The following is a 144,179-nucleotide window of genomic DNA, read 5'->3' as shown; positions in this document are numbered from 1 at the left end:
ACATGAACAAATCTACACCACCATCTGAATAAACATGGAACATCTACACCGCTAACTGTATATATATGGAAATAACTACACCGCTATCTCTATAAACATGGAAATAACTACACTGCTGTCTGTATCAACATGGAAATATCTACACTGCTATCTCCATAAACATGGAAATATCTACACCGCTATCTGCATAAACTTGGAAATATGTACACCGCCATCTGTATAAACATGGAAATATCTTCACCGCCATCTATAAAAACATGGAAATATATACATAGTCATCTGTAGAAACATGGAAATATCTACACCTCCATCTGTATGAACATGGAAATATCTACACTGCCATCTGTATACACATGGAAATATCAACACAGCCATCAGTATAAACATGGAAATATCTACACCGCTATCTGTATAAGCATGGAAATACCTACCCCGCTATCTGTATAAACTTGGAAATATCTACAACGCCATTTGTATAAACATAGAGATACCTACACGTTCATATGTATAAACATGGAAATATCTACAAGACTATCTGTATAAACATGGAAGTATCTACACTGAGATCTGTAAAAACATGGAAATATCTACACAGCCATCTCTATAAACATGGAAATATCTACATTGCTGTCTGTATAAACAAGGAAATATCTATACTGCCATCTGAATAAACATGGAAGTAGCCACACCGCTATCTGTATGAACATGGAAATATATACACCGCCATATGAATAAACATGGAAATATCTACACAGGTATCATGATAAACATGGAAACATCTACACCACAATTTCTATAAACATGGAAATATCTCCACCATCATCTGTATGAACATGGAAATATATACACAGTCATCTGTATAAACAAGGAAATAACTACACAGCTATCTGTATAAACAATGAAATATCAACACCGCTATCTGTATAAACATGGAAATATCTACACCGCTATCTGTAAAAACATGGAAATATCTACACCGCTATCTGTATAAACTTGGAAATATCTACACCACCATCTCTATAAACATGGAAATATCTCCAACGCTATCTGTGTAAACATGGAAATATTTCCACCGCTATCTGTATAAACATGGAAATGTCTCCATCTCTATCTGTGTAAACATGGAAATATCTACACAGCTATCTGTATAAACATGGAAATATCTACAACGCTATCTGTATAAACATGGAAATATCCGCGTCACTATCTGTATAAACATGGAAATATCTACACCGCCATCTGAATAAACATGGAAATATCTACACGGCTATCTGTATAAATATGGAAATACCTACACCGCTATCTCTATACACATGGAAAGGTCTACACCGCTATCTGTATAAACATGGAAATATTTACACCGCCATCTCTATAAACATGGAAATATCTCCAACGCTATCTGTGTAAACATAGAAATATTTCTACCGCTATCTGTATAAACATGGAAATGTCTCCATTGCTATCTATATAAACATGGAAATATCTACACCGCTATCTGTATAAACATGGAAATATCTACAATGCTATCTGTATAAACATGGAAATATCTGCGCCACTATCTGTATAAACATGGAAATATCTACATCGCTATCTGTATTAACATGGAATTATCTTCACTGCAATCTGTATAAACATGGAAATAGCCACACCGCTATCTGCATAAACATGGAAATATCTACACAGCCATCTGAATAAACATGGAAATATCTACACGGCTATGTGTACAAATATGGATATACCTACACCGCTATCTCTATACACATGGAAATATCTACATGGCTCTCTCTATAAACTTGGAAATATCTACACCGCCATCTATATAAATTTGGAAATACCTACACTACTATCTCTATAAACATAGAAATGTCTACACCGCTAACTGTTTAAACATGGAAATATCTACATGGCTATCTTTAAAAACATGGAAATATCTACACCGCCATCTTTATAAACATGGAAATACCTGCTCAGTCATCTGTATAAACATGGAAATACCTACACCACTATCTGTATAAACTTGGAAATATCTACACTGCCATCTACATATACATGGAAATATCTACACAGCCATCTCTATAAACATGGAAATATCTACATCGCTATCTCTATAAACATGGAAATAGCCACACCACTGTCTGTATAAACATGGAAATATCTACACCGCCATCTGTAAAAACATGGAAATATCTACACAGTCATCTATATAAACATGGAAATACCTACACCTCCATCTGTGTAAACATGGAAATATCTACACTGCCATCTGTATGCACATGGAAATATCCAAACAGCCATCTGTATAAACATGTAAATTTCAACACCGCTATCTCTATAAACATGGAAATAGATACATCGCTATCTCTATAAACATGGAAATATCTACACTGCCATCTGTATAAACATGGAAGTAGCCACACCACTCTCTGTATAAACATGGAAATATCTACACTGCCATCTGAATAAATATCGAAATATCTACAAAGCTCTCTGTATAAATTTCGAATTATCTACACCGCCATCTCTATAAACATGGAAATTTCACCAACGCTATCTGTATAAACATGGAAATATCTCCACCGTAATCTGTATAAACATGGAAATATATCCACTGCTATCTGTATGAAGATGGAAATATCTACACCGCTTTCTCTATAAACATGGAAATATCTACACCGCTATCTTTATAAACAGGGAAATATCTACAGAGCTATCTATAAAACATGGAAATATCTACACCACTATCTGTATAAACATGGAAATATCTACACTGCCATCTGTACAAACATGGAAACCGCCACACCCCTATGTGTATAAATATGGAAATATCTACACCGCCATCTGAATAAACATGGAAGTATCTACACTGTTATCTCTATAAATATGGAAATATCTACATCGCAATCTGTAAAAACATGGAAATACCTCCACCGCTATCTCTATAAATATGGAAATATCTCCACCGGTATCTAAATAAACATGGAAATATCTACATCGCTATCTGCATAATCATGGAAATAGCCACACCGCTATCTGTATAAACATGGAAATATCTACACGGCCATCTGTAAAAACATGGAAATATCTACGCATTCATCTGTATAAACATGGAAATATCTTCACCTCCATCTGTATAAACAAGGAATTATCTACACTGCCATCGGTATACACATGGAAATGTCTACACAGCCATCTATGTAAACATGGAAATATCTACACCGATATCTGTATAAACATGGAAAAACCTACACCGCTATCTGTATAAACATGGAAATATCTACACCGCTATCCCTAAAAATATGGAAATATATACAACGCCATCTCCGTAAACATGGAAATATCTACACCACCATCTACATAAACAAGGAAATATCTACACCGCCATCTATAGAAACATGGAAATATCTACACCGCTTTCTCTATAAACATGGAAATATATCGACCGCCATCTCTATAAACACGGAAATATCTACTCCGCCATCTACATAAACAAGGAAATATCTACAGCGCCATCTATATAAACATGGAAATATCTACACCGCCACCTGTATAAACAAGGAAATATCTACACTGCCATCTGTAAATAGATGGAAAAAACTACACGGCGATCTGTAAATAGATGGAAATATCTACACCGCGATCTGTATTAACATGGAAATATCAACACTACTATCTGTATAAACATGGAAACATCTACACCGCTATCGGTATAAACATGGAAACATCTACACTGCTATGTGTATAAAGATGGAAATATCTACAACGCTATCTGTGTAAACAAGGAAATATCTACACAGCTATCTGTGTAAACATGGAAATATCTACACTGCTATCTGTGTAAAAATGGAAATACCTACACTGCAATCTGTGCAAAGATGGAAATATCTACAACGCTACCTCTATAAACATGGAAATATCTTCACGCCTATCTGTATAAACATGAAAATATCTACACCGCTATTTCTATAAACATGGAAATATCTACACCACCATCTGTATAAACATGGAAATATCTACACAGTCATCTGTATAAACATGGAAATATCTACACCACCATCTCTATAAACATGGAAGTATCTACACTGATATCTGTATACACATGGAAATATCTACACAGCCATCAGTATAAAAATGGAAATATCTGCACCGCTATCTGTATAAACATGGAAATATCTACTCCGCCATCTCTATAAACATTGAAATATCTACACGGCCATCTCCATAAACACAGAAATATCTACAACGCCATCTGTATAAACATGGAAATATCTACACTGCTATCTGCATAAACACGGAAATATCTACATTGTCATCTGTAAAAAGATGTAAACATCTACACCACCAGCTGTATAGACATGGAAATATCTACACCGATATCTGTAAAAACATGGAAATACCAACACCGCTATGAGTATAAAAATGGAAATATCTACAACGCTATCTCTATAAACATGGAAATATCTACACCGCTATCTCTATAAACATGGATATACTTACACCGCCATCTCTATAAACATGGAAATATCTACAACGCTATCTCTATAAACATGGAAATATCTACACTGCTATCTGTATAAAAATGGAAATATCTGAACCACGATCTGTATAAACATGGAAATTTCTACACCGCTATCTGTATAAATATCTAAATATCTACACTGCTATCTCTATAAACATGGAAATGTCTACACCGCTATCTCTATAAACATGGAAATACCTACACCGCTATCTCTATCAACATGGAAATGTCTACACCGCTATCTCTGTAAACTTGGAAATACCTACACCGCTATCTCTATCAACATGGAAATGTCTACACCGCTATCTGTATATACATGGAAATTTCTCCATCGCTATCTGTATAAACATGGAAATACCTCCATCGCTATCTGTATAAACTTGAAAACATCTACACCGCTGTCTGTATAAACATGGAAATATCTACACCGCTATCTCTATAAACATGGAAATAGTTACACCGCCATCTCTGTAAACTTGGAAATATCTACACCGCTGTCTGCATAAACATGGAAATATCTACACCATTATCTCTATAAACATGGAAATATCTACACTCCTGTCTCTATAAACATGGAAATATCTACACAGCTATCTGTGTAAACATGGAAATATCTACACCGCTATCTGTGTAAAGATGGATATGCCAACACGGCTATCTGTATAACCATGGAAATATCTACAACGCTATCTGTATAAACATGGAATTATCAACACCGCCATATGTATAACCATGGAAATATCCACACCGCTATCTGTATAAACATGGACATATCTACACCGCTATCTGTATAAACATGGATATATCTAAACAGCCATCTCTATAAACATGGAAATATCTACACCGCCATCTGTAAAAACATGGAAATATCTACACAGTCATCTGTAGAAACATGGAAGTATCTTCACCTCCATCTGTATAAACATGGAAATACGTACACTGCCGTCTGTATACACATGGAAATATCTACACAGCAATCTGTAAAACATGGAAATATCTACACCGCTATCTCTATAAACATGGAAATACTTACACCGCTATTTGTGTAAACATGGAAATATCTACACCGCTATCTGCATAAACTTGGAAATATCTACACCACTATCTGTATAAAGTTGGAAATATCTACACCACCATCTCTATAAACATGGTAATATCCCCAACGCTATCTGTATAAACATGGAAATATCTCCACTGTTATCTGTATAAACATGGAATTATCTCCACTGCTATCTCTATAAACATGGAAATATCTACATGGCTATCTGTATAAACATGGAAATATCTACATTGTTATCTGTATAAACATGGAAATATATACACAGTCATCTGTATAAACATGGAAATAACTACACCGATATCTGTATAAACATGGAAATACCTACACCGCTATCTGTATAAACATGGAAATATCTACACCGCTATCAGTATAAATATGGAAATATCTACTCCGCTATCTCTATAAATATGGAATGTCTACACCGCTATCAGTATAAACATGGAAATATCTAAACAGCCATCTCTGTAAACATGGAAATACCTACATTGCTATCTGTGTAAACATGGAAAGAGCCACACCACTATCTGTATAAACATGGAAATATCTACACTGCGATCTGTAAAAACATTTAAATATCTACACAGTCATCTGCAGAAACATGGAAGTATCTTCACCTCCATCTGTATAAACATGGAAATACGTACACTGCCATCTCTATACACTTGGAAATATCTGCACAGCAGTCTGTAAAACATGGAAATATCTACACCGCTATCTCTATAAACATGGAAATAGCTACAACGCTATCTATATAAACTTGGAAATATCTACACTGCTATCTGTATAAACATGGAAATAACTCCACCGCTATCTGTATGAACATGATAATATCTAAATCGCTATCTGTACAAACATGGAAATATCTCCCCCGCTATCTCTATAAACGTGGAATTATCTACACCGCTATCTGTATAAACATGGAAATATCTCCACCGCAATCAGTATAAACATGGAAATACCTACACCACTATATGTATAAACTTGTAAATATCTACACCTCTATCTGTATAAACATGCAAATATCAACACCGCTATCTGTATAAACATGGAAATAACTACATCGTTATCTATATAAACAAGGAAATATCTCGACCGCTATCTCTATAAACATGGAAATATCTCCAACACTATCTCTATAAATATGGAAATATCTACACCGCTATCTTTATAAACATGGAAATATCTACACCACTATCTCTATAAACATGGAAATATCTACAATGTCGTCTGTATAAACATGGAAACAACCACACCGCTATGTGTATAAACATGGAAATATCTACACCGCCATCTGTATAAACATGGAAATATCTGCACTGCTATCTGTATAAATATGGAAATATCTACACCGCTATCTCTATAAACATGGAAATAACAACACCGTAATTTGAATAAACATGGAAATAACTACACCGCTATCTCTATAAACATGGAAATATCTACACCGCTATCTACATAAACTTGGAAATATCTACAGCACCATCTGTATAAACATGGAATTATCTCCACTGCTATCTGTATAAACATGGAAATATCTCCACGGCTATCTGTATAAACATGGAAATAACTACACCGCTATATGTATAAACATATAAATGTCTACATCGCTCTCTGTATAATCATGGAAATAGCCACACAGCTACCTGTAAAAACATGGAAATATGTGCACCGCCGTCTGTAAAAACATCGAAATACTACACAGTCATCTGTAAAAACATGGAAATACATACACCTCCATCTGTATGAACATGGAAATATCTACACTGCCATCTGTATACACATGGAAATATCTACAAAGCCATCGGTATAAACATGGAAATATCTACACCACTATCTGCATAAACATGGAAATATCTACATCGTTATCTGTGTAAACATGGAAATATCTCGACTGCTATCTGTATAAACTTGGAAATATCTACACCGCCATATCTATAAACATGGAAATATCTCCTCCGCTATCTGTAAAAGCATGGAAATATCTCCACTGCTATCTGTATAAACATGGAAATATCTACACTGCGATGTGTATAAACATGGAAATATCTACACAGCCATCTCTATAAACATGGAAATATCTACATCACTATCTGTATAAACATGGAAATAGCCACACCGGTATCTGTATAAACATGAAAATATCTACACCGCCATTTGTAAAAACATGGAAATATCTACACAGTCATATGTGTAAACATGGAAGATATCTACACCTCCATCTGTATATACATGGAAATATCAACACCACCATCTGAATAAACATCGAAATGTTTACACGGCTATTTGCTTAAGTACGGAAATAACTACACTGCTATCTCTATAAACATGGAAATATCTACACAGCTATCTATATAACCACGCAAATATCTACATCGCTATCTCTATGAACATTGAGATATCTACATCGCTATCTGTACAAACATGGAAATTACTCCACCACTATCTCTATTAACATGGAATTATCTACACTTCTATCTGCATAAACATGGAAATATCTTCATCGTTATCTGTATAAACATGGAAATAGCCACAACTCTATCTGTATAAACATGGAAATAACTTCACAACCATCTGAAAAAACATGGAAATATCTACACAGTCATATGTAGAAACATGGAAATATCTACACCTCCTTCTGTATAAACATGGAAATATCTACACTGCCTTCTGTAAAAATATGAAAACATCTACACTACCATCTCTATAAAGATGTACATACCTACACCGCGTGCTGTATAGACATGGAAATATCTACACCATGATCTGTATAAACATGGAAATATCTGCCCCGCTATCTGTATAAACATGGAAATTTCTACACGGCTATCTGTATAAATATGGAAATATCTAAACAGTCATCTGTATAAACATGGAAATATCTACACCGCCATCTGTATAAACATGGAAATATCTACACTGACATCTGTATACACATGGAAATATCTACACAGCCATCTGTATAAACTTGGAAATATCTACACCGCTATGTCTATAAACATGGAAATACCTACACCGCCATCTCTATAAACATGGAAATATCTCCAACGCTATCGTTATAAACCTAGGAATATCTCCACCGCTATCTGTATTAACATGGAAATATCTCCACCGCTATCTGTATAAACTTGGAAACATCTACACCGCTATCTGTATAAATATAGAAATATCTACATCGCTATCTGAATAAACATGGAAATATCTGCACCGCTATCTCAATAAACATGGAAATATCTTCATCGCTAACTGTATTAACATGGAAATATCTACACTGCCATCTGTATAAACATGGAAATAGCCACTCCGTATCTGTATAAACATGGAAATATCTACACAGCCATCTGAATAAACATGGAAATACCTTCACGGCTATCTGTATAAATATGAAAATACCTACACCTCAATCTCTATAAACATGGAAATGTCTACACCACCATCTTTATAAACATGGAAATACCTCCACCGCTATCTGTATGAACATGGAAATATCTCCACCGCTATCTGTATAAACATGGAAATATCCACACCGCTATCTATATAAACATAGAAATACCTACACAGTCATCTGTATAAAAAGGGAAATATCTACACCACTATCCGTATAAACATGGAAATATCTACACAGCCACCCATATAAACATGGAGATGTCTACATCGCTATCTGTATAAACATGGAAATAGCCACACCGTTTTCTTTATAAACATGGAAATATCTACACCGCCATCTGTAAAACCATGGAAATATCTACACAGTCATCTGTGTAAACATGGAAATATCTACACCTCCAACTGTATTAACATGGAAATATCTACACTGCCATCTGTATACACCTGGAAATATCTACACAGCCATCTGTATAAACATGGAAATATCTACACCGCTATCTGTATAAACATGGAAATATCTACATCGCTATCTGTATAAACATGGAAATATCTACACTGCCATCTGTATAAACCTGGAAGTAGCCACACCGCAGTCTGTATAAACATGGAAATATATACACCACCATGTGAAAAAACATGGAACTATCTACACGGCTATCTGCATAAATATGGAAATATCTACAACTCTATCTCTATAAACATGGAAATATCAACACAGCTATAAGTATAAACATGGAAATATCTACACCGCAATCTCAATAAACATGGAAATATCTCCACCGTCATCTGTATAAACATGGAAATATATACACAGTCATCTGTATAAACATGGAAATAACTACACCGCTATCTGTATAAACATGGAAATATCTACACCGCTATCTGAATAAACTTGGAAGTATCTACACCGCTAACAGTATAAATATGGAAATATCTACACCGCTAACAGTATAAATATGGAAATATCTACATCGCTATCTGTATAAACTTGGAAATAACCACACCGCTATCTGTATAAACATGGAAATATCTACACCGCCATCTGAATAAATATGGAAATATCTACACGGCTATCTGTATAAACATGGAAATATCTACACCGCCATCTGTATAAATATGGAAATACCTACACTGCTATCTCTATAAATATAGAAACGTCTACACCTCTCTCTGTTTAAACATGGGAATATCTACATAGCTATCTCTATAAACATGGAAATATCTACACAACCATCTCTATAAACATGGAAATAGCTACACAGTCATGTATATAAACATGGAAATACCTACACCACTATCTGTATAAACATGGAAATATCTACACTGCCATCTGCATAAACACAGAAATAAATACACAGCCATCTCTATAAACATGGAAATATCTACACCGCTACCTGTATAAACATGGAAATATCTACATCGTTATCTGTGTAAACATGGAAATACCTACACCTCCATTTGTATAAACATGGAAATATCTACACTGCCAACTGTAAAATCCTGGATATATCTACACAGCCATCTGTATAAACATGGATATATCTACACTGCTATCTGTATAAACATGGAAATATCTACAACGCTATGTTTATAAACATGGAAATATCTACACTGCCATCTGTATAAACATGGAAGTAGCCACACCGCTATCTGTATAAACATGGAAATATATACATCACCATGTGAATAAACATGGAAATATCTATACGGCTATCTGCATATATATGGAAATATCTACACCGCTATCTCTATAACCATGGAAATATCTACACAGCTATCTATATAAACATGGAAGTATCTACACCGCAATCTCTATAAACATGGAAACATATACACCGTCATCTGTATAAACATGGAAATATATACACAGTCGTCTGTATAAACATGGAAATAACTACACCGCTATCTGTATAAACATGGAAATATCTAAACGGTATCTGCATAAACATGGAAATATCTACACCGCTATCAGTATAAATATGGAAATTTCTACACCACTATCTCAATTAATATGGAAATGTCTACACCGTTATCTGTAAAAACATGGAAATATCTACACAGCCATCTCTATAAACATGGAAATATCTACATCGCTATCTGTATAAATTTGGAAATAGCCACACCGCTATCTGTATAAACATGGAAATATCTACACCGCCATCTGTAAAAACTTGGAAATATCTACACAGTCCTCTGTATAAACATGGAAATATATACACCACCATCTGTATAAAGGTGGAAAATCCACACTGCCATCTGTATACACATGGAAAAATCTTCACAGCCATCTGTATAAACATGGAAATATCTCCACCGCTATCTGTATAAACATGGAAATATCTCCACTGCTATCTGTATAAACATGGAAATATCTACACCGCTATCTGTATAAACATGGAAATATCTACACTGCCATCTGTATAAACATGGAAACAACCACACCGCTATGTGTATAAACATGGAAGTATCTACACCGCTATCTGTATAAATATGGAAATATCTACACCGCTATCTCTAAAAACATGGAAATAACTACACCGCTATCTGTATAAACATGGACATATCTACACCGCTATCTCTATAAACATGGAAATATCTACATCGCTATCTGCATAAACTTGGAAATATCTACACCGCAATCTGTATAAACATGGAAATACCTCCACCGCTATCTGTATGAACATGGAAATATCTCCACCGCTATCTGAATAAACATGGAAATATCTATATCACTATCTGTATAAACATGGAAATAGACACACCGCTATCTCTATAAACATGGAAATATCTACAATGCCATCTGTATACAAATGGAAATATCTACACAGCCATCTGTATAAACATGGAAATATCTACACCGATATCTCTATAAACATGGAAATACCTACACCGCTATCTGTATAAACGTGGAAATATCTACACCGCTATCTGTATAAACGTGGAAATATCTACACCGCTATCTGCATATACCTGGAAATATCTCCACCGCCATCTCTATAAACATGGAAGTATCTCCAATGCTATCGTTATAAACCTAGAAATATCTCCAACGCTATCTGTATAAACATGGAAATATCACCCCCGCTATCTGTATAAACATGGAAATATCTCCACCGCTATCTGAATAAACATGGAAATATCTATATCGCTATCTGTATAAACATGGAAATAGCCACACTGCTATGTGTATACACATGGAAATATCTAATGCGCCATCAGTAAAAACATCGAAATATCTACAGAGTCATCTGTATAAACTTGGAAATATCAGCACCGCAATCTATATAAACATGGAAATACCTCCACCGCTATCTGTATAAACATGGAAATACCTCCACCGCTATCTGAGTAAACATGGAAATATCTACTCTGCCATCTGTATAAATATGGAAATGCCTACACTGCTATCTCTATAAATATAGAAATGTCTACACAGCTATCTGTTTAAACATGGAAATATCTACATAGCTATCTCTATAAACATGGAAATATCTACACCACCATCTCTATAAACATGGAAATAGCAACAGAGTCATCTATATAAATATGGAAATACCTACAACACTATCTGTATATACATGGAAATATCTACACTGCCATCTGCATAAACATGTTAATACCTACACAGCCATCTCTATAAACATGGAAATACCCACACCGCTATCTGTAAACATGGAAATATCTACATCGTTATCTGTGTAAACATGGAAATATCTCGACCGCTATCTCTATAAACTTGGAAATATCTCCATCGCTATCTCCATAAACATGGAAATATCTACACTGCTATGTTTATAAACATGGAAATATCTACACCACTATCTAAACAAACATAGAAATACCTACACTGCCATCTGTATAAACATGGAAACAGCCACACCGCTATCTGCAGAAACATGGAAATATCTACACCGCCATCTGAATAAACATGGAAATATCTACACCGCTATTTCTAAATATATGGAAATATCTACACCGCTATGTGCATAAACTTGGAAATATCTACACCGCCATCTTTATAAACATGGAAATATCTCCACCACTATCTGTATAAACATGGAAATATCTCCACCGCTATCTGTATAAACATGGATATATCTACACCACTACCTGTATAAACATGGAAATATCTACATCGCTATCTCTATAAACATGGAAATATCCACACCGCTATCTGTATAAACATAGAAATACTTACACAGTCATCTGTATAAACATGGAAATATCTACCCCACTATCCGTATAAACATGGAAATATCTACACAGCCACCTATATAAACATGGAAATATCTACATCGCTATCTGTATAAACATGGAAATACCCACACCGTTTTCTGTATAAACATGGAAATATCTGCACCGCCATCTGTAAAAACATGGAAATATCTACACAGTCATCTGTGTAAACATGGAAATATCTACACTTCCATCTGTATAAACATGGAAATATCTACACTGCAATATGTATACAACTGGAAATATTTACAAAGCCATCTGTATAAACATAGAAATATCTACACCGCTATCTGTATAAACTTGGATATATCTACAACGCTATCTGCATAAACATGGAAATATCTACACCGCTATCTCTATTAATATGGAAATGTCTACACCGCTGTCTGTATAAACATGGAAATATCTACACAGTCATCTGTAGAACAATGGAAGTATCTACACCTCCATCTGTATAAACATGGGATTAACTACACTGCCATCTGTGTACACATGGAAATATCTACACAGCAATCTGTATAAACATGGAAATATCTTCACCGCTATCCCTATAAACATGGAAATACCTACCCCGCTATCTGTATAAACATGGAAATATCTACACTGCTATCTGTATAAACATGGAAATATCTACAATGCTATCTGTATAAACTTGGAAATATCTACACCGCCATCCCCATAAACATGGAAATATGCCCAATGCTATCTGTATAAACATGGAAATATCTCCACCGCTATCTGTATAAAGATGGAAATATCTCCACCGCTATCTGTATAAACATGGAAATATGTACAACGCTATCAGTATAAACATGGAAATATCTACACTGGCATCTGAATAAACATGGAATTACGTACACGGCTATCTGTATAAATATGGAAATACCTACACCGCAATCTTTATAAACTTGGAAATGTCTACACCGCTGTCTGTATAAACATGGAAATATCTACATTTCCATCTCTATAAATATGGAAATATCTACACCGCCATCTGTATAAATTTGGAAATACCTACACTGCTATCTCTATAAACATTGAAATGTCTACACCGCTCTCTGTTTAAACATGGAAATATCTACATGGCTATCTCTATAAACATGGAAATATCTACATGGACATCTCAATAAACATGGAAATACCTACACAGTCATCTGTATAAACATGGAAATACCTACACCACTATCTGTATAAACACGGAAATATCTACACTGCGATCTGCATAAACATGGAAATATCTACACAGCCATCTCTATAAACATGGAAATAAATATACCGCTATCTGCATAAACATGGAAATATCTACACCGCTATCAGTATAAATATGGAAATATTTACTGCGCTGTCTCTATTAATATGGAAATGTCTACACCGCTATCAGTATAAACATGGAAATATCTACACAGCCATCTCTATAAACATGTAAATATCTACATCGCTATCTGTATAAACTTGGAAATAGCCACACCGCTATCTGTATAAACATGGAAATATCTACACCGCCATGTGTAAAAACATGGAAATATCTACACAGTCATCTGTAGAAAAATGGAAGTACCTACACATCCACCTGTATAAACATGGCAATATCTACACTGCCAACTGTATACACATGAAAATATCCACACAGCAATCTGTATAAACAGGGAAATACCTTCACCGCTATCTCTGTAAACATGGAAACACCTACCCCGCTCTCTGTATAAACTTGGAAGTATCTACACCGCTACCTGTATAAACATGGAAATATCTACACCGCTATCTGGATAAACTTGGAAATATCTACACCGCCATCTCTATAAACACGGAAATATCCCCAATGCTATCTGTATAAACATGGAAATATCTCCACCGCTATCTGTGTAAAGATGGAAATATCTCCACCGCTATCTGTATAAACATGGAAATATCTACACCGCTATCTGTGTAAACATGGAAATATGTACAACGCTATCTGTATAAACATGGAAATATCTGCGCCACTATCTGTATAAACATGGAAATATCTACATCGCTTTCTGTATAAACATGGAAATATCTACACTGCCATCTGCATAAACATGGAAATACCTACCCAGCCATCTCTGTAAACATGGAAATATCTTCACCGCTATCTGTATAAACATGGAAATATCTACATCGTTATCTGTATAAACAGGGAAATATCTCGCCCGCTATCTCTATAAACATGGAAATATCTACACCGCTATCTCTATAAACATGGAAATATCTACACCGCTATCTTTATAAACATGGAAATATCTACACCACTATCTGTATAAACATGGAAATATCTACACTACCATCTGTATAAACATGGAACAGCCACACCGCTATCTGTATAAACGTGGAAATATCTACACCGCCATCTGAAAAAACATGGAAATATCTACACCGCTATCTATATAAATATGGAAATATCTACAAAGCTATCTGCATAAACTTGGAAATATCTACACCGATATCTGTATAAACATGGAAATATCTACATTGCCATCTGTATAAAAATGGAAATAGCCACACCGCTATCTGTGTAAAGATGGAAATATCTCCACCGCTATCTGTATAAACATGGAAATATCTCCCCTGCTATCTGTATAAACATGGAAATATCTCCACCGCTATCTGAATAAACATGGAAATATCTATATCACTATCTGTATAAACATGGAAATAGCCACGCCGCTATCTGTATACACATGGAAATATCTAATGCGCCATCTGTAAAAACATGGAAATATCTACACAGTCATCTGTTTAAACATGGAAATATCTACATGGCTATCTCTATAAACATGGAAATATCTACATGGACATCTCTATAAACATGGAAATACCTAGACAGTCATCTGTATAAACATGGAAATACCTACACCACTATCTGTATAAACTCGGAAATATCTACACTGCCATCTGCATAAACATGGAAATATCTACACAGCCATCTCTATAAACATGGAAATAAATACACTGCTATCTGCATAAACATGGAAATATGTACAACGCTATCAGTATAAATATGGAAATATCTACACCGCTGACTCTATTAATATGGAAATGCCTACACCGCTATCTGTATAAACATGGAAATATCTACACAGCCATCTCTATAAACATGTAAATATCTACATCGCTATCTGTATAAACTTGGAAATAGCCACACCGCTATATGTATAAACATGGAAATATCTACACCGCCATGTGTAAAAACATGGAAATACCTACACAGTCATCTGTAGAAAAATGGAAGTATCTACACCTCCGTCTGTATAAACATGGGAATATCTACACTGCCATCTGTGTACACATGGAAATATCTACACAGCAATCTGTTTAAACATGGAAATATCTTCACCGCTATCCCTATAAACATGGAAATACCTACCCCGCTATCTGTATAAACATGGAAATATCTACACTGCTATCTGTATAAACATGGAAATATCTACACCGCCATCCCTATAAAGATGGAAATATCCCCAATGCTATCTGTATAAACATGGAAATATCTCCACCGCTATCTGTATAAAGATGGAAATATCTCCACCGCTATCTGTATAAAAATGGAAATATCTCCACTGCTATCTGTATAAAAATGGAAATATCTACACCGCTATCTTTATAAACATAGAAATATCTACACCACTATCTGTATAAACATGGAAATATCTACGCTGCCATCTGTATAAACATGGAATAGCCACACCGCTATCTGTATAAACATGGAAATATCTACATCGCCATCTGAAAAAACATTGAAATATCTACACCGCTATCTATATTAATATAGAAATATCTACACTGCTATCTGCATAAACTTGGAAATATCTACACCGATATCTGTATAAACATGGAAATATCTACATTGCCATCTGTATAAACATGGAAATAGCCACACCGCTATCTGTATAAACATGGGAATATCTAAACCGCCATCTGAATAAACATGGAAATATCTACACGGCTATCTCTATAAATATGGAAATACCTACACCGCAATCTCTATAAACATCGAAATGTCTACACTGCTATCTGTATAAACATGGAAATATCTACATGGCTATCTCTATAAACATGGAAATATCTACACCGCCATCTGTATAAATATGGAAATACCTACACTGCTATCTCTATAAACATAGAAATGTCTACACCGCTCTCTGTTTAAACATGGAAATATCTACATAGCTATCTCTATAAACATGGAAATATCTACACAACCATCTCTATAAACATGGAAATATCTACACTGCCATCTGTATACAACTGGATATATCTACACAGCCATCTGTATAAACATGGAAATATCTACACCGCTATCTGTATCAACATGGAAATATCTACATCGCTATGTGTATAAACATGGAAATATCTACACTGCCATCTGTATAAACAAGGAAGTAGCCACACCGCTATCTGTATAAACATGGAAATATATACACCACCGTGTGAATAAACATGGAAATATCTACACGGCTATCTGCATATATATGGAAATATCTGCACCGCTATCTCTATAAACATGGAAATATCTACACAGCTATCTATATAAACATGGAAATATCTACACCGCATTCTCTATAAACATGGAAATATCTACACCGTCATCTGTATAAACATGGAAATATATACACAGTCGTCTGTATAAACATGAAAATAACTACACCGCTATCTGTATAAACATGGAAATATCTACAACGGTATCTGCATAAACATGGAAATATCTACACCGCTATCAGTATAAATATGGAAATTTCTACACCGCTATCTCTATTAATATGGAAATCTCTACACCGCTATCTGTAAAAACCTGGAAATATCTACACAGCCATCTCTATAAACATGGGAATATCTACATCGCTATCTGTATAAACTTGGAAATAGCCACACCGCTATCTGTATAAACATGGAAATATCTACACCGCCATCTGTAAAAACTTGGAAATATCTAGACAATCATCCGTATAAACATGGAAATATATACACCTCCATCTGTATAAACATGGAAAATCCACACTGCCATCTGTATACACATGGAAAAATCTTCACAGCCATCTGTATAAACATGGAAATATCTCCACCGCTATCTGTATAAACATGGAAATATCTCCACCGCTATCTGTATAAACATGGAAATATCTACACCGCTATCTGTATAAACATGGAAATATCTACACTGCCATCTGTATAAACATGGAAACAACCACACCGCTATGTGTATAAACATGGAAATATCTACACCGCCATCTGAATAAACATGGAAGTATCTACACCGCTATCTGCATAAACTTGGAAATATCTACACCGCAATCTGTATAAACATGGAAATACCTCCACCGCTATATGTATAAACATGGAAATATCTCCACCGCTATCTGAATAAACATGGAAATATCTACATCGCTATCTGTATAAACATGAAAATAAACACACCGCTATCTGTATAAACATGGAAATATCTACACGGCCATCTCTAAAAACATGGAAATATCTACACAGTCATCTGTATAAACATGGAAATAACTACGCCTCCATCTGTATAAACATGGAAATATCTACAATGCCATCTGTATACAAATGGAAATAACTACACAGCCATGTGTATAAACATGGAAATATCTACACCGATATCTCTATAAACATGGAAATACCTACACTGCTATCAGTGTAAACATGGAAATATCTACACCGCTATCTGTATAAACATGGAAATATCTACACCGCTATCTGCATATACTTGGAAATATCTCCACCGCCATCTCTATAAACATGGAAGTATCTCCAATGCTATCATTATAAACCTAGAAATATCTCCAACGCTATCTGTATAAACATGGAAATATCTCACCTGCTATCTGTATAAACATGGAAATATCTCCACCGCTATCTGAATAAACATGGAAATATCTATATCACTATCTGTATAAACATGGAAATAGCCACGCCGCTATCTGTATACACATGGAAATATCTAATGCGCCATGTGTAAAAACATGGAAATATCTACACAGTCATCTGTTTAAACATGGAAATATCTACATGGCTATCTCTATAAACATGGAAATATCTACATGGACATCTCTATAAACATGGAAATACCTACATAGTCATCTGTATAAACATGGAAATACCTACACCACTATCTGTATAAACACGGAAATACCTACACTGCCATCTGCATAAACATGGAAATATCTACACAGCCATCTCTATAAACATGGAAATAAATACACCGCTATCTGCATAAACATGGAAATATCTACAACGCTATCAGTATAAATATGGAAATATCTACACCGCTGGCTCTATTAATATGGAAATGTCTACACCGCTATCTGTATAAACATGGAAATATCTACACAGCCATCTCTATAAACATGTAAATATCTACATCGCTATCTGTATAAACTTGGAAGTAGCCACACCGCTATCTGTACAAACATGGAAATATCTACACCGCCATGTGTAAAAACATGGAAATACCTACACAGTCATCTGTAGAAAAATGGAAGTATCTACACCTCCATCTGTATAAACATGGGAATATCTACACTGCCATCTGTGTACACATGGAAATATCTACACAGCAATCTGTTTAAACATGGAAATATCTTCACCGCTATCCCTATAAACATGGAAATACCTACCCCGCTATCTGTATAAACATGGAAATATCTACACTGCTATCTGTATAAACATGGAAATATCTACACCGCTATCTGTATAAACTTGGAAATATCTACACCGCCATCCCTATAAACATGGAAATATCACCAATGCTGTCTGTATAAACATGGAAATATCTCCACCGCTATCTGTAGAAAGATGGAAATATCTCCACCGCTATCTGTATAAAAATGGAAATATCTCCACTGCTATCTGTATAAAAATGGAAATATCTACACCGCTATCTTTATAAACATAGAAATATCTACACCACTATCTGTATAAACATGGAAATATCTACGCTGCCATTTGTATAAACATGGAACAGCCACACCGCTATCTGTATAAACATGGAAATATCTACATCGCCATCTGAAAAAACATTGAAATATCTACACCGCTATCTATATTAATATGGAAATATCTACACTGCTATCTGCATAAACTTGGAAATATCTACACCGATATCTGTATAAACATGGAAATATCTACATTGCCATCTGTATAAACATGGAAATAGCCACACCGCTATCTGTATAAACATGGAAATATCTAAACCGCCATCTGAATAAACATGGAAATATCTACACGGCTATCTCTATAAATATGGAAATACCTACACCGCAATCTCTATAAACATCGAAATGTCTACACCGCTATCTGTATAAACATGGAAATATCTACATGGCTATCTCTATAAACATGGAAATATCTACACCGCCATCTGTATAAATATGGAAATACCTACACTGCTATCTCTATAAACATAGAAATGTCTACACCGCTCTCTGTTTAAACATGGAAATATCTACATAGCTATCTCTATAAACATGGAAATATCTACACAACCATCTCTATAAACATGGAAATATCTACACTGCCATCTGTATACACCTGGATATATCTACACAGCCATCTGTATAAACATGGAAATATCTACATCGCTATCTGTATCAACATGGAAATATCCACATCGCTATGTGTATAAACATGGAAATATCTACACTGCCATCTGTATAAACAAGGAAGTAGCCACACCGCTATCTGTATAAACATGGAAATATATACACCACCGTGTGAATAAGCATGGAAATATCTACACGGCTATCTGCATATATATGGAAATATCTGCACCGCTATCTCTATAAACATGGAAATATCTACACAGCTATCTATATAAACATGGAAGTATCTACACCGCATTCTCTATAAACATGGAAATATCTACACCGTCATCTGTATAAACATGGAAATATATACACAGTCGTCTGTATAAACATGGAAATAACTACACCGCTATCTGTATAAACATGGAAATATCTACAACGATATCTGCATAAACATGGAAATATCTACACCGCTATCAGTATAAATATGGAAATTTCTACACCGCTATCTCTATTAATATGGAAATGTCTCCACCGTTATCTGTAAAAACCTGGAAATATCTACACAGCCATCTCTATAAACATGGGAATATCTACATCGCTATCTGTATAAACTTGGAAATAGCCACACCGCTATCTGTATAAACATGGAAATATCTACACCGCCATCTGTAAAAACTTGGAAATATCTAGACAATCATCCGTATAAACATGGAAATATATACACCTCCATCTGTATAAACATGGAAAATCCACACTGCCATCTGTATACACATGGAAAAATCTTCACAGCCATCTGTATAAACATGGAAATATCTCCACCGCTATCTGTATAAACATGGAAATATCTCCACCGCTATCTGTATAAACATGGAAATATCTACACCGCTATCTGTATAAACATGGAAATATCTACACTGCCATCTGTATAAACATGGAAACAACCACACCGCTATGTGTATAAACATGGAAATATCTACACCGCCATCTGAATAAACATGGAAGTATCTACACCGCTATCTGTATAAACATGGAAATATCTACACTGCCATCTGTATAAACATGGAAACAACCACACCGCTATGTGTATAAACATGGAAATATCTACACCGCCATCTGAATAAACATGGAAGTATCTACACCGCTATCTGTATAAATATGGAAATATCTACACCGCTATCTCTAAAAACATGGAAATAACTACACCGCTATCTGTATAAACATGGACATATCTACACCGCTATCTCTATAAACATGGAAATATCTGCATCGCTATCTGCATAAACTTGGAAATATATACACCGCAATCTGTATAAACATGGAAATACCTCCACCGCTATCTGTATAAACATGGAAATATCTCCACCGCTATCTGAATAAACATGGAAATATCTACATCGCTATCTGTATAAACATGAAATAAACACACCACTATCTGTATAAACATGGAAATATCTACACGGCCATCTCTAAAAACATGGAAATATCTACACAGTCATCTGTATAAACATGGAAATAACTACTCCTCCATCTGTATAAACATGGAAATATCTACAATGCCATCTGTATACAAATGGAAATAACTACACAGCCATGTGTATAAACATGGAAATATCTACACCGATATCTCTATAAACATGGAAATACCTACACCGCTATCAGTGTAAACATGGAAATATCTACAACGCTATCTGTATAAACATGGAAATATCTACACCGCTATCTGCATATACTTGTAAATATCTCCACCGCCATCTCTATAAACATGGAAGTATCTCCAATGCTATCGTTATAAACCTAGAAATATCTCCAACGCTATCTGTATAAACATGGAAATATCTCCCCTGCTATCTGTATAAACATGGAAATATCTCCACCGCTATCTGAATAAACATGGAAATATCTATATCACTATCTGTATAAACATGGAAATAGCCACGCCGCTATCTGTATACACATGGAAATATCTAATGCGCCATCTGTAAAAACATGGAAATATCTACACAGTCATCTGTTTAAACATGGAAATATCTACATGGCTATCTCTATAAACATGGAAATATCTACATGGACATCTCTATAAACATGGAAATACCTAAACAGTCATCTGTATAAACATGGAAATACCTACACCACTATCTGTATAAACTCGGAAATATCTACACTGCCATCTGCATAAACATGGAAATATCTACACAGCCATCTCTATAAACATGGAAATAAATACACTGCTATCTGCATAAACATGGAAATATGTACAACGCTATCAGTATAAATATGGAAATATCTACACCGCTGACTCTATTAATATGGAAATGCCTACACCGCTATCTGTATAAACATGGAAATATCTACACAGCCATCTCTATAAACATGTAAATATCTACATCGCTATCTGTATAAACTTGGAAATAGCCACACCGCTATCTGTATAAACATGGAAATATCTACACCGCCATGTGTAAAAACATGGAAATACCTACACAGTCATCTGTAGAAAAATGGAAGTATCTACACCTCCGTCTGTATAAACATGGGAATATCTACACTGCCATCTGTGTACACATGGAAATATCTACACAGCAATCTGTTTAAACATGGAAATATCTTCACCGCTATCCCTATAAACATGGAAATACCTACCCCGCTATCTGTATAAACATGGAAATATCTACACTGCTATCTGTATAAACATGGAAATATCTACACCGCTATCTGTATAAACTTGGAAATATCTACACCGCCATCCCTATAAAGATGGAAATATCCCCAATGCTATCTGTATAAACATGGAAATATCTCCACCGCTATCTGTATAAAGATGGAAATATCTCCACCGCTATCTGTATAAAAATGGAAATATCTCCACTGCTATGTGTATAAAAATGGAAATATCTACACCGCTATCTTTATAAACATAGAAATATCTACACCACTATCTGTATAAACATGGAAATATCTACGCTGCCATCTGTATAAACATGGAACAGCCACACCGCTATCTGTATAAACATGGAAATATCTACATCGCCATCTGAAAAAACATTGAAATATCTACACCGCTATCTATATTAATATAGAAATATCTACACTGCTATCTGCATAAACTTGGAAATATCTACACCGATATCTGTATAAACATGGAAATATCTACATTGCCATCTGTATAAACATGGAAATAGAAACACCGCTATCTGTATAAACATGGAAATATCTAAACCGCCATCTGAATAAACATGGAAATATCTACACGGCTATCTCTATAAATATGGAAATACCTACACCGCAATCTCTATAAACATCGAAATGTCTACACTGCTATCTGTATAAACATGGAAATATCTACATGGCTATCTCTATAAACATGGAAATATCTACACCGCCATCTGTATAAATATGGAAATACCTACACTGCTATCTCTATAAACATAGAAATGTCTACACCGCTCTCTGTTTAAACATGGAAATATCTACATAGCTATCTCTATAAACATGGAAATATCTACACAACCATCTCTATAAACATGGAAATATCTACACTGCCATCTGTATACAACTGGATATATCTACACAGCCATCTGTATAAACATGGAAATATCTACACCGCTATCTGTATCAACATGGAAATATCTACATCGCTATGTGTATAAACATGGAAATATCTACACTGCCATCTGTATAAACAAGGAAGTAGCCACACCGCTATCTGTATAAACATGGAAATATATACACCACCGTGTGAATAAACATGGAAATATCTACACGGCTATCTGCATATATATGGAAATATCTGCACCGCTATCTCTATAAACATGGAAATATCTACACAGCTATCTATATAAACATGGAAATATCTACACCGCATTCTCTATAAACATGGAAATATCTACACCGTCATCTGTATAAACATGGAAATATATACACAGTCGTCTGTATAAACATGAAAATAACTACACCGCTATCTGTATAAACATGGAAATATCTACAACGGTATCTGCATAAACATGGAAATATCTACACCGCTATCAGTATAAATATGGAAATTTCTACACCGCTATCTCTATTAATATGGAAATCTCTACACCGCTATCTGTAAAAACCTGGAAATATCTACACAGCCATCTCTATAAACATGGGAATATCTACATCGCTATCTGTATAAGCTTGGAAATAGCCACACCGCTATCTGTATAAACATGGAAATATCTACACCGCCATCTGTAAAAACTTGGAAATATCTAGACAATCATCCGTATAAACATGGAAATATATGCACCTCCATCTGTATAAACATGGAAAATCCACACTGCCATCTGTATACACATGGAAAAATCTTCACAGCCATCTGTATAAACATGGAAATATCTCCACCGCTATCTGTATAAACATGGAAATATCTCCACCGCTATCTGTATAAACATGGAAATATCTACACCGCTATCTGTATAAACATGGAAATATCTACACTGCCATCTGTATAAACATGGAAACAACCACACCGCTATGTGTATAAACATGGAAATATCTACACCGCCATCTGAATAAACATGGAAGTATCTACACCGCTATCTGCATAAACTTGGAAATATCTACACCGCAATCTGTATAAACATGGAAATACCTCCACCGCTATATGTATAAACATGGAAATATCTCCACCGCTATCTGAATAAACATGGAAATATCTACATCGCTATCTGTATAAACATGAAAATAAACACACCGCTATCTGTATAAACATGGAAATATCTACACGGCCATCTCTAAAAACATGGAAATATCTACACAGTCATCTGTATAAACATGGAAATAACTACGCCTCCATCTGTATAAACATGGAAATATCTACAATGCCATCTGTATACAAATGGAAATAACTACACAGCCATGTGTATAAACATGGAAATATCTACACCGATATCTCTATAAACATGGAAATACCTACACTGCTATCAGTGTAAACATGGAAATATCTACACCGCTATCTGTATAAACATGGAAATATCTACACCGCTATCTGCATATACTTGGAAATATCTCCACCGCCATCTCTATAAACATGGAAGTATCTCCAATGCTATCATTATAAACCTAGAAATATCTCCAACGCTATCTGTATAAACATGGAAATATCTCACCTGCTATCTGTATAAACATGGAAATATCTCCACCGCTATCTGAATAAACATGGAAATATCTATATCACTATCTGTATAAACATGGAAATAGCCACGCCGCTATCTGTATACAAATGGAAATATCTAATGCGCCAGCTGTAAAAACATGGAAATATCTACACAGTCATCTGTTTAAACATGGAAATATCTACATGGCTATCTCTATAAACATGGAAATATCTACGTGGACATCTCTATAAACATGGAAATACCTACACAGTCATCTGTATAAACATGGAAATACCTACACCACTATCTGTATAAACACGGAAATACCTACACTGACATCTGCATAAACATGGAAATATCTACACAGCCATCTCTATAAACATGGAAATAAATACACCGCTATCTGCATAAACATGGAAATATCTACAACGCTATCAGTTTAAATATGGAAATATCTACACCGCTGGCTCTATTAATATGGAAATGTCTACACCGCTATCTGTATAAACATGGAAATATCTACACAGCCATCTCTATAAACATGTAAATATCTACATCGCTATCTGTATAAACTTGGAAATAGCCACACCGCTATCTGTACAAACATGGAAATATCTACACCGCCATGTGTAAAAACATGGAAATACCTACACAGTCATCTGTAGAAAAATGGAAGTATCTACACCTCCATCTGTATAAACATGGGAATATCTACACTGCCATCTGTGTACACATGGAAATATCTACACAGCAATCTGTTTAAACATGGAAATATCTTCACCGCTATCCCTATAAACATGGAAATACCTACCCCGCTATCTGTATAAACATGGAAATATCTACACTGCTATCTGTATAAACATGGAAATATCTACACCGCTATCTGTATAAACTTGGAAATATCTACACCGCCATCCCTATAAACATGGAAATATCACCAATGCTGTCTGTATAAACATGGAAATATCTCCACCGCTATCTGTATAAAGATGGAAATATCTCCACCGCTATCTGTATAAAAATGGAAATATCTCCACTGCTATCTGTATAAAAATGGAAATATCTACACCGCTATCTTTATAAACATAGAAATATCTACACCACTATCTGTATAAACATGGAAATATCTACGCTGCCATTTGTATAAACATGGAACAGCCACACCGCTATCTGTATAAACATGGAAATATCTACATCGCCATCTGAAAAAACATTGAAATATCTACACCGCTATCTATATTAATATGGAAATATCTACACTGCTATCTGCATAAACTTGGAAATATCTACACCGATATCTGTATAAACATGGAAATATCTACATTGCCATCTGTATAAACATGGAAATAGCCACACCGCTATCTGTATAAACATGGAAATATCTAAACCGCCATCTGAATAAACATGGAAGTATCTACACGGCTATCTCTATAAATATGGAAATACCTACACCGCAATCTCTATAAACATCGAAATGTCTACACCGCTATCTGTATAAACATGGAAATATCTACATGGCTATCTCTATAAACATGGAAATATCTACACCGCCATCTGTATAAATATGGAAATACCTACACTGCTATCTCTATAAACATAGAAATGTCTACACCGCTCTCTGTTTAAACATGGAAATATCTACATAGCTATCTCTATAAACATGGAAATATCTACACAACCATCTCTATAAACATGGAAATATCTACACTGCCATCTGTATACACCTGGATATATCTACACAGCCATCTGTATAAACATGGAAATATCTACACCGCTATCTGTGTCAACATGGAAATATCTACATCGCTATGTGTATAAACATGGAAATATCTACACTGCCATCTGTATAAACAAGGAAGTAGCCACACCGCTATCTGTATAAACATGGAAATATATACACCACCGTGTGAATAAACATGGAAATATCTACACGGCTATCTGCATATATATAGAAATATCTGCACCGCTATCTCTATAAACATGGAAATATCTACACAGCTATCTATATAAACATGGAAGTATCTACACCGCATTCTCTATAAACATGGAAATATCTACACCGTCATCTGTATAAACATGGAAATATATACACAGTTGTCTGTATAAACATGGAAATAACTACACCGCTATCTGTATAAACATGGAAATATCTACAACGATATCTGCATAAACATGGAAATATCTACACCGCTATCAGTATAAATATGGAAATTTCTACACCGCTATCTCTATTAATATGGAAATGTCTACACCGTTATCTGTAAAAACCTGGAAATATCTACACAGCCATCTCTATAAACATGGGAATATCTACATCGCTATCTGTATAAACTTGGAAATAGCCACACCGCTATCTGTATAAACATGGAAATATCTACACCGCCATCTGTAAAAACTTGGAAATATCTACACAATCATCCGTATAAACATGGAAATATATACACCTCCATCTGTATAAACATGGAAAATCCACACTGCCATCTGTATACACATGGAAAAATCTTCACAGCCATCTGTATAAACATGGAAATATCTCCACCGCTATCTGTATAAACATGGAAATATCTCCACCGCTATCTGTATAAACATGGAAATATCTACACCGCTATCTGTATAAACATGGAAATATCTACACTGCCATCTGTATAAACATGGAAACAACCACACCGCTATGTTTATAAACATGGAAATATCTACACCGCCATCTCAATAAACATGGAAGTATCTACACTGCTATCTGTATAAATTTGGAAATATCTACACCGCTATCTCTAAAAACATGGAAATAACTACACCGCTATCTGTATAAACATGGACATATCTACACCGCTATCTCTGTAAACATGGAAATATCTGCATCGCTATCTGCATAAACTTGGAAATATCTACACCGCAATCTGTATAAACATGGAAATACCTCCACCGCTATCTGTATAAACATGGAAATATCTCCACCGCTATCTGAATAAACATGGAAATATCTACATCGCCATCTGTATAAACATGAAAATAAACACACCGCTATCTGTATAAACATGGAAATATCTACACGGCCATCTCTAAAAACATGGAAATATCTACACAGTCATCTGTATAAACATGGAAATAACTACGCCTCCATCTGTATAAACATGGAAATATCTACAATGCCATCTGTATACAAATGGAAATAACTACACAGCCATGTGTATAAACATGGAAATATCTACACCGATATCTCTATAAACATGGAAATACCTACACCGCTATCAGTGTCAACATGGAAATATCTACACCGCTATCTGTATAAACATGGAAATATCTACACCGCTATCTGCATATACTTGGAAATATCTCCACCGCCATCTCTATAAACATGGAAGTATCTCCAATGCTATCATTATAAACCTAGAAATATCTCCAACGCTATCTGTATAAACATGGAAATATCTCACCTGCTATCTGTATAAACATGGAAATATCTCCACCGCTATCTGAATAAACATGGAAATATCTATATCACTATCTGTATAAACATGGAAATAGCCACGCCGCTATCTGTATACACATGGAAATATCTAATGCGCCATCTGTAAAAACATGGAAATATCTACACAGTCATCTGTTTAAACATGGAAATATCTACATGGCTATCTCTATAAACATGGAAATATCTACATGGACATCTCTATAAACATGGAAATACCTACACAGTCATCTGTATAAACATGGAAATACCTACACCACTATCTGTATAAACACGGAAATACCTACACTGCCATCTGCATAAACATGGAAATATCTACACAGCCATCTCTATAAACATGGAAATAAATACACCGCTATCTGCATAAACATGGAAATATCTACAACGCTATCAGTATAAATATGGAAATATCTACACCGCTGGCTCTATTAATATGGAAATGTCTACACCGCTATCTGTATAAACATGGAAATATCTACACAGCCATCTCTATAAACATGTAAATATCTACATCGCTATCTGTATAAACTTGGAAATAGCCACACCGCTATCTGTATAAACATGGAAATATCTACACCGCCATGTGTAAAAACATGGAAATACCTACACAGTCATCTGTAGAAAAATGGAAGTATCTACACCTCCATCTGTATAAACATGGGAATATCTACACTGCCATCTGTGTACACATGGAAATATCTACACAGCAATCTGTTTAAACATGGAAATATCTTCACCGCTATCCCTATAAACATGGAAATACCTACCCCGCTATCTGTATAAACATGGAAATATCTACACTGCTATATGTATAAACATGGAAATATCTACACCGCTATCTGTATAAACTTGGAAATATCTACACCGCCATCCCTATAAACATGGAAATATCACCAATGCTATCTGTATAAACATGGAAATATCTCCACCGCTATCTGTATAAAGATGGAAATATCTCCACCGCTATCTGTATAAAAATGGAAATATCTCCACTGCTATCTGTATAAAAATGGAAATATCTACACCGCTATCTTTATAAACATAGAAATATCTACACCACTATCTGTATAAACATGGAAATATCTACGCTGCCATCTGTATAAACATGGAACAGCCACACCGCTATCTGTATAAACATGGAAATATCTACATCGCCATCTGAAAAAACATTGAAATATCTACACCGCTATCTATATTAATATGGAAATATCTACACTGCTATCTGCATAAACTTGGAAATATCTACACCAATATCTGTATAAACATGGAAATATCTACATTGCCATCTGTATAAACATGGAAATAGCCACACCGCTATCTGTATAAACATGGAAATATCTAAACCGCCATCTGAATAAACATGGAAGTATCTACACGGCTATCTCTATAAATATGGAAATACCTACACCGCAATCTCTATAAACATCGAAATGTCTACACCGCTATCTGTATAAACATGGAAATATCTACATGGCTATCTCTATAAACATGGAAATATCTACACCGCCATCTGTATAAATATGGAAATACCTACACTGCTATCTCTATAAACATAGAAATGTCTACACCGCTCTCTGTTTAAACATGGAAATATCTACATAGCTATCTCTATAAACATGGAAATATCTACACAACCATCTCTATAAACATGGAAATATCTACACTGCCATCTGTATACACCTGGATATATCTACACAGCCATCTGTATAAACATGGAAATATCTACACCGCTATCTGTGTCAACATGGAAATATCTACATCGCTATGTGTATAAACATGGAAATATCTACACTGCCATCTGTATAAACAAGGAAGTAGCCACACCGCTATCTGTATAAACATGGAAATATATACACCACCGTGTGAATAAACATGGAAATATCTACACGGCTATCTGCATATATATGGAAATATCTGCACCGCTATCTCTATAAACATGGAAATACCTACACAGCTATCTATATAAACATGGAAGTATCTACACCGCATTCTCTATAAACATGGAAATATCTACACCGTCATCTGTATAAACATGGAAATATATACACAGTTGTCTGTATAAACATGGAAATAACTACACCGCTATCTGTATAAACATGGAAATATCTACAACGATATCTGCATAAACATGGAAATATCTACACCGCTATCAGTATAAATATGGAAATTTCTACACCGCTATCTCTATTAATATGGAAATGTCTACACCGTTATCTGTAAAAACCTGGAAATATCTACACAGCCATCTCTATAAACATGGGAATATCTACATCGCTATCTGTATAAACTTGGAAATAGCCACACCGCTATCTGTATAAACATGGAAATATCTACACCGCCATCTGTAAAAACTTGGAAATATCTACACAATCATCCGTATAAACATGGAAATATATACACCTCCATCTGTATAAACATGGAAAATCCACACTGCCATCTGTATACACATGGAAAAATCTTCACAGCCATCTGTATAAACATGGAAATATCTCCACCGCTATCTGTATAAACATGGAAATATCTCCACCGCTATCTGTATAAACATGGAAATATCTACACCGCTATCTGTATAAACATGGAAATATCTACACTGCCATCTGTATAAACATGGAAACAACCACACCGCTATGTGTATAAACATGGAAATATCTACACCGCCATCTGAATAAACATGGAAGTATCTACACTGCTATCTGTATAAATTTGGAAATATCTACACCGCTATCTCTAAAAACATGGAAATAACTACACCGCTATCTGTATAAACATGGACATATCTACACCGCTATCTCTGTAAACATGGAAATATCTGCATCGCTATCTGCATAAACTTGGAAATATCTACACCGCAATCTGTATAAACATGGAAATACCTCCACCGCTATCTGTATAAACATGGAAATATCTCCACCGCTATCTGAATAAACATGGAAATATCTACATCGCTATCTGTATAAACATGAAAATAAACACACCGCTATCTGTATAAACATGGAAATATCTACACGGCCATCTCTAAAAACATGGAAATATCTACACAGTCATCTGTATAAACATGGAAATAACTACGCCTCCATCTGTATAAACATGGAAATATCTACAATGCCATCTGTATACAAATGGAAATAACTACACAGCCATGTGTATAAACATGGAAATATCTACACCGATATCTCTATAAACATGGAAATACCTACACCGCTATCAGTATAAACATGGAAATATCTACACCGCTATCTGTATAAACATGGAAATATCTACACCGCTATCTGCATATACTTGGAAATATCTCCACCGCCATCTCTATAAACATGGAAGTATCTCCAATGCTATCGTTATAAACCTAGAAATATCTCCAACGCTATCTGTATAAACATGGAAATATCTCCCCTGCTATCTGTATAAACATGGAAATATCTCCACCGCTATCTGAATAAACATGGAAATATCTATATCACTATCTGTATAAACATGGAAATAGCCACACCGCTATCTGTATACACATGGAAATATCTAATGCGCCATCTGTAAAAACATGGAAATATCTACACAGTCATCCGTTTAAACATGGAAATATCTACATGGCTATCTCTATAAACATGGAAATATCTACATGGACATTTCTATAAACATGGAAATACCTACACAGTCATCTGTATAAACATGGAAATACCTACACCACTATCTGTATAAACACGGAAATATCTACACTGCCATCTGCATAAACATGGAAATATCTACGCAGCCATCTCTATAAACATGGAAATAAATACACCGCTATCTGCATAAACATGGAAATATCTACACTGCTATCAGTATAAATATGGAAATATCTACACCGCTGACTCTATTAATATGGAAATGTCTACACCGCTATCTGTATAAACATGGAAATATCTACACAGCCATCTCTATAAACTTGTAAATATCTACATCGCTATCTGTATAAACTTGGAAATAGCCACACCAATATCTGTATAAACATGGAAATATCTACACCACCATGTGTAAAAACATGGAAATATCTACACAGTCATCTGTAGAAAAATGGAAGTATCTACACCTCCATCTGTATAAACATGGGAATATCTACACTGCCATCTGTGTACACATGGAAATATCTACAGAGCAATCTGTTTAAACATGGAAATATCTTCACCGCTATCCCTATAAACATGGAAATACCTAACCCGCTATCTGTATAAACATGGAAATATCTACACTGCTATCTGTATAAACATGGAAATATCTACACCGCTATCTGTATAAACTTGGAAATATCTGCACCGCCATCCCTATAAACATGGAAATATCCCCAATGCTATCGGTATAAACATGGAAATATCTCCACCGCTATCTGTATAAAGATGGAAATATCTCCACCGCTATCTGTATACACATGGAAATATCTCCACTGCTATCTGTATAAAAATGGAAATATCTACACTGCTATCTGTATAAACATGGAAATATCTACACCGCTATCTGTATAAACTTGGAAATATCTACACCGCCATCTGTATAAACATGGAAATATCTCCAACGCTATCGTTATAAACCTAGGAATATCTCCACCGCTATCTGTATAAACATGGAAATATCTCCACCGCTATCTGTATAAACATGGAAACATCTACACCGCTATCTGTATAAATATAGAAATATCTACATCGCTATCTGTATAAACATGGAAATATCTGCACCGCTATCTCAATAAACATGGAAATATTTTCATCGCTATCTGTATTAACATGGAAATATCTACACTGCCATCTGTAGAAACATGGACATAGCCACTCCGCTATCTGTATAAACATGGAAATATCTACACCGCCATCTGAATAAACATGGAAATACCTACACGGCTATCTGTATAAATATGGAAATACCTACACCTCAATCTCTATAAACATGGAAATGTCTACACCGCCATCTTTATAAACATGGAAATATCTACACCGCTATCTGTATGAACATGGAAATATCTCCACCGCTCTCTGTATAAACATGGAAATATCCACACAGCTATCTATATAAACATAGAAATACCTACACAGTCATTTGTATAAACATGGAAATATCTCCACCACTATCCGTATAAACATGGAAATATCTGCACAGCCACCCATATAAACATGGAGATATCTACATCGCTATCTGTATTAACATGGAAATAGCCACACCGTTTTCTTTATAAACACGGAAATATCTACACCGCCATCTCTAAAAACATGGAAATACCTACACAGTCATCTGTGTAAACATGGAAATATCTACACCTCCAACTGTATTAACATGGAAATATCTACACTGCCATCTGTATACACCTGGAAATATCTACACAGCCATCTGTATAAACATGGAAATATCTACACCGCTATCTGTATAAACATGGAAATACCTACATCGCTATCTGTATAAACATGGAAAAATCTACACTGCCATCTGTATAAACATGGAAGTAGCCACCCCGATGTCTGTATAAACATGGAAATATATACACCACCATGTGAAAAAACATGGAACTATCTACACGGCTATCTGCATAAATATGGAAATATCTACAACTCTATCTCTATAAACATGGAAATATCTACACAGCTATCTGTATAAACATGGAAATATCTACACCGCAATCTCAATAAACATGGAAATATCTCCACCGTCATCTGTATAAACATGGAAATATATACACAGTCATCTGTATAAAAATGGAAATAACTACACCGCTATCTGTATAAACATGGAAATATCTACACCGCTATCTGAATAATCATGGAAGTATCTACACCGCTAACAGTATAAATATGGAAATAACTACACTGCTAACAGTATAAATATGGAAATATCTACATCGCTATCTGTATAAACTTGGAAATAGCCACACCGCTATCTGTATAAACATGGAAATATCTACACCGCCATGTGTAAAAACATGGAAATATCTACACAGTCTTCTGTAGAAAAATGGAAGTACCTACACCTCCATCTGTACAAACATTTGAATATCTACACTGCCAACGGTATACACATGGAAATATCCACACAGAAATCTGTATAAACATGGAAATATCTTCACCGCTATCTCTATAAACATGGAAACACCTACCCCGCTGTCTGTATAAACATGGAAGTATCTACACCGCTATCTCTATAAACATGGAAATATCTACACCGCTATCTGGATAAACTTGGAAATATCTACACCGCCATCTCTATAAACACGGAAATATCCCCAACGCTATCTGTATAAACATGGAAATATCTCCACTGCTATCTGTGTAAAGATGGAAATATCTCCACCGCTATCTGTATAAACATGGAAATATCTACACCGCTATCTGTGTAAACATGGAAATATGTACAACTCTATCTGTATAAACATGGAAATATCCGCGCCACTATCTGTATAAACATGGAAATATCTACATCGCTTTCTGTATAAACATGGAAATATCTACACTGCCATCTGCATAAACATGGAAATACCTACACAGCCATCTCTGTAAACATGGAAATATCTTCACCGCTATCTGTATAAACATGGAAATATCTACATCGTTATCTGTATAAACAGGGAAATATCTCACCCGCTATCTCTATAAACATGGAAATATCTACACCGCTATCTCTATAAACATGGAAATATCTACACCGCTATCTTTATAAACATCGAAATATCTACACCACTATCTGTATAAACATGGAAATATCTACACTGCCATCTGTATAAACATGGAACAGCCACACCGCTATCTGTATAAACATGGAAATATCTACACCGCCATCTGAAAAAACATGGAAATATCTACACCGCTATCTATATAATTATGGAAATATCTACACTGCTATCTGCATAAACTTGGAAATATCTACACCGATATCTGTATAAACATGGAAATATCTACATTGCCATCTGTATAAACATGGAAATAGCCACACCACTATCGGTATAAACATGGAAATATCTACACCGCCATCTGAATAAACATGGAAATATCTACACGGCTATCTGTATAAATATGGAAATACCTACACCGCAATCTCTATAAACATGGAAATGTCTACACCGCTATCTGTATAAACATGGAAATATCTACATGGCTATCTCTATAAACATGGAAATATCTACACCGCCATCTGTATAAATATGGAAATACCTACACTGCTATGTCTATAAACATAGAAATGTCTACACCGCTCTCTGTTTAAACATGGAAATATCTACATAGCTATCTCTATAAACATGGAAATATCTACACAACCATCTCTATAAACATGGAAATATCTACACTGCCATCTGTATACACCTGGATATATCTACACAGCCATCTGTATGAACATGGAAATATCTACACCGCTTTCTGTATAAACATGGAAATACCTACATCGCTGTCTGTATAAACATGGAAAAATCTACACTGCCATCTGTATAAACCTGGAAGTAGCCACACCGATGTCTGTATAAACATGGAAATATATACACCACCATGTGAAAAAACATGGAAATATCTTCACGGCTATCTGCATAAATATGGAAATATCTACAACTCTATCTCTATAAACATGGAAATATCTACACAGCTATCTGTATAAACATGGAAATATCTACAACGCAATCTCAATATACATGGAAATATCTCCACCGTCATCTGTATAAACATGGAAATATATACACAGTCATCTGTATAAACATGGAAATAACTACACCGCTATCTGTACAAACATGGAAATATCTACACCGCTATCTGAATAAACATGGAAGTATTTACACCGCTAACAGTATAAATATGGAAATAACTACACTGCTAACAGTATAAATATGGAAATATCTACATCGCTATCTGTATAAACTTGGAAATAGCCACACCGCTATCTGTATAAACATGGAAATATCTACACCGCCATGTGTAAAAACATGGAAATATCTACACAGTCATCTGTAGAAAAATGGAAGTATCTACACCTCCATCTGTATAAACATGGGAATATCCACACTGCCAACTGTATACACATGGAAATATCCACACAGCAATCTGTATAAACATGGAAATATCTTCACCGATATCTCTATAAACATGGAAACACCTACCCCGCTGTCTGTATAAACATGGAAGTATCTACACCGCTATCTGTATAAACATGGAAATATCTACACCGCTATCTGGATAAACTTGGAAATATCTACACCGCCATCTTTATAAACACAGAAATATCCCCAACGCTATCTGTATAAACATGGAAATATCACCACCGCTATCTGTGTAAAGATGAAAATATCTCCACCGCTATCTGTATAAACATGGAAATATCTACACCGCTATCTGTATAAACATGGAAATATCTACACTGCCATCTGTATAAACATGGAAACAACCACACCGCTATGTGTATAAACATGGAAATATCTACACCGCCATCTGAATAAACATGGAAGTATCTACACTGCTATCTGTATAAATTTGGAAATATCTACACCGCTATCTCTAAAAACATGGAAATAACTACACCGCTATTTGTATAAACATGGACATATCTACACCGCTATCTCTGTAAACATGGAAATATCTGCATCGCTATCTGCATAAACTTGGAAATATCTACACCGCAATCTGTATAAACATGGAAATACCTCCACCGCTATCTGTATAAACATGGAAATATCTCCACCGCTATCTGAATAAACATGGAAATATCTACATCGCTATCTGTATAAACATGAAAATAAACACACCGCTATCTGTATAAACATGGAAATATCTACACGGCCATCTCTAAAAACATGGAAATATCTACACAGTCATCTGTATAAACATGGAAATAACTACGCCTCCATCTGTATAAACATGGAAATATCTACAATGCCATCTGTATACAAATGGAAATAACTACACAGCCATGTGTATAAACATGGAAATATCTACACCGATATCTCTATAAACATGGAAATACCTACACCGCTATCAGTATAAACATGGAAATATCTACACCGCTATCTGTATAAACATGGAAATATCTACACCGCTATCTGCATATACTTGGAAATATCTCCACCGCCATCTCTATAAACATGGAAGTATCTCCAATGCTATCGTTATAAACCTAGAAATATCTCCAACGCTATCTGTATAAACATGGAAATATCTCCCCTGCTATCTGTATAAACATGGAAATATCTCCACCGCTATCTGAATAAACATGGAAATATCTATATCACTATCTGTATAAACATGGAAATAGCCACACTGCTATCTGTATACACATGGAAATATCTAATGCGCCATCTGTAAAAACATGGAAATATCTACACAGTCATCCGTTTAAACATGGAAATATCTACATGGCTATCTCTATAAACATGGAAATATCTACATGGACATTTCTATAAACATGGAAATACCTACACAGTCATCTGTATAAACATGGAAATACCTACACCACTATCTGTATAAACACGGAAATATCTACACTGCCATCTGCATAAACATGGAAATATCTACGCAGCCATCTCTATAAACATGGAAATAAATACACCGCTATCTGCATAAACATGGAAATATCTACACTGCTATCAGTATAAATATGGAAATATCTACACCGCTGACTCTATTAATATGGAAATGTCTACACCGCTATCTGTATAAACATGGAAATATCTACACAGCCATCTCTATAAACTTGTAAATATCTACATCGCTATCTGTATAAACTTGGAAATAGCCACACCAATATCTGTATAAACATATAAATATCTACACCACCATGTGTAAAAACATGGAAATATCTACACAGTCATCTGTAGAAAAATGGAAGTATCTACACCTCCATCTGTATAAACATGGGAATATCTACACTGCCATCTGTGTACACATGGAAATATCTACAGAGCAATCTGTTTAAACATGGAAATATCTTCACCGCTATCCCTATAAACATGGAAATACCTAACCCGCTATCTGTATAAACATGGAAATATCTACACTGCTATCTGTATAAACATGGAAATATCTACACCGCTATCTGTATAAACTTGGAAATATCTGCACCGCCATCCCTATAAACATGGAAATATCCCCAATGCTATCGGTATAAACATGGAAATATCTCCACCGCTATCTGTATAAAGATGGAAATATCTCCACCGCTATCTGTATACACATGGAAATATCTCCACTGCTATCTGTATAAAAATGGAAATATCTACACTGCTATCTGTATAAACATGGAAATATCTACACCGCTATCTGTATAAACTTGGAAATATCTACACCGCCATCTGTATAAACATGGAAATATCTCCAACGCTATCGTTATAAACCTAGGAATATCTCCACCGCTATCTGTATAAACATGGAAATATCTCCACCGCTATCTGTATAAACATGGAAACATCTACACCGCTATCTGTATAAATATAGAAATATCTACATCGCTATCTGTATAAACATGGAAATATCTGCACCGCTATCTCAATAAACATGGAAATATTTTCATCGCTATCTGTATTAACATGGAAATATCTACACTGCCATCTGTAGAAACATGGACATAGCCACTCCGCTATCTGTATAAACATGGAAATATCTACACCGCCATCTGAATAAACATGGAAATACCTACACGGCTATCTGTATAAATATGGAAATACCTACACCTCAATCTCTATAAACATGGAAATGTCTACACCGCCGTCTTTATAAACATGGAAATATCTCCACCGCTATCTGTATGAACATGGAAATATCTCCACCGCTCTCTGTATAAACATGGAAATATCCACACAGCTATCTATATAAACATAGAAATACCTACACAGTCATTTGTATAAACATGGAAATATCTCCACCACTATCCGTATAAACATGGAAATATCTGCACAGCCACCCATATAAACATGGAGATATCTACATCGCTATCTGTATTAACATGGAAATAGCCACACCGTTTTCTTTATAAACACGGAAATATCTACACCGCCATCTCTAAAAACATGGAAATACCTACACAGTCATCTGTGTAAACATGGAAATATCTACACCTCCAACTGTATTAACATGGAAATATCTACACTGCCATCTGTATACACCTGGAAATATCTACACAGCCATCTGTATAAACATGGAAATATCTACACCGCTATCTGTATAAACATGGAAATACCTACATCGCTATCTGTATAAACATGGAAAAATCTACACTGCCATCTGTATAAACATGGAAGTAGCCACCCCGATGTCTGTATAAACATGGAAATATATACACCACCATGTGAAAAAACATGGAACTATCTACACGGCTATCTGCATAAATATGGAAATATCTACAACTCTATCTCTATAAACATGGAAATATCTACACAGCTATCTGTATAAACATGGAAATATCTACACCGCAATCTCAATAAACATGGAAATATCTCCACCGTCATCTGTATAAACATGGAAATATATACACAGTCATCTGTATAAAAATGGAAATAACTACACCGCTATCTGTATAAACATGGAAATATCTACACCGCTATCTGAATAATCATGGAAGTATCTACACCGCTAACAGTATAAATATGGAAATAACTACACTGCTAACAGTATAAATATGGAAATATCTACATCGCTATCTGTATAAACTTGGAAATAGCCACACCGCTATCTGTATAAACATGGAAATATCTACACCGCCATGTGTAAAAACATGGAAATATCTACACAGTCTTCTGTAGAAAAATGGAAGTACCTACACCTCCATCTGTACAAACATTTGAATATCTACACTGCCAACGGTATACACATGGAAATATCCACACAGAAATCTGTATAAACATGGAAATATCTTCACCGCTATCTCTATAAACATGGAAACACCTACCCCGCTGTCTGTATAAACATGGAAGTATCTACACCGCTATCTCTATAAACATGGAAATATCTACACCGCTATCTGGATAAACTTGGAAATATCTACACCGCCATCTCTATAAACACGGAAATATCCCCAACGCTATCTGTATAAACATGGAAATATCACCACCGCTATCTGTGTAAAGATGGAAATATCTCCACCGCTATCTGTATAAACATGGAAATATCTACACCGCTATCTGTGTAAACATGGAAATATGTACAACGCTATCTGTATAAACATGGAAATATCCTCGCCACTATCTGTATAAACATGGAAATATCTACATCGCTTTCTGTATAAACATGGAAATATCTACACTGCCATCTGCATAAACATGGAAATACCTACACAGCCGTCTCTGTAAACATGGAAATATCTTCACCGCTATCTGTATAAACATGGAAATATCTACATCGTTATCTGTATAAACAGGGAAATATCTCGCCCGCTATCTCTATAAACATGGAAATATCTACACCGCTATCTCTATAAACATGGAAATATCTACACCGCTATATTTATAAACATGGAAATATCTACACCACTATCTGTATAAACATGAAAATATCTACACTACCATCTGTATAAACATGGAACAGCCACACCGCTATCTGTATAAACATGGAAATATCTACACCGCCATCTGAAAAAAGATGGAAATATCTACACCGCTATCTATATAAATATGGAAATATCTACACTGCTATCTGCATAAACTTGGAAATATCTACACCGATATCTGTATAAACATGGAAATATCTACATTGCCATCTGTATAAACATGGAAATAGCCACACCACTATCGGTATAAACATGGAAATATCTACACCGCCATCTGAATAAACATGGAAATATCTACACGGCTATCTGTATAAATATGGAAATACCTACACCGCAATCTCTATAAACATGGAAATGTCTACACCGCTATCTGTATAAACATGGAAATATCTACATGGCTATCTCTATAAACATGGAAATATCTACACCGCCATCTGTATAAATATGGAAATACCTACACTGCTATGTCTATAAACATAGAAATGTCTACACCGCTCTCTGTTTAAACATGGAAATATCTACATAGCTATCTCTATAAACATGGAAATATCTACACAACCATCTCTATAAACATGGAAATATCTACACTGCCATCTGTATACACCTGGATATATCTACACAGCCATCTGTATGAACATGGAAATATCTACACCGCTTTCTGTATAAACATGGAAATACCTACATCGCTGTCTGTATAAACATGGAAAAATCTACACTGCCATCTGTATAAAGCTGGAAGTAGCCACACCGATGTCTGTATAAACATGGAAATATATACACCACCATGTGAAAAAACATGGAAATATCTTCACGGCTATCTGCATAAATATGGAAATATCTACAACTCTATCTCTATAAACATGGAAATATCTACACAGCTATCTGTATAAACATGGAAATATCTACAACGCAATCTCAATATACATGGAAATATCTCCACCGTCATCTGTATAAACATGGAAATATATACACAGTCATCTGTATAAACATGGAAATAACTACACCGCTATCTGTACAAACATGGAAATATCTACACCGCTATCTGAATAAACATGGAAGTATTTACACCGCTAACAGTATAAATATGGAAATAACTACACTGCTAACAGTATAAATATGGAAATATCTACATCGCTATCTGTATAAACTTGGAAATAGCCACACCGCTATCTGTATAAACATGGAAATATCTACACCGCCATGTGTAAAAACATGGAAATATCTACACAGTCATCTGTAGAAAAATGGAAGTATCTACACCTCCATCTGTATAAACATGGGAATATCCACACTGCCAACTGTATACACATGGAAATATCCACACAGCAATCTGTATAAACATGGAAATATCTTCACCGATATCTCTATAAACATGGAAACACCTACCCCGCTGTCTGTATAAACATGGAAGTATCTACACCGCTATCTGTATAAACATGGAAATATCTACACCGCTATCTGGATAAACTTGGAAATATCTACACCGCCATCTTTATAAACACAGAAATATCCCCAACGCTATCTGTATAAACATGGAAATATCACCACCGCTATCTGTGTAAAGATGAAAATATCTCCACCGCTATCTGTATAAACATGGAAATATCTACACCGCTATCTGTGTAAACATGGAAATATGTACAACGCTATCTGTATAAACATGGAAATATCTTCGCCACTATCTGTATAAACATGGAAATATCTACATCGCTTTCTGTATAAACATGGAAATATCTACACTGCCATCTGCATAAACATGGAAATACCTACACAGCCGTCTCTGTAAACATGGAAATATCTTCACCGCTATCTGTATAAACATGGAAATATCTACATCGTTATCTGTATAAACAGGGAAATATCTCGCCCGCTATCTCTATAAACATGGAAATATCTACACCGCTATCTCTATAAACATGGAAATATCTACACCGCTATATTTATAAACATGGAAATATCTACACCACTATCTGTATAAACATGAAAATATCTACACTACCATCTGTATAAACATGGAACAGCCACACCGCTATCTGTATAAACATGGAAATATCTACACCGCCATCTGAAAAAAGATGGAAATATCTACACCGCTATCTATATAAATATGGAAATATCTACACTGCTATCTGCATAAACTTGGAAATATCTACACCGATATCTGTATAAACATGGAAATATCTACATTGCCATCTGTATAAACATGGAAATAGCCACACCACTATCGGTATAAACATGGAAATATCTACACCGCCATCTGAATAAACATGGAAATATCTACACGGCTATCTGTATAAATATGGAAATACCTACACCGCAATCTCTATAAACATGGAAATGTCTACACCGCTATCTGTATAAACATGGAAATATCTACATGGCTATCTCTATAAACATGGAAATATCTACACCGCCATCTGTATAAATATGGAAATACCTACACTGCTATGTCTATAAACATAGAAATGTCTACACCGCTCTCTGTTTAAACATGGAAATATCTACATAGCTATCTCTATAAACATGGAAATATCTACACAACCATCTCTATAAACATGGAAATATCTACACTGCCATCTGTATACACCTGGATATATCTACACAGCCATCTGTATGAACATGGAAATATCTACACCGCTTTCTGTATAAACATGGAAATACCTACATCGCTGTCTGTATAAACATGGAAAAATCTACACTGCCATCTGTATAAACCTGGAAGTAGCCACACCGATGTCTGTATAAACATGGAAATATATACACCACCATGTGAAAAAACATGGAAATATCTTCACGGCTATCTGCATAAATATGGAAATATCTACAACTCTATCTCTATAAACATGGAAATATCTACACAGCTATCTGTATAAACATGGAAATATCTACAACGCAATCTCAATATACATGGAAATATCTCCACCGTCATCTGTATAAACATGGAAATATATACACAGTCATCTGTATAAACATGGAAATAACTACACCGCTATCTGTATAAACATGGAAATATCTACACCGCTATCTGAATAAACATGGAAGTATCTACACCGCTAACAGTATAAATATGGAAATAACTACACTGCTAACAGTATAAATATGGAAATATCTACATCGCTATCTGTATAAACTTGGAAATAGCCACACCGCTATCTGTATAAACATGGAAATATCTACACCGCCATGTGTAAAAACATGGAAATATCTACACAGTCATCTGTAGAAAAATGGAAGTATCTACACTTCCATCTGTATAAACATGGGAATATCCACACTGCCAACTGTATACACATGGAAATATCCACACAGCAATCTGTATAAACATGGAAATATCTTCACCGATATCTCTATAAACATGGAAACACCTACCCCGCTGTCTGTATAAACATGGAAGTATCTACACCGCTATCTGTATAAACATGGAAATATCTACACCGCTATCTGGATAAACTTGGAAATATCTACACCGCCATCTTCATAAACACAGAAATATCCCCAACGCTATCTGTATAAACATGGAAATATCTCCACCGCTATCTGTGTAAAGATGAAAATATCTCCACCGCTATCTGTATAAACATGGAAATATCTACACCGCTATCTGTGTAAACATGGAAATATGTACAACGCTATCTGTATAAACATGGAAATATCTTCGCCACTATCTGTATAAACATGGAAATATCTACATCGCTTTCTGTATAAACATGGAAATATCTACACTGCCATCTGCATAAACATGGAAATACCTACACAGCCGTCTCTGTAAACATGGAAATATCTTCACCGCTATCTGTATAAACATGGAAATATCTACATCGTTATCTGTATAAACAGGGAAATATCTCGCCCGCAATCTCTATAAACATGGAAATATCTACACCGCTATCTCTATAAACATGGAAATATCTACACCGCTATATTTATAAACATGGAAATATCTACACCACTATCTGTATAAACATGAAAATATCTACACTACCATCTGTATAAACATGGAACAGCCACACCGCTATCTGTATAAACATGGAAATATCTACACCGCCATCTGAAAAAAGATGGAACTATCTACACCGCTATCTATATAAATATGGAAATATCTACACTGCTATCTGCATAAACTTGGAAATATCTACACCGATATCTGTTTAAACATGGAAATATCTACATTGCCATCTGTATAAAAATGGAAATAGCCACACCGCTATCTGTATAAACATGGAAATATCTACACCGCCATCTGAATAAACATGGAAATATCTACACGGCTATCTGTATAAATTTGGAAATACCTACACCGCAATCTCTATAAACATGGAAATGTCTACACCGCTATCAGTGTAAACATGGAAATATCTACATGGCTATCTCTATAAACATGGAAATATCTACACTGCCATCTGTATAAATATGGAAATACCTACACTGCTATCTCTATAAACATAGAAATGTCTACACCACTCTCTGTTTAAACATGGAAATATCTACATAGCTATCTCTATAAACATGGAAATACCTACACAACCATCTCTAAAAACATGGAAATATCTACACTGCCATCTGTATACATCTGGATATATCTACACAGCCATCTGTATAAACATGGAAATATCTGCATCGCTATCTGTATAAACATGGAAATATCTACACCGCTATCTGAATAAATATGGAAATATCTACACCACTATCTCTATAAACATGGAAATATCTACACCGCCATCTGTATAAACTTGGAAATATCTACACAGTCATTTATATAAACATGGAAATATCTACACCGCTATAAGTATAAAGATGGAAATGTCTACACAGCTATTTCTATGAACATGGAAATGTCTACACCGCACTCTGTATAAACATGGAACTATCTACATGGCTATCTCTATAAACATGGAAATACCTACACCGACATCTGCATAAACTTGGAAATACCTAGAAAGACTTCTCTATAAACATAGAAATATCTACACCACCATCAGTATAAACATGGACATATCAACACTGTCATCTGTATAAACATGTAAATATCTACACAGCCATCTCTAAATACGTGGAAATATCTACACCGCTATCTGTATAAACATGGAAATATCTACAACGCTATCTGCATAAACATGGAAATATCTACACCGCCATGTGTATAAACATGGAAATATCTACACCGTCATCTGCATAAACATGGAAATTCAACACCGCTATCTGTATAAACATGGAAATATCTACACTGTTATCTGTATAAACATGGAAATATAACACCGCTATCTGTATAAACATGGAAATATCTGCACCACTATCTCCATAAACATGGAAATATCTACACCGCCATCTCTATAAACATGGAATTATCTACACCGCTATCTCTATAAACATGGAAATATCTACAGCGCCATCTGTATAAACATGGAAATACCTTCACAGTCATCTGTATAAACATTGAAATACCTACACAGTCATCTGTATAAACATGGAAATATCTACCCCACCATCTGTATAAACATGAAAATATCTTCACCGCCATCTGTATAAGTATGGAAATAGCTACACCGTTATCTGCATAAACATGGAAGTAGACACAACACAATCTGTATAAAGATGGAAATATCTAAACCGCCATTTGTATAAACATGGAAATATCAACACCGCCATCTGTATAAACATGCAAATATCTAAAACGCCATTTGTGTAAACTTGGTAATATTTACACCGCTATCTGTGTAAAGATGGAAATAACTAAACCGCAATCTGTGCAAAGATGGAAATATCTACACCGCTATGTCTGTAAATATGGAAATACCTACACCGCAATCTGTATAAGCATGGAAATAACTACAAGGCTATCTGTATAAACATGGAAGTAACTACACCGCAATCTGTATAAACATGCAAATATCTACGCAGTCATCTGTATAAACATGTAAATATCTACACCAACATCTTAATAAACATGGAAATATCTAGACAGCCATATCTATACCCATGGAAATATCTACACAACCATCTGTATAAACATGGAAATATCTACACCGCTATCTTTGTAAACATGGAAATATCTACACCTCTATCTGTAGAATCATGGAAATATCTACATCTCTATCTGTATAAACATGGAAATATCTACAACGCTATCTGTATAAACATGGAAATATGTACACCGCTATCTGTATAAACATGGAAATACCTACACCGCTGTCTGTATATACATGGAAATATCTACAACGCTAACTTTGTAAACATGGAAATATCTACAACGATGTCTTTGTAAACATCTACAACTCTGTGTAAACATGGAAATATCTACGCAGCTATCTTTGTAAACTTGGAAATATCTACACCGCTATCTGTGTAAAGATGGAATTATCTGTACCTCAATCTGTGCAAAGATTGAAATATCTACAGCGCTATCTCTGGAAACATGGAAATATCTACAACGCAATCTGTGCAAAGATTGAAATATCTACACCGCTGTCTCTGTAAACATGGAAATATCGACACCACCATCTGTATAAACATGGAAATATCAACACTGCCATTTGAATAAACATGGAAATATCTACACAGCCGTCTCTATGAACAAGGAAATATCTACACCGCTATCTGTATAAACATTGAAATACCTACACCGCTGTCTGTATAAACATGGAAATACCTACACCGCTGTCTGTATAAACATGGAAATGTCTACACCGCTATCCTTATAAACATGGAAATATCAACACCACTATCCGTAAAAACCTGGAAATATCTACACCGCTATCACTATAAACATAGAAATAACTGCAACGCTATCTCTGCAAACATGGAAATATTTACATCGCTATTTGTGTAAACATGGAAATATCTACAATGCTATCTGTATAAAGATGGAAATATATACACTGCTCTCTGTATAAATATGGAAATATCTACACTGCTATCCACATAAAGATGGAAATAACTACACCGCTATCTGTATAAACATGGAAATATCTACACCGCTATCACTATAAACATGGAAATATCTACACCGCTATCTCTATAAACATGGAAATATCTACACCGCCATCTCTATAAACTAGGAAATATCTACACCACCATCTGCATAAACATGGAAATATCTACACAGCTATCTGTATAAACGTGGAAATGTCTACAACGCTATTTGTATAAACGTGGCAATATCTACATCGATAAGTGTAAAAACGTGGAAATATCTGCACCACTATCTGTATAAACGTGGAAATATCTACACCGCTATCTGTATAAACGTGGAAATATCTACACCGCTAACTGTATAAACTTCCAAAAACCTAGAACGCTATCTGCGTAAACATTGAAATATCTACACCGCTATCTGTGTAAAGATGGATATATCTACACCGCAGTCTGTGCAAAGATGGAAATATCTACACCGGTATCTCTGTAAACATGGATATATCTACACTGCTATCTGTATAAACTTGGAAATATCTACACCGCTGTCTGTCTAAACATGGAAATATCTACACCGACAACTGTATAAACATGGAAATATCTACACGGCTATCTGAATAAACATGGAGATATCTTCACCGCAACCTGTATAAATATGGAAATATCTACACCGCTATCTATTTAAACATGGAAATATCTACACCGCTATCTCTATAAACAAGGAAATATCTACACCGCTATCTCTATAAACATGGGAATATCTACACTGACATCTGTATGAACATGCAAATATCCTCACAGTCATCTGTATAAACATGGAAATATCTACACCACCATCTCTATAAACATGGAAAAATCTACACTGCCATCTGTATACACATGGAAATATCTTCAAAGCCGTCTGTATAAACATGGAAGTATCTACACTGCTATCTCTACAAACATGGAAATATCTACACTGCTATCTGTATAAACATGGAAACGTATACATCGCTATCTGTATAAGCATGGAAACATCTTCACCGCTTTCTCTATTAACTTCGAAACATCTATGCCACTATCTGTATAAACATGGAAATATCTACACCGCTGTCTGTATGAATATGAAAATATCTACAACGCTGTCTGTGTAAACATGGAAATAACCACACCGCTATCTATATAAATATGGAAATATTTACACCGCTATCTCTATAAACATGGAAATATCTACACTGCTCTCTCTGTAAACATGGAAATACCTACACCGCTTTCTGTATAAACCTGGAAATATCTGCACTGACATCTGTATAAACATGCAAATATCCTCACAGTCATCTGTATAAACATGGAAATATCTACACCAGCATCTGTATAAACATGAAAATATCTAGACTTCCATCTGTATACACTTGGAAATATCTACACAGCCATCTGTAAAAAAATGGAAATATCTACACCGCTATCTCTATAAACATGGAAATATCTACACCACTATCTTTATAAACATGGAAATGTCTACATCGCTATCTGCATAAAGATGGAAATATCTCCACCGCTGTCTGTATAAACATGCAAATATCGACACCGCTATCTGTATAAACATGGAAATATCGACCCCGCTATCTGTATAAACATGGAAAATCTACAACAGTATCTCAGTAAACATGTAAATATCTACACAGCTATCTGTGTAAACTTGGAAATATCTACACCGCTATCTGTATAAACATTGAAATATCTACAACATGATCTGTAAAAATATGGAAATATGTAAACCGCTATCTCTATAAATATGGAAATATCTACACCACTATCTCTACAAACATGGAAATAACTACACCACCATCTCTATAAACATGGAAATATATACACTGCCGTCTGTATACACATGGAAATATCTACACAGCCATCTGTATAAACATGGAAATATCTACAATGCTATCTCTATAAACATGGAAATACCTACACAGCTATCTCTAAAAACATGGAAATATCTACTCCGCAATCTCATTAAACATGGAAATATCTACACCACCATCTCTATGAACATGAAAATATCTACACCGCCATCTCCATAATCATGGAACAAACTACACCACCATCTGTATAAAAGTGGAAACATCTACACCGCTTTCTGTATAAACATGGAAACATCTACACTGCCATCTGTATAAAGATGGCAATATCTATACCGTGAGCAGAATAAACATGGAAATATCTAAACCACTATCAGTATAAACATAGAAATATCAACTCCGCTATGGGTATAAACGTGGCAATATCTACACCGCTGTCTGTATAAACATGGAAATATCTACACCGCTATCTGTATAAATATGGAAATATCTACACCGCTATCTCTATAAACATGGAAATGTCTACACCGCTATCGGTATAAACATGGAAATATCTAAACCGATATCTCTATAAACATGAAAATATCTACACCAACATCTCTATAAACATGGAAATATCTACACCGCCTTCTGCATAAACATGGAAATATCTACACTGCCATCTGTATAAACATGGACATATCTACACAGCCATGTCTATGAACATGGAAATATCTACACCGCTAACTTTATAAAAATGAAAATACCTACACCGATATCTGTATAAACATGGAAGCATCTACACCACTATCCCCATAAACATGGAAATATCAACACCGCTATCCATATAAACTTGGAAATAACTACACAGCTACCTGTATAAACATGGAAATATCTGCAACGCTATCACTATAAACATGGAAATACCTACATAGCTATCTCTATAACATGGAAAAATCTACACCGCCGTCTGTATAAACATGGAAATATCTACACCGCTGTCTGTATAAACATGGAAATATCTACAACGCTATCTGAGTAAACATGGAAATATCTACACCGCTATCTGTGTAAACATGGAAATATATACACCGCTATCTCTATAAAGATGGAAATATCTACACCACTATCTGTATAATCGTGGAAATATCTACACCGCTATCTGTATAAACGTGGAAATATCTGCACCGCTATCTGAATAAACGTGGAAATATCTACACCGCTATCTGTATAAACATGGAAATATTTTCAACGCTATCTGTGCAAACGTGGAAATATCTACACAGCTATCTGTGTATACTTGGAAATATCTACACCGCTATCTGTGTAAATATGGAAATACCTACACCGCAATCTGTGCAAAGATGGAAATATCTACACCGCTATCTCGGTAAACATGGAAATATCTGCACCGCTATCTGTATAAACATGGAAATATCTACACCGCTATATCTGTAAACATGGAAATATCTGCACCGCTATCTGTATAAACATGGAAATATCTACACCGCTATATCTATAAACATGGAAATATCTACACCGCTATCTCTATTATCATGGAAATATCTACACCGACATCTGTATGAACATGCAAATATCTACACAGTCAACTGTATAAACATGTAAATATCTACACCACCATCTCAATAAACATGGAAATATCTAGACAGCCATACCTATACACTTGGAAATATCTACACAGCCATCTGTATAAACATGGAAATATCTACACCTCTATCTATGTAAACATGGAAATACCTACAACGCTATCTGTAGAAACATGGACATATCTACACTGCCATCTGTATACACAAGGAAATATCTACGAAGCCATCCCTATAAACATGGAAATATGTACACCGCTATCTCTATAAATATGGTAATAACTACACCGCTATTTGTATGAACATGGAAATATCTACATCGCTATCTCTGTAAACAAGGAAATATCTACACCGCCATCTCTATAAACATGAAAATAACTACACTGCCATCTCTATAAACATGGAAGTATCTACACAGCCATCTTTATAAACATGGAAATATCTACACTGCCATCTGTATAAACATGGAAATATCTACACTGCCATCTGTATTAAGATGGAAATATCTACATCACCATCTGTATAAATATGGAAATATCTACACCGCTATCTCTATAAACATGGAAATAGCTAGAAGGTCATCTGTATAAACATGGAAACATCTACACCGCCATGTGTATAAACATGGAAACATCTACACACCCATCTGTATAAACATGGAAATATCTACACCGCTATCTGTGTAAAGATGGAAATATCTACACCACAATCTGTGCAAAGATGGAAATATCTACTCCGCTATCTCTGTAAACATGGAAGTACCTACACTGCTATCTGTATAAACATGGAAATATCTACACCACTATCTGTATAAATATGGAAATATCTACACTGCTATCTCTATAAACATGGAAATATCTACACCGCTATCTGTATATACTTGGAAATATATACACCGCTATCTCTATAAACATGGAAATATCTACAGTGCCATCTGTATAAACATGCAAATATCTACACAGTCATCTGTATAAACATGGAAATATCTACACTACCATCTCTATAAACATGGAAATATGTATAGAACTCACTGTATAAAGATGCAAATATCTACACCGCTATCTGTATAAACATGGAAATATCTACATCGCTATCTGCATAAATATGGAAATATTTACACCGCTATCTCTATAAACATGGAAATATCTACAAAGCTATTTCTATAAACAGGGAAATATCTACACCAACATCTGTATAAACATGGAAATATCTACACAGTGATCTTCTTAAACATGGAAATATCTACAGTGCCATCTGTATAAACATGGAAATACCTACACAGCCCTCTTTATAAACATGGAAACATCTGAACAGCAATCTGTATAAACATGTAAATATCTACACCGCTATCTGTATAAACAGGGAAATATCTACACCCCTATCACTATAAACATGGAAATATCTACACCGCTATGTGTATAAACATGAAAATATTTCCACTGCTATCTCTATCAACAGAGAAATAACTACACCGCTAACTGTATAAACATGGAAATACCGACACTGCCTTCTGTATTAACATGGAAATACCCACACCACCATCAGTTTAAAAGTGGAAATATCTACATGGCGAGCTCTATAAACATGGAAATATTTACACCGCTATCTGTATAAACATGGAAATACCAACACCGCTCTCTCTATAAACGTGGAAATATCTACACCGCTATCTGTATAAACATGGAAACTTCTACACCGCGATCTGTATGAAAATGGAAATATCTGCACCTCCATCACTATAAAGATGAAAATATCTACACTGCCATCTCCATAAACATGGGACTATCTACAAAGCCATCTGTATAAACATGGAAATATCTACACTGCCATCTTTATAAAGATGTAAATATCTACAACGCGACCTGTATAAACATGGAAAGATTAATACCGCTATCAGTATAAACATGGAAATACCAACACCGCTATCTGTATATACTTGGAAATATCTACACCGCTATATGTGTAAACATGGAAATATCTACAAAGCTATCTCTATAAACATGGAAATACCTAAACCGCTATCTCTATAGACATGGAAATATCTACACCGCTGTCTCTATAAACATGGAAATATATACTCAGCCATCTCTACAAACATGGAAATGTCTACAACGCCATCTAAATAAACAAGGAAATAGCTACACTGCCATCTATATAAACATGGAAATATCTACACCGCCATCTGTATAAACATGGAAATATCTACATTGCCATCTGTAGAAAGATGGAGTTATCTACACTGCGATCTGTATAAACGTGGAAATATCTACACCATGATCTGTATAAAGATGGAAATATCTACACCCATATCTGTAAACATGGAAATATCTACACCGCTATCTGTGCAAAGATGGAAATATCTACACCACAATCTCTGTAAACATGGAAATACCTACACCGCTATCTGTATACACATGGAAATATCTACACCGCTATCTCTATAAACATGGAAATATCAACACTGCTATCTCTATAAACATGGAAATATCTACACCGTTATCTGTATAAACATGGAAATATATACACCAATATCTGTATAAACATGGAAATATCCACACTGCCATCTGTATAAATATGGAAATATCTACACCGCTATCTCCATTAACATTGAAATATCTACACCGCCATCTGTATAAACATGGAAACAACTACGCAGCTATCTGTATAAACGTGGAAATATATACACCGCCATCTGAACAATCATGGAAATATCTACAGCGCCATCTACATAAACAAGGAAATATCTACACTGCCATCTATGTAAACATGGAAATAACTACACCGCTATTTGAATAAACATGGAAATATCGACAATGCCGTCTGTAAAAAATGGAAATATCTACACAGTCATCTGTATAAACATGGAAATATCTACACCGCCATCTGTATAAACTTGGAAATATCTACACCGCCATCTGTATAAACATGGAAATAGCTACACAGTCATCTGTATAAACATGGAAATATCAACATCACCTTCTCTATAAACATGGAAATATCTACACCGCCATCTCTATAAACAAGAAAATATCTACACCTCCATCTCCATAAACATGGAACTATCTACAGAGCCATTTGTGTAAACATGGAAATATGTACACCTCTATCTGTATAAACATGAAAATATCTACACTATCATCTTTATAAACATGGAAATATCTTCATCGTGACTTGTATAAACAAGGAAATATCTACACCGCTATCTCTATAAACATGGAAATATCTACACTGACATCTGTATGAACATGCAAATATCCTCACAGTCATCTGTATAAACATGGAAATATCTACACCACCATCTCTATAAACATGGAAAAATCTACACTGCCATCTGTATACACATGGAAATATCTTCAAAGCCGTCTGTATAAACATGGAAGTATCTACACTGCTATCTCTACAAACATGGAAATATCTACACCGCTATCTGTATAAACATGGAAACGTATACATCGCTATCTGTATAAGCATGGACATATCTTCACCGCTTTCTCTATTAACTTCGAAACATCTACGCCACTATCTGTATAAACATGGAAATATCTACACTGCTGTCTGTATGAATATGAAAATATCTACAACGCTGTCTGTGTAAACATGGAAATAACCACACCGCTATCTATATAAATATGGAAATATTTACACCGCTATCTCTATAAACATGGAAATATCTACACCGCTCTCTCTGTAAACATGGAAATACCTACACCGCTTTCTGTATAAACATGGAAATATCTACAACGCTAATTGTGTAATCATGGAAACATCTACACACTTATCTGTGTAAACTTGGAATTATATACCCCGGCGTCTGTATAAACATGGAAATATCTACAACACTATCTGTATAAATTTGGAAATATCTACACCGCTCTCTCTACAAACATATAAATACCTACACCGCTATCTGTATTAACAAGCAAATATCTACACCGCTATCTCTATAAACATGGAAATATCTGCACTGCCATCTGTATAAACATGCAAATATCCTCACAGACATCTGTATAAACATGGAAATATCTACACCAGCATCTGTATAAACATGAAAATATCTACACTTCCATCTGTATACACTTGGAAATATCTACACAGCCATCTGTAAAAAAATGGAAATATCTACACCGCTATCTCTATAAACATGGAAATATCTACACCACTATCTTTATAAACATGGAAATGTCTACATCGCTATCTGCATAAAGATGGAAATATCTCCACCGCTGTCTGTATAAACATGCAAATATCGACACCGCTATCTGTATAAACATGGAAATATCGACACCGCTATCTGTATAAACATGGAAAATCTACAACAGTATCTCAGTAAACATGTAAATATCTACACAGCTATCTGTGTAAACTTGGAAATATCTACACCGCTATCTGTATAAACATGGAAATGTCTACAACATGATCTGTAAAAATATGGAAATATGTAAACCGCTATCTCTATAAATATGGAAATATCTACACCACTATCTCTACAAACATGGAAATATCTACACCACCATCTCTATAAACATGGAAATATATACACTGCCTTTTGTATACACATGGAAATATCTACACAGCCATCTGTATAAACATGGAAATATCTACACTGCTATCTCTATAAACAAGGAAATACCTACACAGCTATCTCTAAAAACATGGAAATATCTACTCCGCAATCTCAATAAACATGGAAATATCTACACCGCCATCTCTATGAACATGAAAATATCTACACCGCCATCTCCATAATCATGGAACTAACTACACCACCATCTGTATAAAAGTGGAAACATCTACACCGCTTTCTGTATAAACATGGAAACATCTACACTGCCATCTGTATAAAGATGGCAATATCTATACCGTGAGCGGAATAAACATGGAAATATCTAAACCACTATCAGTATAAACATAGAAATATCAACTCCGCTATGGGTATAAACGTGGCAATATCTACACCGCTGTCTGTATAAACATGGAAATATCTACACCGCTATCTGTATAAATATGGAAATATCTACACCGCTATCTCTATAAACATGGAAATGTCTACACCGCTATCGGTATAAACATGGAAATATCTAAACCGATATCTCTATAAACATGAAAATATCTACACCAACATCTCTATAAACATGGAAATATCTACACCGCCTTCTGCATAAACATGGAAATATCTACACTGCCATCTGTATAAACATGGAAATATCTACACAGCCATGTCTATGAACATGGAAATATCTACACCGCTAACTTTATAAAAATGGAAATACCTACACCGCTATCTGTATAAACATGGAAGCATCTACACCACTATCCCCATAAACATGGAAATATCAACACCGCTATCCATATAAACATGGAAATAACTACACAGCTACCTGTATAAACATGGAAATATCTGCAACGCTATCACTATAAACATGGAAATACCTACATAGCTATCTCTATAACATGGAAAAATCTACACCGCCGTCTGTATAAACATGGAAATATCTACACCGCTGTCTGTATAAACATGGAAATATCTACAACGCTATCTGAGTAAACATGGAAATATCTACACCGCCATCTGTATAAACATGGAAATAGCTACACAGTCATCTGTATAAACATGGAAATATCAACATCACCTTCTCTATAAACATGGAAATATCTACACCGCCATCTCTATAAACAAGAAAATATCTACACCTCCATCTCCATAAACATGGAACTATCTACAGAGCCATTTGTGTAAACATGGAAATATGTACACCTCTATCTGTATAAACATGAAAATATCTACACTATCATCTTTATAAACATGGAAATATCTTCATCGTGACTTGTATAAACAAGGAAATATCTACACCGCTATCTCTATAAACATGGAAATATCTACACTGACATCTGTATGAACATGCAAATATCCTCACAGTCATCTGTATAAACATGGAAATATCTACACCACCATCTCTATAAACATGGAAAAATCTACACTGCCATCTGTATACACATGGAAATATCTTCAAAGCCGTCTGTATAAACATGGAAGTATCTACACTGCTATCTCTACAAACATGGAAATATCTACACCGCTATCTGTATAAACATGGAAACGTATACATCGCTATCTGTATAAGCATGGACATATCTTCACCGCTTTCTCTATTAACTTCGAAACATCTACGCCACTATCTGTATAAACATGAAAATATCTACACTGCTGTCTGTATGAATATGAAAATATCTACAACGCTGTCTGTGTAAACATGGAAATAACTACACCGCTATCTATATAAATATGGAAATATTTACACCGCTATCTCTATAAACATGGAAATATCTACACCGCTCTCTCTGTAAACATGGAAATACCTACACCGCTTTCTGTATAAACATGGAAATATCTACAACGCTAATTGTGTAATCATGGAAACATCTACACACTTATCTGTGTAAACTTGGAAATATATACCCCGGCGTCTGTATAAACATGGAAATATCTACAACACTATCTGTATAAATTTGGAAATATCTACACCGCTCTCTCTACAAACATATAAATACCTACACCGCTATCTGTATTAACAAGGAAATATCTACACCGCTATCTCTATAAACATGGAAATATCTGCACTGCCATCTATATAAACATGCAAATATCCTCACAGACATCTGTATAAACATGGAAATATCTACACCAGCATCTGTATAAACATGAAAATATCTACACTTCCATCTGTATACACTTGGAAATATCTACACAGCCATCTGTAAAAAAATGGAAATATCTACACCGCTATCTCTATAAACATGGAAATATCTACACCACTATCTTTATAAACATGGAAATGTCTACATCGCTATCTGCATAAAGATGGAAATATCTCCACCGCTGTCTGTATAAACATGCAAATATCGACACCGCTATCTGTATAAACATGGAAATATCGACACCGCTATCTGTATAAACATGGAAAATCTACAACAGTATCTCAGTAAACATGTAAATATCTACACAGCTATCTGTGTAAACTTGGAAATATCTACACCGCTATCTGTATAAACATGGAAATGTCTACAACATGATCTGTAAAAATATGGAAATATGTAAACCGCTATCTCTATAAATATGGAAATATCTACACCACTATCTCTACAAACATGGAAATATCTACACCACCATCTCTATAAACATGGAAATATATACACTGCCTTTTGTATACACATGGAAATATCTACACAGCCATCTGTATAAACATGGAAATATCTACACTGCTATCTCTATAAACAAGGAAATACCTACACAGCTATCTCTAAAAACATGGAAATATCTACTCCGCAATCTCAATAAACATGGAAATATCTACACCGCCATCTCTATGAACATGAAAATATCTACACCGCCATCTCCATAATCATGGAACTAACTACACCACCATCTGTATAAAAGTGGAAACATCTACACCGCTTTCTGTATAAACATGGAAACATCTACACTGCCATCTGTATAAAGATGGCAATATCTATACCGTGAGCGGAATAAACATGGAAATATCTAAACCACTATCAGTATAAACATAGAAATATCAACTCCGCTATGGGTATAAACGTGGCAATATCTACACCGCTGTCTGTATAAACATGGAAATATCTACACCGCTATCTGTATAAATATGGAAATATCTACACCGCTATCTCTATAAACATGGAAATGTCTACACCGCTATCGGTATAAACATGGAAATATCTAAACCGATATCTCTATAAACATGAAAATATCTACACCAACATCTCTATAAACATGGAAATATCTACACCGCCTTCTGCATAAACATGGAAATATCTACACTGCCATCTGTATAAACATGGAAATATCTACACAGCCATGTCTATGAACATGGAAATATCTACACCGCTAACTTTATAAAAATGGAAATACCTACACCGCTATCTGTATAAACATGGAAGCATCTACACCACTATCCCCATAAACATGGAAATATCAACACCGCTATCCATATAAACATGGAAATAACTACACAGCTACCTGTATAAACATGGAAATATCTGCAACGCTATCACTATAAACATGGAAATACCTACATAGCTATCTCTATAACATGGAAAAATCTACACCGCCGTCTGTATAAACATGGAAATATCTACACAGCTGTCTGTATAAACATGGAAATATCTACAACGCTATCTGAGTAAACATGGAAATATCTACACCGCTATCTGTGTAAACATGGAAATATATACACCGCTATCTCTATAAAGATGGAAATATCTACACCACTATCTGTATAATCGTGGAAATATCTACACCGCTATCTGTATAAACGTGGAAATATCTGCACCGCTATCTGAATAAACGTGGAAATATCTACACCGCTATCTGTATAAACGTGGAAATATTTTCAACGCTATCTGTGCAAACGTGGAAATATCTACACAGCTATCTGTGTATACTTGGAAATATCTACACCGCTATCTGTGTATACTTGGAAATATCTACACCGCTATCTGTGTAAATATGGAAATACCTACACCGCAATCTGTGCAAAGATGGAAATATCTACACCGCTATCTCGGTAAACATGGAAATATCTTCACCGCTATCTGTATAAACATGGAAATATCTACACCGCTATATCTAAAAACATGGAAATATCTACACCGCTATCTCTATTATCATGGAAATATCTACACCGACATCTGTATGAACATGCAAATATCTACACAGTCAACTGTATAAACATGTAAATATCTACACCACCATCTCAATAAACATGGAAATATCTAGACAGCCATACCTATACACTTGGAAATATCTACACAGCCATCTGTATAAACATGGAAATATCTACACCTCTATCTATGTAAACATGGAAATACCTACAACGCTATCTGTAGAAACATGGACATATCTACACTGCCATCTGTATACACAAGGAAATATCTACGAAGCCATCCCTATAAACATGGAAATATGTACACCGCTATCTCTATAAACATGGAAATAACTACACCGCTATTTGTATGAACATGGAAATATCTACATCGCTATGTCTGTAAACAAGGAAATATCTACACCGCCATCTCTATAAACATGAAAATATCTACACTGCCATCTCTATAAACATGGAAGTATCTACACAGCCATCTTTATAAACATGGAAATATCTACACTGCCATCTCTATAAACATGGAAATATCTACACTGCCATCTGTATTAAGATGGAAATATCTACATCACCATCTGTATAAATATGGAAATATCTACATCGCTATCTCTATAAACATGGAAATAGCTAGAAGGTCATCTGTATAAACATGGAAACATCTACACCGCCATGTGTATAAACATGGAAACATCTACACACCCATCTGTATAAACATGGAAATATCTACACCGCTATCTGTGTAAATATGGAAATATCTACACCACAATCTGTGCAAAGATGGAAATATCTACTCCGCTATCTCTGTAAATATGGAAGTACCTACACTGCTATCTGTATAAACATGGAAATATCTACACCACTATCTGTATAAATATGGAAATATCTACACTGCTATCTCTATAAACATGGAAATATCTACACCGCTATCTGTATATACTTGGAAATATATACACCGCTATCTCTATAAACATGGAAATATCTACAGTGCCATCTGTATAAACATGCAAATATCTACACAGTCATCTGTATAAACATGGAAATATCTACACTACCATCTCTATAAACATGGAAATATGTATAGAACCCACTGTATAAAGATGCAAATATCTACACCGCTATCTGTATAAACATGGAAATATCTACATCGCTATCTGCATAAATATGGAAATATTTACACCGCTATCTCTATAAACATGGAAATATCTACAAAGCTATTTCTATAAACAGGGAAATATCTACACCAACATCTGTATAAACATGGAAATATCTACACAGTGATCTTCTTAAACATGGAAATATCTACAGTGCCATCTGTATAAACATGGAAATACCTACACAGCCCTCTTTATAAACATGGAAACATCTGAACAGCAATCTGTATAAACATGTAAATATCTACACCGCTATCTGTATAAACAGGGAAATATCTACACCCCTATCACTATAAACATGGAAATATCTACACCGCTATGTGTATAAACATGAAAATATTTCCACTGCTATCTCTATCAACAGAGAAATAACTACACCGCTATCTGTATAAACATGGAAATACCGACACTGCCTTCTGTATTAACATGGAAATACCCACACCACCATCAGTTTAAAAGTGGAAATATCTACATGGCGAGCTCTATAAACATGGAAATATTTACACCGCTATCTGTATAAACATGGAAACACCAACACCGCTCTCTCTATAAACGTGGAAATATCTACACCGCTATCTGTATAAACATGGAAACTTCTACACCGGGATCTGTATGAAAATGGAAATATCTGCACCTCCATCACTATAAAGATGAAAATATCTACACTGCCATCTCCATAAACATGGGACTATCTACAAAGCCATCTGTATAAACATGGAAATATCTACACTGCCATCTTTATAAAGATGTAAATATCTACAACGCGAGCTGTATAAACATGGAAAGATTAATACCGCTATCAGTATAAACATGGAAATACCAACACCGCTATCTGTATATACTTGGAAATATCTACACCGCTATATGTGTAAACATGGAAATATCTACAAAGCTATCTCTATAAACATGGAAATACCTAAACCGCTATCTCTATAGACATGGAAATATCTACACCGCTGTCTCTATAAACATGGAAATATATACTCAGCCATCTCTACAAACATGGAAATGTCTACAACGCCATCTAAATAAACAAGGAAATAGCTACACTGCCATCTATATAAACATGGAAATATCTACACCGCCATCTGTATAAACATGGAAATATCTACATTGCCATCTGTAGAAAGATGGAGTTATCTACACTGCGATCTGTATAAACGTGGAAATATCTACACCATGATCTGTATAAACATGGAAATATCTACACCCATATCTGTAAACATGGAAATAACTACACCGCTCTCTGTGCAAAGATGGAAATATCTACACCGCAATCTCTGTAAACATGGAAATACCTACACCGCTATCTGTATACACATGGAAATATCTACACCGCTATCTCTATAAACATGGAAATATCAACACTGCTATCTCTATAATCATGGAAATATCTACACCGTTATCTGTATAAACATGGAAATATATACACCAATATCTGTATAAACATGGAAATATCCACACTGCCATCTGTATAAATATGGAAATATCTACACCGCTATCTCCATTAACATTGAAATATCTACACCGCCATCTGTATAAACATGGAAACAACTACGCAGCTATCTGTATAAACGTGGAAATATATACACCGCCATCTGAACAATCATGGAAATATCTACAGCGCCATCTACATAAACAAGGAAATATCTACACTGCCATCTATGTAAACATGGAAATAACTACACCGCTATTTGAATAAACATGGAAATATCGACAATGCCGTCTGTAAAAAATGGAAATATCTACACAGTCATCTGTATAAACATGGAAATATCTACACCGCCATCTGTATAAACTTGGAAATATCTACACCGCCATCTGTATAAACATGGAAATAGCTACACAGTCATCTGTATAAACATGGAAATATCAACATCACCTTCTCTATAAACATGGAAATATCTACACCGCCATCTCTATAAACAAGAAAATATCTACACCTCCATCTCCATAAACATGGAACTATCTACAGAGCCATTTGTGTAAACATGGAAATATGTACACCTCTATCTGTATAAACATGAAAATATCTACACTATCATCTTTATAAACATGGAAATATCTTCATCGTGACTTGTATAAACAAGGAAATATCTACACCGCTATCTCTATAAACATGGAAATATCTACACTGACATCTGTATGAACATGCAAATATCCTCACAGTCATCTGTATAAACATGGAAATATCTACACCACCATCTCTATAAACATGGAAAAATCTACACTGCCATCTGTATACACATGGAAATATCTTCAAAGCCGTCTGTATAAACATGGAAGTATCTACACTGCTATCTCTACAAACATGTAAATATCTACACCGCTATCTGTATAAACATGGAAACGTATACATCGCTATCTGTATAAGCATGGACATTTCTTCACCGCTTTCTCTATTAACTTTGAAACATCTACGCCACTATCTGTATAAACATGGAAATATCTACACCGCTGTCTGTATGAATATGAAAATATCTACAACGCTGTCTGTGTAAACATGGAAATAACTACACCGCTATCTATATAAATATGGAAATATTTACACCGCTATCTCTATAAACATGGAAATATCTACACCGCTCTCTCTGTAAACATGGAAATACCTACACCGCTTTCTGTATAAACATGGAAATATCTACAACGCTAATTGTGTAATCATGGAAACATCTACACACCTATCTGTGTAAACTTGGAAATATATACACCGGCGTCTGTATAAACATGGAAATATCTACAACACTATCTGTATAAATTTGGAAATATCTACACCGCTCTCTCTACAAACATATAAATACCTACACCGCTATCTGTATTAACAAGGAAATATCTACACCGCTATCTCTATAAACATGGAAATATCTGCACTGCCATCTGTATAAACATGCAAATATCCTCACAGACATCTGTATAAACATGGAAATATCTACACCAGCATCTGTATAAACATGAAAATATCTACACTTCCATCTGTATACACTTGGAAATATCTACACAGCCATCTGTAAAAAAATGGAAATATCTACACCGCTATCTCTATAAACATGGAAATATCTACACCACTATCTTTATAAACATGGAAATGTCTACATCGCTATCTGCATAAAGATGGAAATATCTCCACCGCTGTCTGTATAAACATGCAAATATCGACACCGCTATCTGTATAAACATGGAAATATCGACACCGCTATCTGTATAAACATGGAAAATCTACAACAGTATCTCAGTAAACATGTAAATATCTACACAGCTATCTGTGTAAACTTGGAAATATCTACACCGCTATCTGTATAAACATGGAAATGTCTACAACATGATCTGTAAAAATATGGAAATATGTAAACCGCTATCTCTATAAATATGGAAATATCTACACCACTATCTCTACAAACATGGAAATATCTACACCACCATCTCTATAAACATGGAAATATATACACTGCCGTTTGTATACACATGGAAATATCTACACAGCCATCTGTATAAACATGGAAATATCTACACTGCTATCTCTATAAACAAGGAAATACCTACACAGCTATCTCTAAAAACATGGAAATATCTACTCCGCAATCTCAATAAACATGGAAATATCTACACCGCCATCTCTATGAACATGAAAATATCTACACCGCCATCTCCATAATCATGGAACTAACTACACCACCGTCTGTATAAAAGTGGAAACATCTACACCGCTTTCTGTATAAACATGGAAACATCTACACTGCCATCTGTATAAAGATGGCAATATCTATACCGTGAGCGGAATAAACATGGAAATATCTAAACCACTATCAGTATAAACATAGAAATATCAACTCCGCTATGGGTATAAACGTGGCAATATCTACACCGCTATCTGTATAAATATGGAAATATCTACACCGCTATCTCTATAAACATGGAAATGTCTACACCGCTATCGGTATAAACATGGAAATATCTAAACCGATATCTCTATAAACATGAAAATATCTACACCAACATCTCTATAAACATGGAAATATCTACACTGCCTTCTGCATAAACATGGAAATATCTACACTGCCATCTGTATAAACATGGAAATATCTACACAGCCATGTCTATGAACATGGAAATATCTACACCGCTAACTTTATAAAAATGGAAATACCTACACCGCTATCTGTATAAACATGGAAGCATCTACACCACTATCCCCATAAACATGGAAATATCAACACCGCTATCCATATAAACATGGAAATAACTACACAGCTACCTGTATAAACATGGAAATATCTGCAACGCTATCACTATAAACATGGAAATACCTACATAGCTATCTCTATAACATGGAAAAATCTACACCGCCGTCTGTATAAACATGGAAATATCTACACCGCTGTCTGTATAAACATGGAAATATCTACAACGCTATCTGAGTAAACATGGAACTATCTACACCGCTATCTGTGTAAACATGGAAATATATACACCGCTATCTCTATAAAGATGGAAATATCTACACCACTATCTGTATAATCGTGGAAGTATCTACACCGCTATCTGTATAAACGTGGAAATATCTACACCGCTATCTGAATAAACGTGGAAATATCTACACCGCTATCTGTATAAACATGGAAATATTTTCAACGCTATCTGTGCAAACGTGGAAATATCTACACAGCTATCTGTGTATACTTGGAAATATCTACACCGCTATCTGTGTAAATATGGAAATACCTACACCGCAATCTGTGCAAAGATGGAAATATCTACACCGCTATCTCGGTAAACATGGAAATATCTGCACCGCTATCTGTATAAACATGGAAATATCTACACCGCTATATCTATAAACATGGAAATATCTACACCGCTATCTCTATTATCATGGAAATATCTACATCGACATCTGTATGAACATGCAAATATCTACACAGTCAACTGTATAAACATGTAAATATCTACACCACCATCTCAATAAACATGGAAATATCTAGACAGCCATACCTATACACTTGGAAATATCTACACAGCCATCTGTATAAACATGGAAATAACCACACCGCTATCTGTATACACATGGAAGTATCTACACCACAATGTGTATAAACATGGAAACATCTACCCCACTATCTGTGTAAAGATGGAAATATCTACACTGCTATCTGTGGAAAGTTGGAAATACCTACACCGCAATCTGTGCAAACATGGAAATATCTACACAGCTATCTGTGTTAACATGGTAATATCTACAACACTATCGGTGTAAACATGGAAATATCTACACAGCTGTCTGTGTAAACATGCCAATATGCACACCGCTATCTGTGTGAAGATGGAAATATCTACACCGCAATCCTTGCCATTATGGAAATATCTACACCTCTATCTCTGTAAATATGGAAATATCTACACTGCTATCTGTATAAACATGGAAATATCTACACCGCTATCTGTATAAACATGGAATTATATTCACCACGATCTGTATAAACATGGATAAATCTACACCGCTATCAGTATAAACATGGAAATATCTACACCGCTATCTGTATAAACATGGAAATATCTACACCGCTATCTGTATAAATATGGAAATACCTAAACCACTATCTCTATAAACATGGAAATGTCTCCAAAGCTATCTGTATAAACATCGAAATATCAACATGGCAATCTCTATAAACATGGAAATATCTTCAACGCCATCTGAATAAACATGGAAATAACTACACAGTCATCTGTATAAACATGGAAATATCTACACAACTATCTGTATAAACATGGAAATATCTCCACAGCCATCTGTATAAACACGGAAATATCTACACCGCCATATCTATGAACATGGAAATACCTCCACCGCTATCTGCATAAACATGGAAATATCTCCACCGCTATCTGCATAAACATGGAAGTATCTACAACGGTATATGTATAAACATGGAAATATATACACCGCTATCTGTATAAACATGGAAATATCTACATCACTATCTGTGTAAACATGGAAATACCTACACTGCCATCTGTATAAACATGGAAATATCTACACTGCTATCTGTATAAACATGGAAATATCTACACCGCCATCTGAATAAACATGGAAATATCTACATGGCTATCTCTATAAATATGGAAATATATACACCGATATTTCTATACACATGGAAATATCTACACAGCTATCTGTATAAACATGGAAATATCTACACCGCTATCTCTTTAAACATAGAAATATCTACACCGCCATCAGTATAAACATGGAAATATATGGACAGTCATCTGTAAAAACATGGAAATATCTACACCACTATCTGTATAAACCTGGAAATATCTACAATGCCATCTCTATAAACATGGAAATATCTACACAGCCATCTCTATAAACATGGAAATATCTACACTGCAATCTCCATAAACATGGAAATATCTACTCAGCCATCTGTAAAAACATGGAAATATCTGCACCGATATCTGTATAAACATGGTAATATCTACACTGTCATCTGTATAAACTTGGAAATATCTACACAGCCATCTCTATGAACATGGAAATAGCTACATCGCTATCTGTATAAACCTGGAAATATCTCCTCCGCTATCTCTATTAACATGGAAATACCTACACCGCTATCAGTATAAATATGGAAAGATCTACACCACTATCTGTATGAACACGGAAATATCTACATTGCTATCTGTACAAACATGGAAATATCTACACAGAAATCTGTATAAATATGGAAATATCTACACCGCTATCTGTATAAACACGTAAATATCTACATCGTTATCTGTATAAACATGGAAATATCTCCACCGCTATCTCTAAAAACATGGAAATAAGTACACCGCAATCTGCATAAACAATGGAAATATCTACACCGTCATCTGTATAAAGATGGAAATACCTACACTGCAATCTGTATACATATGGAAATAAATACACCGCTATCTCTATAGACATGTAAATATCTACACCGCTATCTGAATAAACATGGAAATATCTACACTGCCATCTGTATAAAGATGGAAATATCTACACCTCGAGCTGTATAAACATGGAAATATCTACACCGCTATCTGTATAAACATGGAAATTCCAACACCGCTATCTGTATAAACATGGAAATATCTACACCGCTATCTGCATAAACATGAAAATACTTACACCACCATCTCTATAAAGATGGAAATATTTACACAGCTATCTCTATAAACTTAGAAATAACTAGACCGCCATCTCTATAAACACGGAAATATCTACACCGCTATCTGCATAAACATGGAAATATCTACACAGATATCTGTATAAACACGGAAATATGTACTCCGCCATCTGTATAAACATGAAAATACCTGCACTGCCATCTTCAGAAACATGGATGTATCTACCCCGCCATCTGTATAAACATGGAAATATCTACACCACTATCTGTATAAACATGGAAATATCTTCACTGCCATCTGTATAAACATGGAAATATCTACACCGCCATCTGTATAAAGATGGAAATATCTACACCGCAATCTGTATAAATATGGAAATACCTACACCACTATCTCTATAGACATGGAAATATCTACACCGCTATCTGTATAAACATGGAAATATTTACACTGCCATCTGTATAAAGATGGAAATATCTACACAGTGAGCTGTATAAACATGGAAATATCCACACCGCTATCTGTATAAACATGGAATTACCAACACCGGTATCTGTATAAACATGGAAATATCTACACCGCTATCTCTATAAACATGAAAATGCTTACACCACCATCTCTATAAACATGGAGATATTTACACCGCTATCTCTATTATCATAGAAATAACTACACCGCCATCTGTATAAATATGGATATATCTACACCGCCATCTGCATAAACATGGAAATATCTACACAGACATCTGTATAAACATGGAAATATCTACACCGCCATCTCTATAAACATGAAAATATCTATACAGCCATCTTCAGAAACATGGATGTATCTACACCGACATCTGTATAAACATGGAAATATGTACACCACTATCTGTATATACATGGAAATATCCTCACTGACATCTGTATAAACATGGAAATATCTACACCGCCATCTGTATAAAGATGGAAATATCTACACCGCAATATGTATAAATATGGAAATACCTACACCGCTATCTCTATAGACATGGAAATATCTACACGGCTATCTGTATAAACATGGAAATATCAACATGGAAATAACTACACCGCAATCTGTATAAGCATGGAAATATCTACAATGCTATCTCTGAAAACATGGAAATACGTACACAGCTATCTGTGTAAACTTGGAAATATCTACACAGCTCTCTGTGTAAATTTGGCAATACCTACACCGCAATCTGTGCAAAGATGGAAATCCCTACACCGCTATCTCTATAAACATGGAAATATCTACACCGATATCTGTATAAACATGGAAATATCTACACTTCAATCTACATAAACATGGAAATAACTACAACGCTTTCTCTATAAACATGAAAATATCTACACTGCTATCTCTATATACATGGAAATATCTACACCTCCATCTCTATAAACATGAAAATATCTACTCCGCCATCTTCAGAAACATGGATGTATCTACACCACGATCTGTATAAACATGGAAATATCTACACCACTATCTGTATAAACATGGAAATATCTTCACTGCCATCTGTATAAACATGGAAATATCTACACCACTATCTGTATAAACATGGAAATATCTACAGCGTCATCTGCATAAACATGGAAATATCGACACCGCCATCTGTACACTCATGGAAATATCTAAACAGCCATCTGTATAAACATGGAAATACGTACACCGCTATCTCTATAAATATGGAAATGTCTACATCGCTATCTGTATATACAGGGAAATATCTCCACCGCTATCTGTATAAACATGGAAATATCTACACCGCTATCTGTATAAACATGGAAATATCTACACCGCTATCTGTATAAACTTGGAAATATCTACTACGCTATTTGTGTAAACATGGAAATATCTACACAGTTATCTGTGCAAAGATTGAAATATCTACACTGATATCTCTGTAAACATGGAAATATCTACACCGCTATTTGTATAAGCATGGAAATATCTATACCGCTGTCTCTATAAACATGGAAGTATCTCCACCGATATCTGTATAAACATGAAAATATCTACACTGCTATCTGTATAAACATGGACATATCTACACCGCAGTCTGTATAAACATGGAAATATCTACAACGATATGTGAGTAAACATGGAAACATCTACAAAGCTATGTGTGTAAACTTGGAAATAAGTACACGGCAATCTGTGCAAAGATGGAAATAACTACACCGCTATCTCTGTGAAAATGGAAATATGTACACCGCCATCTTCAGAAACATGGATGTATCAACACCACCATCTGTATAAACATGGAAATATCTACACCACTATCTGTATAAACATGGAAATATATTCACTGCTATCTGTATAAACATGGAAATACCTACACCGCCATCTGTATAAAGATGGAAATATCTACACTGCAATCAGTATAAATATGGAAATAACTACACCGCTATCTCTATAGATATGGAAATATCTACACTGCTATCTGTATAAACATGGAAATATCTACACTGCCATCTGTATAAAGATGGAAATATCTACACCGCGAGCTGTATAAACATGGAAATATCTACACCGCTATCTCTATAAACATGGAAATAGCAACACCGCTATCTGTATAAACATGGAAATATCTACAACGCTATCTCTATAAACATGAAAATAGTTACACCACCATCTCTATAAACATGGAAGTATTTACACCGCTCTCTCTTTAAACATAGAAATAACTACACCGCCATCTCTATAAACATGGAAATATCTACACAACCATCTGCACAAACATGGAAATATCTACACAGACATATGTATAAACATGGAAATATCTACACAGCCATCTGTATAAACTTGGAAATATCTACACTGACATCTGTAGAAAGATGGAAATATCTACAAAGCGATCTGTATAAACATGGAAATAACTACACAGAAATCTGTATAAACATGGAAATATCTACAATGCTATCTCTATAAACGTGGAAATATCTACACAGCTATCTGTGTAAATTTGGTAATACCTACAGCGCAATCTGTGCAAAGATGGAAATATCTACACCGCTATCTCTGTAAACATGGAAATATCTACACCGCCATCTGTATAAACATGGAAATATCTACAGCACCATCTGTATAATCGTGGAAATATCTACAACGCCATCTGTATACACATGGAAATATCTACCGAGCCATCTGTATAAACATGGAAATATCTACACTGCTATCACTATAAACATGGAAATATCTGCACCACTATCTGTGTAAACTTGGAAATATCTACACTGCTATCTGTGTAAAATTGGAAATATCTACACAGCAATCTGTGCAAAGATGGATATATCTACACCGCAGTCTCTATAAACATCGAAATATCTACACCGCTATCTGTATAAACATGGAAATACCTACACCGCTATCTGTATAAACATGGAAATTTTCACACCGGTATCTGTATTAACATGGAAATATGTCCACTGCTATCTTTATAAACACGGATATACCTACACCGCTATCTTTATCAACATGGAAATACCTGAACCGGTATCTCTATATGCAATGAAATATCTACAACGCTATCTGTGTAAACATGGAAATATCTACAATGCTATCTGTGTAAACATGGAAATATTTACAACGCTATCTGTGTAAACAGGGAAATATCTACACAGCTATCTGTAAAACGTGAAAATATCTACACCGCTATCTGTATAAACATTGAAATATCTAAACCGCTATCTGTATAAACGTGGAAATACCTTCACCACTATCTGTATAACCCTGAAAATATCTACACCGCTATCTGTATCAACAGGTAAATAACTACACCGCTATCTGTATAAACATGGAAATATCTAAAATGCTATCTCTGTACACATGGAAATATCGACACAGGTATCTGTGTAAACTTGGAAACATCTACACCGCTATCTGTGTAAAGTTTGCAATGTCTACACCGCAATCTGTGAAAAGTTGGAAATTTCTTTACCGCTATATCTGTAAACATGGAAATATCTACAGCGCTATATGTATAAACATGGAAATATCTACACCGCCATCTGTATACACATGGAAATATCTACACAGCCATTTGTATAAACATGGAAATATCTACACCACTATCTCTATAAACATGGAAATATCTACACTGCTATCTGTATAAACATGGAAATATCTACATCGATATCTGTATAAACAGGGAAATATCTCCACCGCTATCTGTATAAACATGGAAATATGTTCACCGCTATCTGCATAAACATGGAAATATCTACACCGCTATCTGTATAAACATGGAAATATCTACACCGCTACCTGTATAAACCTGGAAAAATCTACACCGCTATGTGTATAACTATGGAAATATCTACACCGCTATCTCTGTAAACATGGAAATGTCTACACCGCTATTTGTATAAATATGGAAATATCTACATCGCTATCGATATATACATGAAAATACCTACACCGACATCTGTATAAACATGGAAATACCTACCCAGTCATCTGTATAAACATGGAAATATCTACACCACCATCTGTATAAACATGCAAATATCTACACGGAAATCTGTATAAACATGGAAATATCTAGACAGTCATCTCTATAAACATGGAAATATCTACACCGGTATCTGTATAAACATGGAAATACCGACACCGCTATCTGTATAAACATGGAAATATCTGCACCGCTATGTTTTTATACGTGGAAATATCTGCAAATCTAACTGTGTAAACATTGAAATATCTACACGGCTATCTGTATAAACATGGAAATATCTACAACGCTATCTGTGTAACCATGGAAATATCTACACAGCGATCTGTGTAAACTTGGAAATATCTACACAGCTGTTTAAAAATGGAAATATCTTCACGGCAATCTGTGCAAAGATGGAAATACCTACACCGCTATCTCTGTAAACATGGAAATATCTACACCGCTATCTGTATAAACATGGAAATATCTACACCGCTATCTGTATAAGCAAGGAAATACCTACACCGCCATCTTTAGAAACATGGAAATATCTACACCGACATCTGTATAACCATGGAAATAACTACAGCGCTACCTGTATAAATATGGAAATGACTACACCGCTATCTCTATAAACATGGAAATACCTACACCTCTTGCACTATAAACATGGAAATATCTACACCGAAATCTTTGTAAACATGGAAATATCTACACGGCCATCTATGTAAACATGAAAATATCTACACCGCTATTTTCAGAAACATGGCTGTATCTACACCGCCATCTGTTTAAACATGGAAATATATACACCCCTATCTGTATAAAGATGGAAATATCTTCACTGCCATCTGTATAAAGATGGAAATATCTGCACTGCGAGCTGTATAAACATGAAATTATCTACACCGCTATCTGTATAAACATGGAAATACCAACACCGCTATCTGTATAAACATGGAATTATCTACACCTCTATCTGAATAAACATTGAAATATCTGCAATGCTATCTCTATAAACATGGAAATACCTACACCACCATCTCTATAAACATGGAAATATCTACACCGCTACCTGTATAAACCTGGAAAAATCTACACCTCTATGTGTATAACTATGGAAACATCTACACCGCTATCTCTGAAAACATGGAAATGTCTACACCGCTATTTGTATAAATATGGAAATATCTACATCGCTATCGATATATACATGAAAATATCTACACCGACATCTGTATAAACATGGAAATACCTACCCAGTCATCTGTATAAACATGGAAATATCTACACCACCATCTGCATAAACATGCAAATATCTACAAGGAAATCTGTATAAACATGGAAATATCTAGACAGTCATCTGTATAAACATGGAAATATCTACACCGCTATCTGTATAAACATGGAAATACCGACACCGCTATCTGTATAAACATGGAAATATCTGCACCGCTATGTTTTTAAACATGGAAATAACTGCAAATCTATCTGTGTAAACATTGAAATATCTACACGGCTATCTGTGTAAACATGGAAATGTCTACACCGCTCTCTGTATAAAGATGGAAATATCTACAACACTATCTGAAAAACTTGGAAATAACTACACGGCTCTCTGTATAAACGTGGAAATATCTACACCGTTATCTGTATAAACATGGAAATATGTACACCGCTATCTTTATAAACAAGGAAATATATAAACCGCCATCTGTATAAACATAGAAATATCTACACTGCTATCTGTATAAATACAGAAATATCTACACCGCTATCTCTATAAACATGGAAATATCTAAACCACTATCTTCATAAACATGGAAATATCTACACCGTTATCTCTATAAACATGGAAATATCTATGCCGCCATGTTTATAAACATGCAAATACCTACCCAGTCATCTCCATAAACATGGAAATATCTACACCAGCATCTCTATAAACACGGAAATATCTGCACCACTATATCTATATACATGGAAATATCTACACAGCCATCTGTATGAACATGGAAATATCTTCACCGCTGTCTCTATAAACATGGAAATATCTGAACCGCTATCTGTGTAAACAAGGAAATATCTACACCGCTATCTGTATAAACAAAGATATATCTCCACCCCTATCTGTATAAACATGGGAATATCTCCACTGCTATCTGTATAAACATGGAAATACCTACACCTGTATCTGTATCAACATGGAAATACCTAAACTGCTATCTGTATAAACAATGAAATATCTACAACGCTATCTCTGTAAACATGGAAATATCTACACAGCTATCTGTGTAAACTTGGAAATATGTACACCGCTATCTGCGTAAACATGGAAATATCTACAACGCTATCTGTGTAAACATGGAAATATTTACAACACTATCTGTGTAAACATGAAAATATCTACACAGCTATCTGTAAAACGTGGAAATATCTACACAGCTATCTGTATAAACGTGGAAATATCTAAACCGCTATCTGTATAAATGTGGAAATATCTTCAATGCTATCTGTATAAACGTGGAAATATCTACATCGCTATCTGTATAAACGTGGAAATATCTACACAGCTATCTGTATAAACGTGGAAATATCTAAACCGCTGTCTGTATAAATGTGGAAATATCTTCAATGCTATCTGTATAAACGTGGAAATATCTACATCGCTATCTGTATAAACGTGCAAATACCTTCACCGCTATCTCTATAAACCTGGAAATATCTACACCGCTATCTCTATCAACAAGGAAATAACTACACCGCTATCTGTATAAACATGGAAATATCTACAATGCTATCTCCGTAAACATGGAAATATCTACACAGCTATCTGTGTAAACTTGGAAATATCTACACCGCTATCTGTGTAAAGTTGGCAATATCTACACCCCAATCTGTGCAAAGATGAAAATATCTACTCCGCTATCTCTGTAAACAAGGATATATCTACTCCGTTATCTGTATAAACATGGAAATATCTACACTGCCATCTGTCTAAACATGGAAATATCTACAGCGCCATCTGTATGAACATGGAAATATCCACAGGGATATCTCTGTAAACATTGAAATATCTACACTGCCATCTTTAAAAATATGGAATTATCTACCCAGTCATCTGTATAAACATGGATATATCTACAACACCATCTGTATAAACATGGAAATATCTACAATGCGATCTGTATTCACATGGAAATATCTACACAGCCATCTGTGTAAACATGGAAATATCTACACCGCTATCTCCATAAACATGGAAAAACCTACACCGCTATCTCTATAAATATGGAAATATGTACACCGCCAGCTGTATAAACATGGAAATACTTACAAAGTTATCTGTATAAACATGGAAATATCTACACCGCCATCTCTATAAACTTGGAAATATCTACACAGCCATCTGTATATACATGGAAATATCTACACCGCCATCTGCATATCCATGGAAATATCTATGCTGCCATCTGTATAAACTTGGAAATATGTACACGGCCATCTGTGTATACATGGAAATATCAACACTGCCATCTGTATAAACATGGAAATATCTACACCGCTATCTCTATAAACATGGAAATATCTACAATGCTTCTGTAAAAACATGGAAATACCTATACAGTCATCTGTATAAACATGGGAATATCTACACCACCATCTGTATAAACACGGAAATATCTACAATGCCATCTGCATACACATGGAAATATATACACAGCCATCTGTATAAACATGTAAACATCTACACTGCTATCTCTATAAACATGGAAATATCTACACCGCCATCTCTATAAACATGAAAATATCTACACTGCCATCTCCATAAACATGGAACTATCTACTCCGCCATCTGCATAAACATGGAAACACCTACACCGCCATCTGTATGAATAAGGAAATATCTACAATGCCATCTGTATAAAGATATAAATATCTGCACCGCTAGCTGTATAAATATGGAAATATCTACATCGCTATCTGTATAAACGTGGAAACACCAACACCGCTATGGGTATAAACATGGAAATATCTACAACGCCATCTACATAAACATGGAAATATCTACACCGCTATGTCTATAAACATGGAAACATATACACGGCTATCTCTATAAACATGGAAATATCTACACCGCCATTTGCATATCCATGGAAATATCTGCAATGCCATCTGTATAAAGATGGAAATATCTACACGGCAATCTGTGTACAGATGGAAATATCAACACCGCCATCTGTACAAACATGGAAATATCTACACCGCTATCTGTATAAACATAGAAATATGTACACTGCAGTCTGTTTAAACATGGAAATATCTACACCGGTATCTGTATAAACATGAAAATATCTACACCACGATCTGAATAAACATGGAAATATTTACACTGCTATCTGTATAAACTAGGAAATGTCTACACTGCTATCTCTATAAACATGGAAATATCTACACCGCCATCTGTATAAACATGGAAATAACTACACAGTCATGTGTAGGAACATGGAAATACCTACACCACCGTTTGTATAAAGATGGAAATATCTACAACGTTATCTGTATTAACATGGAAATATGTACACAGCCCTCTGTATAAATATGGAAATATCTGCATAGGCATCTGTTTAAACATGGAAACACCTACACCGCTGTCTCTATAAACATGGAAATATGTACACCGCTATGTGTATAAACATGGAAATATCTCCTCTGCTGTCTGTATAAACATGGAAATATCTCCAAAGTTATCTGTATAAACATGGAAATATCTACAGTGCCATCTCTATAAACATTGAAATATTCACATTGCCATCTGTAAAAACATGGAAATATCTACACAGTCATCTGAATAAACATGGAAATATATACAGCACCATCTGTATAAACATGGAATTACCTACAATACCATCAGTATACACATGGAATTATCTACACAGACATCTGTTTAAATATGGAAATATCTCCACTGCCATCTGTAGAAAGATGGAAATATCTACACTGCTATCTCTATAAATATGGAAATATCTACACCGCCATCTCTATAAACATGAAAATATCTACACTGCCATCTCCATAAAGATGGAAGTATCTACTCCGCCATGTGTATAAACACGGAAATATCTACACCGCCATCTGTGTAAACATGGAAATATCTACACCGCTATCTGTATAAAGATGGAAATATCTACACTGCCATCTCTATAAATGTGGAAATATCTACACCGCTATCTCTATAAACATGGAAATATCTACAACGACATCTGCATAAACATGGATATATCTACACCGCTATCTCTATAAACGTGGAAATATATACACAGCCATCTCTATAAACATGGGAAAATCTACACCGCCATCTACATAAACAAGGAAATACCTACACCGCCATCTATATAAACATGGAAATAACTACACCGCCATCTGTATAAACATGGAAATATCTACACTGAAAACTGCAGAAAGATGGAAATATCTACACCGCGGTCTGTATAAACATGGAAATATCTACACCTCTATCTAGATAAACATGGAAATATCTACAACGTTATCTGTATAAACATGGAAATATCTACACCATGATATGTATAAACATGGAAATATGTACAGCGCTCTCTGTATAAAGATGGAAATAACTACTCCGCTATCTGTATAAATATGGAAATATTTACACCGCTATCTCTATAAACATGGAAATATCTACACTGCTATGTCTATAAACATGGAAATATCTACACCGCCAGCAGTATTAACATGGAAATATCTACACAGTCATCTGTAGAAAGATTGAAATATCTACACCGCGATCTGTATTAACCTGGAAATAACTACACCGCTATGTGTATAAACATGGAAATATCTACACCGCCATCTGCCTATCCATGGAAATATCCATGCCGCCATATGTATAAACATGGAAATATCTACGCGGCCATCTCTGTATAGATGGAAATATCAACACCGCCATCTGTACAAACATGGAAATATCTGAACGGCTATCTGTATAAACATTGAAACATCTACACCGCGGTCTTTATAAACATGTTAATATCTACACCGCTATCTGTATAAACATGTAAATATCTACACCACGATCTGTATAAATATGGAAATATGTACACCGCTATCTGTATAAACATGGAAATACCTACACCGCCATCTGTGTATACATGGAAATATCTACTCTGCTAACTCTATAAACATGGAAATACCTACAACGCTATCTCTATAAACATGGAAATATCTACAACGCAATCTCCATAAACATGCAAGTATCTACACCGCCATCTCCATAAACATGAAAATATCTACACTGCCACCTCCATAAAGATGGAAGTATCTACTCTGCCATGTGTATAAACACGGAAATATCTACCCCACCATCTGGGTAAACATGGAAATATCTACACCGCTATCTGTATAAAGAAGGAAATATCTACACTGCCATCTCTATAAATGTGGAAATATCTACACCGCTATCTGTATAAACATGGAAATATCTACAGGGTTATCTGTATAAACATGGAAATAACTACACCGCCATCTGTATAAACCTGCAAATATCTACGCAGTCATCTGTATAAACATGTAAATATCTACACCAACATCTCAATAAACATGGAAATATCTAGACAGCCATATCTATACCCATGAAAATATCTACACAGCCATCTGTATAAACATGGAAATATCTACACCGCTATCTTTGTAAACATGGAAATATCTACACCTCTATCTGTAGAATCATGGAAATATCTACATCGCTACCTGTATAAACATGTAAATATCAACAACGCTATCTGTATAAACATGGAAATATGTACACCGCTATCTGTATAAACATGGCAATACCTACACCGCTGTCCGTATAAACATGGAAATATTTGCAACGCTATCTTTGTAAACATGGAAATATCTACAACGCTATCTTTGTAAACATCTACAACTCTATCTGTGTAAACATGGAAATATCTACACGGCTATCTGTATAAACATGGAAATATCTCCACTGCTATCTCTATGAACATCGAAATATCTACACCGCCATCTGTATAAACATGGAAATACTTACAAAGTTATCTGTATAAACAGGGAAATATCTACACCGCCATCTGTATAAACATGGAAATACCTACACAGCCATGTGTACATACATGGAAATATCTACACCGCTCTCTATATAAACATGGAAATAACTACACCGCTATCTGTATATACATGGAAATATCTACACCGCTCTCTATATAAACATGGAAATAACTACACCGCTATCTGTATATACATGGAAATATCTACACCGCCATCTACATTTCCATAGAAATATCTGCGCCATCTGTATAAACCTGGAAATATCTACACGGTCATCTGTGTATAGATGGAAATATCAACACCGCCATCTGTACAAACATGGAAATATCTGCACCGCTATCTGTATAGACATGGAAATATCTACACCGCGGTCTGTATAAACATGGAAATATCTACACTGCTATCTGTATAAACATGGAAATATGTAAACCGCTATCTCTATAAACATGGAAATATCTACACCGTGATCTGCATAAACATGGAGATATTTACACCGATATCTGTATAAACATGGAAATTTCTACACCGTTATCTGTATAAATATGGAAATATCTACACCGCTATCTCTATAAACATGGAAATATGTAGAACGCCATCTGTATAAACATGGAAATACCTATACAGTCATCTGTGTAAACATGGAAATATCTACACCACCATCTGTATAAACATGGAAATATCTACAATGCCATCTGAATACACATGGAAATACCTACACGGCAATCTGTGTATTGATGGAAACATCATCACCGCCATCTGTACAAACATGGAAATATCTACATTTCTATCTCTATAAACATGGAAATATCTACACCGCTATCTGTATAAACATGGAAATACCTACACCGCTATCTGTATAAACATGGAAATATCTAAAACGCTATCTGTGTAAACATGGAAATATCTACACAGCCATCTGTATATACTTGGAAATATTTACACCGCTATCTGTATAAACATGGAAATAACTATACCGCTATTTGTATAAACAAGGAAATATCTACACCGCCATCTGTTTATACATGGAAATATATACACAGACATCTGTTTATACATGGAGATATCTACACCGCTATCTGTATAAACATGCTAATATCTACACCGCTATCTGTATAAATGTGGAAATATTTGCCCCGCTATCCCTATAAACATGGTAATATAAGCACCGAGATCTGTACAAACATGGAAATATCTACACCATGATCTGTATAAACATGGAAATATCTACACCGCGATCTGTATAAACATGGAAATATCTACACCGTGATCTGTATAAACATGGAAATATCTACACCGCCATCTCTATAAACATGGAAATATCTACACCCCTATCTGTATAAACATGGAAATATCCACACAGCTATCTCTATAAACATGGAAAAATCAACACCACTATCTCTATGAACATGGAAATATCTACACTGCCATCTCTATAAACATGGAAATATCTACACCGTGATCAGTATAAACATCGAAATATCTACACCGCCATCTGTATAAACATGGAAATATTTACAAAGTTATCTGTATAAACATGGAAATATCTACACCGCCATCTGTATAAACATGTAAATATCTACACAGCCTTGTGTACATACATGGAAATATCTACACCGCTCTCTATATAAACATGGAAATAATTACACCGCTATCTGTATATACATGGAAATATCTACACTACCATCTACATATCCATAGAAATGTCTGCGCTGCCATCTGTACAAACATGGAAATATCTACACGGTCATCTATGTATAGATGGAAATATCTACACCGCTATCTGTATAAACATGGAATTATATACACCGCTATCTCTATAAAAATGGAAATATCTACACCGTGATCTGTATAAACATGGAAATATTTACACCGATATCTGTATAAACATGGAAATTTCTACACCGTTATCTCTATAAATATGGAAATGTCTACACCGCTATCTCTATAAACATGGAAATATGTACAACACCATCTGTATAAACAAGGAAATACCTATACAGTCATCTGTGTAAACATGGAAATATCTACACCACCATCTGTATAAACATGGAAATATCTACAATGCCATCTGTTTACACATGGAAATACCTACACGGCAATCTGTGTATAGATGGAAACATCATCACCGCCATCTGTACAAACATGGAAATATCTACATTGCTATCTCTATAAACATGGAAGTATCTACACCGCTATCTGTATAAACATGGAAATAACTTCACCGCTATCTGTATAAACATGGAAATATCTACAACGCTATCTGTGTAAACATGGAAATATCTACAACGCCATCTGTGTAAACATGGAAATATCTACACAGCTATCTTTGTAAACTCGGAAATATCTACACCACTATCTGTGTAAAGACGGAAATACCTACACAGCAATCTGTGCAAAGATGGAAATATCTACACCGCTATCTCTGTAAACACGGAAATATCAACACCACCATCTGCATAAAAATGGGAATATCTACAATGCCATCTGTATAAACATGGAAATATCTACACCGCTATCTGTATTAGCATGGAAATACCTACACCGCTATCTGTATAAACATGAAAATATCAACACCGCTATCCGTATAAACATGGAAATATCTACACCGCTATTCGTATAAACATGGAAATATCTATACCACTATCACTATAAACTTGGAAATTCCTACAGTGCTATCACTATAAACATGGAAATATCTACACCGCTATATGTATAAATATGGAAATATCTACACCGCTATATGTGTAAACATGGAAATATCTACACCGCTATCTGTATAAACATGGAAATGTCTGCACCGCTACCTGTATAATAATGGAAATATCTACACCGCTATCTTTAAAAACGTGGAAATATCTACACAGCCATCTGTATAAACATGGAAATATCTACACAGCCATCTGTATATACATGGAAATATGTACACCGCTATCTGTATAAACATGGAAATAACTATACCGCTATTTGTATAAACAAGGAAATATCTACACCGCCATCTGTTTATACATGGAAATATATACACAGACATCTGTTTATACATGGAGATATCTACACCGCTATCTGTATAAACATGCTAATAACTACACCGCTATCTGTATAAATGTGGAAATATTTCCACCGCTATCCCTATAAACATGGTAATATAAGCACCGAGATCTGTACAAACATGGAAATATTTACACCATGATCGGTATAAGCATGGAAATATCTACACCACGATCTGTATAAACATGGAAATATCTACACCGTGATCTGTATAAACATGGAAATATCTACACCGCTATCTGTATAAACATGGAAATAACTACACCGCTATCTGTATAAACATGGAAATATCTACACCGCCATCTACATATCCATAGAAATATCTGTGCCGCCATCTGTATAAATATGGAAATATCTACACGGTCATCTGTGTATAGATGGAAATATCAACACCGCCATCTGTACAAACATGGGAATATCTGCACCGCAATCTGTAAAAACATGGAAATATCTACACCGCGGTCTGTATAAACATGGAAATATCTACACCGCTATCCGTATAAACATGGAAATATCTACACCGCTATCTCTATAAACATGGAAATATCTACAAAGCCATCTGTATAAACATCGAAATACCTACACAGTCATTTGTAGGAACATGGAAATATCTACACTGTCATCTGTATAAACATGGAAATATCTACACAGCCCTCAGTATAAATATGGAAATATCTGCATAGGCATCTGTATAAACATGGAAATATCTGCACCGCTATCTGTATAAACATGGAAACACCAACACCGCTGTCTCTATAAACATGGAAATATGTACACCGCTATGTGTATAAACATGGAAATATCTCCACTGCTGTCTGTATAAACCTGGAAATATCTACACCGCGATCTTTATAAACATGGAAATATCTACACCGATATCTGTATAAACATGGAAATATCTACACAGCTATCTTTATAAACATGGAAATACCTACACCGCCATCTGTATAAACATGGAAATAACTACAAAGTCTTCTGTATAAACATGGAAATATCTACACAGCCATCTGTATAAACATGGAAATATCTAAACAGCCATCTGTATATACATGGAAATATCTACAATGCTATCTGTATAAACATGGAATTAACTACACCGCTATTTGTATAAACAAGGAAATATCTACAGCGCCATCTGTTTAAACATGGAAATATATACACAGACATCTGTTTATACCTGGAAATATCTACACCACTATCTGTATAAACATGCTAATAACTACACCGCTATCTGTATAAATATGGAAGTATTTGCACCGCTATCCCTATAAACATGGTAATATCAACACCGCGATCTGTATAAACATGGAAATATCTACACCATGATCTTTGTAAACATGAAAATATCTACACCGCGATCTGTATAAACATGGAAATATCTGCACCGTGATCTGTATAAACATGGAAATATCTACACCGCCATCTCTATAAACATGGAAATATCTACACCCCTATTTGTATATACATGGAAATATCCACACAGGTATCTCTGTAAACATGGAAAAATCAACACCGCTATCTCTATGAACATGGAAATATCTACACCGCCATCTCTATAAACATGGAAATATCTACACCGCGATCAGTATAAAGATGGAAATATCTACACCGCTATCTGTATAAACATGGAAATATCTCCACTTCTATCTCTATAAACATCGAAATATCTATACCGCCATCTGTATAAACATGGAAATACTTACAAAGTTATCTGTATAAACATGGATATATCTACACTGCCATCTGTATAGACATGGAAATATCTACACAGCCATGTGTATATACATGGAAATATCTACACCGCTATCTGTATAAACATGGAAATAACTACACCGCTATCTGTATAAACATGGAAATATCTACACCGCCATCTACATATCCATAGAAATATCTGTGCCGCCATCTGTATAAATATGGAAATATCTACACGGTCATCTGTGTATTGATGGAAATATCAGCACCGCCATCTGTACAAACATGGGAATATCTGCACCGCTATCTGTAAAAACATGGAAATATCTGCACCGCGGTCTGCATAAACATGGAAATATCCACACCGCTATCTGTATAAACATGGAAATATCTACACCGCTATCTCTATAAACATGGAAATATCTACAAAGCCATCTGTATAAACATCGAAATACCTACACAGTCATGTGTAGGAACATGGAAATATCTACACTGTCATCTGTATAAACATGGAAATATCTACACAGCCCTCTGTATAAATATGGAAATATCTGCATAGGCATCTGTATAAACATGGAAATATCTGCACCGCTATCTGTATAAACATGGAAATACCAACACCGCTGTCTCTATAAACATGGAAATATGTACACCGCTATGTGTATAAACATGGAAATATCTCCACTGCTGTCTGTATAAACCTGGAAATATCTACACCGCGATCTGTATAAACATGGAAATATCTACACCGATATCTGTATAAACATGGAAATATCTACACAGCTATCTGTATAAACATGGAAATACCTACACTGCCATCTGTATAAACATGGAAATAACTACAAAGTCTTCTGTATAAACATGGAAATATCTACACAGCCATCTGTATAAACATGGAAGTACCTACACCGCCATCTGTATAAACATGGAAATAACTACAAAGTCTTCTTTATAAACGTGGAAATATCTACACAGCCATCTGTATAAACATGGAAATATCTAAACAGCCATCTGTATATACATGGAAATATCTACAACGCTATCTGTATAAACATGGAAATAACTACACCGCTATTTGTATAAACAAGGAAATATCTACAGCGCCATCTGTTTAAACATGGAAATATATACACAGACATCTGTTTATACATGGAAATATCTACACCGCTATCTGTATAAACATGCTAATAACTACACCGCTATCTGTATAAATATGGAAGTATTTGCACCGCTATCCCTATAAACATGGTAATATGAACACCACAATCTGTATAAACATGGAAATATCTAAACCATGTTCTTTGTAAACATGAAAATATCTACACCGCGGTCTGTATAAACATGGAAATACCTACACCGTGATCTGTATAAACATGGAAATAACTACACCGCCATCTCTATAAACATGGAAATATCTACACCGCTATCTCTATAAACATGGAAATATCCACACAGCTATCTCTATAAACATGGAAAAATCAACACCGCTATCTCTATGAACATGGAAATATCTTCACCGCCATCTCTATAAACATGGAAATATCTACACCGCGATCAGTATAAACATGGAAATATCTACACTGCTATCTGTATAAACTAGGAAATATCTCCACTTCTTTCTCTATAAACATCGAAATATCTGCACCGCCATCTGTATAAACATGGAAATACTTACAAAGTTATCTGTATAAACATGGAAATATCTACACCACCATCTGTATAAACATGGAAATACCTACACAGCCATGTGTATATACATGGAAATATCTACACCGCTATCTGTATAAACATGGAAATAACTACACCGCTATCTATATAAACATGGAAATATCTACACCGCCATCTACATATCCATAGAAATATCTGTGCCGCCATCTGTATAAATATGGAAATATCTACACGGTCATCTGTGTATAGATGGAAATATCAACACCGCCATCTGTACAAACATGGGAATATCTGCACCGCAATCTGTAAAAACATGGAAATATCTACACCGCGGTCTGTATAAACATGGAAATATCTACACCGCTATCTGTATAAACATGGAAATATCAACACCGCTATCTCTATAAACATGGAAATATCTACAAAGCCATCTGTATAAACATGGAAATACCTACACAGTCATGTGTAGGAACATGGAAATATCTACACTGTCATCTGTATAAACATGGAAATATCTACACAGCCCTCTGTATAAATATGGAAATATCTGCATAGGCATCTGTATAAACATGGAAATATCTGCACCGCTATCTGTATAAACATGGAAATACCAACACCGCTGTCTCTATAAACATGGAAATATGTACACCGCTATGTGTATAAACATGGAAATATCTCCAGTGCTGTCTGTATAAACATGGAAATATCTACACCGCGATCTGTATAAACATGGAAATATCTACACCGATATCTGTATAAACATGGAAATATCTACACAGCTATCTCTATAAACATGGAAATACCTACACCGCCATCTGTATAAACATGGAAATAACTACAAAGTCATCTGTATAAACATGGAAATATCTACACAGCCATCTGTATAAACATGGAAATATCTAAACAGACATCTGTATATACATGGAAATGTCTACACCGCTATCTGTATAAACATGGAAATAACTACACCGCTATTTGTATAAACAAGGAAATATCTACAGCGCCATCTGTTTAAACATGGAAATATATACACAGACATCTGTTTATACATGGAAATATCTACATCACTATCTGTATAAACATGCTAATAACTGCACCACTATCTGTATAAATATGGAAGTATTTGCACCGCTATCCCTATAAACATGGTAATATCAACACCGCGATCTGTATAAACATGGAAATATCTACACCATGATCTTTGTAAACATGAAAATATCTACACCGCGATCTGTATAAACATGGAAATATCTGCACCGTGATCTGTATAAACATGGAAATATCTACACCGCCATCTCTATAAACATGGAAATATCTACACCCCTATTTGTATAAACATGTAAATATCCACACAGGTATCTCTGTAAACATGGAAAAATCAACACCGCTATCTCTATGAACATGGAAATATCTACACCGCCATCTCTATAAACATGGAAATATCTACACCGCGATCAGTATAAAGATGGAAATATCTACACCGCTATCTGTATAAACATGGAAATATCTCCACTTCTATCTCTATAAACATCGAAATATCTATACCGCCATCTGTATAAACATGGAAATACTTACAAAGTTATCTGTATAAACATGGATATATCTACACTGCCATCTGTATAGACATGGAAATATCTACACAGCCATGTGTATATATGGAAATATCTACACCGCTATCTGTATAAACATGGAAATAACTACACCGCTATCTGTATAAACATGGAAATATCTACACCGCCATCTACATATCCATAGAAATATCTGTGCCGCCATCTGTATAAATATGGAAATATCTACACGGTCATCTGTGTATAGATGGAAATATCAGCACCGCCATCTGTACAAACATGGGAATATCTGCACCGCTATCTGTAAAAACATGGAAATATCTGCACCGCGGTCTGCATAAACATGGAAATATCTACACCGCTATCTGTATAAACATGGAAATATCTACACCGCTATCTCTATAAACATGGAAATATCTACAAAGCCATCTGTATAAACATCGAAATACCTACACAGTCATGTGTGGGAACATGGAAATATCTACACTGTCATCTGTATAAACATGGAAATATCTACACAGCCCTCTGTATAAATATGGAAATATCTGCATAGGCATCTGTATAAACATGGAAATATCTGCACCGCTATCTGTATAAACATGGAAATACCAACACCGCTGTCTCTATAAACATGGAAATATGTACACCGCTATGTGTATAAACATGGAAATATCTCCACTGCTGTCTGTATAAACCTGGAAATATCTACACCGCGATCTGTATAAACATGGAAATATCTACACCGCTATCTGTATAAACATGGAAATATCTACACCGCTATCTCTATAAACATGGAAATATCTACAAAGCCATCTGTATAAACATCGAAATACCTACACAGTCATGTGTAGGAACATGGAAATATCTACACTGTCATCTGTATAAACATGGAAATATCTACACAGCCCTCTGCATAAATATGGAAATATCTGCATAGGCATCTGTATAAACATGGAAATATCTGCACCGCTATCTGTATAAACATGGAAATACCAACACCGCTGTCTCTATAAACATGGAAATATGTACACCGCTATGTGTATAAACATGGAAATATCTCCACTGCTGTCTGTATAAACCTGGAAATATCTACACCGCGATCTGTATAAACATGGAAATATCTATACCGATATCTGTATAAACATGGAAATATCTACACAGCTATCTGTATAAACATGGAAATACCTACACTGCCATCTGTATAAACATGGAAATAACTACAAAGTCTTCTGTATAAACATGGAAATATCTACACAGCCATCTGTATAAACATGGAAGTACCTACACCGCCATCTGTATAAACATGGAAATAACTACAAAGTCTTCTTTATAAACATGGAAATATCTACACAGCCATCTGTATAAACATGGAAATATCTAAACAGCCATCTGTATATACATGGAAATATCTACAACGCTATCTGTATAAACATGGAAATAACTACACCGCTATTTGTATAAACAAGGAAATATCTACAGCGCCATCTGTTTAAACATGGAAATATATACACAGGCATCTGTTTATACATGGAAATATCTACACCGCTATCTGTATAAACATGCTAATAACTACACCGCTATCTGTATAAATATGGAAGTATTTGCACCGCTATCCCTATAAACATGGTAATATGAACACCACAATCTGTATAAACATGGAAATATCTAAACCATGATCTTTGTAAACATGAAAATATCTACACCGCGGTCTGTATAAACATGGAAATACCTACACCGTGATCTGTATAAACATGGAAATAACTACACCGCCATCTCTATAAACATGGAAATAACTACACCGCTATCTCTATAAACATGGAAATATCCACACAGCTATCTCTATAAACATGGAAAAATCAACACCGCTATCTCTATGAACATGGAAATATCTACACCGCCATCTCTATAAACATGGAAATATCTACACCGCGATCAGTATAAACATGGAAATATCTACACTGCTATCTGTATAAACTAGGAAATATCTCCACTTCTTTCTCTATAAACATCGAAATATCTGCACCGCCATCTGTATAAACATGGAAATACTTACAAAGTTATCTGTATAAACATGGAAATATCTACACCACCATCTGTATAAACATGGAAATACCTACACAGCCATGTGTATATACATGGAAATATCTACACCGCTATCTGTATAAACATGGAAATAACTACACCGCTATCTATATAAACATGGAAATATCTACACCGCCATCTACATATCCATAGAAATATCTGTGCCGCCATCTGTATAAATATGGAAATATCTACACGGTCATCTGTGTATAGATGGAAATATCAACACCGCCATCTGTACAAACATGGGAATATCTGCACCGCAATCTGTAAAAACATGGAAATATCTACACCGCGGTCTGTATAAACATGGAAATATCTACACCGCTATCTGTATAAACATGGAAATATCAACACCGCTATCTCTATAAACATGGAAATATCTACAAAGCCATCTGTATAAACATGGAAATACCTACACAGTCATGTGTAGGAACATGGAAATATCTACACTGTCATCTGTATAAACATGGAAATATCTACACAGCCCTCTGTATAAATATGGAAATATCTGCATAGGCATCTGTATAAACATGGAAATATCTGCACCGCTATCTGTATAAACATGGAAATACCAACACCGCTGTCTCTATAAACATGGAAATATGTACACCGCTATGTGTATAAACATGGAAATATCTCCAGTGCTGTCTGTATAAACATGGAAATATCTACACCGCGATCTGTATAAACATGGAAATATCTACACCGATATCTGTATAAACATGGAAATATCTACACAGCTATCTCTATAAACATGGAAATACCTACACCGCCATCTGTATAAACATGGAAATAACTACAAAGTCATCTGTATAAACATGGAAATATCTACACAGCCATCTGTATAAACATGGAAATATCTAAACAGACATCTGTATATACATGGAAATGTCTACACCGCTATCTGTATAAACATGGAAATAACTACACCGCTATTTGTATAAAGAAGGAAATATCTACAGCGCCATCTGTTTAAACATGGAAATATATACACAGACATCTGTTTATACATGGAAATATCTACATCACTATCTGTATAAACATGCTAATAACTGCACCACTATCTGTATAAATATGGAAGTATTTGCACCGCTATCCCTATAAACATGGTAATATCAACACCGCGATCTGTATAAACATGGAAATATCTACACCATGATCTTTGTAAACATGAAAATATTTACACCGCGATCTGTATAAACATGGAAATATCTGCACCGTGATCTGTATAAACATGGAAATATCTACACCGCCATCTCTATAAACATGGAAATATCTACACCCCTATTTGTATAAACATGGAAATATCCACACAGGTATCTCTGTAAACATGGAAAAATGAACACCGCTATCTCTATGAACATGGAAATATCTACACCGCCATCTCTATAAACATGGAAATATCTACACCGCGATCAGTATAAAGATGGAAATATCTACACCGCTATCTGTATAAACATGGAAATATCTCCACTTCTATCTCTATAAACATCGAAATATCTATACCGCCATCTGTATAAACATGGAAATACTTACAAAGTTATCTGTATAAACATGGATATATCTACACTGCCATCTGTATAGACATGGAAATATCTACACAGCCATTTGTATATACATGGAAATATCTACACCGCTATCTGTATAAACATGGAAATAACTACACCGCGATCTGTATAAACATGGAAATATCTACACCGCCATCTACATATCCATAGAAATATCTGTGCCGCCATCTGTATAAATATGGAAATATCTACACGGTCATCTGTGTATAGATGGAAATATCAGCACCGCCATCTGTACAAACATGGGAATATCTGCACCGCTATCTGTAAAAACATGGAAATATCTGCACCGCGGTCTGCATAAACATGGAAATATCTACACCGCTATCTGTATAAACAAGGAAATATCTACAGCGCCATCTGTCTAAACATGGAAATATATACACAGACATCTGTTTATACATGGAAATAAATACACCACTGTCTGTATAAACATGCTAATAACTACACCGCTATCTGTATAAATATGGAAGTATTTGCACCGCTATCCCTATAAACATGGTAATATCAACACCGCAATCTGTATAAACATGGAAATATCTACACCATGATCTTTGTAAACATGAAAATATCTACACCGCTATCTGCATAAACATGGAAATACCAACACCGCTGTCTCTATAAACATGGAAATATGTACACCGTTATGTGTATATACATGGAAATATCTCCACTGCTGTCTGTATAAACCTGGAAATATCTACACCGCGATCTGTATAAACATGGAAATATCTACACCGATATCTGTATAAACATGGAAATATCTACACAGCTATCTGTATAAACATGGAAATACCTACACCGCCATCTGTATAAACATGGAAATAACTACAAAGTCTTCTGTATAAACATGGAAATATCTACACAGCCATCTGTATAAACATGGAAATATCTAAACAGCCATCTGTATATACATGGAAATATCTACAACGCTATCTGTATAAACATGGAAATAACTACACCGCTATTTGTATAAACAAGGAAATATCTACAGCGCCATCTGTTTAAACATGGAAATATATACACAGACATCTGTTTATACATGGAAATATCTACACCACTATCTGTATAAACATGCTAATAACTACACCGCTATCTGTATAAATATGGAAGTATTTGCACCGCTATCCCTATAAACATGGTAATATCAACACCGCAATCTGTATAAACATGGAAATATCTACACCATGATCTTTGTAAACATGAAAATATCTACACCGCGGTCTGTATAAACATGGAAATATCTACACCGTGATCTGTATAAACATGGAAATATCTACACCGCCATCTCTATAAACATGGAAATATCTACACCGCTATCTGTATAAACATGGAAATATCTACACCGCTATCTCTATAAACATGGAAATATCTACAAAGTCATCTGTATAAACATGGAAATACCTACACAGTCATGTGTAGGAAGATGGAAATATCTACACTGTCATCTGTATAAACATGGAAATATCTACACAGTCCGCTGTATAAATACGGAAATTTCTGCATAGGCATCTGTATAAACATGGAAATATCTGCACCGCTATCTGTATAAACATGGAAATACCAACACAGCTGTCTCTATAAACATGGAAATATGTACACCGCTATGTGTATAAACATAGAAATATCTCCACTGCTGTCTGTATAAACATAGAAAAATCTACACCGCGATCTGTATAAACATGGAAATATCTACACAGCTATCTCTATAAACATGGAAATACCTACACCGCCATCTGTATAAACATGGAAATAACTACAAAGTCATCTGTATAAACATGGAAATATCTACACCGCCATCTGTATAAACATGGAAATATCTACACAGTCATGTGTATATACATGGAAATATCTACACCGCTATCTGTATAAACATGGAAATAACTACACCGCTATCTGTATAAACATGGAAATATCTACACCGCCATCTACATATCCATAGAAATATCTGTGCCGCCATCTGTATAAATATGGAAATATCTACACGGTCATCTGTGTATAGATGGAAATATCAACACCGCCATCTGTACAAACATGGGAATATCTTCACCGCTATCTGTAATAACATGGAAATATCTACACCGCGGTCTGTATAAACATGGAAATATCTACACCGCTATCTGTATAAACATGGAAATATCTACACCGCTATCTCTATAAACATGGAAATATCTACAAAGCCATCTGTATAAACATGGAAATACCTACACAGTCATGTGTAGGAAGATGGAAATATCTACACTGTCATCTGTATAAACATGGAAATATCTACACAGCCCTCTGTATAAATATGGAAATATCTGCATAGTCATCTGTATAAACATGGAAATATCTGCACCGCTATCTGTATAAACATGGAAATACCAACACCGCTGTCTCTATAAACATGGAAATATGTACACCGCTATGTGTATAAACATGGAAATATCTCCACTGCTGTCTGTATAAACATGGAAATATCTACACCGTGATCTGTATAAACATGGAAATATCTACACTGATATCTGTATAAACATGGAAATATCTACACAGCTATCTCTATAAACATGGAAATACCTACACCGCCATCTGTATAAACATGGAAATAACTACAAAGTCATCTGTATAAACATGGAAATATCTACACAGCCATCTGTATAAACATGGGAATATCTAAAAAGACATCTGTATATACATGGAAATATCTACACCGCTATCTGTATAAACATGGAAATAACTACACCGCTATTTGTATATACAAGGAAATATCTACAGCGCCATCTGTTTAAACTTGGAAATATATACACAGACATCTGTTTATACATGGAAATATCTACACCACTATCTGTATAAACATGCTAATAACTGCACCGCTATCTGTATAAATATGGAAGTATTTGCACCGCTATCCCTATAAACATGGTAATATCAACACCGCGATCTGTATAAACATGGAAATATCTACACCATGATCTTTGTAAACCTGAAAATATCTACACCGCGGTCAGTATAAACATGGAAATATCTACACCGCGATCTATATAAGCATGGAAATATCTACACCGCCATCTCTATAAACATGGAAATATCTACACCCCTATTTGTATAAACATGGAAATATCCACACAGGTATCTCTGTAAACATGGAAAAATCAACACCGCTATCTCTATGAACATGGAAATATCTACACCGCCATCTCTATAAACATGGAAATATCTACACCGCGATCAGTATAAAAATGGAAATATCTACACCGCTATCTGTATAAACTAGGAAATATCTCCACTTCTATCTCTATAAACATCGAAATATCTACATCGCCATCTGTATAAACATGGAAATACTTACAAAGTTATCTGTATAAACATGGAAATATCTACACCGCCATCTGTATAAACATGGAAATATCTACACAGCCATGTGTATATACATGGAAATATCTACACCGCTATCTGTATAAACATGGAAATAACTACACCGCTATCTGTATAAACATGGAAATATCTTCACCGCCATCTACATATCCATAGAAATATCTGTGCCGCCATCTGTATAAATATGGAAATATCTACACGGTCATCTGTGTATAGATGGAAATATCAACAGCGCCATCTGTACAAACATGGGAATATCTGCACCGCTATCTGTAAAAACATGGAAATATCTGCACCGCGGTCTGTATAAACATGGAAATATCTACACCGCTATCTCTATAAACATGGAAATATCTACACCGCTATCTCTATAAACATGGAAATATCTACATAGCCATCTGTATAAACATCGAAATACCTACACAGTCATGTGTAGGAACATGGAAATATGTACACTGTCATCTGTATAAACATGGAAATATCTACACAGCCCTCTGTATAAATATGGAAATATCTGCATAGGCATCTGTATAAACATGGAAATATCTGCACCGCTATCTGTATAAACATGGAAATACCAACACCGCTGTCTCTATAAACATGGAAATATGTACACCGCTATGTGTATAAACACGGAAATATCTCCACTGCTGTCTGTATAAACCTGGAAATATCTACACCGCGATCTGTATAAACATGGAAATATCTACACCGATATCTGTATAAACATGGAAATATCTACACAGCTATCTCTATAAACATGGAAATACCTACACCGCCATCTGTATAAACATGGAAATAACTACAAAGTCATCTGTATAAACATGGAAATATCTACACAGCCATCTGTATAAACATGGAAATATCTAAACAGACATCTGTATATACATGGAAATGTCTACACCGCTATCTGTATAAACATGGAAATAACTACACCGCTATTTGTATAAAGAAGGAAATATCTACAGCGCCATCTGTTTAAACATGGAAATATATACACAGACATCTGTTTATACATGGAAATATCTACATCACTATCTGTATAAACATGCTAATAACTGCACCACTATCTGTATAAATATGGAAGTATTTGCACCGCTATCCCTATAAACATGGTAATATCAACACCGCGATCTGTATAAACATGGAAATATCTACACCATGATCTTTGTAAACATGAAAATATTTCCACCGCGATCTGTATAAACATGGAAATATCTGCACCGTGATCTGTATAAACATGGAAATATCTACACCGCCATCTCTATAAACATGGAAATATCTACACCCCTATTTGTATAAACATGGAAATATCCACACAGGTATCTCTGTAAACATGGAAAAATGAACACCGCTATCTCTATGAACATGGAAATATCTACACCGCCATCTCTATAAACATGGAAATATCTACACCGCGATCAGTATAAAGATGGAAATATCTACACCGCTATCTGTATAAACATGGAAATATCTCCACTTCTATCTCTATAAACATCGAAATATCTATACCGCCATCTGTATAAACATGGAAATACTTACAAAGTTATCTGTATAAACATGGATATATCTACACTGCCATCTGTATAGACATGGAAATATCTACACAGCCATTTGTATATACATGGAAATATCTACACCGCTATCTGTATAAACATGGAAATAACTACACCGCGATCTGTATAAACATGGAAATATCTACACCGCCATCTACATATCCATAGAAATATCTGTGCCGCCATCTGTATAAATATGGAAATATCTACACGGTCATCTGTGTATAGATGGAAATATCAGCACCGCCATCTGTACAAACATGGGAATATCTGCACCGCTATCTGTAAAAACATGGAAATATCTGCACCGCGGTCTGCATAAACATGGAAATATCTACACCGCTATCTGTATAAACAAGGAAATATCTACAGCGCCATCTGTCTAAACATGGAAATATATACACAGACATCTGTTTATACATGGAAATAAATACACCACTGTCTGTATAAACATGCTAATAACTACACCGCTATCTGTATAAATATGGAAGTATTTGCACCGCTATCCCTATAAACATGGTAATATCAACACCGCAATCTGTATAAACATGGAAATATCTACACCATGATCTTTGTAAACATGAAAATATCTACACCGCTATCTGCATAAACATGGAAATACCAACACCGCTGTCTCTATAAACATGGAAATATGTACACCGTTATGTGTATATACATGGAAATATCTCCACTGCTGTCTGTATAAACCTGGAAATATCTACACCGCGATCTGTATAAACATGGAAATATCTACACCGATATCTGTATAAACATGGAAATATCTACACAGCTATCTGTATAAACATGGAAATACCTACACCGCCATCTGTATAAACATGGAAATAACTACAAAGTCTTCTGTATAAACATGGAAATATCTACACAGCCATCTGTATAAACATGGAAATATCTAAACAGCCATCTGTATATACATGGAAATATCTACAACGCTATCTGTATAAACATGGAAATAACTACACCGCTATTTGTATAAACAAGGAAATATCTACAGCGCCATCTGTTTAAACATGGAAATATATACACAGACATCTGTTTATACATGGAAATATCTACACCACTATCTGTATAAACATGCTAATAACTACACCGCTATCTGTATAAATATGGAAGTATTTGCACCGCTATCCCTATAAACATGGTAATATCAACACCGCAATCTGTATAAACATGGAAATATCTACACCATGATCTTTGTAAACATGAAAATATCTACACCGCGGTCTGTATAAACATGGAAATATCTACACCGTGATCTGTATAAACATGGAAATATCTACACCGCCATCTCTATAAACATGGAAATATCTACACCGCTATCTGTATAAACATGGAAATATCTACACCGCTATCTCTATAAACATGGAAATATCTACAAAGTCATCTGTATAAACATGGAAATACCTACACAGTCATGTGTAGGAAGATGGAAATATCTACACTGTCATCTGTATAAACATGGAAATATCTACACAGTCCGCTGTATAAATACGGAAATTTCTGCATAGGCATCTGTATAAACATGGAAATATCTGCACCGCTATCTGTATAAACATGGAAATACCAACACAGCTGTCTCTATAAACATGGAAATATGTACACCGCTATGTGTATAAACATAGAAATATCTCCACTGCTGTCTGTATAAACATAGAAAAATCTACACCGCGATCTGTATAAACATGGAAATATCTACACAGCTATCTCTATAAACATGGAAATACCTACACCGCCATCTGTATAAACATGGAAATAACTACAAAGTCATCTGTATAAACATGGAAATATCTACACCGCCATCTGTATAAACATGGAAATATCTACACAGTCATGTGTATATACATGGAAATATCTACACCGCTATCTGTATAAACATGGAAATAACTACACCGCTATCTGTATAAACATGGAAATATCTACACCGCCATCTACATATCCATAGAAATATCTGTGCCGCCATCTGTATAAATATGGAAATATCTACACGGTCATCTGTGTATAGATGGAAATATCAACACCGCCATCTGTACAAACATGGGAATATCTTCACCGCTATCTGTAATAACATGGAAATATCTACACCGCGGTCTGTATAAACATGGAAATATCTACACCGCTATCTGTATAAACATGGAAATATCTACACCGCTATCTCTATAAACATGGAAATATCTACAAAGCCATCTGTATAAACATGGAAATACCTACACAGTCATGTGTAGGAAGATGGAAATATCTACACTGTCATCTGTATAAACATGGAAATATCTACACAGCCCTCTGTATAAATATGGAAATATCTGCATAGTCATCTGTATAAACATGGAAATATCTGCACCGCTATCTGTATAAACATGGAAATACCAACACCGCTGTCTCTATAAACATGGAAATATGTACACCGCTATGTGTATAAACATGGAAATATCTCCACTGCTGTCTGTATAAACATGGAAATATCTACACCGTGATCTGTATAAACATGGAAATATCTACACTGATATCTGTATAAACATGGAAATATCTACACAGCTATCTCTATAAACATGGAAATACCTACACCGCCATCTGTATAAACATGGAAATAACTACAAAGTCATCTGTATAAACATGGAAATATCCACACAGCCATCTGTATAAACATGGGAATATCTAAAAAGACATCTGTATATACATGGAAATATCTACACCGCTATCTGTATAAACATGGAAATAACTACACCGCTATTTGTATATACAAGGAAATATCTACAGCGCCATCTGTTTAAACTTGGAAATATATACACAGACATCTGTTTATACATGGAAATATCTACACCACTATCTGTATAAACATGCTAATAACTGCACCGCTATCTGTATAAATATGGAAGTATTTGCACCGCTATCCCTATAAACATGGTAATATCAACACCGCGATCTGTATAAACATGGAAATATCTACACCATGATCTTTGTAAACCTGAAAATATCTACACCGCGGTCAGTATAAACATGGAAATATCTACACCGCGATCTATATAAGCATGGAAATATCTACACCGCCATCTCTATAAACATGGAAATATCTACACCCCTATTTGTATAAACATGGAAATATCCACACAGGTATCTCTGTAAACATGGAAAAATCAACACCGCTATCTCTATGAACATGGAAATATCTACACCGCCATCTCTATAAACATGGAAATATCTACACCGCGATCAGTATAAAAATGGAAATATCTACACCGCTATCTGTATAAACTAGGAAATATCTCCACTTCTATCTCTATAAACATCGAAATATCTACATCGCCATCTGTATAAACATGGAAATACTTACAAAGTTATCTGTATAAACATGGAAATATCTACACCGCCATCTGTATAAACATGGAAATATCTACACAGCCATGTGTATATACATGGAAATATCTACACCGCTATCTGTATAAACATGGAAATAACTACACCGCTATCTGTATAAACATGGAAATATCTTCACCGCCATCTACATATCCATAGAAATATCTGTGCCGCCATCTGTATAAATATGGAAATATCTACACGGTCATCTGTGTATAGATGGAAATATCAACAGCGCCATCTGTACAAACATGGGAATATCTGCACCGCTATCTGTAAAAACATGGAAATATCTGCACCGCGGTCTGTATAAACATGGAAATATCTACACCGCTATCTCTATAAACATGGAAATATCTACACCGCTATCTCTATAAACATGGAAATATCTACATAGCCATCTGTATAAACATCGAAATACCTACACAGTCATGTGTAGGAACATGGAAATATGTACACTGTCATCTGTATAAACATGGAAATATCTACACAGCCCTCTGTATAAATATGGAAATATCTGCATAGGCATCTGTATAAACATGGAAATATCTGCACCGCTATCTGTATAAACATGGAAATACCAACACCGCTGTCTCTATAAACATGGAAATATGTACACCGCTATGTGTATAAACACGGAAATATCTCCACTGCTGTCTGTATAAACCTGGAAATATCTACACCGCGATCTGTATAAACATGGAAATATCTACACCGATATCTGTATAAACATGGAAATATCTACACAGCTATCTGTATAAACATGGAAATACCTACACCGCCATCTGTATAAACATGGAAATAACTACAAAGTCTTCTGTATAAACATGGAAATATCTACACAGCCATCTGTATAAACATGGAAATATCTAAACAGCCATCTGTATATACATGGAAATATCTACAACGCTATCTGTATAAACATGGAATTAACTACACCGCTACTTGTATAAACAAGGAAATATATACAGCGCCATCTGTCTAAACATGGAAATATATACACAGACATCTGTTTATACATGGAAATAAATACACCACTGTCTGTATAAACATGCTAATAACTACACCGCTATCTGTATAAATATGGAAGTATTTGCACCGCTATCCCTATAAACATGGTAATATCAACACCGCAATCTGTATAAACATGGAAATATCTACACCATGATCTTTGTAAACATGAAAATATCTACACCGCTATCTGTATAAACATGGAAATACCAACACCGCTGTCTCTATAAACATGGAAATATGTACACCGCTATGTGTATATACATGGAAATATCTCCACTGCTGTCTGTATAAACCTGGAAATATCTACACCGCGATCTGTATAAACATGGAAATATCTACACCGATATCTGTATAAACATGGAAATATCTACACAGCTATCTGTATAAACATGGAAATACCTACACCGCCATCTGTATAAACATGGAAATAACTACAAAGTCTTCTGTATAAACATGGAAATATCTACACAGCCATCTGTATAAACATGGAAATATCTAAACAGCCATCTGTATATACATGGAAATATCTACAACGCTATCTGTATAAACATGGAAATAACTACACCGCTATTTGTATAAACAAGGAAATATCTACAGCGCCATCTGTTTAAACATGGAAATATATACACAGACATCTGTTTATACATGGAAATATCTACACCACTATCTGTATAAACATGCTAATAACTACACCGCTATCTGTATAAATATGGAAGTATTTGCACCGCTATCCCTATAAACATGGTAATATCAACACCGCAATCTGTATAAACATGGAAATATCTACACCGCTATCTCTATAAACATGGAAATATCTACAAAGTCATCTGTATAAACATGGAAATACCTACACAGTCATGTGTAGGAAGATGGAAATATCTACACTGTCATCTGTATAAACATGGAAATATCTACACAGTCCGCTGTATAAATACGGAAATTTCTGCATAGGCATCTGTATAAACATGGAAATATCTGCACCGCTATCTGTATAAACATGGAAATACCAACACAGCTGTCTCTATAAACATGGAAATATGTACACCGCTATGTGTATAAACATAGAAATATCTCCACTGCTGTCTGTATAAACATGGAAATATCTACACCGCGATCTGTATAAACATGGAAATATCTACACCGATATGTGTATAAACATGGAAATATCTACACAGCTATCTCTATAAACATGGAACTACCTACACCGCCATCTGTATAAACATGGAAATAACTACAAAGTCATCTGTATAAACATGGAAATATCTACACCGCCATCTGTATAAACATGGGAATATCTAAAAAGACATCTGTATATACATGGAAATATCTACACCGCTATCTGTATAAACATGGAAATAACTACACCGCTATTTGTATAAACAAGGAAATATCTACAGCGCCATCTGTTTAAACTTGGAAATATATACACAGACATCTGTTTATACATGGAAATATCTACACCACTATCTGTATAAACATGCTAATAACTGCACCGCTATCTGTATAAATATGGAAGTATTTGCACCGCTATCCCTATAAACATGGTAATATCAACACCGCGATCTGTATAAACATGGAAATATCTACACCATGATCTTTGTAAACATGAAAATATGTACACCGCGATCTGTTTAAACATGGAAATATCTACACCGTGATCTGTATAAACATGGAAATATCTACACCGCCATCTCTATAAACATGGAAATATCTACACCCCTATTTGTATATACATGGAAATATCCACACAGGTATCTCTGTAATCATGGAAAAATCAACACCGCTATCTCTATGAACATGGAAATATCTACACCGCCATCTCTATAAACATGGAAATATCTACACCGCGATCAGTATAAACATGGAAATATCTACGCCGCTATCTGTATAAACATGGAAATATCTCCACTTCTATCTCTATAAACATCGAAATATCTACACCGCCATCTGTATAAACATGGAAATACTTACAAAGTTATCTGTATAAACATGGAAATATCTACACCGTTATCTGTATAAACATGGAAATAACTACACCGCTATCTGTATAAACATGGAAATATCTACACCGCCATCTACATATCCATAGAAATATCTGTGCCGCCATCTGTATAAATCTGGAAATATCTACACGGTCATCTGTGTATAGATGGAAATATCAACACCGCCATCTGTACAAACATGGGAATATCTGCACCGCTATCTGTAAAAACATGGAAATATCTGCACCGCGGTCTGTATAAACATGGAAATATCTACACCGCTATCTCTATAAACATGAAAATATCTACAAAGCCATCTGTATAAACATCGAAATACCTACACAGTCATGTGTAGGAACATGGAAATATCTATACTGTCATCTGTATAAACATGGAAATATCTACACAGCCCTCTGTATAAATATGGAAATATCTGCATAGGCATCTGTATAAACATGGAAATATCTGCACCGCTATCTGTATAAACATGGAAATACCAACAACGCTGTCTCTATAAACATGGAAATATGTACACCGCTATGTGTATAAACATGGAAATATCTCCACAGCTGTCTGTATAAACCTGGAAATATCTACACCGCGATCTGTATAAACATGGAAATATCTACACCGATATCTGTATAAACATGGAAATACCTACGCAGCTATCTGTATAAACATGGAAATACCTACACCGCCATCTGTATAAACATGGAAATAACTACAAAGTCTTCTGTATAAACATGGAAATATCTGCACAGCCATCTGTATAAACATGGAAATATCTAAACAGTCATCTGTATATACATGGAAATATCTACAACGCTATCTGTATAAACATGGAAATAACTACACCGCTATTTGTATAAACAAGGAAATATCTACAGCGCCATCTGTTTAAACATGGAAATATATACACAGACATCTGTTTATACATGGAAATATCTACACCACTATCTGTATAAACATGCCAATAACTGCACCGCTATCTGTATAAATATGGAAGTATTTGCACCGCTATCCCTATATACATGGTAATATCAACACCGCGATCTGTATAAACGTGGAAATATCTACACCATGATCTTTGTAAACCTGAAAATATCTACACCGCGATCTGTATAAACATGGAAATATCTACACCGTGATCTGTATAAACATGGAAATATCTACACCGCCATCTCTATAAACATGGAAATATCTACACCCCTATTTGTATATACATGGAAATATCCACACAGGTATCTCTGTAAACATGGAAAAATCAACACCGCTATCTCTATGAACATGGAAATATCTACACCGCCATCTCTATAAACATGGAAATATGTACACCGCGATCAGTATAAACATGGAAATATCTACACCGCTATCTGTATAAACATGGAAATATCTCCACTTCTATCTCTATAAACATCGAAATATCTACACCGCCATCTGTATAAACATGGAAATACTTACAAAGTTATCTGTATAAACATGGAAATATCTACACCGCCATCTGTATAAACATGGAAATATCTACACAGCCATATGTATATACATGGAAATATCTACAACGCTATCTGTATAAACATGGAAATAACTACACCGTTATCTGTATAAACATGGAAATATCTACACCGCTATCTACATATCCATAGAAATATCTGTGCCGCCATCTGTATAAATATGGAAATATCTACACGGTCATCTGTGTATAGATGGAAATATCAACACCGCCATCTGTACAAACATGGGAATATCTGCACCGCTATCTGTAAAAACATGGAAATATCTGCACCGCGGTCTGTATAAACATGGAAATATCTACACCGCTATCTGTATAAACATGGAAATATCTACACCGCTATCTCTATAAACATGGAAATATCTACAAAGCCATCTGTATAAACATCGAAATACCTACACAGTCATGTGTAGGAACATGGAAATATCTACACTGTCATCTGTATAAACATGGAAATATCTACACAGCCCTCAGTATAAATATGGAAATATCTGCATAGGCATCTGTATAAACATGGAAATATCTGCACCGCTATCTGTATAAACATGGAAATAGCAACAAAGCTGTCTCTATAAACATGGAAATATGTACACCGCTATGTGTATAAACATGGAAATATCTCCACTGCTGTCTGTATAAACCTGGAAATATCTACACCGCGATCTGTATAAACATGGAAATATCTACACCGATATCTGTATAAACATGGAAATATCTACACAGCAATCTGTATAAACATGGAAATTCCTACACCGCCATCTGTACAAACATGGAAATAACTACAAAGTCTTCTGTATAAACATGGAAATATCTACACCGCTATCTGTATAAACATGGAAATATCTACACAGCTATCTCTATAAACATGGAAATACCTACAACGCCATCTGTATAAACATGGAAATAAGTACAAAGTCATCTGTATAAAGATGGAAATATCTACGCAGCCATCTGTATAAACATGGAAATATCTAAACAGCCATCTGTATATACATGGAAATATCTACACCGCTATCTGTATAAACATGGAAATAACTACACCGCTATTTGTATAAACAAGGAAATATCTACAGCGCCATCTGTTTAAACATGGAAATATATACACAGACGTCTGTTTATACATGGAAATATCTACACCAGTATCTGTATAAACATGCTAATAACTGCACCGCTATCTGTATAAATATGGAAGTATTTGCACCGCTATCCCTATAAACTTGGTAATATCAACACCGCGATCTGTATAAACATGGAAATATCTACACCACGATCTTTGTAAACATGAAAATATGTACACCGCGATCTGTATAAACATGGAAATATCTACACCGTGATCTGTATAAACATGGAAATATCTACACCGCCATCTCTATAAACATGGAAATATCTACACCCCTATTTGTATAAACATGGAAATATCCACACAGGTATCTCTGTAAACATGGAAAAATCAACACCGCTATCTCTATGAACATGGAAATATCTACACCGCCATCTCTATAAACATGGAAATATCTACACCGCGGTCAGTGTAAACATGGAAATATCTACACCGCTATCTGTATAAACATGGAAATATCTCCACTTCTATCTGTATAAACATCGAAATATCTATACCGCCATCTGTATAAATATGGAAATACAAAGTTTTCTGTATAAACATCGAAATATCTACACCGCCATCTGTATAAACATGGAAATATCTACACAGCCATGTGTATATACATGGAAATATCTACACCGCTATCTGTATAAACATGGAAATAACTACACCGCTATCTGTATAAACATGGAAATATCTACACCGCCATCTACATATCCATAGAAATATCTGTGCCGCCATCTGTATAAATATGGAAATATCTACACGGTCATCTGTGTATAGATGGAAATATCAACACCGCCATCTGTACAAACATGGGAATATCTGCACCGCTATCTGTAAAAACATGGAAATATCTGCACCGCGGTCTGTATAAACATGGAAATATCTACACCGCTATCTGTATAAACATGGAAATATCTACACCGCTATCTCTATAAACATGAAAATATCTACAAAGCCATCTGTATAAACATCGAAATACCTACACAGTCATGTGTAGGAACATGGAAATATCTATACTGTCATCTGTATAAACATGGAAATATCTACACAGCCCTCTGTATAAATATGGAAATATCTGCATAGGCATCTGTATAAACATGGAAATATCTGCACCGCTATCTGTATAAACATGGAAATACCAACAACGCTGTCTCTATAAACATGGAAATATGTACACCGCTATGTGTATAAACATGGAAATATCTCCACTGCTGTCTGTATAAACCTGGAAATATCTACACCGCGATCTGTATAAACATGGAAATATCTACGCAGCTATCTGTATAAACATGGAAATACCTACACCGCCATCTGTATAAACATGGAAATAACTACAAAGTCTTCTGTATAAACATGGAAATATCTGCAGAGCCATCTGTATAAACATGTAAATATCTAAACAGTCATCTGTATATACATGGAAATATCTACAACGCTATCTGTATAAACATGGAAATAACTACACCGCTATTTGTATAAACAAGGAAATATCTACAGCGCCATCTGTTTAAACATGGAAATATATACACAGACATCTGTTTATACATGGAAATATCTACACCACTATCTGTATAAACATGCTAATAACTGCACCGCTATCTGTATAAATATGGAAGTATTTGCACCACTATCCCTATATACATGGTAATATCAACACCGCGATCTGTATAAACGTGGAAATATCTACACCAAGATCTTTGTAAACATGAAAATATCTACACCGCGATCTGTATAAACATGGAAATATCTACACCGTGATCTGTATAAACATGGAAATATCTACACCGCCATCTCTATAAACATGGAAATATCTACACCCCTATTTGTATATACATGGAAATATCCACACAGGTATCTCTGTAAACATGGAAAAATCAACACCGCTATCTCTATGAACATGGAAATATCTACACCGCCATCTCTATAAACATGGAAATATGTACACCGCGATCAGTATAAACATGGAAATATCTACACCGCTATCTGTATAAACATGGAAATATCTCCACTTCTATCTCTATAAACATCGAAATATCTACACCGCCATCTGTATAAACATGGAAATACTTACAAAGTTATCTGTATAAACATGGAAATATCTACACCGCCATCTGTATAAACATGGAAATATCTACACAGCCATGTGTATATACATGGAAATATCTACAACGCTATCTGTATAAACATGGAAGTAACTACACCGTTATCTGTATAAACATGGAAATATCTACACCGCCATCTACATATCCATAGAAATATCTGTGCCGCCATCTGTATAAATATGGAAATATCTACACGGTCATCTGTGTATAGATGGAAATATCAACACCGCCATCTGTACAAACATGGGAATATCTGCACCGCTATCTGTAAAAACATGGAAATATCTGCACCGCGGTCTGTATAAACATGGAAATATCTACACCGCTATCTGTATAAACATGGAAATATCTACACCGCTATCTCTATAAACATGGAAATATCTACAAAGCCATCTGTATAAACATCGAAATACCTACACAGTCATGTGTAGGAACATGGAAATATCTACACTGTCATCTGTATAAACATGGAAATATCTACACAGCCCTCTGTATAAATATGGAAATATCTGCATAGGCATCTGTACAAACATGGAAATATCTGCACCGCTATCTGTATAAACATGGAAATAGCAACAAAGCTGTCTCTATAAACATGGAAATATGTACACCGCTATGTGTATAAACATGGAAATATCTCCACTGCTGTCTGTATAAACCTGGAAATATCTACACCGCGATCTGTATAAACATGGAAATATCTACACCGATATCTGTATAAACATGGAAATATCTACACAGCAATCTGTATAAACATGGAAATACCTACACCGCCATCTGTACAAACATGGAAATAACTACAAAGTCTTCTGTATAAACACGGAAATATCTACACAGCCATCTGTATAAACATGGAAATATCTAAACAGCCATTTGTATATACATGGAATTATCTACAACACTATCTGTATAAACATGGAAATAAATACACCACTATTTGTATAAACAAGGAAATATCTACAGCGCCATCTGTTTAAACATGGAAATATATACACAGACATCTGTTTATACATGGAAATATCTACACCACTATCTGTATAAACATACTAATAACTACAACGCTATCTGTATAAATATGGAAGTATTTGCAACGCTATCCCTATAAACATGGTAATATCAACACCGCAATCTGTATAAACATGGAAATATCTACACCATGATCTTTGTAAACATGAAAATATCTACACCGCGATCTGTATAAACATGGAAATATCTACACCGCGATCTGTATAAACATGGAAATATCTACACCGCCATCTCTATAAACATGGAAATATCTACACCCCTATTTGTATAAACATGGAAATATCCACACAGGTATCTTTGTAAACATGGAAAAATCAACACCGCTATCTCTATCAACATGGAAATATCTACACCGCCATCTCTATAAACATGGAAATATCTACACCGCGATCAGTATAAACATGGAAATATCTACACCGCTATCTGTATAAACTAGGAAATATCTCCACTTCTAACTCTATAAACATCGAAATATCTACACCGCCATCTGTATAAACATGGAAATACTTACAAAGTTATCTCTATAAACATGGAAATATCTACACCGCCATCTGTATAAACATGGAAATATCTACACTGCCATGTGTATATACATGGAAATATGTACACCGCTATCTGTATAAACATGGAAATAACTACACCGCTATCTGTATAAACATGGAAATATCTACACCGCCATCTACATATGCATAGAAATATCTGTGCCGCCATCTGTATAAATATGGAAATATCTACACGGTCATCTGTGTATAGATGGAAATATCAACACCGCCATCTGTACAAACATGGGAATATCTGCACCGCTATCTGTAAAAACATGGAAATATCTACACCGCGGTCTGTATAAACATGGAAATATCTACACCGCTATCTGTATAAACATGGAAATATCTACACCGCTATCTCTATAAACATGGAAATATCTACAAAGCCATCTGTAAAAACATTGAAATACCTACACAGTCATGTGTAGGAACATGGAAATATCTACACTGTCATCTGTATAAACATGGAAATATCTACACAGCCCTCTGTATAAATATGGAAATATCTGCATGGGCATCTGTATAAACATGGAAATATCTGCACCGCTATCTGTATAAGCATGGAAATACCAACACCGCTGTCTCTATAAACATGGAAATATGTACACCGCTATGTGTATAAACATGGAAATATCTCCACTGCTGTCTGTATAAACCTGGAAATATCTACACCGCGATCTGTATAAACATGGAAATATCTACACCGCTATCTGTATAAACATGGAAATATCTACACAGCTATCTCTATAAACATGGAAATACCTACACCGCCATCTGTGTAAACATGGAGATAACTACAAAGTCATCTGTATAAACATGGAAGTATCTACGCAGCCATCTGTATAAACATGGAAATATCTAAACAGCCATCTGTATATACATGGAAATATCTACACCGCTATCTGTATAAACATGGAAATAACTACACCGCTATTTGTATAAACAAGGAAATATCTACAGCGCCATCTGTTTAAACATGGAAATATATACACAGACATCTGTTTATACATGGAAATATCTACACCACTATCTGTATAAACATGCTAATAACTGCACCGCTATCTGTATAAATATGGAAGTATTTGCACCACTATCCCTATATACATGGTAATATCAACACCGCGATCTGTATAAACGTGGAAATATCTACACCATGATCTTTGTAAACATGAAAATATCTACACCGCGATCTGTATAAACATGGAAATATCTACACCGTGATCTGTATAAACATGGAAATATCTACACCGCCATCTCTATAAACATGGAAATATCTACACCCCTATTTGTATATACATGGAAATATCCACACAGGTATCTCTGTAAACATGGAAAAATCAACACCGCTATCTCTATGAACATGGAAATATCTACACCGCCATCTCTATAAACATGGAAATATGTACACCGCGATCAGTATAAACATGGAAATATCTACACCGCTATCTGTATAAACATGGAAATATCTCCACTTCTATCTCTATAAACATCGAAATATCTACACCGCCATCTGTATAAACATGGAAATACTTACAAAGTTATCTGTATAAACATGGAAATATCTACACCGCCATCTGTATAAACATGGAAATATCTACACAGCCATGTGTATATACATGGAAATATCTACAGCGCTATCTGTATAAACATGGAAATAACTACACCGTTATCTGTATAAACATGGAAATATCTACACCGCCATCTACATATCCATAGAAATATCTGTGCCGCCATCTGTATAAATATGGAAATATCTACACGGTCATCTGTGTATAGATGGAAATATCAACACCGCCATCTGTACAAACATGGGAATATCTGCACCGCTATCTGTAAAAACATGGAAATATCTGCACCGCGGTCTGTATAAACATGGAAATATCTACACCGCTATCTGTATAAACATGGAAATATCTACACCGCTATCTCTATAAACATGGAAATATCTACAAAGCCATCTGTATAAACATCGAAATACCTACACAGTCATGTGTAGGAACATGGAAATATCTACACTGTCATCTGTATAAACATGGAAATATCTACACAGCCCTCTGTATAAATATGGAAATATCTGCATAGGCATCTGTATAAACATGGAAATATCTGCACCGCTATCTGTATAAACATGGAAATAGCAACACCGCTGTCTCTATAAACATGGAAATATGTACACCGCTATGTGTATAAACATGGAAATATCTCCACTGCTGTCTGTATAAACCTGGAAATATCTACACCGCGATCTGTATAAACATGCAAATATCTACACCGATATCTGTATAAACATGGAAATATCTACACAGCTATCTCTATAAACATGGAAATACCTACACCGCCATCTGTATAAACATGGAAATAACTACAAAGTCATCTGTATAAACATGGAAATATCTACACAGCCATCTGTATAAACATAGAAATATCTAAACAGCCATCTCTATATACATGGAAATATCTACACCGCTATCTGTATAAACATGGAAATAACTACACCGCTATTTGTATAAACAAGGAAATATCTACAGCGCCATCTGTTTAAACATGGAAATATATTCACAGACATCTGTTTATACATGGAAATATCTACACCGCTATCTGTATAAACATGCTAATAACTACACCGCTATCTGTATAAATATGGAAATATTTGCACCGCTATCCCAATAAACATGGTAATATCAACACTGCGATCTGTATAAACATGGAAATATCTACAACATGATCTGTATAAACATGGAAATATCTACACCGCGATCTGTGTAAACATGGAAATATCTACACCGTGATCTGTATAAACATGGAAATATCTACACCGCCCTCTATATAAACATGGAAATATCTACACCCCTATCTGTATAAACACGAAAATATCCACACAGCTATCTCTATAAGCATGGAAAAATCAACACCGCTAACTCTATGAACATGGAAATATCTACACCGCCATCTCTATAAACATGGAAATATCTACACCGCGATCAGTATAAACATGGAAATCTCTACACCGCGATCTGTATAAACATGGAAATAACTACACCGCTATTTGTATAAACAAGGAAATATCTACAGCGCCATCTGTTTAAACATGGAAATATATAAACAGACATCTGTTTATACATGGAAATATCTACACCGCTATCTGTATAAATATGGAAATATTTGCACCGCTATCCCTATAAACATGGTAATAACAACACCGCGATCTGTATAAACATGGAAATATCTACACAGCCCTCTGTATAAATATGGAAATATCTGCATAGGCATCTGTATAAACATGGAAATATCTGCACCGCTATCTGTATAAACATGGAAATACCAACACCGCGGTCTCTATAAACATGGAAATATGTACACCGCTATGTGTAAAAACATGGAAATATCTCCACTGCTGTCGGTATAAACATGGAAATATCTACACCGCGATCTGTATAAACATGGAAATATCTAAACAGCTATCTCTATAAACATGGAAATACCTACACCGCCATCTTTATAAACATGGAAATAACTACAAAGTCATCTGTATAAACATGGAAATACCTACACCGTGATCTGTATAAACATGGAAATATCTACACCGCCATCTCTATAAACATGGAAATATCTACACCGCTATCTGTATAAACATGGAAATATCCACACAGCTATCTCTATAAACATGGAAAAATCAACACCGCTATCTCTATGAACATGGAAATATCTACACCGCCATCTCTATAAACATGGAAATATCTACACCGCGATCAGTATAAAGATGGAAATATCTACACCGTTATTTGTATAAACATGGAAATATCTCCACTGCTATCTCTATAAACATCGAAATATCTACACCGCCATCTGTATAAACACGGAAATATCTACACCGCTATCGGTATAAACATGGAAATATCTCCACTTCTATCTCTATAAACATCGAAATATCTACACCGCCATCTGTATAAACATGGAAATACTTAAAAAGTTATCTGTATAAACATGGAAATATCTACACCGCCATCTGTATAAACATGGAAATATCTACACAGCCATGTGTATATACATGGAAATATCTACACCGCTATCTGTATAAACATGGAAATAACTACACCGCTATCTGTATAAACATGGAAATATCTACACCGCCATCTACATATCCATAGAAATCTCTGTGCCTCCATCTGCATAAATATGGAAATATCTACACGGTCATCTGTGTATAGATGGAAATATCAACACCTCCATCTGTACAAACATGGGAATATCTGCACCGCTATCTGTAAAAACATGGAAATATCTACACCGCGGTCTGTATAAACATGGAAATATCTACACCGCTATCTGTATAAACATGGAAATATGTACACCGCTATCTCTATAAACATGGAAATATCTACAAAGCCATCTGTATAAACATGGAAATACCTACAAAGTCATTTGCATAAACATGGAAATATCTACACAGCCATCTGTATAAACATGGAAATATCTACACAGCCATCTGTATATACATGGAAATATCTACACCGCTATCTGTATAAACATGGAAATAACTACACCGCTATTTGTATAAACAAGGAAATATCTACACCGCCATCTGTTTAAACATGGAAATATATACACAGACATCTGTTTATACATGGAAATATCTACACCGCTATCTGTATAAACATGCTAATAACTACACCGCTATCTGTATAAATATGGAAGTATTTGCACCGCTATCCCTATAAACATGGTAATATCAACACCGCGATCTGTATAAACATGGAAATATCTACACCATGATCTTTATAAACATGAAAATATCTACACCGCGATCTGTATAAACATGGAAATATCTACACCGCTATCTGTATAAACATGGAAATATCTACACCGTGATCTGTATAAACATGGAAATATCTACACCGCCATCTGTATAAACATGGAAATATCTACACCGCGATCAGTATAAACATGGAAATATCCACACGGCTATTTGTATAAACATGGAAATATCTCCACTTCTATCTCTATAAACATCGAAATATCTACACCACCATCTGTATGAACATGGAAATACTTAAAAAGTTATTTGTATAAACATGGAAATATCTACACCGCCATCTGTATAAACATGGAAATATCTACACAGCCATGTGTATATACATGGAAATATCTACACCGCCATCTGTATAAACATGGAAATATCTACACAGCCATGTGTATATACATGGAAATATCTACACCGCTATCTGTATAAACATGGAAATAACTACTCCGCTATCTGTATAAACATGGAAATATCTACACCACCATCTACATATCCATAGAAATATCTGTGCCGCCGTCTGTATGAATATGGAAATATCTACACGGTCATCTGTGTATAGATGGAAATATCAACACCGCCATCTGTACAAACATGGGAATATCTGCACCGCTATCTGTAAAAACATGGAAATATCTACACCGCGGTCTGTAAACATGGAAATATCTACACCGCTATCTGTATAAACATGGAAATATCTACACCGCTATCTCTATAAACATGGAAATATCTACAAAGCCATCTGTATAAACATGGAAATACCTACACAGTCATGTGTAGGAACATGGAAATATCTACACTGTCATCTGTATAAACATGGAAATATCTACACAGCCCTCTGTATAAATATGGAAATATCTGCATAGGCATCTGTATAAACATGGAAATATCTGCACCGCTATCTGTATAAACATGGAAATACCAACACCGCTGTCTCTATAAACATGGAAATATGTACACCGCTATGTGTATAAACATGGAAATATCTCCACTACTGTCTGTATATACATGGAAATATCTACACCGCGATCTGTATAAACATGGAAATATCTACACCGCTATCTGTATAAACATGGAAATATCTACACAGCTATCTCTATAAACATGGAAATACCTACACCGCCATCTCTATAAACATGGAAATACCTACACCGCCATCTCTATAAACATGGTAATAACTACAAAGTCATCTGTATAAACATGGAAATATCTACACAGCCATCTGTATAAACATGGAAATATCTAAACAGCCATCTGTATACACATGGAAATATCTACACCGCTATCTGTATAAACATGGAAATAACTACACCGCTATTTGTATAAACAAGGAAATATCTACAGCGCCATCTGTTTAAACATGGAAATATATACACAGACATCTGTTTATACATAGAAATATCTACACCGCTTTCTGAATAAACATGCTAATAACTACACCGCTATCTGTAAAAATATGGAAATATTTGCACCGCTATCCCTATAAACATGGTAATATCAACACCGCGATCTGTATAAACATGGAAATATCTACAACATGATCTGTATAAAATGGAAATATCTAGACCGCGATCTGTATAAACATGGAAATATCTACACCGTGATCTGTATAAACATGGAAATATCTACACCGCCATCTCTATAAACATGGAAATATCTACACCGCTATCTGTATAAACATGGAAATATCCACACAGCTATCTCTATAAACATGGAAAAATCAACACCGCTATCTCTATGAACATGGAAATATCTACACCGCCATCTCTATAAACATGGAAATATCTACACCGCGATCAGTATAAACATGGAAATATCTACACCGCTATTTGTATAAACATGGAAATATCTCCACTGCTATCTCTATAAACATCGAAATATCTACACCGCCATCTGTATAAACATGGAAATATCTACACCGCCATCTGTATAAACATGGAAATATCTACACAGACATGTGTATATACATGGAAATATCTACACCACTATCAATATAAAAATGGAAATAACTACACCGCTATCTGTATAAACATGGAAATATCTACACCGCCATCTACATATCCATAGAAATATCTGTGCCACCATCTGTATAAACATGGAAATATCTACACGGTCATCTGTGTATAGATGGAAATATCAACACCGCCATCTGTACAAACATGGAAATATCTGCAACGCTATCTGTAAAAACATGGAAATATCTACACCGCGGTCTGTATAAACATGGAAATGTCTACACCGCTATCTGTATAAACATGGAAATATCTACACCGCTATCTCTATAAACATGGAAATATCTACAAAGCCATCTGTATAAACATGGAAATACCTACACAGTCATGTGTAGGAACATGGAAATATCTACACTGTCATCTGTATAAACATGGAAATATCTACACAGCCCTCTGTATAAATATGGAAATATCTGCATAGGCATCTGTATAAACATGGAAATATCTGCACCGCTATCTGAATAAACATGGAAATACCAACACCGCTGTCTCTATAAACATGGAAATATGTACACCGCTATGTGTATAAACATGGAAATATCTCCACTGCTGTCTGTATAAACATGGAAATATCTACACCACGATCTGTATAAACATGGAAATATCTACACCGATATCTGCATAAACATGGAAATATCTACACAGCTATCTCTATAAACATGGAAATACCTACACCGCCATCTGTATAAACATGGAAATAACTACAAAGTCATCTGTATAAACATGGAAATATCTACACAGCCATCTGTATAAACATGGAAATATCTAAACAGCCATCTGTACATACATGGAAATATCTACACCGCTATCTGTATAAACATGGAAATAACTACACCGCTATTGGTATAAACAAGGAAATATCTACAGCGCCATCTGTTTAAACATGGAAATATATACACAGACATCTGTTTATACATGGAAATATCTACGCCACTATCTGTATAAACATGCTAATAACTACACCGCTATCTGTATAAATATGGAAATATTTGCACCGCTATCCCTATAAACATGGTAATATCAACACCGCGATCTGTATAAACATGGAAATATGTACAACATGATCTGTATAAACATGGAAATATCTACACCGCGATCTGTATAAACATGGAAATATCTACACCGTGATCTGTATAAACATGGAAATATCTACACCGCCATCTCTATAAACATGGAAATATCTACACCGCTATCTGTATAAACATGGAAATATCCACACAGCTATCTCTATAAACATGGAAAAATCAACACCGCTATCTCTATGAACATGGAAATATCTACACCGCCATCTCTATAAACATGGAAATATCTACACCGCGATCAGTATAAAGATGGAAATATCTACACCATTATTTGTATAAACATGGAAATATCTCCACTGCTATCTCTATAAACATCGAAATATCTACACCGCCATCTGTATAAACATGGAAATATCTACAACGCTATCTGTATAAACATGGAAATATCTCCACTTCTATCTCTATAAACATCGAAATATCTACACTGCCATCTGTATAAACATGGAAATACTTAAAAAGTTATCTGTATAAACATGGAAAAATCTACACCGCCATCTGTATAAACATGGAAATATCTACACAGCCATGTGTATATACATGGAAATATCTACACCGCTATCTGTATAAACATGGAAATAACTACACCGCTATCTGTATAAACATGGAAATATCTCCACTGCTATCTCTATAAACATCAAAATATCTACACCGCCATCTGTATAAACATGGAAATACTTACAAAGTTATCTGTACAAACATGGAAATATCTACACCGCCATCTGTATAAACATGTTAATACTTACAAAGTTATCTGTACATACATGGAAATATCTACACCGCTCTCTCTATAAACATGGAAAGAAGTACAGCGCTATCTGTATATACATGGAAATATCTACACCACCATCTACATATCCATAGAAATATCTGTGCCGCCATCTGTATAAACATGGAAATATCTACACGTTCATCTGTGTATAGATGGAAATATCAACACCGCCATCTGTACAAACATGGAAATATCTGCACCGCTATCTGTATAAACATGGGAATATCTACACCGCGGTCTGTATAAACATGGAAATATCTACACCGCTATTGTATAAACATGGAAATACCTACACCGCTATCCCTATAAACATGGAAATATCTACACCGTTATCTGTATAAAAATGGAAATATTTACACCACTATCTGTATAAACATGGAAATTTCTACACCGTTATCTGTATAAATATGGAAATATCTACAACGCTATCTCTATAAACTTGGAAATATCTACACCGCCATCTGTATAAACATGGAAATACCTATACAGTCATCTGTGTAATCATGGAAATATCTTCTCCACCATCTGTATAAACATGGAAATATCTACAATGCCATCTGTATACACATGGAAATACCTACACGGCAATCTGTGTATAGATGGAAACATCAACACCGCCATCTGTACAAACATGGAAATATCTACACTGCTATCTCTATAAACATGGAAATATATACACTGCGGTCTGTATAAACATGGAAATATCTACACCGGTATCTGTATAAACATGGAAATATCTACACCATGATCTGTATAAACATGGAAATATATACACCACTATCTGTATAAACATGGAAATATCTGCACCGCTATCTCTATAAACATGGAAATATCTACAAAGACATCTGCATAAACATGGAAATAACTACACAGTCATGTGTAGGAACATTTAAATATCTACACTGCCATCTGTATAAACATAGAAATATCTACACAGCCCTCTGTATAAATATGGAAATATCTGCATAAGCATCTGTGTAAACATGGAAATATCTGCACCTCTATCTGTATAAACATGGAAATACATACACCGCTGTCTCTATAAACATGGAAATATGTACACCGCTATGTGTATAAACATGGAAATATCTCCACTGCTGTCTGTATAAACATGGAAATATCTACACCGCGATCTGTATAAACATCGAAATATCTACACCGCTATCTGTATAAACATGGAAATATCTACACAGCTATCTCTACAAACATGGAAATACCTACACCGCCATCTGTACAAACATGGAAATACGTACAAAGTCATCTGTATAAACATGGAAATATCTACACAGCCGTCTGTATAAACATGGAAATATCTACACCGCTATCTGTATAAACATGGAAATAACTACACCGCTATTTGTATAAACAAGGAAATATCTACATCACCATCTGTTAAAACATGGAAATATATACACAGACATCTGTTTATACATGGAAATATCTACACCGCTATCTGTATAAACCTGCTAATAACTACACCGCTATCTGTATAAATGTGGAAATATTTGCACTGCTATCCCTATAAACATGGTAGTATCAACACCGCGATCTGTATAAACATGGAAATATCTAAACCATGATCTGTATAAACATGGAAATATCTACACCGTGATCTGTATAAACATGGAAATATCTACACCGCCATCTCTATAAACATGGAAATATCTACACCCCTATCTGTATAAACATGGAAATATCCTCACAGCTATCTCTATAAACATGGAAAAATCAACACCGCTATCTCTATGAACATGGAAATATCTACACCGCCATCTCTATAAACATGGAAATATCTACACCGCGATAAGTATAAGCATGGAAATATCTACACCGCTATCTGTATAAACATGGAAATGTCTCCATTGCTATCTCTATAAACATCGAAATATCTACACCGCCATCTGTATAAACATGGAAATACTTACAAAGTTATCTGTATAAACATGGAAATATCTACACCGCCATCAGTATAAACATGGAAATATCTACACAGCCATGTGTATATACATGGAAATATCTTCACCGCTATCTATATAAACATGGAAATAACTACACCGCTATCTGTATAAACATGGAAATATCTCCACTGCTATCTCTATAAACATCGAAATATCTACACCGCCATCTGTATAAACATGGAAATACTTACAAAGTTATCTGTACAAACATGGAAATATCTACACCGCCATCTGTATAAACATGTTAATACTTACAAAGTTATCTGTACATACATGGAAATATCTACACCGCTCTCTATATCAACATGGAAATAAGTGCAGCGCTATCTGTATATACATGGAAATATCTACACCACCATCTACATATCCATAGAAATATCTGTGCCGCCATCTGTATAAACATGGAAATATCTACACGTTCATCTGTGTATAGATGGAAATATCAACACCGCCATCTGTACAAACATGGAAATATCTGCACCGCGGTCTATATAAACATGGAAATATCTACACCGCTATTGTATAAACATGGAAATACCTACACCGCTATCTCTATAAACATGGAAATATCTACACCGTTATCTGTATAAAAATGGAAATATTTACACCGCTATCTGTATAAACATGGAAATTTCTACACCGTTATCTGTATAAATATGGAAATATCTACACCGCTATCTCTATAAACTTGGAAATATCTACACCGCCATCTGTATAAACATGGAAATACCTATACAGTCATCTGTGTAAACATGGAAATATCTACTCCACCATCTGTATAAACATGGAAATATCTACAATGCCATCTGTATACACATGGAAATACCTACACGGCAATCTGTGTATAGATGGAAACATGAACACCGCCTTCTGTACAAACATGGAAATATCTATACTGCTATCTCTATAAACATGGAAATATATACACTGCGGTCTGTATAAACATGGAAATATCTACACCGGTATCTGTATAAACATGGAAATATCTACACCATGATCTGTATAAACATGGAAATATATACACCGCTATCTGTATAAACATGGAAATATCTTCACCGCTATCTGTATAAACATGGAAATGTCTACAAAGACATCTGCATAAACATGGAAATAACTACACAGTCATGTGTAGGAACATTTAAATATCTACACTGCCATCTGTATAAACATAGAAATATCTACACAGCCCTGTGTATAAATATGGAAATATCTGCATAGGCATGTGTGTAAACATGGAAATATCTGCACCGCTATCAGTATAAACATGGAAATACATACACCGCTGTCTCTATAAACATGGAAATATGTACACCGCCATGTGCATAAACATGGAAATATCTCCACTGCTGTCTGTATAAACATGGAAATATCTACACCGCGATCTGTATAAACATCGAAATATCTACACCGCTATCTGCATATACATGGAAATATCTACACAGCTATCTCTACAAACATGGAAATACCTACACCGCCATCTGTACAAACATGGAAATACCTACAAAGTCATCTGTATAAACATGGAAATATCTACATAGCCATCTGTATAAACATGGAAATATCTACACAGCCATCTGTATATACATGGAAATATCTACACCGCTATCTGTATAAACATGGAAATAACTACACCGCTATTTGTATAAACAAGGAAATATCTACATCACCATCTGTTAAAACATGGAAATATATACACAGACATCTGTTTATACATGGAAATATCTACACCGCTATTTGTATAAACCTGCTAATAACTACACCGCTATCTGTATAAATGTGGAAATATTTGCACTGCTATCCCTATAAACATGGTAATATCAACACTGCTATCTCTATAAACATGGAAATATCTACACCGCCATCAGTATAAACATGGAAATATCTACACAGCCATGTGTATATACATGGAAATATCTACACCGCTATCTATATAAACATGGAAATAACTACACCGCTATCTGTATAAACATGGAAATATCTACACCGCCATCTACATATCCATGGAAATATCTACACTGCTATCTGTGTAAACATGGAAATATCTACACCGCTACCTGTATAAACATGGAAATAACTACACCGCCATCTGGATGTCTTTGGAAATATCTATGCCGCCATCTGTATAAACATGGAAATATCTACACGGCCATCTGTGTATAGATGGAAATATCCACACCGCCATATGTACAAACATGGATATATCTACACCGCTATCTCTATAAACATGGAAATATCTGCACTGCCATCTGTAAAAGCATGGAAATACCTATACAGTCATCTGTATAAACATGGAAATATGTACAATGCCATCTGTATACACATGGAAATATCTACACAGCCATCTGTATAAACATGTAAATATCTACACTGCTATCTCTATAAACATGGAAATATCTACACTGCCGTCTCCATAAACATGGAACTAACTACTCCGCCATCTGTATAAACATGGAAACATCTACACTGCCACCTGTGTGAATAAGGAAATATCTACAATGCCATCTGTATAAAGATATAAATATCTGCACCACGAGCTGCATAAACATGGAAATATCTACACCGCTATCTGTATAAACGTGGAAATACCAACACCGCTATCGGTATAAACATGGAAATATCTAAAACGCCATCTATATAAACATGGAAATATCTACACCGCTATGTCTATAAACATGGAAATACCTACACCGCTATCTCTATAAACATGGAAATATCTACACCGCTATCTGTATAAACATGGAAATATCTACACCGCTATCTGTATAAACATGGAAATATCTACACCGCGATCTGTATAAACATGGAAATATCTACACCGCGATCTGTATAAACATGGAAATATCTTCACCTCGATCTATATAAACATGGAAATACCTTCACCACGATCTGTATAAACATGTAAATATGTACACCGCTATCTGTATAAACATGGTAATACCTACACCACCATCTATATAAACATGGAAATATCTACACCGCCATCTGTATAAACATGGAAATATCTACAATGCCATCTGTAGAAAGATGGAAATATCTACACCGCAATCTGTGTAAATATGGAAATATCTACACTGATATTTGTAAAAACATGGAAATATCTACACCGCCATCTGTATATACATGGAAATATCTACACCGCGATCTGTATAAACATGGAAATATCTACAGCGCCATCTCTATAAACATTGAAATATCTACACTGCCATCTGTAAAAACATGGAAATATCTACACAGTCATCTGAATAAACATGGAAATATCTACACCAACATCTGTATAAACATGGAAATACCTTCAATACCATCAGTATACACATGGAAATATCTACACAGACATCTGTATAAATATGGAAATATCTACACCGCCATCTGTATAAACATGGAAATATCTACACTGCCATCTGTAGAAAGATGGAAATATCTACACCGCTATCTCTATAAATATGGACATATCTACACCGCCATCTCTACAAACATGAAAATATCTACACTGCAGTCTCCATAAAGATGGAAGTATCCACTCCGCAACGTGTATAAACACGGAAATATCTACACCACCATCTGTGTAAACATGGAAATATCTTCACCGCTGTCTGTATAAACATGGAAATATCTACACCGCCATCTGAATGACCATGGAATTATCTACGCCGCCATCTGTATTAACATGGAAATATGTACACGGCCATCTGTGTATAGATGGAAATATCAACACCGCCATCTGTACAAACATGGAAACGTCTACATCGCTATCTCTGTAAACATGGAAATATCTGCTTTGCCATCTGTAAAAACATGGAAATACCTATACAGTCATCTGTATAAACATGGAAATATCTACAATGCCATCTGTATACACATGGAAATATCTACACAGCCATCTGTATAAACATGTAAATATCTACACTGCTATCTCTATAAACATGGAAATATCTACACCGCCATCTCTATAAACATGAAAATATCTACACTGCCATCTCCAGAAACATGGAACTAACTACTCCGCCATCTGTATAAACATGGAAACATCTACACCGCCATCTGTGTGAATAAGGAAATATCTACAGTGCCATCTGTATAAAGGTATAAATATCTGCACCGCGAGCTGTATAAACATGGGAATATCTACATCGCTATCTGTATAAACGTGGAAATATCAACACCGCTATCGTTATAAACATGGAAATATCTACAATGCCATCTGTATAAACATGGAAATATCTACACCGCTATGTCTATAAATATGGAAATACCTACACCGCTATCTCTATAAACATGGAAATATCTACACCGCTATCTGTATAAACATGGAAATATCTACACCGCGATCTGTATAAACATGGAAATATCTACACCGCGATCTGTATAAACATGGAAATATCTTCACATCGATCTGTAAAAACATGGAAATATCTTCACCTCGATCTGTATAAACATGGAAATATCTTCACCACGATCTGTATAAACATGGAAATATCTACACCGCTATCTGTATAAACATGGTAATATCTACACCACCATCTATATAAACATGGAAATATCTACTCCGCCATCTGTATAAACATGGAAATATCTACAATGCCATCTGTAGAAAGATGGAAATATCTACACCGCAATCTGTGTAAAGTTGGAAATATCTACACAGATATCTGCAAAAACATGGAAATATCTACACCGCCATCTGAATAAACATGGAAATATCTACGCTGCCATCCCCATAAACATGGAACTAACTACTCCCCCATCTGTATAAACATGGAAACATCTAAAACGCCATCTGTGTGAGTTAGGAAATATCTACAATGCCATCTGTATAAAGATATAAATATCTGCACCGCGAGCTGTATAAACATGGAAATATCTACATCGCTATCTGTATAGACGTGGAAATATCAACACCGCTATCGGTATAAAGATGGAAATATCTACAACGCCATCTATATAAACATGGAAATATCTACACAGCTATGTCTATAAACATGGAAATACCTACACTGCTATCTCTATAAACATGGAAATATCTACACCGCTATCTGTATAAACATGGAAATATCTACACCGCTATTTGTATAAACATGCAAATATCTACACCGCGATCTGTATAAACATGGAAATATCTACACCGCCATCTGTATAAACATGGAAATATCTTCACCTCGATCTGTATAAACATGGAAATATCTTCACCACGATCTGTATAAACATGGATATATCTACACCGCTATCTGTATAAACATGGTAATATCTACGCCACCATCTATATAAACATGGAAATATCTACACCGCCATCTTTATGAATATGGAAATATCTACAATGCCATCTGTAGAAAGATAGAAATATCTACATCGCAATCTGTGTAAACATGGAAATATCTACACCGATATTTGTAAAAACATGGAAACATCTACACCGCCATCTGTATAAACATGGAAATATCTACACCGCGATCTGTATAAACATGGAAATATCTACAGCGCCATCTCTATAAACATTGAAATATCTACACTGCCATCTGTAAAAACATGGAAATATCTACACAGTCATCTGAATAAACATGGAAATATCTACACCACCATCTGTATAAACATGGAAATACCTACAATACCATCAGTATACACATGGAAATATCTACACAGACATCAGTATAAATATGGAAATATCTACACCGCCATCTGTATAAACATGGAAATATCTACACTGCCATCTGTAGAAAGATGGAAATATCTACACCGCTATCTCTATAAACATGGAAATATCTACACCGCCATCTCTACAATCATGAAAATATCTACACTGCCATCTCCATAAACATGGAACTAACTACTCCGCCATCTGTATAAACATGGAAACATCTACACCGCCATCTGTGTGAATAAGGAAGTATCTACAATGCCATCTGTATAAAGATATAAATATCTTCACCGCGAGCTGTATAAAAATGGAAATATCTACATCGCTATCTGTATAAACTTGGAAATATCAACACCGCTATCGGTATAAACATGGAAATATCTACAACGCCATCTGTATAAACATGGAAATATCTACACCGCTATGTCTATAAATATGGAAATACCTACACCGCTATCTCTATAAACATGGAAATATCTACACCGGTATCTGTATAAACATGGAAATACCAACACCGCTTTCTGTATAAACATGGAAATATCTACACCGCGATCTGTATAAACATGGAAATATCCACACCGCAATGTCTATAAACATGGAAATACCTTCACCGCTATCTCTATAAACATGAAAATATCTACACCGCTATCTGTATAAACATGGAAATATCTACACCGCCATCTGTATAAACATGGAAATATCTACACCGCGTTCCGTATAAACATGGAAATATCTTCACCTCGATATGTATAAACATGGAAATATCTTCACCACGATCTGCATAAACATGGAAATATCTACACCGCTATCTGTATAAACATGGTAATATCTACACCACCATCTATATAAACATGGAAATATCTACAAAGCCATCTGTATAAACATGGAAGTATCTACAATGCCATCTGTAGAAAGATGGAAATATCTACACCGCAATCTGTGTAAACATGGAAATATCTTCACCGATATCTTTAAAAACATGGAAATATCTACACCGCCATCTGTATAAACATGGAAATATCTACACCGCGATCTGTATAAACATGGAAATATCTACAGCGCCATGTCTATAAACATTGAAATATCTACACTGCCATCTGTAAAAACATGGAAATATCTACACAGGCATCTGAATAAACATGGAAATATCTACACCACCATCTGTATAAACATGGAAATACCTACAATACCATCAGTATACACATGGAAATATCTACACAGACATCTGTATAAATATGGAAATATCTACACCGCCATCTGTATAAACATGGAAATATCTACACTGCCATCTGTAGAAAGATGGAAATATCTACATCGCTATCTCTATAAATATGGAAATATCTACACCGCCATCTCTACAAACATGAAAATAACTACACTGCCATCTCCGCAAAGATGGAATTATCTACTCCGCCATGTGTATAAACACGGAAATATCTACACCACCATCTGTGTAAACATGGAAATATCTCCACCGCTGTCTGTATAAACATGGAAATATCTACACCGCCATCTGCATGACCATGGAATTATCTACACTGCCATCTGTATTAACAAGGAAATATGTACACGGCCATCTGTGTATAGATGGAAATATCAACACCGCCATCTGTACAAACATGGAAATATCTACACCGCTATCTCTATAAACATGGAAATATCTGCTCTGCCATCTGTAAAAACATGGAAACACCAATACAGTCATCTGTATAAACATGGAAATATCTACAATGCCATCTGTATACACATGGAAATATCTACACAGCCATCTGTATAAACATGTAAATATCTACATTGCTATCTCTATAAACATGGAAATATCTACACCGCCATCTCTATAAACATGAAAATATCTACACTGCCATCTCCATAAACATGGAACTAACTACTCCGCCATCTGTATAAACATGGAAACATCTACACCGCCATCTGTGTGAATAAGGAAATATCTACAATGCCATCTGTATAAAGATATAAATAGCTGCACCGCGAGCTGTATAAACATGGAAATATCTACATCGCTATCTGTATAAACGTGGAAATATCAACACCGCTATCGGTATAAACATGGAAATATCTACTACGCCATCTGTATAAACATGGAAATATCTTCACCGCTATGTCTATAAATATGGAAATACCTACACCGCTTTCTCTATAAACATGGTAATATCTACAACGCTATCTGTATAAACATGGAAATATCCACACCGCTTTCTGTATAAACATGGAAATATCTACACCCGCGATCTGTATAAACATGGAAATATCTACACCGCGATCTTTATAAACATGGAAATATCTTCACCTCGATCTGTATAAACATGGAAATACCTTCACCACGATCTGTATAAACATGGAAATATCTACACCGCTATCTGTATAAACATGGTAATATCTACACCACCATCTATATAAACATGGAAATATCTACACCACCATCTGTATAAACATGGAAATATCTACAATGCCATCTGTAGAAAGATGGAAATATCTACACCGCAATCTCTGTAAACATGGAAATATCTACACCGATATCTGTAAAATCATGGAAATATCTACACCGCCATCTGTATAAACATGGAAATATCTACACCGCGATCTGTATAAACATGGAAATATCTACAGCGCCATCTCTATAAACATTGAAATATCCACACTGCCATCTGTAAAAACATGGAAATATCTACACAGTCATCTAAGTAAACATGGAAATAACTACACCACCATCTGTATAAACATGGAAATAGCTACAATACCATCAGTATACACATGGAAATATCTACACAGACATCTGTATAAACATGGAAATATCCACACCACCATCTGTATAAACATGGAAATATCTACACTGCCATCTGTAGAAAGATGGAAATATCTACACCGCTATCTCTATAAATATGGAAATATCTAACCGCCATCTCTATAAACATGAAAATATCTACACTGCCATCTCCATGAAGATGCAAGTATCTACTCCGCCATGTGTATAAACACGGAAATATCTACACCACCATCTGTGCAAACATGGAAATATCTACACTGCTGTCTGTATAAACATGGAAATATCTACACCGCCATCTGCATGTCCATGGAAATATCTATGCCGCCATCTGTATAAACTTGGAAATATCTACACGGCCATCTGTGTATAGATGGAAATATCAACACCGCCATCTGTACAAACATGGAAATATCTACACCGCTATCTCTATAAACATGGAAATATCTTCACCTCGGTCTGTATAAACATGGAAATATCTTCACCACGATCTGCATAAACATGGAAATATCTACACTGCTGTCTGTATAAACATGGTAATATCTACACCACCATCTTTATAAACATGGAAATATTTACACCGCTATCTGTATAAACATGGAAATATCTACAATGCCATCTGTAGAAAGATGGAAATATCTACAACGCAATCTGTGTAAACATGGAAATATCTACACCGATATCTGTAAAAACTTGGAAATATCTACAACGACATCTGTATAAACATGGAAATATCTACACCGCGATCTGTATAAACATGGAAATATCTACAGCGCCATCTCTATAAACATTGAAATATCTACACTGCCATCTGTAAAAACATGGAAATATCTACACAGTCAACTGAATAAACATGGAAATATCTACACCACCATCTGTATAAACATGGAAATACCTACAATACCATCAGTATACACATGGAAATACCTACACAGACATCTGTTTAAATATGGAAATATCTACACCACCATCTGTATACAAATGGAAATACCTACACCGCCATCTGTATAAACATGGAAATATCTACACTGCCATCTGTAGAAAGATGGAAATATCTACACTGCTATCTCTATAAATATGGAAATATCTACACCACCATCTGTATAAACATGAAAATATCTACACTACCATCTCCATAAAGATGGAAGTATCTACACTGCCATGTGTATAAACACGGAAATATATACACCACCATCTGTGTTAACATGGAAATAACTACACCGCTGTCTGTATAAACACGGAAATATCTACACCGCCATCTGCATGTCCATGGAAATATCTACGCCGCTATCTGTATAAACATGGAAATATCTACAGGGCCATCTGTGTATAGATGAAAATATCAACACCGCCATCTGTATAAACATGGAAATATCTACACCGCTATGTCTATAAACATGGAAATATCTACAACGCCATCTCTCTAAACATGGAAATATCTACACTGCCATCTCCAAAAAGCATGGAACAAACTACTCTGCCAACTGTATAAACATGGAAACATCTACACCGCCATCTGTGTGAATATGGAAATATCTACAATGCCATCTGTATAAAGATATAAATATCTGCACCGCGAGCTGTATAAACATGGAAATATCTACATCGGTATCTGTATAAACGTGGAAATATCAACACCGATATCGGTATAAACATGGAAATATCTACAACGCCATCTATATAAACATGGAAATATCTACACCGCTATGTCTATAAACATGGAAATAACTACACCGCTATCTCTATAAACATGGAAATATCTACACCGCTATCTGTATATACATGGAAATATCTACACCGATATCTGTATAAACATGGATATATCTACACCGCGATCTGTATAAACATGGAAATATATACACCGCGATCTGTATAAACATGGAAATATCTTCACCTCGATCTGCAAAAACATGGAAATATCTTCACCAAGATCTGTATAAACATGAAAATATCTACACCGCTATCGGTATAAACATGGTAATATCTACACCACCATCTATATAAACATGGAAATATCTACACCGCCATCTGTATAAACATGGAAATATCTACAATGCCATCTGTAGAAATATAGAAATATCTACACCGCAATCTGTTTAAACATGGAAATATCTACACCGATATCTGTAAAAACATGGAAATATCTACACCGCCATCTGTATAAACATGGAAATATCCACACCGTAATCTGTATAAACATGGAAATATCTACAGCGCCATCTCTATAAACATGGAAATATCTACACTGCCATCTCGAAAAACATGGAAATATCTACACAGTCATCTGAATAAACATGGAAATATCTATACCACCATCTGTATAAACATGGAAATACCTACAATACCATCAGTATACACATGGAATTATCTACACCGACATCTGTATAAATATGGAAATATCTACACCGCCATCTGTATAAACATGGAAATATCTACACTGCCATCTGTAGAAAGATGGAAATATCTACACCGCTATCTCTATAAATATGGAAATATCTACACCGCCATCTCTATAAACATGAAAATATCTTCACTGCCATCTCCATACAGATGGAAGTATCTACTCCGCCTTGTGTATAAACACGGAAATATCTACACCACCATCTGTGTAAACATGGAAATATCTACACCGCTGTCTGTATAAACATGGAAATATCTACACCGCCATCTGCATGTCCATGGAAATATCTACGCCGCCATCTGTATAAACATGGAAATATCTACACGGCCATCTGTGTATAGATGGAAATATCAACACCGCCATCTGTACAAACATGGAAATATCTACAACGCTATCTCTATAAACATGGAAATATCTGCTCTGCCATCTGTAAAAACATGGAAATAGCTATACAGTCATCTGTATAAACATGGAAATATCTACAATGCCATCTGTATACACATGGAAATATCTACACAGCCATCTGTATAAACATGTAAATATCTACACTGCTATCTCCATAAACATGGAAATATCTACACCGCCATCTCTATAAACATGAAAATATCTACACTGCCATCTCCATAAACATGGAACTAACTACTCCGCCATCTGTATAAACATGGAAACATCTACACCGCCATCTGTGTGAATAAGGAAATATCTACAATGCCATCTGTATAAAGATATAAATATCTGCACCGCGAGCTGTATAAACATGGAAATATCTACATCGCTATCTGTATAAACGTGGAAATAGCAACACCGCTATCGGGATAAACATGGAAATATCTACAACGCCATCTAAATAAACATGGAAATATCTACACCGCTATGTCTATAAACACGGAAATACCTACACCGCTATCTCTATAAACGTGGAAATATCTACACCGCTATCTGTATAAACATGGAAATATCTACACCGCTATCTGTATAAACATGGAAATATCTACATCGCGGTCTGTATAAACATGGAAATATCTACACCGCAATCTCTATAAACATGGAAATATCTTCAACTCGATCTGTATAAACATGGAAATAACTTCACCACGATCTGCATAAACATGGAAATATCTACACCGCTATCTGTATAAACATGGTAATATCTACACCACCATCTATATAAACATGGAAATATCTACATCGCCATCTGTATAAACATGGAAATATCTACAATGCCATCTGTAGAAAGATGGAAATATCTACATCGCAATCTGTGTAAACATGGAAATATCTACACCGATATATGTAAAAACATGGAAATATCTACACCGCCATTTGTATAAACATGGAAATATCTACACCGTGATCTGTATAAACATGGAAATATCTACAGCGCCATCTCTATAAACATTGAAATATCTACACTGCCATCTGTAAAAACATGGAAATATCTACAGAGTCATCTGAAAAAACATGGAAATATCTACAGCACCATCTGTATAAACATGGAAATACCTACAATACCATCAGTATACACAAGGAAATATCTACACAGACATCTGTATAAATATGGAAATATCTACACAGACATCTGCATAAATATGGAAATATCTACACCGCCATCTGTACAAACATGGAAATATCTACACTGACATCTGTAGAAAGATGGAAATACCTACACCGCTATCTCTATAAATATGGAAATATCTACACCGCCATCTCTACAAACATGAAAATATCTACACTGCAATCTCCATGAAGATGGAAGTATCTACACCGCCATGTGTATAAACACGGAAATATCTACACCACCATCTGTGTAAACATGGAAATATCTACACCGCTGTCTGTATAAACATGGAAATATCTACACCGCCATCTGCATGACCATTGAATTATCTACGCCGCCATCTGTATTAACATGGAAATATGTACACGGCCATCTGTGTATAGTTGGAAATATCAACACCGCCATCTGTACAAACATGGAAACATCTACACCGCTATCTCTATAAACATGGAAATATCTGCTTTGCCATCTGTAAAAACATGGAAATAGCTACACAGTCATCTGTATAAACATGGAAATATCTACAATGCCATCTGTATACACATGGAAATATCTACACAGCCATCTGTATAAACATGTAAATATCTACACTGTTATCTCTATAAACATGGAAATATCTACACCGCCATCTCTATAAACATGAAAATATCTACACTGCCATCTCCATAAACATGGAACTAACTACTCCGCCATCTGTATAAACATGGAAACATCTACACCGCCATCTGTGTGAATAAGGAAATATCTACAATGCCATCTGTATAAAGATATAAATATCTGCACCGCGAGCTGTATAAACATGGGAATATCTACATCGCTATCTGTATAAACGTGGAAATATCAACACCGCTATCGTTATAAACATGGAAATATCTACAACGCCATCTGTATAAACATGGAAATATCTACACCGCTATGTCTATAAATATGGAAATACCTACACAGCTATCTCTATAAACATGGAAATATCTACACCGCTATCTGTATAAACATGGAAATATGCACACCGCTTTCTGTATAAACATGGAAATATCTACACCGCGATCTGTATAAACATGGAAATATCTACACCGCGATCTGTATAAACATGGAAATATCTTCACCTCGATCTGTAAAAACATGGAAATATCTTCACCTCGATCTGTATAAACATGGAAATATCTTCACCACGATCTGTATAAACATGGAAATATCTACACCGCTATCTGTATAAACATGGTAATATCTACACCACCATCTATATAAACATGGATATATCTTCTCCGCCATCTGTATAAACATGGAAATATCTACAATGCCATCTGTAGAAAGATGGAAATATCTACACCGCAATCTGTGTAAACATGGAAATATCTACACAGATATCTGTAAAAACATGGAAATATCTACACCGCCATCTGTATAAACATGGAAATATCTACACTGCCATCTCCATAAACATGGAACTAACTACCCCGCCATCTGTATAAACATGGAAACATCTACAACGCCATCTGTGTGAGTAAGGAAATATCTACAATGCCATCTGTATAAAGATATAAATATCTGCACCGCGAGCTGTATAAACATGGAAATATCTAAATCGCTATCTGTATAAACGTGGTAATATCTACACCACCATCTATATAAACATGGAAATATCTACACTGCCATCTGTATGAACATGGAAATATCTACAATGCCATCTATATAAACATGGAAATATCTACACCGCTATGTCTATAAACATGGAAATACCTACACTGCTATCTCTATAAACATGGCAATATCTACACCGCTATCTGTATAAACATGGAAATATCTACACCGCGATATGTATAAACATGGAAATATCTACACCGCTATCTGTATAAACATGGAAATATCTACACCACGATCTCTATAAACATGGAAATATCTACACCGCGATCTGTACAAACATGGAAATATCTTCACCACGATCTGTATAAACATGGAAATATCTACACCGCTATCTGTATAAACATGGTAATATCTACACCACCATCCATATAAACATGGAAATATCTACACCGCCATCTGTATAAACATGGATATATCTACAATGCCATCTGTAGAAAGATGGAAATATCTACACCGCAATCTGTGTAAACATGGAAATATCTACACCGCTTTCTGTAAAAACATGGAAATATCTACACCGCCATCTGCATAAACATGGAAATCTCTACACCGCGATCTGTATAAACATGGAAATATCTACAGCGCCATCTCTATAAACATTGAAATATCTACACTGCCATCTGCAAAAACATGGAAATATCTACACAGTCATCTGAATAAACATGGAAATATCTACACCACCATCTGTATAAACATGGAAATACCTACAATACCATCTGTATACACATGGAAATACCTACACAGACATTTGTATAAATATGGAAATATCTGCACCGACATCTGTATAAACATGGAAATATCTACACTGCCATCTGTAGAAAGATGGAAATATGTACACCGCTATCTCTATAAATATGGAAATATCTACACCGCCATCTCTATAAACATGAAAATATCTACACTGCCATCTCCATAAAGATGGAAGTATCTACTCCGCCATGTGTATAAACACGGAAATATCTACACCACCATCTGTATAAACATGGAAATATCTACATGGTCATCTGTGTATAGATGGACATATCAACACCGCCATCTCTACAAACATGGAAATATCTGCACCGCTATCTGTATAAACATGGAAATACCTACACCGTGGTCTGTATAAACATGGAAATATCTACACCGCTATCTCTATAAACATGGAAATACCTACACCGCTATCTCTATAAACATGGAAATATCTACACCGTGATATGTATAAACATGGAAATATTTACACCCCTATCTGTATAAACATGGAAATTTCTACACCGTTATCTGTATAAATATGGAAATGTCCACACCTCTATCTCTACAAACATGGAAATATCTACACCGCCATCTGTATAAACATGGAAATACCTATACAGTCATCAGTGTAAACATGGAAATATCTACACCACCATCTGTATAAACATGGAAATATCTACAATGCCATCTGTATACACATGGAAATACCTACACAGCAATCTGTGCATAGATGGAAACATCAACACCGCCATCTGTACAAACATGAAAATATCTACACTGCTATCTCTATAAACATGGAATTATCTACACTGCGGTCTGTATAAACATGGAAATATCTACACCGGTATCTGTATAAACATGGAAATATCTACACCACGATCTGTATAAACATGGAAATATATACAGCGCTATGTGTATAAACATGGAAGTATCTGCACCGCTATCTCTATAAACATGGAAATATCTACAAAGCCATCTGTATAAAGATGGAAATACCTACACAGTCATGTGTAGGAACATGGAAATATCTACACTGCCATCTGTATAAACATAGAAATATCTACACAGCCCTCTGTATAAATATGGAAATATCTGCATAGGCCTCTGTGTAAACATGGAAATATCTGCACCGCTATCTGTATAAACATGGAAATACCTACACCGCTGTCTCTATAAACATGGAAATATGTACACCGCTATGTGTATAAACATGGAAATATCTCCACTGCTGTCTGTATAAACATGGAAATATCTCCACCGTTATCTGTTTAAAGATGGATATATCTACACCGCCATCTGTATAAACATGGAAATACTTACAAAGTTATCACTGTAAACATGGAAATATCTACATCGCCTGCTGTATAAACATGGAAATATCTACACAGCCATGTGTACATACATGGAAATATCTACACCGCTATCTATATAAACATGGAAATAACTACACCGCTAGCTGTATAAACATGGAAATATCTACACGGCCATCTACATATCCATGGAAATATCTGCGCCACCATCTGTATAAACATGGAAATATCTACACGGTCATCTGTGTATAGATGGAAATATCAACACCGCCATCTGTACAAACTTGGAAATATCTGCACCGCTATCTGTATAAACATGGAAATATCTACACTGTGGTCTGTATAAACATGGAAATATCTACACCACTATCTGTATAAACATGGAAATATCTACACCGCTATCTCTATAAACATGGAAATATCTACACCGTGATCTGTATAAACATGGAAAGATTTACAACGATATCTGTATAAACATGGAAATTTCTACACCGTTATCTGTATAAATATGGAAATGTCTACACCGCCATCTGTATTAACATGTAAATACCTATAGAGTCATCTGTGTAAACATGGAAATATCTACACCACCAACTGTTTAAACTTGGAAATATCTACAATGCCATTTGTATACACATGGAAATACCTACACGGCAATCTGTGTATAGATGGAAACATCAAAACCGCCGTCTGTACAAACTTGAAAATATCTACACTGCTATCTCAATAAACATGGAATTATCTACACTGCGGTCTGTATAAACATGGAAATATTTACACCGGTATCTGTATAAACATGGAAATATCTACACCACGATCTGTATAAACATGGAAATATATACACCGCTATCTGTATAAACATGGAAATATCTGTACCGCTATCTTTATAAACATGGAAATATCTACAAAGCCATCTGTATAAAGATTGAAATACCTACACAGTCATGTGTAGGAACATGGAAATATCTACACTGCCATCTGTATACACATAGAAATATCTACACAGCCCTCTCTATAAATATGGAAATATCTGCATAGGCATCTGTGTAAACATGGAAATATCTGCATCGCTATCTGTATAAACATGGAAATACCTACACCGCTGTCTCTATAAACATGGAAATATGTACACCGCTATGAGTATAAACATGGAAATATCTCCACTGCTATCTGTATAAACATGGAAATATCTCCACCGTTATCTGTTTATACATGGAAATATCTACAGCGCCATCTCTATAAAGATTGAAGTATCTACACTGCCATCTGTAAAAACATGGAAATATCTACACAGTCATCTGAATAAACATGGAAATATCGACACCACCATCTGTATATACATGGAAATACCTACAATACCATCTGTATACACATGGAAATATCAACACACACATCTGGATAAATATGGAAATATCTACATGCCCATCTGAATAAACATGGAAATATCTACACTTCCATCTGTAGAAAGATGGAAATATGTACACCGCTATGTCTATAAATATGGAAATATCTACACCGCCATCTCTATAAACATGAAAATATCTACACTGCCATCTCCATAAAGATGGAAGTATCTACTCCGCCATGTGTATAAACACGGAAATATCTACACCACCATCTGTGTAAACATGGAAATATCTACACCGCTATCTGTATAAACATGGAAATATGTACACCGCCATCTGCATGTCCATGCAAATATCTATGCCGCCATCTGTATAAACATAGAAATATCTACACGGCCATCTGTGTATACATGGAAATATCTACACAGCCATCTGTATAAACATGTAAATATCTACACTACTATCTCTATAAACATGGAAATATCTACACCGCCATCTCTATAAACATGAAAATATCTACACTGCCATCTCCATAAACATGGAACTAACTACTTCGCCATCTGTATAAACATGGAAATATCTACACCGACATCTGTGTGAATAAGGAAATATCTACAAAGACATCTGGATAAAGATATAAATATCTGCACCGTGAGCTGTATAAACATGGAAATAACTACATCGCTACCTGTATAAACGTGTTAATACCAACACCGCTATCGGTATAAACATGGAAATATCAACAATGCCATCTATATAAACATGGAAATATCTACAACGCTATGTCTATAAACATGGAAATACCTACACCGCTATCTCTATAAACGTGGAAATATCTACACCGCTATCTGTATAAACATGGAAATATCTACACCGCTATCTGTATAAACATGGAAATATCTACACCGCGATCTGTATAAACATGGAAATATGTTCACCGCGAACTGTATAAAGATGGAAATACCTTCACCGCGATCTGTATAAACATGGAAATATCTACACCGCCATGTCTATAAACATGAAAATATCTACACTGCCATCTCCATAAAGATGGAATTATCTACTCCGCACGTGTATAAACACGGAAATATCTACACCACCATCTCTGTAAACATGGAAATATCTACACCGCCATCTGTATAAACATGGAAATATCTACACCGCCATCTGTATGTCCATGGAAATATCTATGCCGCCATCTGTAGAAACATGGAAATATCTACATGGCCATCTGTGTATAGATGGAAATATCTACACAGCCATCTGTATAAACATGTAAATATCTACACTGTTACAACTATAAACATGGAAATATCTAAACCGCCATCTCTATAAACATGGAAATATCTACACTGCCATCTATAGAAAGATGGAAATATCTACACCGCTATCTCTATAAACATGGAAATATCTACACCGCCATCTCTATAAACATGAAAATAACTACACTGCCATCTCCATAAACATGGAACTAACTACTCCGCCATCTGTATAAACATGGAAACATCTACACCGCCATCTGTGTGAATAAGGAAATATCTACAATGCCATCTGTATAAAGATATAAATATCTGCACCGCGAGCTGTATAAACATGGAAATATCTTCATCGCTATCTGTATAAACGTGGAAATATCAACACTGCTATCGGTATAAACATGGAAATATCTACAACGCCATCTGTATAAACATGGAAATATCTACACCGCTATGTCTATAAATATGGAAATACTTTCACCTCTATCTCTATAAACATGGAAATATCTACACCGCTATCTGTATAAACATGGAAATATCCACACCGCTTTCTGTATAAACATGGAAATATCTACACCGCGATCTGTATAAGCATGGAAATATCTACACCGCGATCTGTATAAACATGGAAATATCTTCACCTCGATCTGTATAAACATGGAAATACCTTCACCGCGATCTGTATAAACATGGAAATATCTACACGGCCATCTGTATAAACATGGTAATATCTACACCACCATCTATATAAACATGGAAATATCTACACCGCCATCTGTATAAACATGGAAATATCTACAATGCCATCTGTAGAAAGATGGAAATATCTACTTCGCAATCTGTGTAAACATGGAAATATCTACACAGATATCTGTAAAAACATGGAAATATCTACACCGACATCTGTATAAACATGGAAATATCTACACCGCGATCTGTATAAGCATGGAAATATCTACGGCGCCATCTCTATAAACATTGAAATATCTACACTGCCAGCTGTAAAAACATGGAAATATCTACACAGTCATCTGAATAAACATGGAAATATCTACAGAACCATCTGTATAAACATGGAAATACCTACAATACCATCAGTATACACATGAAAATATCTAAGAAGACATCTGTATAAGTATGGAAATATCTACACAGACATCTGTATAAATACGGAAATATCTACACCACCATCTGTATAAACATGGAAATATCTACACCGCGATCTGTATAAACATGGAAATATCAACAGCGCCATCTCTATAAACATTGAAATATCTACACTGCCATCTGTAGAAAGATGGAAATATCAACACTGCTATCTCTATAAATATGGAAATATCTACACCGCCATCTCTATAAACATGAAAATATGTACACTGCCATCTCCATAAAGATGGAAGTATCTACTCCTCCTTGTGTATAAACACGGAAATATCTACACCACCATCTGTGTAAACATGGAAATATCTACACCGCTGTCTGTATAAACATGGAAATATCTACACCGCCATCTGCATATCCATGGAAATATCTACGCCGCCATCTGTATAAATATGGAAATATCTACACGGCCATCTGTGTATAGATGGAAATATCAACACCGCCATCTGTACAAACCTGGAAATATCTACACCGCTATCTCTATAAACATGGAAATATCTGCTCTGCCATCTGTAAAAACATGGAAATACCTATACAGTCATCTGTATAAACATGGAAATATCTACAATGCCATCTGTACACACATGGAAATATCTACACCGCTGTCTGTATAAACATGGAAATATCTACACCGCCATCTGCATATCCATGGAAATATCTATGCCGCCATCTGTATAAACATGGAAATATCTACACGGCCATCTGTGTATAGATGGAAATATCAACACCGCCATCTGTACAAACCTGGAAATATCTACACCGCTATCTCTATAAACATGGAAATATCTGCTCTGCCATCTGTAAAAACATGGGAATACCTATACAGTCATCTGTATAAACTGGAAATATCTACAATGCCATCTGTACACACATGGAAATATCTACACTGACATCTGTATAAACATGTAAATATCTACACTGCTATCTCTATAAACATGGAAATATCTACAACACTATCTCTATAAATATTAAAATATCTACACTGCCATCTCCATAAACCTGGAACTAACTACTCCGCCATCTGTATAAACATAGAAACATCTACACCGCCATCTGTGTGAATAAGGAAATATCTACAATACCATCAGTATAAAGATATAAATATCTGCACGGCGAGCTGTATAAACATGGAAATATCTACATCGCTATCTGTATAAACGTGGAAATATCAACACCGCTATCGGTATAAAGATGGAAATATCTACAACACCATCTATATAAACATGGAAATATCTACACCGTTATGTCTATAAACATGGAAATACCTACACCGCTATCTCTATAAACATGGAAATATACACACCGCTCTCTGTATAAACATGGAAATATCTACACCGCTATCTGTATAAACATGGAAATATCTACACCACGATCTGTATAAACATGGAAATATCTACACCGCGATCTGTATAAACATGGAAATACCTTCACCTCGATCTGTATAAACATGGAAATATATTCACCACGATCTGTATAAACATGGAAATATCTACACCGCTATCTGTATAAACATGGTAATATCTACACCACCATCTATATAAACATGGAAATATCTACACCGCCATCTGTATAAACATGGAAATATCTACAATGCCATCTGTAGAAAGATGGAAATATCTACACCGCAATCTGTGTAAACATGGGAATATCTACACCGATATCTGTAAAAACATGGAAATATCTACACCGCCATCTGTATAAACATGGAAATATCTACACCGCGTTCTGTATAAGCATGGAAATATCTACGGCGCCATCTCTATAAACATTGAAATATCTACACTGCCAGCTGTAAAAACATGGAAATATCTACACAGTCATCTGAATAAACATAGAAATATCTACACCACCATCTGTATAAACATGGAAATACCTACAATACCATCAGTATACACATGGAAATATCTACACAGACATCTGTATAAATATGGAAATATCTACACAGACATCTGTATAAACATGGAAATATCTACACTGCCATCTGTAGAAAGATGGAAATATCTACACTGCCATCTGTAGAAAGATGGAAATATCTACACCGCTATCTCTATAAATATGGAAATATCTACACCGCCATCTCTATAAACATGAAAATATCTACACTGCCATCTCCATAAAGATGGAAGTATCTACTCCGCCTTGTGTATAAACACGGAAATATCTACACCACCATCTGTGTAAACATGGAAATATCTACACCGCTGTCTGTATAAACATGGAAATATCTACACCGCCATCTGCAAGTCCATGGAAATATCTTCGCCGCCATCTGTATAAACATGGAAATATCTACACGGCCATCTATGTATATATGGAAATATCAGCACCGCCATCAGTACAAACCTGGAAATATCTACAACGCTATCTCTATAAACATGGAAATATCTGCTCTGCCATCTGTAAAAACATGGAAATACCTATACAGTCATCTGTATAAACATGGAAATATCTACAATGACATCTGTACACACATGGAAATATCTACACAGCCATCTGTATAAACATGTAAATATATACACTGCTATCTCTATAAACATGGAAATATCTACAACGCCATCTCTATAAACATGGAAATATCTACACTGCCATCTCCATAAACATGGAACTAACTACTCCGCCATCTGTATAAACATGGAAACATCTACACCGCCATCTGAGTGAATAAGGAAATATTTACAATGCCATCTGTATAAAGATATAAATATCTGCACCGCGAGCTGTATAAACATGGAAATATCTACATCGCTATCTGTATAAACGTGGAAAAGTCAACACCGCTATCGGTATAAAGATGGAAATATCTACAACGCCATCTTTATAAACATGGAAATATCTACACCGCTATGTCTATAAACATGGAAATACCTACACGGCTATCTCTATAAACATGGAAATATCTACACCGCTCTCTGTATAAACATGGAAATATCTTCACCACGATCTGTATAAACATGGAAATATCTACACCGCTATCTGTATAAACATGGTAATATCTACACCACCATGTATATAAACTTGGAAATATCTACACCGCCATCTGTATAAACATGGAAATATCTACAATGCCATCTGTAGAAAGATGGAAATATCTACACCGCAATCTGTGTAAACATGGAAATATCTACACCGATATTTGTAAAAACATGGAAATATCTACAACGCCATCTGTATAAACATGGAAATATCTACACCGCGATCTGTATAAACATGGAAATATCTACAGCGCCATCTCTATAAACATTGAAATATCTACACCGCCATCTGTATAAACATGGAAATATCTACACTGCCATCTGTAGAAAGATGGAAATATCTACACCGCTATCTCTATAAACATGGAAATATCTACACCGCCATCTCTATAAACATGAAAATAACTACACTGCCATCTCCATAAACATGGAACTAACTACTCCGCCATCTGTATAAACATGGAAACATCTACACCGCCATCTGTGTGAATAAGGAAATATCTACAATGCCATCTGTATAAAGATATAAATATCTGCACCGCGAGCTATATAAACATGGAAATATCATCATCGCTATCTGTATAAACGTGGAAATATCAACACTGCTATCGGTATAAACATGGAAATATCTTCACCGCGATCTGTATAAGCATGGAAATATCTACACCGCGATCTGTATAAACATGGAAATATCTTCACCTCGATCTGTATAAACATGGGAATACCTTCACCACGATCTGTATAAACATGGAAATATCTACACGGCTATCTGTATAAACATGGTAATATCTACACCACCATCTATATAAACATGGAAATATCTACACCGCCATCTGTATAAACATGGAAATATCTACAATGCCATCTGTAGAAAGATGGAAATATCTACTTCGCAATCTGTGTAAACATGGAAATATCTACACAGATATC

The sequence above is a fragment of the Pan troglodytes genome, chromosome 23, assembly GCF_028858775.2.
Source record: "Pan troglodytes isolate AG18354 chromosome 23, NHGRI_mPanTro3-v2.0_pri, whole genome shotgun sequence".
NCBI classification, from domain to species: domain Eukaryota; kingdom Metazoa; phylum Chordata; class Mammalia; order Primates; family Hominidae; genus Pan; species Pan troglodytes.
Note: the sequence above shows the minus strand (reverse complement) of the source record.